This window comes from Hibiscus syriacus, unplaced genomic scaffold, assembly GCF_006381635.1.
Source record: "Hibiscus syriacus cultivar Baekdansim isolate YM2019G1 unplaced genomic scaffold, ASM638163v2 tig00010263_pilon, whole genome shotgun sequence".
NCBI classification, from domain to species: domain Eukaryota; kingdom Viridiplantae; phylum Streptophyta; class Magnoliopsida; order Malvales; family Malvaceae; genus Hibiscus; species Hibiscus syriacus.
The window spans coordinates 483,671-627,849 of record NW_024062210.1 but is presented as its reverse complement, the minus strand read 5'-3'; the positions used below and the strand labels follow the sequence as shown (position 1 = coordinate 627,849).

Sequence of the window (144,179 nt, the reverse complement as noted above, 5' to 3'; positions counted from 1 at the left end):
GGTATTATCAATTGAAAGTTAAAGGATCTGATGTTGCAAAAACGGCCATTCGCACTAGATATGATCATTATGAATTTTTAGTGATGCCTTTTGGTTTGACGAACGCTCCTGTAGCTTTCATGGATTTGATGAATCGGGTGTTTCGACTATATTTGGATCAATTTGTGGTGGTCTTCATTGACGATATTCTGATATATTCTCGTACTGAGGCAGAGCATGACGAGCATTTGAAGATCGTTCTGCGGACTTTGAGAGAGCATCGTCTATATGCCAAACTAAGCAAGTGTGAGTTTTGGCTTCAAGAAGTGTCGTTTCTGGGGCATATTAATTCTGCGCGAGGTGTTCAGGTCGATCCCAGCAAGATAGAGGCTATTATGAATTGGAAACGACCTAAGAACGTATCTGAGATCCGCAATTTCTTGGGCTTGGCTGGTTATTATCGACGTATTGTTGAGGGCTTCTCGATCATTGCTTCTTCTTTGACAAAGTTGTTAAGGAAGAATGTGCCGTTTGATTAGGGCGAGGCACAACAGGAGAGCTTTGAGAAATTAAAGGCGGTTTTGACTCAAGCACCGGTGTTGATTCAACCAGAGTCCGGAAAGGATTTTACAATGTATAGTGATGCTTCACATTCAGGACTTGGTTGTGTTTTAATGCAGGAAAGTAAGGTGGTGGCTTATGCATCCCGTCAGCTGCGGCCGCATGAGAGTAACTATCCTACTCATGATTTAGAGTTGGCAGCAGTAATTTTTGCCTTGAAGATTTGGAGACACTATCTTTATGGAGAGAAGTGTTACATTTTCACGGATCATAAGAGCTTAAAATATCTTCTGACCCAGAAGGAGCTTAATTTGAGACAGCGTCGCTGGTTAGAGCTTCTAAAGGATTATGATTGCGTGATTGATTATCACTCTGGTAAAGCTAACATTGTAGCGGATGCTTTGAGTCGAAAGACGGTATCGGAGTTGAGGTCTTTAATGGCCAAGATGAATTTATATGACGATGGCACTTTGTTAGCAGAATTACAAGTTAAGTCGACCTTGGTTGATGAGATCAAGGCTAAGCAGCCCCTTGATAGCTCTTTGCTTTCCATCTTTGAGCAAGTAGAACAGGGGACAAACTCAGATTACGCAATTGATCAGTATGAAGTTTTATGCTTTAAAGGTAGATATTGTGTGCCTAATGATGCTGAATTGAGGCAGACTATCCTTATTGAGCCTCATAGTAGTCCATATGCTATGCACCCCGGAGGAGATAAGATGTACCAGAATTTGAGAGAGAGGTATCATTGGATTGGGATGAAGAAAGACAGATCTGATTTTGTGGCTAGGTGTTTGACTTGTCAACAAGTTAAGGCAGAACATCAACATCCATCAGGTTTGTTACAGCCTATCAAGATTCTTGAATGGAAATGGGAGCGTATTACTATGGATTTTGTTACTGGCTTGCCTACGACTCCTTCGAAAAAAGACTCAGTTTGGGTGATTGTTGACAGACTTACAAAGGCAGCTCACTTCATTCATGTGCGAGTAAATTATACTTTGGACAAGCTGGCAAGATTGTATATTTTAGAGATTATCAGATTGCATGGTGTTCCATTGTCTATTATTTCTGATTGAGATCCGAGATTTACTTCGAGATTTTGGAAGGCGTTACATACGACTTTGGGAACAAGATTGGATTATAGTACATCCTTTCATCCACAAACTGATGGTCAATCTGAGAGAGTAATTCAGATTCTGGAGGATATGTTGCGGGGTTACGTAATCGATTTTTATGGTAGTTGGGAGAACTTTTTGCCGTTGGCTAAATTTGCTTACAATAACAGTTATCAGACCAGCATTCGTATGGCACCTTATGAAGCACTCTATGGGCGTAAATGTCGCACTCCGATATGTTGGACTGAGTTGCGTGATAGGAAAACGTTGGGACCTGAGTTAGTGCGTGAGACGGAGGACACAGTCAGATTAATCCGTGACCGTCTAAAAGAGGCATTTGATAGGCAGAAATCTTATGCAGATCAAAGAAGGAAAAATATATAGTTTGAGGTTGGAGATCATGTCTTTTTAAAAGCTTCACCCTGGAAGAAAGTATTGAGATTTGGACGTAAGGGTAAACTGAGTCCGCGATTTATTGGGCCATATCGTATTTTAAATAAAGTTGGACGTGTTTCTTATCAGCTCAAGTTGCCTTCCCATCTTAGTCGTATTCATGATGTTTTTCATGTGTCTATGTTAAGGCGATACCGTCCAGATCCAAGTCACATCATTCAGGTTGAGGAAGTAGAGCTGAGACCTGATTTGTCATATGAGGAAGAGCCCATTCATATCTTAGAAAGAGATGAGAGAGTTCTTCGGAATAGGCGCATTCCAATGGTCAAAGTTCAATGGAGTAATCGAGGCCCCTCAGAAGCTACTTGGGAGACATTGGAGTCACTGGAGGCTCAGTTTCCTCAACTATTATCATAAGGTAAATTTCGAGGAAGAAATTTCTTGTAGAGGGGGAGAATTGTAACAACCCGAATTTTTTTTAGAAAAATAATATTTAATTGAAATTGGAGGTTAATTGGCGAAAATTGGGGACTAAATTGAAAGATTTTAAAATTTGGAGTTTGTGTTAGAGTTAAAGAAAATTCAGGGACTAAGCACTGAATTTACCCAATAAAATTAGGTGAATTTTGGTTATATATGTTATATGCGTGGGTGGTTTTCTGATTCAAAACAGAAAACCACCACCCCAAATTTCCTTTCCCCTACGTCCATTTCCGACCCAGATCCAGATGCCGTCCGAATTTCGATCGTCGTTTTGAAACCACTGTTGTGTTCATCATCGAGCGAGGAACAAACCCTTCAATTTAATTGAAACGAAACGCGGCCAAACGTCGGGAATTTCCTGTCAAAGTATTTACGTTTTTTTTAGCTCTATCACCGGGAAAATCTTAAATTCACCGCCGATCGTTGCTCCGTTTACGACACCTCCTGCACCATCGTGTTCCTTGTGTCGTTTTGAGTTCGCCGGTGTCAACTTTGTTCACCGTCGACGGCGGCGCGTGAGGAGGTGGACCAGTCAAAGATTCGGCCGAGTTGAAATCGAGCTTTCCGCCGTTCAAAATTTTGAACCGATCGTTGTAAGTATCTCGAAATCGCTCAAAATAATTTTTAGAAATTTTTTCGGGATTTTTAGGGCCTCGGAGGAGGCCTCACGCGCCACACGCGTCGCCGCAGGGAGTGTGGACGCTGCTGGAAACCGGTTTGACCGATTTTCAAACGGTTTTGACCGGTTTGACCTGTTTCGACCGGTTTTGATCGGTCTGACCCGGCCCGACCGACCCGACCCGACCGTTGACCCGACCCAACCATTGACCGTTGACTTCCTTTGACCAAAACTTAAAATGACTTTGACCGAGCATTAAACGACCGTTAATCTTTTCCGAGTATACCTATTCTGATAGTTTTCGACGTCCCGAATCCATTTCCGAAATCCGTTTCGTCAAATTCGAACCTGAAGGTCTCCAAATCGACGGTCAAAGTGGTTGACTTTGACTTTGACCAATAATTTGAATTTTCGAAAAGTCATACTTTATGTTTTTCGATGCCCTGATTCCGATTCCGTAATCCTTTTGGCCAAATTCAGACTCGAAATACCCCAAATTGATAGTCAAACCCGAAAAATGCTTATATACTTAAGAAGTTTAGCTTTGAACAATTAAATAGGATTTGGGACTTATAAATTATTATTGTTTGAAGGTACAAGAGACTCTCCGGATCGTTCGACAGCTCAACCCAGCTCTTCTAGATCAATTAAACCACGTGTGCCAGTATTCACCCGTAAGACCCGTAAATTTTATGATTTTAGAGATCTATTTATATTACTCATAAGTAATATAGTGTTATTGTAAAATAGGTTCGAAAACTGTAGCAGAGCGTGGTGAAACAAGAAATCAGTAGATTTGCTATTTGAATCTATTGTCGATGTGTGTTCCCTACTTATTACTGAACTGTTTTATTGGTTTTAATATGTGGTACACCGAATTCATTGGTTATTGTTTTATGGATGCACCAATTTAATGTGACAATTTATGGTATATGGCTGCTATCTAATTTTTGTTTTGAAATGGTATATGATTACCATGTTTTTGAATTTATGGAATTTATGTCACGGTGCAATTGAATTTTGGAATTGAATTACGATGGAATAGCTCTGATCAAGCTAAATGGGCCTAATGTGACTCTTGAGGGCCCCAAGATGTTTCATTAGGTCGGCTTTCCTTTGTTGTGTGCTTAGGGTAAGCTATATGGACTTATTGACTTGGGCTTAAGGATACAAGCTTCATAGCCTATCCTTAAGTCAACTTTCTTTTTGCTATGTGCATAAAGTAAGCTATATGGAAAATAATTTTGGGAACTACTGATGGTGTACCAGAAAAGGGTTTAAACTATGATTTTCAAAAGTTAAACTCTTTTATGAATTTGTGAGATTTACTGGACTATGATTTGTACCTATTGTGATTTTATGGAAATATTGGGACACACTGAGCCTAGCTCACCTTTCGAAAATGTTTCCCCCCTTTCAGATACTGTTGGTTAGATACCTCGATTCGAGCACTTGGAGGATCAACATATCTCTTGAAGTAAATCAGATTGTAATGTTTTTATTTTGCAAGTTGATTTTATTTTGGTGACATGGACCTTATTTTAAAATATCGGATTTTATAATGATGACTCTTTTGCTATTACTGTTCGGTTTAGTGTGATTTTGAATTTGAAGACATGTTTTAAATTAATTTATTACTTATTGGTACTATATTTACGAGTTGGATTTTGATAGTATAATTTGTTTATAATTTCATGTTATTTATAATGTGATTTTATATTGATGAAATAACGGTTTCGGAAAATGTCTTTAATAATCATAATGTGATCCACTAGACTTAGTCGAAATGCATAGGCCGAGTCTAGGGGGTTACACGACCCGACCCGACTGGGTCGATTTTATTATTAAAAAAATGGGTTCGGGTCGGATTTTTTAAATGTGATGTTCGGGCCGGGTTCGGGTTTAAGGTGAAAAATACCTGACCCAACCTGAAAACAATATAATTTTACCTTATATATTTAGGAATAATTACAATAATACCCCTCTACATATTATTTTTTTCAATTAAGTCACTACTGTTATTGAATAAAAATAATACTTTTTATTATTTTGGGTCGGGTCGAGTTTTTAAGTTATATATCGAGTCAGGTTCGGGTCGGGTGAAATCTTGTTTCACGCGGGTCGGGTCGGATCTCGTGTGGAGGAGTTATTATTCTCGGGTCGGGTCGGGTGGAACAAAAAGTCAACCCAACCTGACCCATGCCCATCCCTACCTATACGTTACAACCAGATCTAACATATTACGATAAAATTTTTCAAAACATTTTTCAATAATTTAAATTCATATTGTGAATAAACACCTTTTAAAAACATAGTTATTAATAATAAGTTCTAATTCGAGTAATATATAAAACTATAAATGTCTAAGTAAAAGAAAATCTTTCACAAATCAGTATCAATGCAATTCTAACATCAGTCACAAAAGCAATATACGTCGCAAGACAAGTATTTCAAAATAAATAGGCACATCGGAAGATAAAAACATTACAACAAAATAATATTGTACGAATGTGTCGATCCTCCAAGTGTCAGGTTCAGGTTTCCTATAAAAAAGTATCTAAAAAAGAAAAGTTTGGGGGAGTGAGCTAAGGAGCTCAGTGTGTTCCAGAAGTGCAAAATAAAAACATACAGTTAAGTTTCAAAATCGGTTAATTATCAAAGTTAAGGAAATGATAATAGAGTTGTAGTTTAAAATAAAGAAAAACCATCTAATCGTACGCCATATACAGTTCCCTAGAACTGCATCAATAAGGACTTACCCTAGGCCCAAAGGGCGTAGGTGCCAACCTAAGGGAGCACATAGAGTTCATAAGGTCTTATCCTAGCTGAAACGTAGGTGCCCACTTGAGGGGTATGCCCTTAGGTTCATAAGGACTTACCCAAAGTGCATAGAAGAGGAGCCACCATAAAGGAGTACCTTAGGGTCCATAAGGTCTTACCAATATATCTATTGGGCCCAAGAGCCCACCCAAGGGTCGCCTTAGGTCCATAAAGAATTACCAGCTTGATCGATGTTGAACCTGCGTGAGGAATTACCAGCTTGATCGGAGCTAAACATGCAGAGACTTCATATCAGATCCTAGAGTGCCCCGAACAGAATAGCTTTCAAATAGTAACTAACAATAGCAAGAAAATCAGAGTTCCATCATATATCAAATCAGTAAAAATAGTAACCAGATAACATGAATCATACAAGTAGACTTAAAACTTCTATATATAAAAAATCAGGCTTGAAACAGATAAATCATACGAAATTAAATTATATCAGCTAGGCATATTGCAAATCAGGTAAAACATTCATATGCACATGATATTTCAAACATATATATATAACACACAAGGAACACATCTCACAAAAAGAATCAGTACGGTAGATCTACCGACCACCAGCTTCACTACTCTTCAGTTGTACAAGAACCTAAGTCATATCAAAACAAAATTATTATCGGAGTAGTACAATAAACTGAGTATTAAATATGGTTGTAGAACTATATGAGTAATCACAGACTCTCGCAAACAAGCGAATCGGGAGAAATTGGGTCGAGCAGACGAACGGTCGGGAGAAATTGGGTCGAGCAGATGAACGGTCGGGAGAATCACGGGTACCTTAATTAAACGACATAATAATTTAGTCCTTGACCCTTAAATTAAATTAGATTCACTTAATTAAATCATTTAAATAAATATTTAAATTACATATGCATATTTGAGTTTAACGGGTCAATTCAGAGGTTTTCAGGTTTGAATTTGGCAAAATAGACTTCGGATTTGGACTCAGGACAGTGAAATACATAAAATATGATTTTTGAAAATTTTGACTTTTTGGTCAAAGTCAACGGTCAAACTAGTAAAAAGTTAAAGTCAACGGTTCGGGTCAAATTCGATGGGTTAGACCGGTTTGGGTTGACTCGGGTCAATTTGGGTTGACTCGATTCGGTCTGAGTTGTATCAGACTGGTTCAAATTGGTTCGGGACGGTTCAGACCAACTGGACCGTTCTAGAAGATTTTCTTGACCGAGGAGAAGCCCCAAGCGCACGCGATGGCATATGGCGTCGGAGATGAGATCAGGGACGGTGACCGAATACTCCAACAACTTCAATTAACCAAAATTAATCCACAAACATCTCAATATTAAACCAAAACAATTTAAATCAATCGGAAAAACATTTAAAACTTACCCAAATCGTCGATCGTTAATTTTGGACAATGAACCTAGTCGAGTTTTAGTTAGAATCACCTGGGGAGTACAACAGTGGCAGCGTGAGGCTAACAGAAGCCTGGATCGACAAAAAATTGTGAGAAACCGAGGGGAGAAATTGGGGTTTCTTGGTGAAGCTTCAACCGTTCCTTCCCAACGAACAGAATGACCACTCAACGAGTGACCGATTGGGTTGTGATTTTGGTGACCTGATACACCAGATGGATGAGACGGTGACTCACACCGACAGGCGATGGCAGAGATCGACGTTGAGGTAGTCGAAAGGTCCCTTGCGATTAAGGTGTGACGGTGGTCAGTTCAGGCGATCTAAGGGTCAGGTTGAGGTCATCGGTTGCTGTCGAGTCTGATGACGGCGCTGGAAGGTCCCTTGCGATTAAGGTGTGACGGTGGTCAGTTCAGGCAATCTAAGGGTCAGGTTGAAGTCATCGGTTGCTGTTAAGTCTGCCAACGGCGGTGATGTACTCCACCGCCGACCGGAGGTGGCTGGATTGGAGATGGAAAGTATAGGTTAGGTGGTTTATTTTTTTTGTTTAATTTAAGAACTGAGGAGAGCTAGTTCACAACCTGTGGATGTATCTAATTTTTTGTTTTTAGGTATATCCTGAGCCAAAACAAATAATACATATTTTTATTAAAATAATAAACAATAGTGCCCTAACCTAGATGGCTAAGACATGGGTGACCATCCCTTAGGTCACGAGATCAAGCCTCTCTAATCATATATATTATTTTATTTTTGCTTCAGGAGATATTTCTGGTTTAGGTAAGAAGGGGAAATTATGGGGTTAGTCCCTAAAACATCATTAGTTTACAATTAAACCTAAAATTATCATTAACATACTAAATAAATCCTAATATTTAATTAATAATTTTTTATTATTATTTTTGCCCCAAAATTTTGGGGTGTGACAACTCTCCTCCTTTTAAGAGAATTTCGTCCTTAAAATTCATCTGAGTCGAACAGGAAACAAAACCTAGATCTCTAATGGTTCCTTCAACGGACTAAGGCTAATTACTCTATTGACAATAACAGAAAATCTGTTTAGACTAGGAACGAAAAGGGTCTTAAGATACAAAACTCGAATATAGAAAGGGCGTTATTAGAAATGCATGGTAAGAAACAAAAATAACAATAAATATACCTAAAGAAGTCCCTAGCTCAACTCGATCACCAGAAAGTCGGGTAGCGTAGACAAGGGCAAGCTTCCTAGTCTAAAAACAACTGGTCGTCTACTCTCGATCAAGCTCTACCATCGATCCTTGAAACAGATTCGGAAGTCTTACCCTAGCTGTGACTTCTAGCTTGAATCTAAACAGAAGTTGAGAACGTGTAGGAGTCTGAGCGGGGGTCCGATCGATAGAAGTTGGGTACGGATAATTCCTCAAAAAGTGCTAGTTGGAGGAACAACGATAATAGGTACCAATCTTCTTGCAACACTCTCTCCTGTATCGGTTTCCACAGTACTCACAACTCGGTATCGGAGAGAAACCTGAAGAATCGCCTCGACTAACTAATGGAGGTGGAGCTAATGCATGCCTCGAACCAGTATGGCTTCTCTGATGGGCAGTAGTACGAGTTCTCTTATCAGGGCGTACAGAAGGCTCAGACTGACCAAAAGGTCTCCTAGATGAATCTCAATCTACCATATCTCTATCAGAAGCATAAGCCTCGACTTCTTCAGCGTCTTTTACTATCTCTACTATAACATCGAACACTTCATCCTGGTGAGGAATTACCTGACAACGCAACTCGTATCTAAGTCCCCGAGAAAACTTTTGGCACATATCCCTCTCTGTAGGTACCAAACTAGAACCATACTTCAACAACTTCATAAACTCTATCTCATACTAAAAAACGGTCATATCTCCCTGAACTAGGTCCTAAAATTATTGTTGTCTCTCTTTTTCTTTTTTTGTTAATTTTTTATTTGAATTTAAATAAACATACTTCCCATTTTGATTTATTTCTTGTCGCATATTCTTAAAGTGTTTGTTTTTGTGTGTTTTATGGTAAGATTTTCTCTACCATTATGATAGTTTATCATTTTGTGTTGCATTCATCATCAGACACCTCTTGATCATTAAAGGTCGAAGATCTCCTATAGTTAGATACTATTTTACGATAGTTTATTAATGTATTTAAAATCGTTCATTGAACAATCGGTCTAATTGGTTGTCTCAACACTCAGAGTGAAGGCAACTCAATGCTCTTAACCAAAAGGAGAGATATAAAGGAGAGACATCTCCACCATGGTAGTATAATGAAAGCATCTCACGTTGTGACAGTACAGTGGAGAATAATAAAAACGCTCATGGAGACTCCATGCTTAGGCATAAGTATCAAAACCCTAACCTAATGTTCACATATATTAGTTGATCAAACATCAGGAGGTTTCAGAGTACTTGAGCCAAGTAGTGGTTTGACAAATCCCGATGAAGGTTGTTCCTAACATCACAAATTAGAATTAGATAATATATTACAAGGAGGTCGTGACCCATACCTGGTGGGGAGTTGTCCAGAAGACTACGGTAGGGGTTTTTTCTACCATCATAAAATAGAACTGCATAGCATTATAGTAGGTTCTGACCCATACTTTTCCTTGTATTTCAACATTGGGGATCAGTCAATGATTTTGTTGCTTCATGTGAAGCTTGAAAGTGTGCACGCAAGCTTCACAATTCGTTCTGGAGACTCTAAATTTGTTGGTTTTCCAAATTAAATGGATTGAGAGTTTTTTTTGGAAGAATAAATTAGATTTGCTTGATTGTTTTTATTTTGGGGTCTATTCTAGACCGAATTCTTTTAAGTCAGAAGTTGTCTACGCTCATCACACCAATTGTTGATGGGAATTAGTTTGTCTCATCGATCGTTGGTGGTTTACTCTATTTTATCATGGCGGAAAGTTGCAGCCGGTGAGGTAACGACGGTTGGCCGATGTTTCTCCATGAGAGAGATGAAAGCATAAGAAGAAATAGGAGTGAAGAAGGAAAAGAAGCGGAGGGAACCCCTCTTTCAGCCTTTCATTAGGTATAAATACCTCAGCTATAGGATGAATGATGTCAGACCTATGATGAAGATAATTATATGTAGGCTGATTTAAATAAGATGATTACGCATGATGGAGTAGATTCGACTCTCATAAGTTACGTGGAACTATTGGAGGCCTAATTGTAAGATTATAATTATCTAAAATGTATGAGACTTCATATGAATTGTAGACAGAGATACTATTTCCAAAGGATATCTATGTTGTAGTAACAATATTAAATCATGGTTTCGTTGGTTTTAACTTCTGAATAATTTTGTAGGTGGATATACTGTTGTTATGGGAGTGCTAGTGTTGGAGCACGGTTCAACATTAAAACACTGTTAGAGATGGGGAATATATAATTTCAATTAGGCCCACTGAACTTAAATGTGTTCAGCTGTAACCTTTATGACACAAAAATAAAAATAAATCTAAATTCGAATTCATGTTTAATACAAATTAGACATGTTAAAATAAGAATTATCAATGTATTAAATTAGAAAAAATATTTTAAACACAATTACAATATGATATGAGTTAACATTTTTTAAAATTTAATTTCTGATAAGAAAGTTTTAAACTTTTCTTAATTAATATGTTTTTTCAAGTTATTAATAAATAAAATCCGATTTCAAATATCTAACTGGAAAGTAAAATACTGGAGGGGTCGTAGCAATAAGTTGGGAAGGCAGAGAGCAATAAAAGAGCTGAAAGTAGACGCTGGTGCAAGGAGATCTCAAGCACTGCCCCCTATTTCCACTTAACAAATAGTCTCCACTTAATATCCTAATTTTCTGACATATAAAAGTACTACAATTGAATTCATTTAGGCTAATTTAAATATTTTAAAAATAAGTCAATCAAATCAAACTAATTTATAAAATTAATAACAAAAACCTTAGACTCGAGTTTAAATTTGGATTAATTTTTTTTATTTTAATAAAACTTAATTTATGTTATTCTCAACTCATTTTTTATTCTTGACGCAAACTTCATATTAAAATTTGGATGTTTTCCAAAGTGCAAAAAGACCATCAGCTTGTTTTCTCAAGTTAAAACATGAAAGGAAAAAAAAGGCCTAGTGTGAGACACATTGAATGAGATGGACAGTTTGTTGGTCAACCAGAAGAAGGCATATTGGAATTAAATATTTAATTCCTGCGGACTTTACAGCCAACTTTCTTTAATTTTTTAAAAGTTGTTTTGTTTATTAGTTGATTGGTCAACATATCCACAGAGAAATGTCACTTGACCAACTCAATTTGCAGTGTTACGACAAATTCAAGCAGTCGTTTTTTTTTATTTAGAAAAAAGAGAATTGGAACATAAAATATAATTAAAGATGCTGTTTGATTGATTCATACGCTATATTGAGTTAAAGAAATAGTTGGATATTAAGTAGGTTATCGGATTTCCAGGTCTATGCATGGTCGAGAATTCATATAATTAACGTTCAACAACCCTATTAAACCATTATGTTTCTTTTCACCCTCGCTGTTCCCAACTGTATGGCAGACTGGATATGTTAACTTGCTTAAGCCCTCGCTATTCGTCCCTTAGAAAATGATTTTTTTTATATAAAAAACAAATCAACAACCAAAGCATGCAATTCATTGAGGGAGAGCAAGAATGCGACCTACATTGATTAAACATTAATTCAAGGTCCTTGAGTGGTAGATATATAGTGATAAATAACATTCCAGCTAAGTTTGGAACTCCCACGGGGCACCTTTTTATTAGCCATGGTTCTTTTATATTAAAAATGATGTTAAATATGAAAGAACTAGAATCAAACATTATAATAATTTAAATTATTTAATTTCAAAATTTATATAAAAATTTTGATTTTTTTTCAAGCTAGCAAGTAACAAAGTCAAAGGTGTGCAAGTAACAAGGCATTATCTATTCAAAAATATCTCTCAATCATTTGATATTAAACACTCATACCTTGAAATTAATCTATATGACAACAAATAAGTAAATAAAATGATACACTAATCTTGCGAGCAGAGGAGAGAGAGAGATTAAGAGGGTAGTTGCAGTGTCATGAAGCCTTCTTTAACTCAGTCTTTTAAATGCACAGCCCTCCCTCTATAATGGCTCCCATGCAAACATTCATTTCATGGGGTAACTTTACTTACAGAAAAGCTAACACCGTGCCTCTTCTCCCACTTCCATAGAATCTTTTGAACTTCACAAAACTTTATTATTATAATATTTGGACGAGAAATATCTCTCTTTTCTCCCTCCAATGTTATATTTCATAATTTTTTTTATGGGTTTAGTTTTCAAAAGCTGGTTCCAAGGAAGTTTCTATGACTTGAGAGCTTCAACTATGCTTTGTCCTTAGGTGACCATATTGAAACAAATTGCTAATATTTATACTTGGTTATGAATTGTTTTTTGATTTAATATATTAATTTGGAGTAGCTGTACTTCAAGGCCATTTTGGACTTCATCTCAATCCTCTGTATCCTAAATGAAAATACATAAATTAATAAGATAATTTTTAATAGTCTAAAATGATTATAAGATAGTATTTATTTAAAATATTTTTTAATCATTAACAATGTACATGCCCTTCAAACTCAACTAATCGAAACTAAATCTTTATGAAGAATAACATTCATTTTTAATACTAACATCGTTCCTTAAATTTGAAGGAGCACCCTCAAATGACTAGAATGTTTTGGTACTGTTACACCTAATGCCTAATTAATATATGTTGGAAAGGTGCAGTGTGTTCTAAGACATGAGAAAACGTGTTGGTCCTGTGAGACAGGCATCCTCTTTGGAAAAATGGGACGCATTTAAGTCAATAAAACCAGATATGGCTGCGAGTTCTAGGAATAATCAATCAAAACTCCCTCCTCTGCAAATCAAGAAAATAAACATTGAATTTGCCAAAAATAATAATAATAATAATAAACATTGAAATATTTATTTATTTATTTATTATTATTTAAGGTTTAATCTGATTCGATTTCAAAATAATCATATGTATCATACCATGTTTAGAGATTGAGAATCTTCCAGTCCAATTAATTAATCAAGATTAAAGTCAAATAACCCACATGAAACACCTTATTAATTAGTAAACCCTAAATCAAACTAGGATACAGTTTGGATTATTAAAACCTTACCTTGTACCCTAGGCCAAAAACCCTAGTTATAGTATTTTTTTCTCAATGTCAGAATTCTTCAGCTTCAACTTTTAATACTTTTTTCCTATTGTGGGATTAACATTGGTTAGCAGTTCCCATAGATTTCATTTTTAGGGTTTCATCTCTTTCCATGGTGGATATTGTTGTTTATATTTATTACTACAATTGATTACAGTAACATTATTTCGAAGCTTTCTTCCCATGGCAGAAAGTAAGCAACAATTTGCAGAAGGAAGAAAAGCAGATGAGTGAAAGGAACTGAAGCAATTTAATTCAAAAGACGATACTGAATCTCTTAAGCATTAACAGACAGAGAAAAGTACAGTACATAAAGAAAGATGAAGAAGAAGAAGAAAGAGCATTAACACTAGCCTTTTTCCCATTGTCTTTCTCTTTTCACCATTTACTCTCATTTAAAACATCACTGAAAAGGCTAAAGCCAATGCTCTCTCTCTCTCTCTCTCATCTCCTCATTCACTAAAGTAAAAACTCAAAATAAGAAACAAAAACTCCTAATAACCCTAAACCAAAAAAATGAAAATATAATTCTTACAGTCATTTTTGTTAATTGTGAAGGGGATTAGGCCCTGTATGAACAACCCTCTTTTCATCTTCGTTTCCAGAGAACTTGGGTGAGGTTGAATGAGGTTGAAAGGAACTTGCAGTATCGAAAACCCAGACTTTCCTCGGTGGAGCTGACTGATGACTATGTCGACTGCTGGTTCCTCCAAGGACAGCGAAATGCAAACCCAACTGAGAGAAAACCAAGATAATCCACAACAACACTGCAGCTCTTGAAATTGTCATTTGCAGAACTGATAGACGAGTTCAATTGTGGTGGCACTTTGCTTGGAGCTTTGGAGGGTGAAAGATAAAAGGACCGTAAAAGGTCTAATAAGATTGTCTTAACTTGCTTTATATAGTGTAAAGAAAACTCTAGGGGTACCTCTCTTTTAAGCTAGAGAAAATGTGAGCAATTTGTTTTTTCTTCTTTGGTTTGCTCCGAGTCCTTATCTTATGGGTGTGGTCACATGATCTTGGCCCTTGATTCCTGGAACCTTCTTATTAATATCTTATATTTTTCCAATTTCTGAAAACCTTTGGAGTTTGCGCCTTTTAAACTCTCAAACTACCACCACTTCCACTGCTATCAGACATACATGTGTTTCCTGGTTTTATGTTTTTGTTTTATAAATGCTATTTCATTATCTACTATATTTTCAACTCAATGTTTTCTGGGAGATGGTGTTGTGGGACTGTCCGCCGTTAATACCCCTTGTCTGCAGAAATATATTCAAATTCTAATATTGTATACCAATTTATATAATTCTTATACGAATATAAGTACTAGTCGGGATGGACTCAAAATTTTTGAATTTATAAAATTTTAGGAGAACTATCTAGGATATGAAAATAGATTATTAATATAAACAAATAAATTATATAAATTATATGAGAATTTAAAATTTTCAGATTACGATTACCCTGGTCAATTCCTCTTGGTCCATCCCTAAGTACGAGCAAAGATAAAAGTTTGGAAAGAACCTACTATAAATAATAATAAAATGAGAGCCAGATTCTAATTGTTAAATACGAACCAAACGATCTCAGTGGTTAAGGGAATGTTTATTATCTCTAGTAGTCTCAAGTTCGAGCACATTATCTGCATGAGTATTTAAATGTTCATTATTAAATGATAAAAAATCATTAAAATAAATACTACTGTATAATCAATTTAACACTTATATAATTATAATATATTATAAGATCATTGGTAGAACAAAAGTTGAAATGTACCACAACCAACTATCTCATCCGACACATGTAATGCTAATACAATTATATTTATAATGAAGTTGGATTAAATCCTTAAATGAAGAGTAAAACTCCCTCAAACATGCGTTAATATACATAGATGATTGAGGAGTTACACGAAGCATATATATATATATACATTGAAAATCTTAAGTTTTTATGTATTTTAAATATTTTTATTGAAATGTTTACTAATAATCAATCTATAGTTTTTTCTCTAAAATTTTAAAAAATTGCCTTCTATCATAATATCTGACATCTATTCGTACTGGTACATTTTGTGCTTCCATTCCTCAATTAGCGTGGCCTTATTTTATTAAGCTAGCTATCTAGTTATCATCTCATCTGGACTTTTTCGAATTAATATACATGAATTGTTGTTTGGTTTATTGAAAGTAAAGTGTTTTTAACTTTACAAGTGGATTAAAAACTGTTCTCTCTTCTTAATTGACATTAAAAAAAACACCAATTGAACAAGTAAAGATATTTTCACCCTTAACGAAATTCAAGTTTAGAGAGCGAGTTGAAAGAAGTTGTTGAATCTTGAGGCTAATTAGACAAACGAAGTCAAGGATCAAATTGAAAAAAATATAAACTCGAAGAGTAATGTAATCTTAAAAAATAATTAGGAGTGGATTTGATTAAAAAATGAATAAGTTGAGGAATGACTGATTTGGTATTGAGCGGAGTATAAATACTTAGGGTGGGGGCTCATTCAATAAACACTGAAAACGTGAGACATTGACAAGTCCACCACTTTCAGCCTGGCGGTTGGGGAGTGACAGCTAAAAATAATTTTCTTTACATATATGGAATAAAATATTGACTATTTTTATTATAATTATTAGGAATTTTTATTTAATAATACAATAATGCAACTAAATGCACTGAATAACTAATTTATTGCTCGTAATGTGTTTGATAAATTTTCACTTATAATATAAATTATACATTAAAAATTTCTTTTTGTCACTTAATTACGAAATGATAGTTATGGTGACTTGGGAATATAATGTTGTGATCTACAAATCCAACCGTTGGATCAATTATATATTCACACCAGAAGGTAGTTAAGGGTGGTTAGCCTTTGCGAGGCTCCTCGTATCGTAAATGAAAAAAACTATTGTAGCTTGTAAAGCCACAATGAGTCCATGGCTAAAATGATTCACATAACCATGAATCTAAGCAACAACTTCCACTGAAATCAATACCTGAATTGCTTCCTGTGTTTTACACTCTTACAACTCAACCTCCTACTACACAAAATAATCTAAAAACAATATCACAATGACTCAAATAATGCAATGTTTTTTTAAGACTACAACACACAGATGCAAACATCTCCAGGTTAATGCCGGGGCAATCCCTTGGATTGCAGTTGCCGTATTCAATGTTCTCGAGCATCATATGAAAAATAGCAGCACCGCCGCCATCAACTCAATCCGGTGAAATAATTAGCTAAATGTGATCTCCGAAAAAAGGAATTCCCTCAAGAAGCACCCAAAATTGAATTGTATGCCCTCTTGCCACAACAAGAGGATGAAAAGAATGAACGAATTAGACACAAAAAACCAGGGGTCAGCATCAAGTTGTTCTCGATATGTAACAGGAAGGAGATACGGCAATTGGAATCCCTCTCCAAGCAGATCACATGCAATCGGGGCATGGGAAGGTGTATATTGAATCACTGGGCCTTTTCAGTTCAAACCCCTTTGAGGCGCTATGGGACCGCGTATTCAGCATTTGTCGCTTGAAATTTTTCCGCCTGGAATAAAAAAGGAAGCTATATTGTATCCAACGGTTCTTATTTCCTATAATCACAATATAAGAAGCATTCTAAAATAATTGTTGATACATGTTTCATCATTAGAAATAGAGCATTTTTATCATTTGGTCCTCTTTTTTTCATCTCTAAATCAATTAATCAGTCTTTACTTTAGGAAAAAAGATAAATGCATACCCTATATTAGGATTATCAAATAGCAATGACAACTTTCGCTTGTCAGGTCGAATCGTCTTAGAGTGCCCTCCAAACAAATATCTTCTATGGTCCACAAAAAGTGAGGAAAGTTTCCACCTTGAGTTGTCACAAGCACCTCGCTATGAAGGCAGACGGTATTGTCTATGGCAGCCATCCTGGAAGAAAACTTCTGAAAGCAGTAATCCCATCAAAGACATGATAAAAAAATAGAATCTCAAAAGCATTACTGAAAAAGAAAAAAAGAAAGAGAAGTGGTGAATCTTACATGCTTCAGACCTTATATGGAGCAAGTTCTTCCTCGGATGCCAGCATCTCTTTCGTTTGCAAGTTGGGAAACAGTTCTAGTAATGGAGCCATTGTTCTCTCAGCATTGTATATTTTACCGGATGCCAAAAAGATATATGTATTGTTACCAAATCCATTCCTCTAAGCATTCAATCCAACCTAATAGGTGCAAGAATATATCAAAACAAACCATCAACAAAACTTATAAACCCATTGCAAAAGCAACCCATTTTCAATTGAAAGCAACTTCATTAAACTGAACAAAAAAAAACGCAACCAACAATACCTCTAGAGGAGTAAGTGGGCATTTCCCATTAATCCTGATAGCTCCAGGACATATAACTCGACCAGGTTTGGTAAATTTTCCTTTCCAACCTCTTTCCCTCGCATTTTCCATGTCTTCTTTTTCTTGTTCCCCACCATCAAACTCACAACAAGAGAGAGAATGCAACCATATCCTGGATATGACAGAAACAGTACATTATACACTGTACAAAAATGGAGTCAATAAAAATGCAACTAATAATCGTAACTGTGATATTTTTTAAGTTAAAAAGGTCATCAATCATCATAATATGTCATATATGTAAATAATACAAACCTCCTAAAAGAGAAGATGAACAGAAACATACTTCCTCCCAGTATTTGCACTGAGCTTTTTCATTCTTGCAACCAAATTTCTCCAAGGCTTAGTATTGGACTTGAAAACCGTAAAGCGTCATAATTTGCCAAGCATCTTAGTCTTTGAACAGGAGGAGCAGCAAATGATAGGCGATTTGCAAAAGGAGAAATCCTTATAATCCTGAGAAACTCGATAGGAACACTAGCATAAATTAACAAAATAACTAGAATATAGTATCAGTGAGAAAAATATGGCAAATTACACAAAATGCATACAGAAAAGACATAATGTAGTTCATATAGTGTTACTATAAGCAATAATGTTTACAATCACCATTTGTTGCTAAAGAATGGAACTAAGCAACTGTGAAGTTAAAAAGAAACAACTAAGCAAAAATCAATGTTCAAACTCACTTTTCTTCGAGGAGCTTGGGTAGCACTACATCCTTATAATACTGAATAGATGAACATGCTTTAATTCTGAAGTTGTAGACATTGGTCCAATTGTGGTCAAACCGTTCCATTATGTACTCGGGAATCTTATCAACAACTTGTACATTGTTCTTTAATGCATTGATAAAATAATCTTCATCATAGATATCTTTGAACTTGCTGGAAAAGTAAACAGCAAACACGGACTTCAGTCAATGAGATAAAAACTGATTAGTTAAACATAATCAAATATGGTTATAAGGAACAGAACTGAAAATAGATTATAAATAACCTGGGATCTCGCCATATACTATGAAAATGGAAATTAGGGATCAGAAGTGTTGCATTAAGATAGCCTGCCACAGCAACTCCATTGCATATCTACAAAACACCCAAAGTAACCATGCAGAGAAAATATAAATAACAAGATCATAAACAGGCAAGCTTTTATAAAACAGAGGTAAAGCATGAATACTTAAAAGAAACTAATGAAGAATATAACCAACGGATGTCTTCTGTTGAATTAAGCCTCCATTTGTCTCAACATATATGTAACCATTTGATTCAGGTAAATCTATAATAGTTAAAAGAAGAGTAAAACATTAAAATGGTGAATATAGTAAACAACCAAAATAAAGAGAAAGAACTGCTTACAGTAAAATAAAGGGAATGAAATCATACCTTCGGAAGACTTGTTTACACAAGGCTTCCACTCCCCACCTTAATAAGAATTTTTCCAAATAGTCAAAATCTACAATATTTCAATAACATATACTTCAGATATGACCACAAATCATGAATCAGCATAAGATAAAAAGCTTAAAAATTAATTGAAAACGTACAAAACCTTAAACATGCAACTACTTCCGTAAACAATTACAATAACAAGTTATACAAGGAACCTAATCAACTAACCCAATTACGCAATGCTACCATGGCAACTGCTTTACCATCCTAACACTGGTACTAAAGTATTGAGTTCGTCTTAGCCTAAATGTAAAAGACTATCATCAAATTATCAATAAACCACCTGTATAATACCGAATTAAAATTTAATCACTCAAAGGAGTTTACGTTTTCAATTGGTTTATACTAGAAGTAGAACCTATGTATTCGGATCCTAATTAGTCCTGAAAGATGGTTAGAATACAATAGGGTCTACTTCTTAGAAAAAAAATAGTAAAATAATTCAAATAATGCTAAAATGATTTCTTGATTCAGCATTCTATACTTACCGAGGCAAAAAGAAAAACAAATCATTGCTAAATTTCTAAGCTTTCAAGACTCTGTAAAATTCATTCTAACATACTTAAGTCTTAACTCAATCACGAAACATAAAAAACATCACGAAAAATACAACTAACTACATTTTCCAAGTTCCTCAAAATTCTATCAAAACCCAAACCTAGAAGAAAAAATAAATGAAAAATAAAGCTTAAAAGTTGAAATGATGCGAGAAACAAACCCAATCCAGGACACTAATTCTTGCAAAATATGATCCGGAATCATAAAACCCAATCAGAAACCAGTGAATCACCGCATCAGCAGAGGAATTGTCTTCGTTCATCTCAACTTTAATCTTCTCGTAAACCTGGGGACATCGGTAACGGAACCAGGAGCCGGTCGGTGTCTAATAACGGGAACCGCATCAAACGAAACGATGCCCATGTAAAGAAGCGTCCCAGAGATGTTCAATTTGAATTTGAAGTAAAATTTCAAGCTTGACTCAAGCTAAAAAAAAAACTTAAATTTATCAGACTTAGCATGATTGAAGTTTAAACTTGAGCTTGATATGTTCGAAGTTTAAACTTCTTTGATCTCAAATTTGAACCTTAAGGGGGAGTTTTGGTTTGGGGGATTGTGGGATTTTGGGAAGGGAATCCCTTTTAGTTAGCTGGGAATTATTAATAGTAGATTTTTTTTTTTTTTTAGGTATATTATCAGGAAAATCATTACTTTTATTTTTTTATGTATTGTTGGATTATTGATGTTTTGGACTAAAATGTCTTTAATTTTTTTTTTCAAAAATATCTTTCTTATGTCATTGAATAATAAAAATTCTACGAAGGTTAAATTACAAATTTATCTTTAAACTATTTTATATTTACAAACAAAATTATAATTAAAATTTTATATAAAGTTCAAGGGTTAAAATAAAATTTTATCCTTTCATTAAACCTTTTATATTTTTAATTTTGTAAAAAAATATATATAAATTTTATGAATTTAATTTTTTTAAAGAAACTATATAAACATTTTTCAACTTGTTAAAAAACAAATATATAATGAGAATAATTTGATCAAATATACATTCTAATAATCTTTTATTCATTTAACCAAACACGGTAATTTTACATTCCTGCTAAACCAACCAAACACAAAATACAACATTCTCAGTAATCCTATTCCCTAATAATCTTATATTCCCACTGATAATCTTACATTCCGTAAACCAAACACACCCTAAGTACATAAAAATATTATATTGCATTTAAAAAACATATAAATGTAAATTAATTTATTAGAATGTGCAAAAAAATTTCGAGTCATATATCAAGTAGTGCGCTCTAACTTTTTAAGAACTTGAGTCAAGTTCGAGTTTGAACCGATTCCATTCAATTAAATGTTGACCAAACTTTAACAAGTCGAACTCGGATAGCTCGCGATTTATCTCATCTCATTTATAATTTTTTTAAAATTTATAAAAACTTAATAAATAAAAAGATAAAAGATAAAGTTATATGCGATGATGATATAATCATGTGTGTGCTTTGTTAGTAAAAACTTTAAATTTTATAAAATATAATACAAATACTAAAACAATTGATAAAATTAAAGTTTAAATATCAATTTAAGAGAAAAACTATTTAGATATAAACTTAAGAGAAATTACCTTATTCATATATTAATTTGATTTTTTTTTAAACATTAATTTAAAAAATATATATTTAAATCTCATTTTTTGAGAGATGGATCTTTTGAGGATGTGGTATAAGAAAGAAAGCAGCCAGGCAATGCAATTTGCAGGTCTAAGGGCTTGTTTGTTTACTTCAGAATGATTAAGCGCTGAATGATTTAAATACTGAATGATTCAGATGCTCTGAATGAATTAGCTCTGAATGTGACATGTTGTTTGATAATGACTCTGAATCATTCAGAATGTACTTCTGTACTGAATCATTCAGTACTGTTTTGCTGAATCAGTCCACACTAAATCAAACAGAGGTGCAAAACAAACGTGCTGAATGTTGAACGGTTCAACATTCAATGCTGAATGGTTCCATTAAGAGACAAACAAACAGCTCCTAAGTCATAATTTTATATCATGTGGTGTCCGTGTTAGTGAGACTGAACCGTTGTCGAATATATATATATATTTTAATAATGTGTGATAATAAAAGTAATTAATCGAAAAGAAGGGATCTAATAAACAAAGTATTGAGAGAATATTTTTAATTTTGCATCATGACAGTAACCAACTCACCACCATTTAGACCTCATAATTATGTCTTTTTTAACATAATCATTTTTTAAATTGTATTACTCAATTTTAATAATTTTCAAAAACTAACCCTTAGTTTCGGATCTGATCCATTGGATTTTAAAACCGACGGTCTTAATTAAAGTTTTTCAAGCCATTTTGAGCCCAAATAACCCAAAATACCTTTTTTCAATTTTAATACTTTTAATGAGTATTAATAAGATTTGAAACTCTAGTGCTTGAAAAAAAACTAAAATACCACCAAATTATAAAATGACCAAAATGCCTTTATCATTGAATTAATACTATTAAAGGCTTAATTTGTTTAAGATGAATATGATGAATCAATATGATCTTCGAACATGCTATAATTCAGGTGGAACCTTAACGGTGTTCAATTAATATCATGAATACTTTTGATGAGCATCTTCAAATATTTGTACCAATTAATTTCGTCTAAATCACGACGTTTTAGAGTAATAACCAAACATAAACACATTAATTAATACAACATATATTAAACAGTGAGAGTCCACGTCTACTATTCTAAATATTCAATAAGTGAGTTTAATCAAGTGATTTTAATGGTAAAAAAATATTATTCTTTCTAGATATTATAAATTCGAATAATTATATTTATATTGTATATACATTATTAATAGATTTTAAAAAAATTAAATAAATATTTTCTTATAATTATTTAAACTAATAAAAAAGTGACTGAAACTATAACGTTGGCAGTTGGCACCACAAGTAAAACCTCGTCGGCGGGCTTTAAATGAGAAAGAAGACGCCAAGTTTTGATAGAGGAGTTTCAACAACTACATTTAAAATGAAGTAATAATTAAAGGTTGAAATTGTAGTTCAAACCCATCTTAAACAGCGCCGCGTGGACTAGAGACCAATCAACTTTTGCCTAACAATCTTTTGTCTTGCCCAAGGAAAATTCTAAGTAACGAAACGCTAGTTAAACCATATTTCCCCAACGCTATTAGAAAGCGTTTGTAAAAGAGTAAAAGTTCCACTGGACAAATTCATGAGTCATGACCGACCATGGACATGATGATATGATGTGTCAAAATGTGTCAAAATGCCAAAGTACAAGTACTAAATTGAGACCCACATTTGGTGATAAAATCGATGTTGATTTTTCTTCTCATCCCGTTGCCAATAGATTAAATCCTACGGCCACAGTATTCTCCATTTCTAAATTATTACATTATAATGTGTTGTTGGTTGATCATAGGCAAATCGAAATTCATGAATCCTTCCGGATTTTACTTTTTCTGTGGGAAAAAAGTTTATTTAAGCAACCTATTCCTATTCAGTTAAATCATAGACAACTTAATAGATTATTTATTATTTATTATTTATTATTATAACTTAAAATTTATATGTCGAGTAAAAATGTAATATAAATAAATTCTTACATATTATAAATTTAAAAGAAAAATAGGATGATTAAAATAGAATAAAAAAATAATTAAATGACTAAAAATGTAGTTTATCTTTAATTTTTTTAATAAAGTTAATGAGTGGGACAATAATATAAAAATTTTAATTTTACAGAAAAAACATTTTAAGAGACAACTTATTACAAAATATATATTTTAGTGGGTAATGATGTATTGAAGTCAAATTAAAAAAAAAACTAATATTAAATAAATACTAGATTTAAACTTACCAACTAGATAAAAACCAAATTTCATAAAAAATATATATATAAATTTCTTTCGAAACATAAATACCAATGAAATGTTAATTTGATTAATATTATTATTTCTATAATAATGAAAATAACTTCATTTTATTATTAAAAAAAAACATAATTTTAGTCATAAAAAAGTTATTCCCACTGAGACGGCTTTAGTAAGAAAACCATAAAGTAATAAATAAACCTAACATTAAAGTTATGCACCTTCTTGAACATCTCTATCGAATAAATTCATTTTTCAAAATTCAAACCCAGAAATCCCATAACATTATTGTTCTAACTTTCACACACATATATATAAAAGTAACTAAATTGGTATTGTTAATTGTTTGATAAATAACTTATTGTTGAACAATATCAATTGATACAGCAAGTAGTAAGTTCCTACTTTCTTTCCGACAAAAAAAAATTCTTGTCCTAGAAGAAAATAGTAAATTATGCTCACCATATCCATATTATTGCACAAGATCCCAGGAGACCTCCAAATCCAAATCAATATCTCCCCTTTCAAAAAGCCACCAGGAGTAGAGAAACCAGAGCCAATAAACCCACTTCCAAATTCCGGCTCGCACCACCAAAATTTTGCTCGATAGGATACAGGCTCCCTGGTGGACCAGTTGTGTATATAACGGATGGTGGAGTAGGTCCAGCTGGACAGCAATGGGACGGAGGCTTTTTCGGTGACGGTGGCGGATACTGCACCGGTGGTGATGTTCCGGCTCGCACCACCAAAATTTGCTCGATAGGATACAGGCTCCCTGGTGGACCAGTTGTGTATATAACGGATGGTGGAGTAGGTCCAGCTGGACAGCTATGGGACGGAGGCTTTTTCGGTGACGGTGGCGGATACTGCACCGGTGGTGATGGTGGTGGATAAAACACCGGTGGTGACGGCGGTGGAGGGCATGCCGGAGGTGAAGGAGGAGGTGGAGAAGGAGGTGGAGGTGGGGAAGGTGGTGGAGGACTTTGTGTACATGATGGGGTACACTTGATGCCTTGATCATCACTTGGTGGTGCCGTGTTCTCATCAAGCTCCCTTGATACCAAGCCGTTGATGGGACATGCAACGGTGGTGATTACGAAGAATATTGACAGGGCTGTTACCGGCAGATTGAACTGGTTTGCTTTCTTCGACATCGCAACGAATCGATCCAATGGACAGAAGATTAGATGAAAAGGAAATTTGTGAAAGATGAAGTGCTTGTGGTTGATGCTGCTGACTACGTTATTAGGTAAATTAAAGACTTTGAAAGGACGAAAACTGAAATTGGGATATAAAAGCCAAGGATTCCATAGTGCAAAATTATGGAGTTAACTGAGACGTGTCCCTTAAGGGCTCTTTTTTGTCTACTTTGCCAATTCCATTACATATAGGACGGTCCAAAAAGTATAGGGTCCCCCACAAACCTTTCTAACTAATGTGGTATTTTCAAGTGCGAACATTACCTTATAATAAAGTAGCCGAATATTAGTTTGACAGTATGGTCCAACGGATATAAAATATGATCGTATTTTTAAAATTTTCATACTTATAATTATTTTTTTTTTATTTTTATTAATAATTTAATTTTGAATCTATTATATTTTTTCTCTATTTTTTATATTGCTCTTAACATAAATTTCTATCTATTAACTTAGTAAAGATTTTAAAAAACGAGTTAAATAAATATAATGTCTAATGACTTCTTCGCCGACAATGCGTTGAATACTTTTTTGTAACGAATTTGTATACCAGTGATAAAGTTATGTGTTTGGTAATAGTGAGAATTGTATTATATAACTAAATAATATGAACTAAAATTGGAGTGGTCCATGTGGAGCACACATGATTAGTGCTTGTGAAAGGAAAGTCTAATAATTGAAGGTTTGACAAATACATATGAGGGATGCCAATCAAATCAACAATGAAGCAAGTGCAAGCTAAGCAACACTACAAATCAATTTGCATGAAAAATTATAAGCACATATGTAGTGGGCAAGAATCCAATTGATTTGGGCTGGGGCTGCATATAAATTTTGGAGCTGTATGATTTAATTTTTCTTTAAGCAGAGGAAAATAATTATTCGATTCTTCGCCAAGATGAATATGTACAGACTAAGGTCACAATTAGTACACATAGTGGGTGAGAAATGGGTATCATAAGTGGAATACAGTCTTAATTCAATTGCAATAGCTTAATTTGCATCAACAAATTGTTGTGTTAATTATATATACTTAGGAAAATGTACAGCAAAATGAAAATATTAACCATGCTAATAATAATAATAATAAATCTAATAGATTGTAATAATTTTGTCGTAGAGTTACTATCTTAAAAGATTGACTTAATGTTAAAATTAGTCCCTCAATATTTGTCAAAATGTTTGTCATTTTGATGTATATTTTTTTTTTGAAGCATTTTGACCCCCAAACGTTTCGTTTTAGTCCAAAAAGGCCTTTAACATTTGATAGAATAATCACTTTATCCCTTATTATTTTTATCTGAGGTGTTTTAGCCCTCAACATATCATTTTAGGTTAAAAAAACTCATATTTTGGAGCATTAATCATGTGTTAACTAATAATTTTTATCTATGGAGATAACTTTTTGCACTAAAGTGAAACTATGGGGTGCCAAAAATGACAATTTTAATAAATGTTGGGGGCTTTTTTTGACATTACGCCTAAAAGACTTAGTCAAATGATTTTTCTTGTAAAAAAGAAAAAATAATTTAATATTAATCTTACGCCAAAATGACTTTTACCAAACTAATATCTTACAAATGTGGCATACAACCACTTCTTTGTATTGCACTATTTGCCAATAAATCTCCCACTAATACAAATAAGCAGAGATTTAAAATAAAGGAAACAAGTAAAAATAAAAACGATAAAATTAATCTTTTTAAAAATATTGTATAAATCAAATATTATATAAATCATTATAAAACTCTCTCAACGTAATTTATTCAATTTACAATGATATATTCGAACGTTAAATATTTGCACAAAGACCAATTAATTTCTCATCTATGTACATATGAAGATGAAGATGCAAGGGAAGCTCTAAGAGAGGGTGTGGAGGATTGACCATATCTTCCATTGCTTTGCTTTGTTATGAATTTACAACGATTTGGCTTCCTCCTTCATTCATTGCCACGAAACTCACCCTTTTCTACCAGGAATAAACAAAGACAAAAATAATTTAATTATTTAGACATGATAATTAAAATAAGAAACATTTATTCGACATATGTAATATACTTATAATGTTTATATTTAAAATTTATATATGTTGCATAATGTGCATTATATTTATTTTTACTTAAAAAAAATGAGAGGCGTTCATTTAATTCTAGGGTCAATATCCAAAATTTTGGCTCAAGGAATATGTTTGAGTCCTAAACCAATTAATTTTGGTAGGCAGAAAAAAAAAATTAATTTCCTAATTACCAGTCCCCTTCATCGCATCGCCGCCGTCTCCGGCCGTACCAGCCTTGCAAAGTTACATGATCTTCTGAGCTACCACCGCCTCGCTTTCACTCTCTTTCATCAACCTCTCCACTTCTCTCTTGGGAACCTTCATCTTCACCCTCATTGCTCGGCACTCATGTTCAAACCCGACCGAACCCTCCTCGGAACCGTTTCTTTGGGAGCTTCGGACAACTGGACCAAGAAGCAAAGCCTGTTGGGCTTCAGTTTCTGACATGGCCGCAATGGCTTAGCTCGAATACCATAATGTTTAACAGCTTCTGATTCTAACAAAACATACCCTGGATAACCTTTAACTACCTCCTCGGGTTTCACCGGTGTCTTCAACTCGAATGTTTCACCATTTATCTTCATCACTTTGCTAGTCTTTATCCCACCAAAACTATTCCCCATTTTCAAGCTATAGATTTTTGTCTCTGACAGATGATGATTAAACAACAAAACTGGTTTGGTTTCTATTATACTTACTTTAAAACACACAAGATTCTCGGTGGGTGAAATATAAGGATATATACATAATTAATTAAGTGTGCGTGGTTGAAGATAAGGGTTCAAGGTCAATAAAGAGCGCGAACCTTTTCGAAAAGGCCAAAAGTTTGTGTTTGACAAACCCAAATAACAAAGCACGTTAAACATCGTTTTCATTGCGTTAATTATCATAATAAGTAAAACTAAATTTCTGGCTTGAAAATAAACCCCCTTAAACAATCCCACAGCCCTACAATAATTTACACATGCCAACACAACTATAGTTTATTAAATACTCAAAATACCATAAGTTTACAAGTTATATTTTTAGGAGTTCAGACACGGAAATTGACATTGAAAGAGTCATATTAATTTGTGAACAGGGGCGGATACAAACATGGGTCTACTCAGGTCATGGCCGGTCCCATACCAAAAAAATAATTTTAGTTTAATTAAATTAAAATTTAAGATTAAATTATTCGTATGATCACTTAATTATTATCATTTTTATTTTGACTACCGATCTTGAATTTTTGTCAATCAAACAATTTAAGTATTTAAGTGTATCAATCAAGTCACTTGTCGTTAATATTTTTTTTAAAGATGATACTTTGTATCACGAACGATTACAAAATAAATCACCTCGAGTACCTTATTAAAAAAAAACCTAATCCTAAATGGGAAAAAAGAGTATACCTTGAGGTGGTAGAGGTGGTAAGTTTCAATAAGCACAAAGCTGAACATCACACAAACCCAAACTCAACTTACTATAAACCCCAAATCCATTCTAAGAAATACAACATAGGGACATGATTGACACACTTAAATAGTTATGTGATACGGCTGACAAAATTTTGAAATCGATAGTCAAAATGAAAGGAAATAATAATTAAGTGGTCATACGAATAGTTTACCCAAAATTTAACTATAATCCTATTTCGTTTAATTTAAATAACTAAAATTCTACTCATAACATATATTACTTTGTAATCACCTTTAGCTTAATAAAAAAAAAACTACAATCCTACTTCTAATTCAATTCTACCTCAATCTTTTTAAAGCTTAAATTTTTAGTGTTATTTTTGAATTAATCATTGGTATCTAATATATTAAACGATCTATTTCTTAAATTTTATGCTTTATTTTTTTCATTTTCTTCTTAATTTCTTATGAATATATGGAGCTTTTAATAGTTTGCTTAGCAATTTTTAAATGTCTCGTTCAAAATTATAGTAAAAATCTAAAAGGTACTCCTCATATCTTATTTTATTCAATCAAATTATTCTTTATTTCTTATTTTATTCATAGTTTCTTAAAATATTTTATCATGTTAGACAAAAATATATTGTTAATCTAACTGATGAAATTAGAATAATAGGGATGAAGTTTGATTATCTTGTTTATTTTTCCTATGTTAAAATATGAATAGAAGCACAATAGATTCTAACTTTTTAAAATTGAAACTCACAACAGAAATAATTTAAACGTTGAGAATGCACATTATAATGTTTCCACCCAAATGAGTAAAATCATATTTACTATCGATATTGACACAACCATTGATAAAGAGAAAGATTCAATCTAGTTAAGGCTGGCGAAGCTTTGCCTAGAAAGGAGCATTCCTTATCTGGGAATTTGCAGGGGTTCACAGGTTTTAAACGTTGCCTGCGGAGGTACTCTATCAAGATATTGACACAAAACTGGCGAGGAAATTACCGGAAAATCAAAGAGTAGTGCACGTGGATTATGACAACTACGATGTGCATGGACATTTGGTTAAAGTAGTGGAGAATACTCCTTTGTAGTCCTTGTTTAAGGTGTAACAACCCGAATATTTACAAAATAATATTTAATTAAAATTGAAGGTTAATTGTGAAAATTAGTAAATTGTTGGTGACTAAATCAAAATTTATGAGAGTTTATAGGCCATTTTAGAAGTAAAGGAAATCCAGGGACCAAGCCTTGAATTTACCCTAAAACAGTCGGTAGCTTTGGGTGATTATATGCGTGCATTTGGTTCTGATTTTCAGAACCAAAATGCTCCCAATTTTCCTTTTCCATACGCCGTTTCCAACTCCGATTCCGACGCCGTCTAAATTCCGATCGTCGTTTTAAAACCATCGTTGTGTTCATCATCGAGCGTGGAACAAATCCTTCAATTTAATTGAAGCGAAACGCTGCCAAACGTTGGGAATTTACAGTCAAAGTCTCGACGTTTTTGTTAGCTCTATCGCCGGGAAAATCTTAAATTCACCGCCGATCGTTGCTCCGTTTACGACACCTCCTGCACCATCGTGTTCCTTGTGTCGTTTCGAGTCCGTCGGTGTCAACCTTGTTCGCCGTCGACGGCGACGCGTGAGGAGGTGGAGCAGTCAAAGTCAAAGATTCGGCCGAGTTGAAATCGAGCTCTCCGCCATTCAAAAAATTTGAACCGATCTTTGTAAGTATCTCAAAATCGCTTAAAATAATTTTTAGAAATTTTTCCGGAATTTTTAGACCCCCGGAGGAGGCCTCACGCGCCGCACGCGCCGCCGCAAGGAGAGTGGAGGGCTGGAAACCGGTTTGACCGGTTTTCAACCGGTTTTGATCGGTTTGACCGGTTTCGACCAGTTTGACCGGTCTGAACCGGTTTGACCGGTCTGACCCGACCCGACCCGACCGTTGACCGTGACCACTGACCGTTGACTTCCTTTGACCAAAACTTAAAATGGCTTTGACCGACCCTTAAACGACTGTAAATATTTTCCGAATATACCTATTCTGATAGTTTTTGACGTCCCGAATCCGTTTCGTCAAATTTGAACCCGAAGGCCTCCAAATTGACGGTCAAAGTGGTTGACTTTGACTTTGACCAAGAATATGAATTTTCGAAAATTCATACTTTATGTTTTTCGACGTCCTGATTCCGATTCCGCAATTCGTTTGGCCAAATTCATACTCGAAATACCCAAAAATGATAGTCAAACCCGAAAAATGCTTATATACTTAAGAATTTTAGCTTTGAACAATTAAGTAAGATTTGAGATTGATTAATTATTATTGTTTGAAGGTACAAGAGACTCTCCGGATCGTTCAACAGCTCGACCCAGCTCTTCTAGATCAGTTAAACCATGTATACCAGTATTCACCCTTTCGAAAACTGTAACAGAGCGTGGTGAAACCAGCAATCAGTAGATCTACTATCTGAACCCATTATCGAGGTGTGTTCATGTTTACTACATAATGGTTTTATATGTTTTGAAATATGGTACATTGAAATCTATGGTTTATTATTGTTGGTACACCAATTTATTGTTGATGATTTATGGACTTTGATGACTGGTATATGAATATTGATTTTGGGATGGATTGAACTACAATTGTATAGCTCTGATCAAGCTAATAAACGGGCCTAATGTGACTCTTGAGGGACCCAAGATGTTTCATTAGGTCGGCTTTCCTTTGTTGTGTGCTTAGGGTAAGCTATATGGACTTATTGACTTGGGCTTAAGGATACAAGCTTCATAGCCTATCCTTAAGTCGGCTTTCTTTTTGCTATGTGCATAAAGTAAGCTATATGGAAAATAATTTTGGGAACTACTGATGGTGTACCAGAAAAGGGTTTAAACTATGATTTTCAAAAGTTAAACTCTTTTACAAATTTGTGAGAATTACTGGACTATGATTTGTTTAATGTACCTATTGTGATTTTATGGTAATGTTGGGACACACTGAGCCTAGCTCACCTTTCAAAAATGTTTTTCCCCTTTCAGATACTGTTGGTTAGATACCTCGGTTCGAGCACTTGGAGGATTAACATATCTCTTGAAGTATATCTGATTGTAATATTTTAAACTTGCAAGTTGACTTTATTCTTGTAACATGGACCTATTTTAAAGTATTGATTTTATAATGATGATACTTTTGTTATTACTATTCAGTTTATCGTGGTTTTGATTTTTAAGATATGTTTTAAATTAATTTATTACTGATTGGTTTTATATTTAAGAGTTGAGTTTTAAAAATTATAATTTATTATAATTTCATGTCATGAATAATGTGGTTTTACATTGATTGGATAACGGTTTTGGAGAATGTCTTTGTGATCCACTAGACTTAGTCGAAACGCATAGGCCGGGTCTAGGGGGTTACATAAGGATTCTCTAGAAGAAGATAAAATGAATATATTGGTTAATAGTTATCACCATCAAGGTGTGAATAGATTGGCACAACAATTTGTAACGATGGCTTTCGCACCGGATGGGTTGATCGAAGGGTTATATGACACTGATGCATATAACCCAGAAGAGGGTATATTTAATTATTTATAACGGGACTTCAATTCCATCCGGAGAGAATGAGACGACCTGGTTCCGAAGAATTAGATTATTTAGGATGTCATCTGCTTATCAGGTTTGTCTACAATTCATCCCTTATTATTTTGAGTTTCTTCTTTCTGCGGGAATTTGTGAAGGCTGTGATTGCTTATCAGAAGAAACTCAATAGTTCAACATCTTTACCGAAGCCATTGAAGCTTAACAAAGAAATGGAGGACAAAAGCAGAACCATAGTCCGGAGCTTCTCACTTGCCGAGGGTGTGGAGATGTTTCTGACTCATCATAACTAAAGAGATTATACCGCGATCTCTCTACTGGTCAAAGAACGTTGAGATGCCCTCACTAAAACTATAATATTTTATCTCTAGCCATCACAAAACATTGAGATGCTACCATTTTTCCTTCATCCTATCTAAATGTCGGGAACCTTTCACTGAATGTATAAGCGCTCAGGCAACTCCGCTATGCTGGCAAATTGCATGCCTAATTTCTAAGAAAATTAGGAATAACAACATTCCCAACTATTGCGATTTTCAGATAGAAGGCAAAATTATGAAAGGATGCCGAGGTACTTGGCCACAGGTTTAACACGGAGACACCGACTTGGTGTAATCCAAAAGTTGAAGTAGGAAAAGAATCAAAATTTCAATGAATGGATACTCTTATATCCAAGCCATTATCACTCTCTTCTTAAACCATATAGCGGCATTTAGTTCGAAAAAAATCATCACTAAATAATAATTTATTATCAACAATAATTGTTGAAAAGAATATATATAACAAGTATAATTTGGTAAAATATTATATTCATGTTAAACAAACCAAATAAAGTAACAGGAGTAGATGCATTAAGCCCTCTAGGAGAGAAAGTGCATCTTCACTATTTGAGAAACATTGTAAAATTTAGTTTAAAGTGTTGAGGGGGAGAAAAGAAAAAAAATAAAGAAATATGTATATCCAATATTCTTTTTAGAAAATGAGTACTAAAATTTTGGACCCCAATTTTTGAATTTCTAAATCCGTCATTGCAAGTTAGTACAATACAAGAGAAATATGACACTCTAATAAAATCTTATTTTTAAAGTTAATTTCACACCATGTGAACCAAACGCCCTTTTAGAAACCAAATCTTCATGCTTCTCGGAATCGGGTTCATTTGAAAGGCAAACCTCAGAAGAGGTGGAATTGCTCGAAGAGTTGATCACTCTTTCCAATATCTTAGTTGCATTATCTGGGGCATGTCTTACGGTACCATAGTTCTCTGAAATGCCATCCAGTTGTGCTGAAGTTGCATGGTTGGTACCATCACATTCTTTCTCCGATAGCTCAACTCCTTATCCAAACATATTCACGAATTCCTTATCTTTCAACAGCTACTCTCAATTGAGCTCTCACCATAGCTACCTAGAAACAAAAGGAAGTTGATGTTAAAAAGGCTGGCCAATATAGGGAAAAATGAATGAATGAAACACACGTTCTTGAACCTCCTCTAAGATATGAAACTGACCATATGGGTTTTCCCTAAACCTGTCTCCAGCTTCCATATAACACATTAAAATTGGGAAGAAAAACTTTTGGCAGTTTCATCCTTAAATCAAGATACAATAAACTTCATATAGATTTAGCTACACCATAACATATTAAGACAAAATGCGCATATATGCAAATACAGTTTTCATATAATTAGCATTATAACGATAGTTTTAGTTGGTTACCATCGAGTAGGTCCATGGCTGAGTTGGACCAGCTTCGGACAAGTTCATGCATGGTATCGGATGTCAATAACTTATGAAGTTTTTTTTTTCATATATTAGAATTCGAATTTGATTCATATCCTAAAATTCTTAGAATAATTTGAATAGATTTTTCTTATAATAAAAAAATTATCTCCGATCGATCTTAAATAGCGTTAATGTGATGTGGCTTATTAATACACCACAAGTTTAATTGACAATTACACCAGTAAATTATATTCTTAAATATATTATAATAATTTAAAATATTATATATTATTTAAGAGATGTTACTTGGATGTATATATCTTAGTACATTGTGTTAATTAGATTTTTTTTGGTTGCCATTACAGTTTTCAAGGTTTCGTCCTAACTAATTCGAACTGACCCGAGTAGCATACCTAATTTTGGCGGGTGAGTCTTTCAGTGGAGATTTTCTGCATACGCAAAGACTTAAACTCGATACCTACTCAAGTGATATCAAGCTGCTTATCACTTGAACCAATCCTGTTGATTGTTAATTAGATTTTAATATATTCATACCGTATCCATATTTCTTATACTACATAAATAGTGTAGTAGTATTATATTTCTTGTATTTCATAATACAATATAAATTATGCATTTTAAAATTAATTAATTTTAAGATTTTGATATTTTTTATTTGTACGATCATTCTTTGAAAATTCATAATGAAACACGGCCAAATATTTCATCCCACAACATCAATACTAATATTGGAGTGATGCATACGATATACTAATCATTTTGTTTCATTCTCTCTATATAAAATTATAGAAAGTATGTGATTTGTTTATCAATCGCAATAGAAAATGGTGGGGAATTAAAACATACGTGGTTTCAAAGTTTCCTTCTAATGAATACAAGTGGCCAAATACATAAAACTAGCTATTTACCTAAACCGTGTGATAAACAGTTTATATAACCTTTATTTAATAGGATATTGCAGGACTTACCAGCTATAGTCTGATATGCATATAACAGTATTCATAATCTACTAGAAGCATTTATGAATTAATCCGGGTTGGGTTCAGATAAGGAATATATATAGCCAAAAATAAATAAATTTATGGTAAATGTTAAAAACTATTGGCAGAACAAAATGAGGTTTTGGGTTGGGTTGGGATCGAACCTAAGCAAGGGAAAAATTTACTATTAGGGGCACCGACTTAATAGTTTTATTTTCCATCAAAGGCAGAACATTGTATTCCAGACTCCAGTGGTGCTCCTTTCAAAAATTGTTAGCTTCAGAATCAAATTTTGCAGTTGTTCATCAACTTCAACTTTAGACCTGCAAAAGTCAATCACCGTGCCTTCAACATCATGGATATGGAAACTACATTCAGTCAAACCTCAAGCATTAAGGTATATATATATATATATATTCAACATAAGCATGTTATATATTACCTTGAGGCCTAACCAAATAGATAAATCAAAGGAACAAAAATTTTCTCCATTGTTATGTGAATCAATGAATGATGATCTCATTTAATATGATGCTTCTTCAGTTTTCTTTGGAGACTTCCCATACCTTTTACGGTTATCTGATGGATCATGCTGTTGAAATTGCAAAGCCATTAGCTGGAACAACAGATGAGAGACGAATGTTACGAATTCTGTTTCTACGAAGAGAATTCGGGTCAATTCCTGCCTTATGAGCTGCAATTACACCAATGGCTTCCCAATAGTTTTTTACCTTAATCTGCACAAAGGATGGCATTGCATTGGTTAACAAGTGTTTACGCTTTTGGTTTTAATTCTATGTATCATTCCACTGCCTTCAATTACAGCACCTCATTTTTATATAAACATGGCCTCTGACAATAAAAATTCAAGGAAAAATATCTTCATTTCAAACCTGGTTTAACAAAATAAAAATTCTGAACACAACAGGACGAACAAGTATCTTTCATTAAAGACGAGATGGCAGATAATCTTGCTTTCATCAGTGTTTCTAGAAATAATAAACAAATGGCTGTGAGGTTGGAGTCGAATGAAACTGATGGGGATAATTAAGCCGTGTTAATGAAATACATACTAGATTTTCCTTCTCTTTTTTTCTTCCATTCTTTTCGTTCTGTGAAATATTTACTTATGAATCTTGCAATCACGTCAGATTTGTAACTCGTCTGTCTCACTCATTTTAATGCCATCATTCTCAACTGTTAATGTTTTTTTAGGGAGACCAAATGTGGAAACATGAGGGATAGAGAAGAGAGAATAAACATGTTGCTTCAGAAAAGATTCAAGAGAATATTTATCAACCATTACGCATCATTGGTGATACATAAAATTATCGAGTGAAAAAAAAAGAAAGTGATAATAAAAAATTAAGCCAAAATTAGATGTCATACCACTTTGATCCCAAGTTTATCTGCAGTGTCATTTAGAATTGTTTCATTTTCCTCCACACAAATTATTAGAGGCTGTAAAGAGGGAAAAAAAGGCGGGGTGAAGAGAGAATAAAGGAATGTCAGTATATAGAATTTGCAGCAAATTGAAGTTACTAATGGTTAACATTATAAGATGTTTTTGGTTAACCAAGAAAGTATGGAGTCAAAATGCTAGTAACCACATTTGCCTTCAGTTGGTAGAAATGAAAGGAAAAGTTTTAATCTAATGGTTGAGCTACAAATTACACATTTTTATGAATCTAAATCATTAGATAAATTTTGTCCCTTTTTTTACCATAAAAGGAAAAGCATAGATAGTTTGCCAACAAATTTGTACCTTACTTCTCTTGCTTCTTGCAAAAGCAAGAGCACCATCTCCTCCACAAGCATCTATCGGAAGAATAACACTGTCAACATCACTGGCAAAGATACAACCCTTTGCCGAGGACTCCGGGTTTCTAACCAAGTACTGTGGTGCATTACTAAGTCCAGCAAGGACACATGGCAAAAATGTGTACCCTATCTGGTCAAAAGAATGAAATAGAGACATAAGCATGAGTATGCAGGGGAGTGCATGCATGCAAGTATGCATATATGATGTGTGTCTTTGTGATGATAAAAGCAATGTAAAATATTCAGTCAAAAAATAGTGAACAACTAATCATATATTTCTTTTTTATTGTCTAATCTATTTATTATGCTCTTCTATCAATGTGGCACGAGGGAGGGAGAACACAAATTCTTTTCATAAAACTTCACAAACCTCCTCAGCAGCTGATTTTGGGCTAAGAGATGAGGTTAAAGGAAGGGGAGATAGTGCAGGCGCATGTGCACAAGGTATCTGAAATTCTTTCACCACAAGATGACTTATTATTGCCTCCACTCCGGCCAATATATCTATTCCCTGAAAGCATGTGCATGACTTGGTATCAGATAAAACTATTTTAAAACAAATTAAATTCAGAAGTGGCTTAGGCGGCATACAACATCCCTTCTAAATTAAAGATGAACACGGAATTGGTAATCAAATGAGACTTAAAAATAGAAAATCAAATGTCAAATTTATCCAAGGGGGGATGAAGGCAAGCCATTGAAGAATTAAACTATTAATATTTTCTAGTTTTAATTGTAATTTTAATGTAAATTTAGGATATATTAGATAACTTAGGTTATTTTATTAGTTAATATTTTGATTAATTTTCAAGCACTAGGGTTTTAGGGTGACTAGCTATTGTGTTTTTATCATTGAAGATTAAACTATTAATATGTTCTAGTTTTAATTGTAATTTTAATGTAAATTTAGGATATATTAGATAACTTAGGTTATTTTATTAGTTAATATTTTGATTAATTTTCAAGCACTAGGGTTTTAGGGTGACTAGCTATTGTGTTTTTATTAGTGTTAGGGTTTAACTTATGAAAAAACCTATGCTATTTTAGTTTCTAGGAGGATTTTGTTTCTGATACATAGATTTTGAGAATTCTTGAGGATTTCAGATTATCAATGGAGTGCTATAGTTTGAAAGTATTCCTTAAGCTGTTATACACCAACAATTTTCAACTTAATATAGTCCATAACGGCAGTGGATAATCAATTCTCATAAATTTAGGGACTTATTAAAGCCTATGTTATTTCAATGTCCACTAGGTTTTGGTTTATGAGATACTGAAATTTCTGATATTTGAAACAGAAGGCTTAAGAATCCATGAGACTATGGAGATTTGGGTCAAGATTTACATACTTTTACTTGAGGCTGTTATTTATTATTTGAGAGTACATGTTCTATGTCAATGAAGCTCAGGTATCGTAATAAAGTTTGGAAATGCAAGGGAAGTTATAGCCATGGCTCAAGCAGTGCTCATCAGTACTGAGCTCATTTAAAATCAATTTCAATGCAAATTTCAAATTAATACAAATCACTAACAAGAGAACAGAAAGCTGTGCAGAGAGAAAAGGAGAGGGGAGAAAGAAAGCCATTATTAGCATTTATTATTAATCTATGATATTCAAAAGCCAGTAATTGCAAAACTAATTAGAGGACTTCTTCTAACGATGTCAATAGTTAGGTAATTTGAATAAAACATCTAATTAGAATACTTTCTGAAATGGTAACATAACAATTTTTTGCATTTTACTCAAGAAATCAAGGAGGAGATATGATTGCCTTACAATACCAAGTCGATAGTCATCAAGATCATCCATTTCATCATCTGGAAAGCGCCCAACAACAGCAACAGCATCCACTTGTGATCGTTCAACTAAATTCTGAACAGCCCGAAGTAAAGAATCAGGGTGTTTAATCCTACCCGTTGATTGCCCAGTAGTTGGATTGATCCATTTTTTTACCTGAAAAACTTGTTTTAGTCTACAGAGCATCAGGTTATTCTCTTGGCTTTTATAAAGTCAAATTTTCTCATCAACAAAGATCAAGAACAACAATATTAAGCAGTGACATGGCAGCTCCAACCTTCAAAGTTTCTCCCCAAAACATGAAAGCAATAGTGCAAGTTTGATACAAGGAGATGCAATTTATAATATACTGTAATTGATGTTTATCTTTTTTAGCCAGTAGAGTACCAGCATAGAGCAGAAACTATAAAATTCTATTGCTTGAAATATTTTACAGTTTGTGTTAAGAGTTCAGAACTTTAAATATCTTTTCTCAACTAAATCAAATTGGTACCTCTAATGGGGTGTCAGTGACAACATATTCAACAACTGGCAATCCAAGGGAAGCCCTTGTGGCATCAGCCACTTGCAAATGGCGGGTTCGAAGATGCTCTTCTATGCCAGCATCAAGAACCAATCCCACCTGCATCAAGTCAAAATATCGGAAAAGTTAAATGCTTAGAATCCTAAAACAACCAACTATGAAACTATGAGTAACATTGTAATAATGCATATCATGTACCAACTCAAACTGAATGTTCATCATTATTTTTCAAATACATCAAAATCCTGCTGATTTCCTTTTTGTTTCCTCTCCTTTAACCCTTCAAACTCTTACTTTTTCTACATTCAATATGAACTTTTCATATTTTTTGTACACTTGCAGCATTACAAATCATAAAAGAGTTCAACATTTATCAACAAAGAAAAAATAATTGAAACTCAAACCTAAAAAAAAATTGAAACGAATAAGGAAATGAGAAATTAAGAATAAACAAAACCTTGTTTTGATGAACAGGTTCAAGAGCCCATAAACCTTGGGCGAATCTATCAACATACATTACATTGGGCATGGGCCAGTATAACATTGCTGCATTTAAAACCTACAAAATAGTAATAGTATTAATTTCATCCCATAAAATTTTATTTATTTGAAACCTTAACGAAGAACGAAAAGGAAAACTTAGAAGCTTACATTAGGATGTGAAATAAGACAATCAACGACAGAGGATAAGGCTCGAGCAACAGGCAAAGCATCACCGGCAAATCCTCCGATGCTGGCCCCCACTCCCGTCGGCACTATCATTACGCTTGTGTACTTCCTCTTACACTGAATCCGTTCCCGAAAGAAAAATATATGTATGTTCTACAATCAAAAAAAGAAAAAGGTTAAGAGAACTAAGTAACTGACCTTATTAGCGGAGTGAGGAGCGTAGCAGGTGATGGGAGGTCGGATGGACGGTCGTGATTTGATGGCGAATTGATTACGATTCGGCAGCGATTGCCACGGACGGCAAAGATTGAGATATGCCGTTGCCGCCATTGTTTGGCGGAAGAAACAAATATTAAAATGATATAGCTGTTTTGGCTCGACTACCTTAATTTTAACTTTTGGATGACCAAAAGATAGAAATGGATAACCCACGCGGCAAAGGCGGAAGGCCACTCTCACTTCGCGGATTGACGGTCTTGCCCCTATATTCCTTTCCTATCCATGGCCCGGTTGATTTATCCGGTTCGAGTCCGACGTGGACCATAAATTGTATTCTGCCGTTTGATCGGCCCGAATATAATTTAAATATTTTATAATATGTAATTTGAAATCTAATTATATAAATGTTAATATAAAATCATATTTTAAAATAAACATATATAATTTACGCTGATCGAGTAAAGTTTGATCCCAACTTATTTTTTTTAATCAAACCCTAGTCCATCCCGATTGATCGCTTTATTCCTTACAATTATTTTTTTAGCTTTTTTCTTGTATTGAAGTTATTTGTGTTACTTTAGTTGTGTTGTACCCCTCCAAAGATATTACTGAAGTTTAAATTTGGTGTTAATTTAAGTTTAATAATAATGTGATCGTTTCTCTACCTGTAATACAATTGATAAAATAGCATCTTATTCAAAGTTTGGCAAAGGAAAATCTATGATGATGCTCATCTTTATTGGAGCATAATTGGGTGATTGTAGTATGTATGTCTTACCCGACCAAACATAATTTATGGTGTCAATAAGGTCAATCAGTATATGAACAAACCACATGATATTCATTGAAGGATTATTAAGTATATCTTTAGGTACTTAAATGATACACTTGGTCATAGGTTATTCTTCGAAGGCGCATGGTCATACGTTATCCCACAATAAACTACTTTGACGGCTGAGCACAAACTCCAATTGTAGTAACCCATGTGGCATTAGTTTCTCATGATATCTGAACAGACAAAACTTATAGTAATAATTCCATCCTAATCTAAATAAACATGACAGTCGATTGAAATAGTTTAGTTGATTTGAGAAACCATACGAAACAATTAACTAAATTAAAGTAGCCATCAAAGAATTACCTAATCCATTACTCCAAAAGAATTAAACCACAAAATAAACAACTGTTAAATAGCTAAGGGTTACTTTAATTTATTAATTACAAATATTACTTCAGTAACTTTGAAGTTCTGAGACAAAAGCACATGGCAAACACCCGCAGGGATTGGAAGTCAAGGGCTCGGATACATGTCAATGTCGAATGTCCTTCAGTTATCTTGATGATGATCATCCTTTTTTTTTCGATAAAGATGATCCATTTGTGCTTTTTATTTAAATGAGGATTTTGATATTTAATCTTACATTTCACAAAAGTATACAAAGTTACCTAATACATGCTACGAACTTATGAAAAGTATACAAAGGTGTGTATTCATTTATAATTATATAAAAACCTAAGTAAATTAATTGCAATTAGTTCATTACAAGAAATCCGTACGCATTACAACATTAAAAACGAAAATTTGAAAGAAAGAAAAAATCCTTCACAAAGACATCAAACACCAAAACTCAACCTGTCCTAAACAACAAATTTAAGCTCTTGGCCGTCAAAACTGGTTACATGATGGAACATGCGTTGGGGTTTTCATCGCTAAAGAGAGTGACGAACTTCTCATCGACGGCGTTCGGACTCGGCAATGCTTGCTCCGTCTTTTTGACGTACCCCGACGGCGCTTTCTTGTCGTAAGCTTGAGCAACGTAAGGGTATGCCACTAAGTTGTAAGGGACGTATGGCCAAAACTCAGCTCTTTTCCCGGTGCTTTTCACTTTCTTTAGCACCTTGTTTGGCTCAACGTATCCTGTAACGGTCACTCGGCTTTGCTTCCGGTTCACGTCCACCGATTTCACGCCTAATCAAGATTAAAATAAAATAAAAATACTATGAATAATTTTTTTTTAAATGGAAAGAAGCAATTTGCGGTAAAGTTTTAAATATGTGTGCAGTTGCTACTTTGTTAAGGGTGTATTTGGTTTGTGAGAATCAGTAATACATTAATTAGGGTAAAAGGACTTTAAAATTTTAATGTCCGGAAACACGAAATAGAAAGATGAAATATTTCCCAACCGCTACTTTGTTTCCTGAGAAACTTATTTGTTCTCTTCCTTATATATATATATATATATAATATACACATACATGTTTCCCTTTCTTGTCAAAGCAGACTAAATTTATTGGTAAATTCAAGACTTCTGCAGTACGGGAAGAACCATACAAGGAAGCTGTCAGAGATACCATCCTCTCCTTTGACTTAATTATTTAATGGGATGACAAAACCCGTTTTATAAGGTGAAGAACAAGATTTTAAAGAAAAACGAGAGCTTTGAAACTGCACCTTTCATGGAGGAAACAGAGTTCTTGACTCTCCTTTCACAGCCATCACAGTCCATCTTAACCTTGATCTCAACAGTCTGCATATCAAAAACACATAATCCGCAAGCTTGAAAAAAAAACAAGCTGAAAAGGCACGATGAAGTGATGTAATAATATACCTGCATGACTTTACGCTTCTTCTTCTTGCTGTGAACAGTTATTAAATCAGAAATATAGTCAGAAAGAGAGTCCAAAGCACCCATTTTTCCGATACAGAAATCTGAGAAGGAGAGAAATGGAGGTGTCGAAGTGTGTTTGTCTTTGGACATGGAACAAAATATGTGATGCTGGTGGGATATTTATAGGAGGGAAAAACGATAATGGTGTCATATAAAAGGAGAATAAATCAATATTAGTTTAGAACCAAGTTGTGGTTGGAGTTTACATATATGATAAATTATGATGATGACTTCTGTCCCTTAATCATCTCAATCTCTCCGAATTATCATGGCACTACAACTCCATCTTCTGGTTTTTGTCGTTTTGTGCGACCGATTTATTAGTATTTATAAAAATTAATCACTTAATTAATTAATATATGGAGCTGTCGTCTGCCTGTTTGCTTTGGTGAGAAGAAAGGGGGGAAATATTATAATGTTTTAATGCTTTGGAGCTGAATATCCGCGTTGATTTCCTGTACAGAGGCCTACGTACAGTTGTTCTTCGCAAACCTTATAATGTTAAGTAACAATTGGGTTAGGCTAAAAGTTCACAGTTTCTTCAATTTTAATTACTAATGTTCTGTTTGAAGCATTAAATGTGATGGGTGACATGATATTAAGTGTCAATAGGTCAATCTTCCACAAAATAATATGTAAATTATTTGTCCCCCTAGGCCCCCACCTTTTATTGTGGAGAGATTGCTACCATGTTTTTTTATTTTTTATTGTGTTCAATAATTGCTTTACTAGTTATGATGGAGAAAGCAGATAATTTCACATATAATAAGGAAAAAAATGGAAACTGCATATCAATAATTTAATAATAACGAGTCAGTATGTAAATATATTCAAAATCAATTCTTATAATATTAATATTAATTTATATAATTAAAATTAATTATTATAATGTATAAAACGTTATTTCAATATATGCTTATTTTAATGTTAAAATAACTTTAAGCGAAAAAATTATTAGTAGATACGAACACATGATCTTATGTTAAAGAGGTAAACTTTTAAAATTTAAAAAATGAATAAACTTCTAAAATCTTAGTAACACAAATAAATTGTCAATTGAAATTATAAAGAATTGTATATTCTATATATTAATTTAAAATTTTCAGATATAACTATCTAGATCACCCCTCAATCCATACGTAATTAATGGGGTGAAATGTATGAGTAGTCAAGTCTTTAGTGATGCTAGCTTTAGATTTTATTGGAAACTACCACTAAATGTAAACTATTGTCGTGTATCATTAGGTATTCCAAACCTTTTTACAATAAAACTGCAAAACCATAGTATTTAAGAAAACTACTAATCCATCTTTTAATGACAGACTTTTAAGGAAAGTAACTCATGAAATGTCTTTTTTCTTAAATTTAGCAAAAATAATAAATAAAAACAATAAATAATTAACCTGCATAAAAGTACATGCATGCTCAAGTTTTATCATGTCCTGTTTATGGTAAAAAGGGAAATGTGTTTTGAGTCTAGAAAGCAATGAGTATGGGAGCAATAATGTTCAACAAAAACAAGAAAGAAAGAAAGAAAATAATAGAATTTTCGCCATTTGGCATAAATATGAGTGGGAGACGGGATTTAATGAAATGGGTCATGTACCTTACAGACAACTACAAGGCACACATTTAACCATCTCTTCGAGGATGATTTTCATGGTTCACGGAATGCTTCCCCACCTCCATAATGCCTCTATGTCATTTTCTATTTCTATTTATTTATTAATGATTGACTAGAATAGTGTTTCGTGTTAATAAATAGTAAATTTCATTGAGATTTGAACCCTACTAGAAGGAATTCGTCATTTTTTGTAACACATCACAACTGTTAAGAGGATATAGGAATTCAATCCACCAATAGTTTTGGTGGTAAAAGAAGAAAATATTTTTTTAAAAAATTAAATTTAAATAATTACAATTATAAGATTAATATTATCGATTAATTAAGAAAAATCTAAATAAATATTATCTAATAATCACTTCAAACTACTTTTAAAAAAATAATTACTTTTGTGAATAGTTAGTTTTTGCATGTTTATGAGGAATTGAAAAATAGAGTGAAAAATATGTCGAAGTAGCTAAAAAAGTTGTCGTGCTCCCCTCGTTCCTACACCTTGCTGACTATCAAGAATGGATCCATCCTATTTCCACTGCGGCACTGCCTTCGAGGTCTAATTCTTAAACTATCTTTTGCTCCCGTGTGTAAAAATTTTACTATTATATTTCATACTTATATGTTTTAATTTTGTTTGATTCTTCATTTTTCTCATATGAATTAATAGTTTTAACTTTATTTTGATAAAATATTTAATTATTGTCCATTTTAGGATTATTTAGAATAAATTTCTTAATTCAATCGTGATTATATGATATGTTTAGGTACGATATATTAAGATAAATGCTATTTATTCGTCAGCTTTACATTGTCCAGTTAATTTGGTTGTGTGATGCCGTTATGTTTGTTTTTGAAGTGGTTTGAGTTATTAAGGTAGTGTTTGTTTTTACAGAGGTAAAAGGCCTGCAGACCACATCTGCAGGCATCTGCAGTAGAAGAAGTAGACCAAAAGTCTACTGTCTGCAAGAAGAAGACTGTTTGTTTTTTAACGTCTGCAGACTGCTAAAATGAACTGAAATATAAATAAACTGATTTTTTAAATTTAAAAGAGTTTTGCAATACCGAGATTTAAATAATTTTAGTTTTACAATACTGAAATTTAAATAATCCATACAACTACAATAATAAATTATTTAAAATAAATCAATTCATATTTTAAAATAAATCAATCCATACTAATAAATTATTTAAAATAAATCAATCCATACAACTACAATAATAAATCAATCCATATTTTAAAATAAATCAATCCATACTAATAAATTATTTAAAATAAATCAATCCATATTTAAATAAATCAATCCATACTAATAAATTATTTAAAATAAATCAATCCATACAACTACAATAATAAATCAATCCATATTTTAAAATAAATCAATCCATAATAATAAATTATTTAAAATAAATCAATCCATATTTTAAAAATAAATCAATCCATACTAATAAATTATTTAAAATAAATTAATCCATATTTTAAAATAAATCAATCCATACTAATAAATTATTTAAAATAAATTATTTTAAAATAAATCAATCCATATTTTATAATAATTTATTTTAAAATAAATTATTTTATAATAAATTATTTTATCATAAATTATTTTAAAATAAATTATTTTAAAATAAATAACCTTATTAAATTATTTTAAATTATTTAAATAAATAACTATATTTTATAATTGTTCTTGAAGAGGTTTGAAGACATAAAACCAAGTCTGCACCAAGAAGAGCTCGCACAGACGTTTGAAGAGCTTCTGTCTTCTAAAAAACAAACAGTCTGCGAAGCCTAATGTCTGCGCGACGCAGACATAAATGCTTTGAAGAGTTTGCACAGTGAAAACAAACACCACCTAACTTTTTGTTGTGGGTTAGGTTGTTAGAGTGTATTCAGTTTGTTGGCTTTATTGTGGGTCAAATTTATAGTGTTGACTTATTCGAGCATTGGACTATATAAATGGAAGAAGAATAAAGGGTCGAGATTTGTGTTATCTTTAAGCTTACATTTTTCCTTATTTAAATCTAGCAAACCTAGTTTTTTCTATGCAATCATTGTCATTTGTTTCTCATGGTTATTATTCATCGCTCCAACCGTGACCATTAATTGCATCAGTTTTTTCAAGACTCGCATCACGTTTCCCTGCAACATTGAAGATTGTACTTGCTCACTTCATTATTTGTAGCGTTATCTTTTGGTCTCTTTCTTGCTTCTTAAAAAAAAAATTAGTTTACTTTGTATTTTTCTTGTCATCGTCTTCCTATGTAGTATTTTCTTTATAAATAATTATTTTTAGAAATTGTATCTTATATTTTTGTACGGTATCAGAGTCTGCTGATCCAAACACCGATAGAAAATCAAGTAAAAAATATATAATTTTTTGTGCTCAGATCAATTTTCGTGGTGATCAACCCTTCTAATTCAACAATCATACCTATCATTGAAAGTGATTATATTCAAGTTGTAAATCGTCAAGCGGAAGCAACATTTGCCAATAAGTATGTTAATGTTCGTCTTGACGATACTAATTTCCTTATTTGAAAGCGGTAGGTCATTCTCATGATTTGAGGTTATGAACTTGAGCATTTTTTTTTATGAATTTACATCTGTTCCACCACAGACAAAGGTAGATGAGAGTGGACAACTGGTGACAAATCTAACATATAATCAGTACAACACGTAGGATAGCTATATAGCATCATGGTTATTATCCACTATAAGTCTGCTAATTCTACCACAATCGGTAAAAGTAGAGACAAATGTTATATCAAGGAGTATTGTTCTCAAGCTGTATTTAAACTTACTACTACTAAAATAATGAGCTTACATTATCGGTTGAGATATCCCAAGAAAGGGAAACTATCAATATGTGAGTTCATAACATAAATCAAGAAGATTTGTGATCTCTTGTCCACAGTGACAGAACACAAGAGAGACTAACAAGGGTCATGGGCCCTCAAAATTTAAAAATTATAATTTAGACTCTTTAATTTTTTTTTAGAAATTCATATTAACTTTAAAATTTTTAAATGTTTTTAATTAAATATCCTCCCATAACTTTTAAAAATTCTCATTAACTCTATCAAAATTTCAAACATTTTTGTTAGATCTTAACTTTTTGGGAAAAATATAAACTAAATCCTTCAAGAAAATTTAAAATTTTAATTTAAACCTCTGATTTTTTTTATAATTTTAAGTTAACCCCCTAAATTATATCATCAAGTTCCGCAAGTGGAAGTCTAGTGTCGGAGGTCAAACAAATTGCCACACTCCTCAACGGAGTGCCTTCCGAGTTTGAGCCCTTTGTGGCTGTTATCACAGTGAGTTGTGAGTCCTATATATTTGATATTGTGACGTATGTGCTTATTGATTGATGTAAGGTCTTATATTAAGGATCCAATAAGTGTGTCAGTCAGCATCAACATGACAAGGCATGAACGTGGATGAGGTGAAGGAAGTCAATTATTCTCATGAGATCGCAACAATAGTAATCGTGTAAAAGATCGAGCCAGTGAAAATATATATAGATGGACCTCGCCATTTGTGTTAACTGTGTGATAACCTTTGAAGTGTGTTGGGTTCATTTAAGAAATTTGATTCATGTAAAAACAAATTATTGATAAAATAATGAGCATGTTAATTTTATAATCCGACTCTAAACGATACCCTTAATCTTGTGTTTCAATCTCTTATAACTTAAATGCAATTTCTGAGCTTAGATTTGATCTTTGACCGTTAAATAAAAACTTAACTAAGCTCATTGATAAAATTGCTTAAATCGATAATTTATAATTTATTGTAGATGTTATTTGAGAATTGAATAATATCTAAACATCAATGATATATCGTATTGTCACTATCCAATAAGCCAAAGCCCAAATGCATTGTATTTAATATTTATTTTACATTAAATTAGTACTTTAATGAATTGAATTGTATGTATAAATAAAAAGAACTACCGAAATAATGATTCAAAGAATGGTATTGACAATCTTATTTTTTATATATAATATTTATGTATTTGATCGGATTTTTTTTACATTGAATTCTATCTAAAGTCAAAATTAATTACTTGATAAAGATTGTAAAAAAGCACACTTTGCAAATTAGAGAGAATCGTGGCACAGAAACACAAGGCCAGGTTGGCGGAGTTGGTTGAAGATTCGGTAAACGTCTTAATATCATTTTTGTGAATCCTATTATTTGCCAAATCTTTAGTAAATGTTCGGCCAATGTATCTTTCGTAAGGGGATAAATATACACATCGTTCAAAATTAACATGACGGAACAATGAAGAGGATTGAACAGCAGTAATGTATTCGTATTGTATGCAATGATGTGGAATGCCATGAGAGAGAAGGAACAATGATAGCAATACATGAAGAGGATTTTCAATAAATGAATTCGTCTTCTAACATCAACGTGACAAATAAAATGTGTATAGAACGTGTCGTACCCGGTTTTCGCCCAGGTACGAAATTTTTTACTTGGTGGGAAAAATAATGTGAATAAATGGTTTTTAAAATGTTTTGGGAGTCGCCATCGGCCTTTTGGGTCAGGTAGGTCGAATACCTAAAAATTATCTTTTAAAAGAGTTTTTAAGAAAAAATCAGTTAAAAGATAAACTGATCTGTTTTTTAACCAAAGATTCGTTCTTTTTAATAATAAAAATGGATTCGTAGTCGATTACGTTTAGGGAAGAATTAGCACCCCCACAACGCCCTAAATTGGTACTTATTAATTATAAATTGTCTCTAATAATAGAATTTAAGAATTCAAATATAAATTTAATTTATGATCCTGTTATTTCGTATTTTAATCGAAAGAATATTAAATATATATATATATATATATATAGATAGTTTTGTAAATAGAACATTTATTTATTTAAGAATATTATAAAAGGGTTTCTAGTTGCTTTAAGACAACTATTTTCTTCGATATTAATAAATAAATAAATATTAAAAATGTAATGATCTTTTCTAAAAATAATTTAAATAAAACTAAATTATAATTTTTATAATATTTAATTATTTAAAATACCAGAATAGGATATCCAATTGCTTTAAGACTGACATTTTCTTTGATATTGAAAATAAACATTATTATTTAAATGAATATATGTATATATATTTATATAACTAAGATGAAAATAAAAAATAATGATAATGAAAGTAACAATTTAATTATATCAAAAGCAATAATAAAATAATATTACAAATAAATAATGAATAAAATAAATTAAAATTCTAAAACTAAAATATAATGTATTAAAATTAAAGATACTAATTTGAAATATTATGAAAGATAATGGTTAATAGTGTAATTTAATCTAATTAATTAGTTAGGGATATAAATATAAATTAATCAAATTATAGGGGATTAAATCGATTATTTACCCTAAATATATAAATAATCAGGCAATGATTAAATTAGAAATAAAGTAAAATTACGAGACCAAATTAAAAACTTTCAAAAATTGATTTCAGTGATTAAAATGACAATGTACAAAATAGTGGGTACTGTGGAAAGGATTTAACCATGTGGGAAATTACATGGGTACCCCTCCTCAAAACGGCGTCCTTTGGGAGAGGTATTTAAACCCAACTCTGGCCGGCCCGTAGGGCCATTCTTCTCATTTTCTAATTTCTTCTCCTCTCTTTAACTGAGAGAGTTTAAAAACTCTCTCGTTTTTCTCTGTATTTCCCTCACCTGAGGGAAAACAGACTCCGGCCGGCCACCTTAATCTGTCGCCGACCAACATCGCCGGCCACCGCTCACGGTGGCCGGAACTCCCAAACTACTCCAGAATACGAATCCCAACGTCCTAATGCTTTTTTCGACCTTCGTTTTCACTAAAAACCCTTAGATTTCCATAGATCTAGGAAAACCGAAGCTTTTACCTCGGTTGGAACGTCTCCGACGACGATTGGGCTCTCCTCCGTAGTAACTCCTTCGACCCCTTCTTCTTTCTTCCTGTTTTTTTTTTGTCAATGGTTATTATGGGTTCGTCGATGGCTCCTCGTTCTCCCTTCTTGTTTTTTTGTTTCTGCCCTTTCGGTATCTCTCCGTTGCTCTGTCTATTTTCTGGTATTTGTTGCTTGATGTCCGTGTCTCCCTGTTTTCGTTTTGCAGGTGTGGTGGCTTTTATAGCCACTACCGAGCTCACCTTGGATCGAATAATAGAGCTCTTGGCGGTGAGTCACCAAGCTATGGTGGTGACTCACCATAGGGCTTCGACGTGGGGCTGCTTCTAGAGTATTTAGGAAGGCGGCGGCATGGTGGCATCATCGGAGTTGAACACCTGGCAGTGGCATGGCCTTGGCAGCGGTGTCTGGAAGCTGGAGAGGCGGTTGGAGTCTTCTGGAAGCAGCGGCGGTTGGGACGTGGCCTTAGGGTTATGATACCCTAGGGTTTCTTTGCTGGACTGCATAAGGGTCGTTGGATCAGATTAGATCCAACTGTTGAGGATCTACGGTGGCTGGGTGTTGGGATAGAAACCTTAATTGGGTTTAGGGTTATAATTGGGCTATCCGGGTTTTGGTTTGTAAATGGGCCTCTGGGTTCTGGTCTGGGCTTGTAAATAATAATAGTATTTAATAATCATAATATTTATAATAATAATTTTAATAAAAATAATTTAAGTAATTTAACTAAAAAGAAAAATTAGTGTTTACAGCTGCCCCTCTTTGCTTATTTTTGTGTTAACAAGAATAGAGCAAAGACGAAAAAAACAATAATTTTTCATTTGGTATGATGGAAATGTTTGAAAACATCATGCACTCAAGGTCTTACAGATGACCCGAAGGTTTTTGGAAACATTATGCACTGAAGGGCTTACAGATGACCCGAAGGTTTTTGAAAACATCATGCACTAAAGGGCTTACAAATGACCCGAAGGTTTTTGAAAACATCATGCACTGAAGGGGCTTACAGATGACCCGAAGGTTTTTGAAAACATCATGCACTGAAGGGCTTACAGATGACCCGAAGGTTTTTGAAAACATCATGCACTGAAGGGCTTACAGATGATCCGAAGGTTTTTGAAAACATCATGCACTGAAGGGCTTACAGATGACCTGAAGGTTTTTGAAAACATCAAGCACTGAAGGACTTACAGATGATCCGAAGGTTTTGAAAACATCAATCACTGAAGGACTTACAGATGACCCGAAGATTTTGAAGACATCAAGCACTGAAGGACTTACAGATGACCCGAAGGTTTTACAGACATCATGCACTGAAGGGCTTACAGATGACCCGAAGGTTTTGAAAACTTCAAGAACTGAAGGACTTACAGATTACCCGAAGGTTTTGAAGACATCATGCACTGAAGGGCTTACAGATGACCTGAAGGTTTTGAAGACATCATGCACTGAAGGGCTTACAGATGTGAGAAGTAGTTTACTAAGTAAGAAACTATGGAAATCATTTTCTTACTATTTCAACAATTTCATTTTTAGAAAAGATTAAATGAGAAACTTTGGAAAGTGTTTTCTCATTGAAATAATTTATTGATTGGGTAACATGGCCCATTTCAAAATAATGCTTCATTTGTGGATTGCGTCCATCTATTCTTTAGATGTTTGCCTCTCCTGATGTGATTTGAATTCTACCTTCTTCTTGTAAGGTATTTTTCATCATGAATCTTCTTGTTTATACGAAGATTTGTAAAACTTCATGTTTGAATGCACTCAGATATATCAATGTAATGCATTGTCTATTGTGTAAATGATGTTTTGATGAATGCATAAATGTTGATGCAATCTTCATTCGACTTCAAAGTGGTGAACTTGGTCTCCCTTCACTTGATCATTTATTTCCAGGGTTACCTTTGGATATCAGTGTAGCAACATATGCCATAAAGCTGAAGAACCCTCTGATCAATCTTTTATCTTTGTATCTTTTTTGCTTGCATTAAAATCTCAGAAGAAATGTTTCATTTATGGAACTCTTGCCGTAATCAGAACTATGATCTTGATGCCCCATTTTGTCTGGATAAAACCGACTTTCTTTGTCTGGACTTGTGTAGAAATCCAATAAAGCTTTCATCTTTGAAAAAAGAATCTATCATCTTTAAAGAGATATGCTACCATCTTTGAAGAAAGAAACTATCATATTTGAAAAGTGTAGATGTAGATATGTCATACTCAGCAGGGATTAATTAGGAGAGCAATGTCTATTCTGATTTGACTCTTGCAACACATTATAAGGAGGATGTATCCTAATTCCTTTCATGTCTCTACATCTAATTGGATCTCGAACAAGGCAACTTGTCATTCAACTTTAGTTGGCTCCACTAGTTTCTTGTTGTAAAACATTTGACAACACATTCATCATTTTCTTATGATTTCTGCACAAATGTTTCGTAAACATTTAACAATACATTCATCATTTCATGTGGCTTCTGCTCAAAATTTTCAATCAAATGAAGCTCTTTGCATAGTGTTCAAAGCTTTTGTATGATGTCACAAGACCACTTGAGAACAAAACTTAGTGGGGATACAAGTAAGATGTTGGTATGACCAAAAAGTTGGTCAAATTCACGATATATGCTAGTGCCGAGTTGAATAAGAGATACCGACTGATCTTGATATCATCTCGATCAAGGGTAAGTGTAATATCGATCACGTTTTCTTCTGAAATGAGCATTGTAGAAAGTAGAAACACTTCAGCTATAGGATCCATATACAAAAGGAGGTTTATGGAATTCTTGCTGCTGGGGATGAAACACACAGGAAAAATCAAATAGATGAAAACTCAGTTCACCCTGGCTGGTAATGATAACCCTGATAACAACAGGAATAAGAATAACATAAGCTGAGCCTCTTTATTTGTTCAATATCATCAAGTAAACAAACACTGATGTGAAAAACAGCTTCGTGATCTCAACAACATGATTGAAACTAACTGTCAGGAATCTCAAAGAAATATTTCCAGTCATCACCGACATACAAAATTCAAAGCCGAGATTTTGAGAAACTGAACCCTGGATCAAATGGTTTGCCTGGGGATCATCCTTATTCATGCAACAGTGATGTAGCTTAACAAAGAACATGTTGTTTTGTGACACATGATTTAAGAAGATTGAGTATTTGAAACCATTCTTGCTGAGTAGATATTTGTTCAACAATATGATCCTGATGTAACTGTCTGATGAACGAAACAATAATGTATAGTCAGCTCCACTGTCACTATTTCATCATTTTATTCTTCATTATTTTCTGTCTTATTGGAAATATTTGTTCATGTCAAATGATCTTTGACATATGACGATGTGGGCCTTCAGCATGCCCCAACATTGGCTAATACAAACGTTCAAAATGTGTCAACACTCTTGATTCTGATTGAAATGGGCTTTCAGCATGCCCCAGCATTAGCTAATACAAACGTTCAAAATGTGTCAACATTCCTGATCATGAATGAAATGGGCTTTCAGCATGCTCCATCATTTGTTTCTTGTTACTCTGAGCCTTCAAAATGCCCCACATAGATCTGTTTGAAGTAACCTTTAAAATGCTCCAACATTTGCTGATACAGATGTTAAAAGTATGCTCAATATTACTTCTTGCTGAGATGAGCTTCCAAGAATGCACAAATATTCATATTACTATGAGCCTTCAAAATTCCCCACCATTCTATTTCTGGTTGAAATGAGCTTTCAAGATGGATCGCATGGATCTGTATGAATTGAGCCTTCAAAAATGCCTTAACATGTACATATACAGATGTTAAAAATGCATTCGTATTACTTATTGTTGAGATGAACCTTCAAGAATGATCAAATATTCATACTGACGTGGGCTTTCAGGATGCCCTACATGAAACATTTCTGTCTGAAATGGGCTTTCGAGATGCCCCAATATTCTACTTCTGATTCACTCTCTATGTCTATTTGACGGGAATAACATGATCCCTACAAGGTCCAATTATGACAATGCACTATTATGGGTACTTATGGCTTTATCCGTGCCTCAAATATGTTTATCTTGAATACTCTCATTCTGATATCACTAAACAGCAGTTGTCAAGTAACTTGAGGAATTCTCTTCATTTTATCATAAACTTATGAAGTGCTTAACCATTCTTACAGAAACGTCTGAGATATGCGTCTCTTTTGAATGAAGTGCCCATTTTTTAGATCTGAAGGGATCTTAGTCGGATAGAGTGATATAAATCGCTTGGTAATTCATTCCAGGATGATACAGTGAACCTTATTTTCAGTAAAGGCTATTTCTGGAATATACTTTTCTGTGAGAAAGAAACCAATCCATGTGAACAGTAATCTGATGCAATAGCAAGACTACATATACAGCGATACATGCTCATGAAAATCCACACTCATGCAACATGTTGATTCTGATAACTACTCATCTGATTATGAAGCGATCTTTCAGGATGATTTCAAAAATATTGATAGTTCTTCTGATACAGAGAAAATCCTGAATTTTGATTCTGATGAGGAGAATAAACTGTTATACTTGACGAAAATGGGATACTCAGATGTTGAGGCTTCAATAGCCATGGAGAGATGTGGTCCGGATTTATCAATTGCAGAGTTGACAGATTTTATATGTGCTGATCAAATGGCTAAGGCTGCTGACGCACTTCTTCCGGTAGAAGATAGGAATTCATTATGCAATGACCCCAATTACAAGCAAAGACGAAACTCGGGCTATGATTTTTGAAAAGGAAGAAACAGAGGAAGCTTAAAAAGAAGCTTCTTAATGAAGACGATCATGCAGTTCATCTTTCAACTCCAATGATTGGTTTTGAGGTTCTCACCGAACCAGATCAGATAACTCAAAGAACACTTCCAGAAGATGCTTTTGGGCCTCCTTATTTTTACTTCGAGAAAGTGGCACTTGCTCCAGTTGGTGTTTGGACCGAAATATCATGATATTTATACAATGTAGAGCCAGAATTTGTAGATTCGAAGTATTTTTATGTTGCTGCACAGAAAAATGGCTATATTCATAATCTTTCAATTGAGAACATATTTCCTCTTATTCTGATTTCTCCACGCACCATACATGATGCTTTTCCATTGACAAAATGGTGGCCTTCCCGGGATCCACAAACAAGGTTAAACTGTTTACAAACATGTACAGGAAGTGACAAATTGACAGAAATGATCTGAAAGGCTCTTGAAGCTTGCGATGATGAGCCACTTTCGAGTGTCCAGAAATATGTTCTTGATGAGTGCCGAAAATAGAATCTGGTATGGGTTGGAAGAAATAAAGTTACTCCACTTGAACCTGATGAGGTGGAAATGCTTCTAGGTTTCCTTAAAACCTATACATGAGGAGCTGCTAGAGACATGTTCCTCGGTGGTATCAATGTTCTATCTCTTTTTCTGGGATCAGTGATGCAGAGGTTGCCTTTTACTGTCTTGGCATATCCTTGAAATGTTCAAGAACTGAATGTGATCGGTTGGAGCAATTGATGAGTAGATTTAACGGACTCGACCTTGTTGTTGGTGGCATCCAGTGTAACAACCTTACTGGAAGAAATAAACATCATCAGGATGAACTAGAAGATTTTTGTTGGTACATTTCTCTTGCAATGACTGCTAAAGTGACTGTCTCTCATGCTGCTTCAAGATAGACACCTGCATATCCCACTCTTCCAGAACCATAGAAAGGTTTAGTTGAAATGGGCTTTCAGCATATCCCTTTAGAATAAGGTAATCATTCTTGATAAGTTGCTGATAATTTCACGGAAGAGCATCATAAGTTCAATTCTCCAAACTTTCAGGCTTTTTGGACCATTTGCTTTCAAGAATGCTTCATCATTCTGGTCTCGTTTTTTCTAGAGGTAGAACAAACGACAACTTGCTTCAAAGACCTTCCTCATTTGAGATTGTCCTATTTGAAAATGTTTTTTCTCCTTTCTTTATTGAAGAATGACAGAATTTTGTAAAGTATTGCCCTTTACAGGTTCACAATAGAATTAAATCATAAGTTATGAAATTAATAACAATCAAATAAATCAACTACTCTTTTAAATCATTCAAAAATCATAGTCCTATGGCAAGTGTCAAAATTATTGACTGATTTAAGGTGTAGTTTGATTCTGGTAAAGTAAGGTCTCTCATGTTAGTCCAGCATTTATGTCTCTTTGGGCTTCCACTAACTTGAAGAAATGATTGTTATGCTCATCTTGTAGAGATATTTCTCGTTGTTATGCTCATTTCGTAGAGATACTTTTTATTTCCAGACTCTCAGGAACATCTTTGGGATGTGTGGTGCTTCATTAAGAGCTTAAGATTGTCTCTTATGTCGTCGTTGCACCATCTAATATTCGATCCGCCTTTTCAGGTTTTCAACTCGAATCTTCCTTTGGTTTCAAGATGTTATTTAAAAATTTACATCTTGAACCCCCTTTTTATCATTTTTCATATCATGCATTAAAAATTTTAAGAACTAATTTTTGCAAATAAAAATCAATCTTGAGAGGCGGAATGAATTCTGAAGATATTCTCTTCTAATTAGATGCCTTCAATCTTGCTTTGTTTGCCTTGGATCTGCTTTGCTGGGGATTTTCCCATAAGATTCATTCATCCCCAGTATTTCTTGCACTTATTGTTGAATATAAAATCTTTGAACTAATTGTACTTGATCAATCTTGTAACTTGAGGCTCTATGAGTCACTCAACTTGGTTCAATTCTTTCTTCTTCTTTTTTTTTCCTTTTTCCTTTTTCCTTTTTCCTTTTTTCTTTTTCCTTTTTTTTTCAAGTATAATATTTCTTGACAGAATCTGAGTTTATTTGGTTTTTCAGAACTTTCCCATTCATTTCTGCCAAAATCAATGCTCCTCCAGAAAAGGCCCATTTTTTCAACATTTGACCTTTCCCAATTAGGCATCCATTTTCCACGGAAATCTTTATGTATAGGCAAGATCTTTTTCATCACTAGATCACCCTCTTGGAATTCTCTCAGATGTACTTTCTTGTTGTGATCTTTCATCATCTGTTTATGATGCATCTGCCCGTAGTAAATAGCTTTCAATCTCTTCTCATCAATAAGGTTTAATTGATCAAATCGAGCTTGGATCCCTTCAGCTTCCTCCAATTTTACCTCCTTTAAGATACAAAGTGATGGTATCTTAAATTGGTAAGATTGAACAATAAGGTGTTGCCCAATGATGTTCGAACATCATTTCGATATGCATATAAAGAAAAAGGTAGCTTCTCGTGCTAATCCTTGTAAGTTTCACTGATCTTTGTAATGATCCTCTTAATGTTCTTATTTGCTCCTTCAACTGCCTCATTCATCTTTAGGCGATATGTCAATGAGTTTGCATAATTAAACTGTGCACAAAGTTTAGTCGTTTCATACGGAGAAGTCTTTGTGAAAAGATGTATCTCCAGGGGGATGAATATTCAAGATTAACTTTCATTTACATGAAAACAATGTAATTAATGCATGATATATTTATTTAAATCAATCATTTTTTCTTCTTTGAGTATGCCCAAATCACTCGAAATTATCTTCAATAAGCTGGTCTATAATGCCTCATCTCGTCTCTTCTTGCAGGAAGATTCACAGATAATTTGAAAGTTTGGTTCTTTTGAGGTCTTTTGGTTCATGATGGTTTTGTATTTGGAATAACAAAAGTGTGACTTATGAAGTCGTGTATGTGGTGGAAGGTAGAATCATAAACCAATAAACGTCTGGAGTTGGTCTTTCAAAAATAGGTAGAGACATTTCTTCAGAGTCTCAAATAATTGTAGTGTCAGGATTTGGTTTTGGTAAGGGTTAAGTAATTGGCGGTGGATGGGATATGAAAGATATAACTTTATCACTTGCCACAAATCTATAACTCTTGAAAAATTAAAAGAATATTTAATCTACTTGATACTCAAGAATTTCAAGATTAAAACTTAATTCTTTGCTCATAACCATAAAAGCAACAAAAAATTATTTTTTGTACAAAAGCACAAAAAGGAACAAAAAAACAAGTTCAAACAAGATGTTGAAAATGAAAGGTACTACAGTGGTAGATAACAACTTCCACTTGTTTATTTATCATGCCTCTCTAATGTTGGGTGTGTAATAGGATCAGGGTCATTGTCCTCATTTGCCCCCCATTTCTTGATCATTTCTTGTGTCAAGACTCCTTTGTCAATAAGCGTCTCTATTTCTTTTAATAGTGGCCAACAATTCACTGTTGAGTGCCCTTTTTCCCCCAAGTGAAAAATTGCAGAAACTATTTTGATCATAGCAATGAGCAGAAGGGTTTGGTGGCACTCTCACGGATCTTGGTGTGATGTATTGATCTTTAATCAAATGAGTGTACAAGTCTGAAATGGAAGTTTGGAACACTTCCAAAGTTTTTCTTGATCGTGTGACTTTCTTTGATCGATCCGAACAATTACTTGCTCTTTTTCTTTTGCAATTGCGGGGACTCTGGATGCGACACTCATTTACATCATCAACTTTCGCTTTTTGATCTTTCGGGCTCTTAGGTGTAACTTTTGAGTTTTCTTCACTGATTACATCTCAATTAATTCTCCACTTGTCACAAGATTCTCAAATTCCTTCGTCGTATTTGCCTGGATTAACTCGAAGAAAGGATCAGGAAGGGAATCCCGAAATATATGGGATATTTTTTCTTCTAACATAGGAGGTTGAACTTGTGCTGCCACTCATATCCATCTTAAAGCATACTATTGAAATCTTTCATTGGATTTCTTCTTTACTCCTTGAAGATTCATACGTGTTGGAGCTAAGCCTTTAACATACCGATATTGTCCCAAAAATGCATCAGCTAGATCAACCCATCTCTTGATCTGTTCTTGGGTCAACTGATTGTACCAGACTACTGTTGGGCCAATGAGGCTATCATGGAAGGAGTGAACTAACAAATCATCAGAACTTAAATATCCTTTCATTTTTCGGCAAAACATTCTCAGGTGGATTAGAGGACAACTGGTGCCATCATATTTCTCAAAATCAGGCATTTTGAATTCATGGGGAATAATCAAATTTGGAACCAAGATGAGCTCTCTTGCTTCTAAGTCTTTGTGGGAGGCATTAACACTTTTCGTATTTCTGATTGCTTCATCCATCTTCTTGAATCTTTCCTCATACTGTGAAATAATTAACGAGGCTATTCCTTGGGTTCGAGTGGGATGCCCCAGGGTACGTTATCATTCTTGACTCTTCAATCTGAAAACATGGTTGCTCTTTATCAGCTATCTCTTCTTTATCAGATGCCTTCCTCTGAATAATTTGATTTGATCCATCTGATACTGAATATGATGCTTCTTTCCTTATATCCTGAAGTAACCCTGTCAATTGTTCTGACCACTGATCTTATAGTCCCTCATAAGATTGCTCCATTGTTTTCATGATGATGGTATAATAATATGAATGAATGGTCTCAATTTTACTGTTAAAAAATCTTTCATGAATTATTTACATGTTTTTATAATTAATGTATATAACAATACTTAAAATAATAAATGTAATGTAAATGCAAAAATGCATAAATGTAAAAAGAATGCAAACTGTGCAATGTAAAAGCATATATAAAAGTATGAATACAAAATGAAAATGCAAAGATATGAAATGCAAATGCATGTATGAAAAGGTGTTACTCAAGAGTGATCATCTTAAAACAGATTTCATTGAATACAAAAGTTTCTGTGCATTAAACAAAACTTTTACATGTAGGGGATGGCTTTTACTCCTAATTTCTCTATTTCCCTTAAGAACCAAATTAACTTCCACTCATGCTCAGTTGTGGAGTTATCAATCTGCCTTAACTCTCTCGTGAAGCCAGCTTATGAGTCATATTGTTTGCTTGAACAGTGGCTTCCTTCATGATATTGTCTTTTTCCTTCATCTTTTATGTTAACTCTCGAAGTTGTAGACAAGATCTCCTTAATCATCTAAACATTTCTTCAATGTCTTGTTCTTGTCGATATTGGCTTTTTAATTCAGTATCAATCTCATGCTGATGGATCTGATATGATGCTTCCATATTGGTCATAGCACTATTCAACCTTTGATTGTCGACTTGATATTTTCTCGATTCAATGACAGTTGTATTGAGTCTTTCTTCTGCAATTTGTAAATCATGAGAAAACTTCTTGGCTCGTCCTTCATTTATGTTGCAATTCTTTTTCAGTTTGGTGACCCCTATTATCCACTCTTCTGGGGTATTTCCTATGCCAGCATTTTGAAAGGCTTGACTGATCTTCAGGAAATCTTCTTGCATGGTTTCCATTTTGGTGCTCAATTTATCGTTTTCAATCTTCAAATGACGTATTTGAGCCTCAAACCTCAGCAAATCTTCTTATTTCTGGGCGCCCCTACTGATACTCTTACCTTTGAAGACTTTTGGTATTAATCTAGTAGGAGCTTCGGTTACCAAACTAGGTCGATCATTTACCATAAATTGTAAGGTTACATGATCCAAAAGACTTTGGACTAGACGTTTGAAGGCAAGACAATTCTCAATAGTATGTCCTTGAGCTCCGACATAATATTCACAATAAACGTTAATGTCATACCAATTCGGATACGGAGGTTGGAATGATTTTATGTAGTACGGAGCCATTTCTCATGCTTTTAGTAGTTTCTTATATAATTATTTATATGATATAGGGATAGCATCAAAATGAGAACTGCCTTTTTACTTGGATTGAACCTGAGTTTTAGACGTCGGGAGCAGACTAAACTTCGACGATTTCAAATTGCATGATTTCTTCTCATCTCTGGGAATTTTTACAGTTGTCACCATTTCCTGGGTATCTCCAGACGATTTGTGAATACGAATGATGATTGTCTGTAACTTCTCCAATTGATTAGGATCAGAAGTCCCTTGCATATCTGAAATTGCAATATTATGTTCATTGATCTCTATATCTTTCTGTGCATGAATCTCTTTTCCTTTGGTCAAAACAAATATTCTTTCCATCATCTTGGACATCTGCTCTCTTATTTTTCGTATCTCCTTTTTCTCTTCAATGGGCATACGATCTTTGGGTGCATAGCTCTCATCTATCCTCGAGTTCCCTCAGGATGCCATTCCTTGGCCGCGTCATATTTTGTTTGATCATAAAACTTTTTGTCCATTTATGAAGTCTTTCCAATTTGATGAACAATCTTTCAAGTCAACACCTTTTGGTTATGCCATGATAATGCAATGCAAAAAAAAGAATATAAACAAATTAGAGCAATGTAACATGCATGGAAAAAATAAGAAAAAATAGAATAGTTAGTACCAACTAATAGAAGGAAAAAGATTCTATCTATCAATGTATAAATCCTAACCTCATGCTTTCTATTTCCATGCTTTGTTTGGAAAAATTAACCTAACTGTATGATTTCTAGTTCGCATGCATTTATTCAGAAAAAATAAAAAATTAAAAAAATTAAAAAAAAAGTTAGAACTTATTTCTCCTTAGTGTACACTTACGGACAGAGGTTCAGTATTGTCTTAGGTCAGGAGAATTTCTAGGGTTTATTATATGCAGGGTTTCGGTTCTAAGAGTAAAGGTACCCGAATTGTCCTTGTTGGTGCCCCATTGGGCTGTCAATCCCTCAATCCTAGTCCATCACAGACTAAAGCGGATCGAGTTCAATTCGAGGGGATACATTTCTCTATGCCTGACACGGAGAATAAATTCTCACGAAGACATAGAGCATATGAACTCCAAAAGCTACTTGCTAGGTCTAACACGGAGAATATATTCTCACGAAGACGTTGCTTTCACTCCCACTTAAAAGGGACAAGCTTGACCATAAAGCTTATGTTTATGCAATGCACGTATTGTGTGTGAGAAGAAATGTTCAAACCTCTGACAAACAAATAAATAATGAAAATAAAATACTTGAAAATAAAATAAAAATATTAAAAAATAATATACATATAAATATTATGAAAATAATAAGTATATATAAAAATTTTGAAAAGAAAGAATTATAAATTAAATATATGAATTTTTAATTTATAATTAATAAAGACAATTTATAATTGATTTTAAAGCTTGACAATATCCCTAGTGGAGTCGCCAAGCTGTCGTAACCGATTTTTTCCCGGGTACGAAATTTTTTACTTGGCGGGAAAAGTGATGTGAATAAATGATTTTTAAAATATTTTGGGAGTCGCCATCGGCCTTTTGGGTCAGGTAGGTCGAATACCTAAAAATTATCTTTTAAAAGAGTTTTTAAGAAAACATCAGTTAAAAGATAAACTGATCTGCTTTTTAACCAAAGATTCGTTCTTTTTAATAATAAAAAGGGATTCGTAGTCGATTACGTTTAGGGAAGGATTAACACCCCCACAACGCCCAAAATTGGTACTTATTAATTATAAATTGTCTCTAATAATAGAATTTAAGAATTCAAATATAAATTTAATTTATGATCCTGTTATTTCGTATTTTAATTGAAAGAATATTAAATATATATATAGAGATAGAGTTTTGTAAATAGAACATTTATTTATTTAAGAATATTAGAAAAGGGTTTCTAGTTTCTTTAAGACAACTCTTTTATTCGATATTAATAAATAAATAAATATTAAAAATGTAATGATCTTTTCTAAAAATAATTTAAATAAAACTAAATTATAATTTTTATAATATTTAATTATTTAAAATACCAGAATAGGACATCCAGTTGTTTTAAGACTGTCATTTTCTTTGATATTGAAAATAAACATTATTATTTAAATGAATATATGTATATATATTTATATAACTAAGTTGAAAATAAAAAATAATGATAATGAAAGTAACAATTTAAATATATCAAAAGCAATAATAAAATAATATTACAAATAAATAATGAATAAAAGAAATTAAAATTCTAAAACTAAAATATAATGTATTAAAATTAAAGATACTAATTTGAAATATTATGAAAGATAATGGTTAATAGTGTAATTTAATCTAATTAATTAGTTAGGGATATAAATATAAATTAACCCAATTATAGGGGATTAAATCGATTATTTACCCTAAATATATAAATAATCAGGCAAGGATTAAATTAGAAATAAAGTAAAATTACGAGACCAAATTAAAAACTTTCAAAAATTGATTTCAGTGATTAAAATGAAAAGGTACAAAACAGTGGGTACTGTGGAAAGGATTTAACCATGTGAGAAATTACATGGGTACCCCTCCTCAAAACGGCATCGTTTGGGAGGGGTATTTAAACCCAACTCTGGCCGGCCCGTAGGGCCATTCTTCTCATTTTCTAATTTTTTTCTCCTCTCTCTAACTGAGAGAGTTTAAAAACTCTCTCGTTTTTCTCTGTATTTCCCTCACCTGAGGGAAAACAGACTCCGTCCGACCACCTTAATCTGTCACCGACCACCACCGTCGGCCACCGCTCACGGTGGCCGGAACTCCCAAACTACTCCAGAATATGAATCCCAACGTCCTAATGCTTATTTCTGTAACACCCCCAACCCGTATCCGACCCGGATACAAGTCCGAAGTGTCACATTGACTTTTTAAACATTTATTCGTATAAAATAGTGGGTAATTTAAAAACTTTGATAACATTTAAATTATTTCAAAACGTTTACAACCGATATCAGAGTTCATACCATTTATATCTTTAGACTACATGCCAACTACACTCTGTAAACAGTACATACATTTTCTGATCTGACATTTGGTAAGGAAAACTGACCTGTCTTGCTCCGCATTACTCTTTCCTCTTCTCGAAACCTACGTGTGAAACAATCACACGCTAAGTCGAAGACTTAGTGAGGCATAACGACTTACAATGCACTTCATAACATATATCAATACATGCATGTTCTGTTCTATCATGTTATACCAATTCCATGCATTCTTCGTATCATATAAAATCATATCAGATTAATTACAGTAAATACATACAGACACATAATTCATCATTAACAGTTTATCATGTAATCACATACTTTTATTGTTAACCTTTTCAGTCAAACACTATACACACACAACATCATATGGTTCACGTAACACATTTCAAACCACTTATAAACCCATCGTATACATATCACATTCAGTATGCTTGTTTAATCACTTTATTAGCCCATGTACACTAGTGAGAACTTAAGGTATGTGAGTACATTGAGGTTGTGCACATTTATGCTGTCACCACAGCTTGATCAATGTCCCGAAGGACCAGTCCATAGATTCCGAAGAACCTAGGTAATCAGTCCATATGTCCCGAAGGACATAGGTAAACAGTCCATATGTTCCGAAGAACATAGGTAAACAGTCCATATGTTCCGAAGAACATAGGTAAACCCTCGACCCTTGGCATGCCAACTATACCCCTAGCTCTCATATCACATAACATGGGCATTATCATTTATAACAGTTCACATTACTTATTCATATTCTTTCTCTTATAACCCCATATCTTTTCTTTTCAGTCACGTATCACATGTACGTGTAATCATTGATCTCATAACCACATGTTCCTTCTTTTCTGTCACATACCACATGTATGTGTAAACATATATCTAATATCATATGTTGCATGCAATCACATAGATCTTATCTCATAACATATACTTGTAGTCACATAGCTTCTTTTCATATTCTCATAGGATCACATAGTTCATATCTTATACTTTGTTTTCTCATGTTCACATATATCATGTCATATGGCTCATATCTTTCTCATGCAGTCACATAGTTCAGTTTCACATATGTTCATATATACATTACATAGCACATACTTCTCAACCTTACATTCAAAAGCATGTTAACACATATAATCATGCATACATACAATTCATGTCATTCATATACGTATAATCATATATTCATGCATTCTAACAGATGAAATAGACTTGTCGCAAGTCTTGTTTCCATTTAGCACCATAAACTAATTAATATGCACTCACCTGGCCTCACTAGTCAATTCCAATCTCTTATCTTTCCCCTTGATCGATATTACTTGCCAAACGTTCCGGAATTCATTATGCGTAGAATCTACATAAATGTACATTTCGAGGTAATCATTAGATACCTACACCTTGTAATTGGATACTAGCAACTCAAACTAACTTATTAAACCAATATTAACATTTTTCTTTAGGGGGAATCGGTTCCCTACCATGGGGTATCGATTCCCTCGAGACATTCTGGAATTCTGTCGTTTGAAGGGGTATCGGTTCCCCTTGAATGGGTATCGATTCCCCTTGCCCAGAAATCATATTTCAGCCCGAAAATTACCTCATTTCCTCTCAAACACTTCATATATCATCCCCTTTTTCATTCTTAACTCTAGCACACATACTTAAACCAATTTATATTCATTTATTTCATCTTAAACCTCAAAATCCTATATTCCATATGAGATTCAAAAATCATACCAAATTTTCAATGTGTTCTAATTCCAATTCTAACACTTCATACTTCTTAATTAGATTGATGACAAGTCAAATTCATCTATAAAACTTCAACAACCATACCATATCAAAATTTCATCTTAAAACTCATATGGCAAATTCCTTCATAATTCCTTTATCTTATTTTTTAAATCTCATATAAGCTTTCCTTAAGCTTATTTAATACCCAAAGAATCAAAACTAAGCTTAAAACTCAAGAATTAACCAACTGAAATTAAACTTACCTTTGCCTTGCTCTCCCACGTATGAAGAAGAAGAAATGAGAAGAGCACTCTGGATGGTTCTCACCCATCCCACGTTTATATTACCCTTAAAAAGGAATATAAAAATCTTTCTGGTCAAATGACCATTTAACCCTTAATTTCCTTTAATAATTACTAATTAACCTTCATCATATATATCCAATAAGCATTGAACTATTTCATTCTTATACTTTAGTCCCCAAATTCTGAAACTTTACAACTTGATCACTAACCCGGTATTGAGGATGTTACAAATCTCCCCTCCTTATAAGAAAATTCGTCCTCGAATTTTCACTGCACATCTTAATAGGAACATCTCTTCTAATGTTCTTATGTTGCTTCCCTGACTTATTCTTTCTTGTCATCATCAGAAACTTACCTTTTTAATCCTTTAGTTTTCCGACTATCTTTTTCATTTATACCTTCATCTTCTGTTGTTTATTATATAAACAATAACCAGTAATACCAATCCATTGTTGTCTTTTCTCTCATTCGATTATGCATTTTTCCTTTGACCTTTCTAAAATTCCATATAATGTCACTCATCACGTTGACAGTAACATTCATCTCATCACTTTATATCAAAACTGTCCTCTGTACTTCCACATTTATCGTATCTGATTCTTTTAAATCAATCCCTTTCATTTCTTTACTCCTTATTCATTATACATAAATCATATATTTCCTTCCTGAAGGTCCCATGCAAATACTTATCTCTGTTTCTACATCATAGCTATCTGCTCAGAATATACAACTATATTCAAATTCACATTATAATCAATTAACTCCACTATATATATCCTCCAATCTTATAACTCTAGCACCTTTACTCTGACAGCTAGATAATAAATTTTGTTCAGTCTAGGGCACAAGCCCTCTTATACCAATCATATACATTCTTTCCAATCTAAATTATCTCAACATTCGCTTACTCAACTTATCAATTTCACCTCTATTCTCATACATCCTGAAATTTCTTTTACTCAAACTCAACATTCTGACTTCATGTGTCCTATAATCTGATCATCGATATACATATTCTCAAACTCTTCTTATCAATCCTCAGCTTTACTTAAATATACAAATTCTTACTTCATTTTCCTTTACTATATCACATTACTATGATCCAAATATGCAACTATATCCAGATCCATTTCAGATTTGGTTCTCATATCCTGACAATATCTTATAATCTTATAAATCCAGTACATTTTTATCACATACTCTGGTTAGCCAACGCTAACTCTTTCCATCTAAACTGCAAACCCTTATCATAAACATACTCTTGTTTATGCGCAATACTATCACTTCGTTTCAAACTCATAAGCTCTGACTTTATACATCTTATACACTTGTCACTGATGCACTTATCCTTGAGTTCTTCTATACGTACTCATCACGTCATTAGATCTTTTTAACATTCTTATGGTGACACATGTTCACCATATTCTATCTTATTCACATAATAACAAAACTACTCTATATCGTTTTTCCGATTCCAAACGATGAAAATTTTCATCATTATTCAGATATGATTTCAACTTTCTGAAATCAACTTTTGATCTTACTAGGCATTTCCTGAGGTGTCCGCTCTTCATCCTGCCTGGCCAGGGCAAGTGAATAGCTATCACAATCAGGAATATCACCTTTCACTTACTTCGAAATTATCACGATCGGATTTCTACTGTATTAAACTATTCTTATTCTATTAGCAAGACAACATACTCCTTACACAATCAGATCAGAAATTTTTCAATCTATGTTGGCATGTACACCTTTTATGACACTTTAGACTTCGGTTTATGCCGAGAATCGGCTAAACCTTAGCTCTGATACCATTAAATGTAACACCCTCAACCCGTATCCGACCCGGATACAAGTCCGAAGTGTCACATTGACTTTTTAAACATTTATTCGTATAAAATAGTGGGTAATTTAAAAACTTTGATAACATTTAAATTATTTCAAAACGTTTACAACCGATATCAGAGTTCATACCATTTATATCTTTAGACTACATGCCAACTACACTCTGTAAACAGTACATACATTTTCTGATCTGACATTTGGTAAGGAAAACTGACCTGTCTTGCTCCGCATTACTCTTTCCTCTTCTCGAAACCTACGTGTGAAACAATCACACGCTAAGTCGAAGACTTAGTGAGGCATAACGACTTACAATGCACTTCATAACATATATCAATACATGCATGTTCTGTTCTATCATGTTATACCAATTCCATGCATTCTTCGTATCATATAAAATCATATCAGATTAATTACAGTAAATACATACAGACACATAATTCATCATTAACAGTTTATCATGTAATCACATACTTTTATTGTTAACCTTTTCAGTCAAACACTATACACACACAACATCATATGGTTCACGTAACACATTTCAAACCACTTATAAACCCATCGTATACATATCACATTCAGTATGCTTGTTTAATCACTTTATTAGCCCATGTACACTAGTGAGAACTTAAGGTATGTGAGTACATTGAGGTTGTGCACATTTATGCTGTCACCACAGCTCGATCAATGTCCCGAAGGACCAGTCCATAGATTCCGAAGAACCTAGGTAATCAGTCCATATGTCCGAAGGACATAGGTAAACAGTCCATATGTTCCGAAGAACATAGGTAAACAGTCCATATGTTCCGAAGAACATAGGTAAACCCTCGACCCTTGGCATGCCAACTATACCCCTAGCTCTCATATCACATAACATGGGCATTATCATTTATAACAGTTCACATTACTTATTCATATTCTTTCTCTTATAACCCCATATCTTTTCTTTTCAGTCACGTATCACATGTACGTGTAATCATTGATCTCATAACCACATGTTCCTTCTTTTCTGTCACATACCACATGTATGTGTAAACATATATCTAATATCATATGTTGCATGCAATCACATAGATCTTATCTCATAACATATACTTGTAGTCACATAGCTTCTTTTCATATTCTCATAGGATCACATAGTTCATATCTTATACTTTGTTTTCTCATGTTCACATATATCATGTCATATGGCTCATATCTTTCTCATGCAGTCACATAGTTCAGTTTCACATATGTTCATATATATATACATTACATAGCACATACTTCTCATAACCTTACATTCAAAAGCATGTTAACACATATAATCATGCATACATACAATTCATGTCATTCATATACGTATAATCATATATTCATGCATTCTAACAGAGGAAATAGACTTGTCGCAAGTCTTGTTTCCATTTTAGCACCATAAACTAATTAATATGCACTCACCTGGCCTCACTAGTCAATTCCAATCTCTTATCTTTCCCCTTGATCGATATTACTTGCCAAACGTTCCGGAATTCTTTATGCGTAGAATCTACATAAATGTACATTTCGAGGTAATCATTAGATACCTACACCTTGTAATTGGATACTAGCAACTCAAACTAACTTATTAAACCAATATTAACATTTTTCTTTAGGGGGAATCGGTTCCCTACCATGGGGTATCGATTCCCTCGAGACATTCTGGAATTCTGTCGTTTGAAGGGGTATCGGTTCCCCTTGAATGGGTACCGATTCCCCTTGCCCAGAAATCATATTTCAGCCCGAAAATTACCTCATTTCCTCTCAAACACTTCATATATCATCCCCTTTTTCATTCTTAACTCTAGCACACATACTTAAACCAATTTATATTCATTTATTTCATCTTAAACCTCAAAATCCTATATTCCATATGAGATTCAAAAATCATACCAAATTTTCAATGTGTTCTAATTCCAATTCTAACACTTCATACTTCTTAATTAGATTGATGACAAGTCAAATTCATCTATAAAACTTCAACAACCATACCATATCAAAATTTCATCTTAAAACTCATATGGCAAATTCCTTCATAATTCCTTTATCTTATTGTTTAAATCCCATATAAGCTTTCCTTAAGCTTATTTAATACCCAAAGAATCAAAACTAAGCTTAAAACTCAAGAATTAACCAACTGAAATTAAACTTACCTTTGCCTTGCTCTCCCACGTATGAAGAAGAAGAAAGGAGAAGAGCACTCTGGATGGTTCTCACCCATCCCACGTTTATATTACCCTTAAAAAGGAATATAAAAATCTTTCTGGTCAAATGACCATTTAACCCTTAATTTCCTTTAATAATTACTAATTAACCTTCATCATATATATCCAATAAGCATTGAACTATTTCATTCTTATACTTTAGTCCCCAAATTCTGAAACTTTACAACTTGATCACTAACCCGGTATTGAGGATGTTACAATTTTGACCTTCATTTTCACTAAAAACCCTTAGATTTCCGTAGATCTAGGAAAACCGAAGCTTTTACCTCGGTTGGAACAACGTCTCCGACGACGATTGGGCTCTCCTCCGTGGTAAGTCCTTCGGCCTCTTCTTCTTTCTTCCTATTTTTTTTTTTTGTCAATGGTTATTGTGGGTTCGTCGATGGCTCCTCGTTCTCCCTTCTTGTTTTTTTGTTTCTGCCTTTTCGGTATCTCTCCGTTGCTCTGTCTGTTTTTTGGTATTTGTTGCTTGTTGTCTGTGTCTCCCTGTTTTTGTTTTGCAGGTGTGGTGGCTTTTATAGCCACCACCGAGCTCGCCTTGGATCGGATAATAGAGCTCTTGGCGGTGAGTCACCTAGCTATGGTGGTGACTCACCATAGGGCTTCGACGTGGGGCTGCTTCTAGAGTATTTAGCGAGACGACGGCGTGGTGGCATCATCGGAGTTGAGCACCTGGCAGTGGCGTGGCCTTGGCAGCGGCGTATGGAAGCTGGAGAGGCGGTTGGAGTCTTCTGGAAGCAGCGACGGCTGGGACGTGGCCCTAGGGTTATGATACCCTAGGGTTTCTTTTCTGGACTGTATAAGGGTCGTTAGATCAGATTAGATCCAACGGTTGAGGATATGCGATGGCTGGGTGTTGAGATAGAAACCCTAATTAGGTTTAGGGTTATAATTGGGTTATCTAGGTTTTGATTTATAAATGGGCCTTTGGGTTCTGATTTGGGCTTGTAAATAATAATAGTATTTAATAATCATAATATTTATAATAATAATAATAATAATAATTTTAATAAAAATAATTTAAGTAAAATGAAAAATTAGTGTTTATAGAACGTACAATTGCAGCACGCAAAAGGGAGGTCCTCTTTTCCTTATTGAAGAGTCTTCTGGTGTGGCTTTTCATCATTAAATACTAACCCCTTAACCTACCAACTCAATTCACTTGCTTTAAAATCTTAGCCTGTGAATTAAGGAACCCTAAAAAATTAGTCTTACAGACGCCCGAGAAAGAATCTCATTCGATGGTATACTTTTGAACCTTCGATGGAACCCAGAAGCAACAAGAATGGCTTCGAGTATCCGAAATATTCACCTTCTAGTTCACAGTTTCCTTCACGTGCATTGATTAGACTGTGAACTCCAGTCATCGAGAAGGTTTGTTATGGTTTCTTGTAACTTCTTCGCCTGAGGTCCAGGCTTTAGGACGTTTACATCACCCCATTGCGTGCAAGGATCCGACCACCAGCTATTCCGGCCGGTGCACCAAGCCCCTGGGGCAACTTGGTTTCGTCCATTACGCTTGAGGATCTTTTTGTCAACCATGTCCAACAGAGGTTCGTGTTTTTTAAACTGTCTTGCCAATGCTCCTCCACTTTGAGCCATTTGATCATAATCCAAAACATTGAGGAAGTGGGGTTCCATCTTTGGAGGATTGTCCCAGATCATATATCTTAAATCACTGTTTACGGTGGTGTTCTTGAACTCTGGGGAATTGCATATGACGGAATGGAAATAGCTTTCTTCAGATAACATAACATTGTTGAAATACATCAGAAGGATCTGCTTAAGATGACCCATGGGGAGCCTGAATTCAATACCAAAATGTAAATAATAAGCATCTCCAAAGAAAATAACAGTTGTAATATTTTTTTATATCACACACAACAGACCAACATTGGTAATAGACTTTGCCTGTGAATATTTTAAAAGCATCCGGCATTGGTCGTTTCTCGGTAGCATGAAAAAATTCGGTCCTCCTAGCTAGGTAAATCGCTGGATCAACTACAATAGGCTGGATCCGTTGACCTCTGCAATCAAAAGTAAACCGGTATGCATTAGATTTCTATTACAACTTGCACTGGAAGGATATAAATGATTCATGAAAAGGGTTTTCCCTACCCTTTCCACCCAAGGTCACTAGTATGATCAAGGAAATTGAGGTCCCGCCTAACCGAGGAGAATACATGAGACAAATCTGCGATAAAACAAAACAAAAAAAAGAGTCGATACATTTACGAATAAAAGTATGCAAGGCAAAAGAACGGGTGTGAAGACACCAAATTTTTTAACATTATATAATATATTTACATTATAATTTATATATATATATATATTTTTTACATATGGTGCATGCATATTTACACACAAATCTGTTACATTTGCAGGCCTGCTACACGAGGCCCAACTGTACACAACCCAAACGTAGGAGTCCAAACGTGTGGGGTTTTCAGAAACCCTAAACATATGCTCTCAAACCCTAGCCTCGTCAGCGCCGCTTCAGCTACCTTTTCACGCGGCCAACACCGAGTTTCACGGCAAGACTCCCATCACCGCACGTCTCGCCTTCAACGACCGGGACTCTCGGCCACGCAAAGAAATAAACAACAAACAACATCAGTGTTTTACTTTAATTTAAACTCTAAAAATAGCCATTGTTTTGGGCTATAAATATTATGTAAAGCACACAAGTTTAGGAGGAGATTACTGCGAATACACACAGAAAGTCACCATAGCAAGCACAAAGAAAGTCAGAACACTTGTACAACATTTCGAAACAAGAAATAAAAGCGAGGTATATTAGTTGTTTACCTTTTGGTTCGCTTGATCCTTTGCACGTCAAATTTATCGTCCATCGTGTTGTTTTGAAAAAAATCTTTTGGCCGATGAAAAGGTGTTTTCGTTCGAGATCGTTTTGTATAGATCTACGAAAACCCGAGGCCTATTTCAAAAAAAAGGTTTGAGATTTGAGTCAAATGAGAGAAAGGCTTTTAGAAAAACCAATTTTTTATGGGTTTGCCGCCGATGATCGGTGGCCGGCGCCGACCAACGGCGGCCGGCGAGGCGGCGTGTGGCCATGTCTGGGATTTTACGGCGGCGTGTTCTTCATTTCTGAAGAACACGCATGAACAGATGAAGGAAACGAGAGAAAGAGAGGAGAGCTCTCGGGCGAGGAAGGGAGAAATGAAGAGAAAAAAAGGTTTTTGGGCTTTATACATAGCCCGTGCGGTGACCCGCGCGTCAACCCGACCCGGGGAAGGATCCGCGTGTTTTGTTAAAAGGGGTAAACTTCATTTTGGCTCCCTCTGTTTTGAAAAACATTCAATTTGGTCCCCAAACCGGTTGGGTAAACTTCATTTTGGCTCCCTCTGTTTTAAAAAAACGTTTAATTTGGTCCCCAAATCGGTTAATTCCCTTGGTTATATTCTGATTCTGCCATCTAACTTTATTTTGTTTCATTTTACCCCTTTATACTCATATATTTTATTATATCTCGTATTTACTCTTTTATACATAGATATTTGGATTTTTTATTTATTTACACTATAATATATTATATTCCTATTAGTTTATATATATACATTACTTATTTTTCTTTTATTACATGCTATTTATTATATATATATTACTCATATTTGCTTTTTTTTATTTTCTTTGTTTTTATATTTTTTATGGATGTATATTTTTTACCTATCTATTTATATTTTTATATATTTTTTTCTTTTCTATTAATACTTTTTGTTGAGTTTCACAAATTATTATATTCGTATATATTATTTTTAATTTAACTATTACTATTATCTTCTTTTTACTAATTTATATATATATATATTTACGTTATTATTATTATATATGTATACTTTTTTTTCATTGATTATTTTGCTTAATGTTATATTTTATATATATGTATATATACATATATATATATGTATATACTTGTAATAGTTTATTTATATATCTATTATTATTATGTGTACATTTCAAACATTTTATTCGATTACCTTTTTCTTTACTTTGTTTTTATTTCTTTGATGATTATCTTTTTATTCATTGTAATTTATTTATCCGTTGGTTGTATGTAGATTATCAATGTTTCATTTATTTATTTTACTCTGCTTATTAACCCTTTTTTTCACTATTTTTATCTTCACTCTTGTTTCCCTTATTTTTCATTTTTTTTATTTTCGTTCTTTAACGTCTGTATTGTTAAGGGAATTTCAATCAATCAAGGGTAAGTAGTTCAGATCGATGTTTTACCTTTTTAGTTTAACTTTCAATTATCTTAATTAAAGACAACTGGAAATTACATAGTACCGAAAGGGCAGTTCAAGGGTGCTAATCCTTCCTTGGCTGTAATCGACTCCCGAGCCCGACATATTTCCGGTAAGACGCAGATCAGGTAAGATGGTGTCCGACCCACCTAAAATTCGTTTTAAAGTGGTCGGTGGCGACTCCAATCCACATTTTTCAAGTCGAAGCCCAATTCCGGGGCCCAACCGAAAGACGGTTGCGACAGCTTGGCGACTCCGCTGGGGACCAGGTAAGTGAGTCAGGCTAAGGTAATTTCCAGTTGTCTTTTTAACGAAAATAGTAAGTTTAAATTTTAAGGTAATATTTCGATCATTTTTACTTACTTTTGATTATATTTTCAAGTAAATAGTTGGACTAATCGTTTTCTCATGATTTCAGCCTTCAAAGTTTTTTTCATCTAAGGCTCTATACCCGAGCTCCAAACCCTATTTTAAGTGGGGGTGAAAGCGACGCCTTCGTGTGAATTTATTCACCGTGCGGGCCTAGCAAGTAGCCTTCGGGATTCATATACCTTATGTCTTCGTGTGAATTTATTCACCGTGCGGGCATAAGGGAATGTGTCCCCTCGAGTTTAACTTAGTCCATACAAGTCTGTGATGGGTTTAGGACTAAGGGTCTGGCAAGCCCAAGGGGGCACCGACAAGGAGAACTCGGGTACCGTTTTTTTAAAACCTAAACCGGGAGACCATGAAGAATTAGAGCCTACCCCGAAACCACGTTCCAAAACTTAGGATATTTTTACCCTAACCATGTTTTTGTTACGTTTTTTCCTTCCGTCATTTTTTTATTTGTATTTTTTATTTTACTAACGTTTTTTCCTTTGTGTTTGTTTTCTAGCATTTGCATCATTACAAGAGGCTATTGATCCCTAAAAAGCGTTTGTTATACACAAAATAATTCGAATTAATGGACAAAGGTGTTGTAATACAAGAGATTGAAAACGCTGAGGCACGACTATGGTCCGAGAAGGCTCAGAAAGAGAAGGGAGACAGTCTTCAGGGAAACTATGTGTCAGAACTGGTTAGTTATGCCGCTGTCAGCCTGAAACAGAATAATGTCCAAGAGCTGCGAAACATTTGGGACAGTTGGAAGAATGACAGAAAGCAGAAGTTCAACCAACGGTATGGTGATATCGCCCTCTTGCTCCATGTCAAGACTGATGAGCCCTTACTCCGAGCATTAATTCAATTCTGGAACCCTGGATATAGTTGTTTCACCTTTAATCAGGAAGACATGGTGCCTACTATCGAAGAGTATACTACTCTACTGCACTGCGAAAGCATCAAACTAGAGAGGGCATATATTAAACATATCAAGAGTCAGCCCTTCAAGAACGGACTGGCCAGGATTGCAGGGGTTGATGAAAAGTGGGTGATTGATCGACTCCGGCACAAAGGTAGCGGGGAAGGAATCGAGTGGATCCATATAAAGTAACTAATGAAAAACCACCCTGATGAGTGGAAGACTATAGACCTTTTTGCACTGGGTCTGTACGGTTTGATCATATTTCCGAAGGTTTTGGGGTGCATTGACGCTGCCGTGGTGGAACTATTTGAGCAACTTTCTAAACGAGTTAACCCAGCACCAGCCATCTTGGCCGAGACCTTTCGATCGCTCAACCATTGCCGAAGAACTGGCGGAGGAAGATTCACCGGGTGCATTCAGCTCCTTCAGGTCTGGATTCACAGCCACTTCTGGAAGACTGACGGGGTTGCCTATCGCCGTTTCAGCACCACCTATTCACCTCTAGGTGAATTTATTACCTTAAAATGGCATGAAGGCGCTTCGAAAGAAAAATGGATGAAGGTCTTTACGCATCTTCAAGACCGAGATATTGTCTGGAGAGCCCCTTGGTTATTCCTCAGTGATGTTCTTTTTCGATGTGGTGACTCTGACACTGTGACTTTACTTGGACTTTGGGGAGCAGTCGGGTACGCTCCGTTATTAGCACTTAGACAGTATGGAGCGCGTCAGTTTGTCCCAGCAACATGCGGGTTAGCTAGGTCAGAATTTGAGTATCATGGCGACAGCTATAAAAAGATGATCAAAGAAGCAGCCGATTCGTGGAGGAAAGTATTCCGGATGGATGTTGTAGCTGCCAGAAGCATGCTCACTCCGGATTATGTGGAGTGGCGAAGATTGAGAAAGAATGACAACATCCCTGTGCCAAACTGTGATGACACCCGGACCATGGAGGAACATCTCAGGCATGTCCCTTCTGAACTCGAAATAGCCAGGACCGAGTTTGAAGCCGTGAATAAGGAGCTGAAGCAAAGGATAAAGGAACTTGAAGCTGAACGTTATCAGTGGAAGCTTGATGCTGACTCTCAGAAAGATCGGGCAGAAAAACTGGAAAAAGAACAAAAAAGAGTCTGTTTTGAGCTCGAAGACTTGAGAAAGGGGTATCAAGATAAGGTCAAGGATAACTCCAAGTTGAAGGTAACCTCTGAATACTGGAAAGACGAAGCTCATAGCCTGAAAAGGAAGTTCGAGGGGCCTGATGAGAGAGCTTGGAAAGAACAAACAAAGACTGCCCAAAGACGCTTGGCAGATAGTCAACATCAGAACCAACGCTTGAGAGTTCGGGTAGCTGACTTAGAGAAACAGCATGAGAAAGATGGCAAGACGATAGCTGAGTTAGAAGCTATTATAGATGGATTCAACAGGCAAGCAAACGAGCTTCAGATGGTGCCTTTCGACGGAGGACTACAATGGCGTTTCCGTTGGGAACAAGCACAACGAAGGGTGAGGGCCCGAGACGCAACCATCCGAGATTTCCTGGATCAAGTGCAAAAAGCAGCTCGTCATCTTCACGGCCTAGCAAGGGAAGCTGGTGTGGTTCGACAAGGCATTCAACCAGTGACAGATGAAGGCAGGAGACTCGTCAACCTACTGGAAGCTGTTCGGGGTCTAGAGGATTTAGTCTGAATGTACCTTTAATCTGTCTTTATGTCTCTAAAAAGATAAAACATTCTTGTCTGAATAAGGATTATTTATAATAATGAACACTTTTCTGGATCAATGCCTCCAATTGCATACATCATACATTACATTCCTTGCATTTTATATTTCATGTTTGTTTATTTTATATTTTCCATGTTTTTACATTCATATTAACTAACAGAACATGTCTCAGACACCGAGCTTACCACCGCAAGCATCAGATACACATCACCCGCACAATACTCGAGCAAAAAAGAGACAAATGGAAGCCAGAATGGAGAAGATCGAAGAACACATGGCAAGACTTCAAAAGGAGCTAGAAGATAAGATGGCTCAGAACAGTGAAAGTACTCTTGAGTCCATCAAGAAAAATCAGGAGTCCTTGGTCGACCAAATCGTAGCCAAGTTGTCAGGTCTACAGCAAGCTAGTGCATCAGGGGGCATCTCTTCCGAGGGGGTGGCCATACCACCAACCCCGCAAGTGGTTCTCTCACCCGGAATATTATCCGGGGACGCATCTGCTACTAAAGGGAAAGCAGCACTACCCGGGGACTCATTTGCTACCAAAGCGAAAGTTGCACCTGCTGTGAAGATACAAGCTTCTACAATCATCCCTGATGATCATCCGGATGATTATAATGTCCCGGACTTTGACGAGGAAGATAAAGCCAAAAAGATGGAAGAAAAGATAAAAATATTAGAAGATCAAATAAAGATGGTCCAGGGAGACCATGATTACTATGGAGTGGACGCAATGGAGCTAAGCCTAGTTCCAGACTTGGTACTTCCACCAAAGTTTAAAATTCCTGAGTTTGAGAAGTTCGACGGGAACAGCTGCCCTTCAGCCCATATCACTATGTTCTGTCGAAAGATGACAGGATATGGAGGGAATGATCAACTCCTGATCCATTGTTTTCAGGAGAGCCTGTCCGGTTCAGCTATTCGGTGGTACAACCAGCTTAGCCGAACTCATATCAAGACGTGGAAAGACTTAGCCAAGTCTTTCCTGGAGCAGTATAAGCATATCAACGATATGAGACCAGACCGGGTCATGTTACAAAGCCTGGAGAAGAAACACAATGAGAGTTTCCGACAGTACGCACAGAGATGGAGGGATTTATCTGTGCAAGTTCATCCACCTTTGGATGAAAAGGAAACTAGAAAGCTGTTTATACAGACCCTGAGGGCACCTTACTTCGGGCATTTGGTAGCAATCACGTCGGGGAGTTTTTCAGATTTAGTCATGGCCGGCGAAATGATCGAGTTGGCCATTAAACAAGGAAAGATTGAGGGAGGAGACTCCAGTAAAAAGCCTCCCACGAAAAACAAGGAGCGAGAGATCAACAATGTAAACACCCACAGTGTCAGCAAGGGGGTTACGATCTCGAGCTTAAATTCCACAGCAGCTGTACCATCCGGTACTTCTAGACAGAACCAGAGAGAACCAAGAAGAGAAAGGGAAAGGGAACAGTTTGACCCCATTCCCATGACGTATAAAGAATTATACCAACAGCTCTTCGACACTCATGCAGTGTCGCCTTATCCTATGAATCCAATAAATCCCCCTTACCCGAAATGGTATGACGAGAGCGCTCACTGCGAATACCATGGTGGTGTGCAGGGGCATTCGATTGAAAGTTGTCTCGCATTCAAGAGACTTGTGCAACGGATGAGAAACAAGAATTGGATCACTTTCAACTCCGGAGCACCAAATGTCGCCCAGAATCCCTTGCCCAATCATCAGGAGACAGGAATCAATGCCGTTACTACCGAAGGGGGCAGGAAAGTTAAATTGAGTGTTTCAGAGGTTAAATCTCCTTTGGCTTGGGTATGGAGCCAAATGGTAAAGGCAGGATTTCTTGCACCATATTCAGATACGATAGAAAACGAAGATGGTAACCATTGTGGTTACCACAACAAAGAAGGGCATAAAGTGCAAGATTGCCCAGAGTTCAGATTGTTAGTCCAGCTCATGATGGATCGAAAGGAGTTGGAATTTTACGAAGAAATTCAAGATTCTTGGGAAGCAGATGTTTGTGCCACCGGAGAATCACCAGATAGAAAATTCGGTAGGGGTAGTCCTTTGATAATTACCCCTAAGGCAAGTATGACAGTGACAACACCAGCCAAGGTGGTAATCACCGCACCGTGACCTTTTCAATATAAGGACAATCGGCAAGTGCCATGGAAGTACGAATGTCAGGTGAGTACTTCCAGAGGAGGTAATAGTAAAGTGGGGCAAAGACCACTGGAGCCATTCAAAGAAGATGTGCTAGTCGTCAATGAACCTATAAAGGAGGAAGAAGCTAAAGAGTTCCTCAAGATCTTGAAGCACAGCGAGTACAACATTGTAGAACAGCTCCATAACTTACCTACACGTACTTCAATGCTAGCATTATTTTTAAGCTCGGAAGCACACCGAGAAGCGTTGTTGAATGTCCTTAATCAAACGTTCGTGCCACAAGACATACCAGTCAGCAAGATAGATCGACTGGTGAACAATATTCAAGCTGATAATCTCATCTCGTTTTCAGATGATGAGATTCCATCAGGAGGAAGAGGCCGAACGAAGGCGTTACACATTACTACCTACTGTAAAGGGCACGCTTTACCAAGTGTCTTAATCGATAATGGTTCAGCCTTGAACGTGATGCCTTTGATTACATTGAAAAGGCTACCAATAGATACCTCTCATATGAGAGCTTGTCAGAATGTGGTCCGAGCATTTGATGGGACCAAAAGAGAGGTAATCGGAAAGATTGAGGTACCATTGACCATCGGACCAGCCACCTATGATGTTGAGTTCCTTGTGATGGATATCATGCCGTCCTATAGCTGTCTTTTGGGAAGGCCGTGGATTCATCAAGCAGGTGCAGTACCCTCCACGTTGCACCAGAAAGTTAAATTTGTCATTGACGGGGCCTTGGTAACTATCAACGCTGAGGAAGATATCGTGGCAAGCGTGACCACAGAGGCTCCATACATCGAAGTAGACGAGGAAGCGGTAGAATGTTCGTTCCGCTCCTTGGAGTTCGTGAATGCCACATTCATGGCAGAAGGAAAAAGAATCCCAAGACCTCGACTCTCCAAATGCACAAGGATGGAGATCAAGCAAACCTTAGGCCGAGGCGCAAGAACCGGGAGAGGTTTTGGGAAATATTTGCAAGGAATGATCAACCCTGTCCGTCCTATCCCAAAATTAGACCAATTTGGGCTCGGTTTTCAGCCCGGTTATCATGAAAAGAGAAAGGAAATTCAAAAGAACCGGGAGAGAAGGTTAGCCAGATTGACTAGAAACGAACTCCAATGGAAGCCTATGACATTCCCGCCGCTCTTCAGAACATTCAAGTCAGGTGGTTATGTGGTTGAGACCACCATGTCCGAGTTACGAACGGCTCTGGAAGATCTGAACGTTAATGCCGTGACCACAGAAGATGTTGACAACGAAGATAGATCCAGGATATGCCCTCTGCCGCATGGATTCGTACCTAGCAGTTGGTCGGTGGAAGAACTACCTGTGGTTTACAAGAATCTTTCAGAGTAATATTCGAACTATCCCTATTTGCCTATACCCGGGGCAATAGGTGATCTTTTGTAAGGGTGAATAAATGTTTTGTTTAAGTTTAATAAAGGATGCATTTTTCTTTTCCATGGCAAGCAAAGTTTTCTTTTATTCATTATCTATCTCCTTCAGTATTCCATTTCCAGTTACTCTCAAAGTTAGTTCTTGACCATTACGTGTGGGATATTATCCTCTCACACATACACATCTTCCTCCTTTCAGGTTCCCAGATAACGATAATGTGGGCACTAATGACCTCGATCCGGAGGTGGATTTTGAATCAACCATTTGTCTTGGGGAATTTGAAGAATGCGATAATGAAGAAGAGTACAACTTACCTACCGAATTGTTGAGAATGATAGAAAAAGAAGAAAAGCAAATACTGCCGCATGAGGAGGCGATCGAAATCTTAAATCTGGGCACTGAGGAAGATCGAAAGGAGGTTAAAATCGGCACAACTCTTTCGACTGAAGCAAGAAAAAACCTGATAATCTTACTTCAGGAGTACGAAGATGTGTTTGCTTGGTCGTATCAAGACATGCCGGGACTAGACACAGATATGGTAGTTCACAAACTACCAATCAAACCAGAATTCAAACCAGTGCAGCAAAAACTGAGAAGAATGCGACCAGAAATGCTCCTTAAGATCAAGGAAGAAGTCAAGAAGCAATTTGATGCCGGTTTTCTCCAAGTGGCCAAATACCCTGAGTGGGTGGCCAACATAGTGCCTGTGCCGAAGAAGGACGGGAAAGTACGCATGTGTGTCGATTACCGGGACCTTAATAAGGCCAGTCCCAAGGATAACTTTCCTCTGCCACACATAGACACTCTGGTGGACAATACGGCTGGGAACGCCTACTTTTCATTCATGGATGGATTTTCGGGGTATAATCAGATCAAGATGCATCCCGAAGACATGGAGAAGACCACTTTCGTCACAATGTGGGGAACTTTCTGTTACAAAGTGATGCCTTTCGGATTAAAGAATGCTGGGGCAACATATCAGAGAGCTATGGTGACCCTGTTCCACGACATGATGCACAAAGAAATCGAGGTTTATGTCGACGACATGATTGTTAAGGCACAAACCGAGAATGAACATGTCAAGAATCTGAAGAAGCTCTTCCAGAGATTGAGAAAGTTCCAACTGAGACTAAACCCTAGCAAATGTACCTTCGGGGTAACATCTGGAAAACTATTAGGCTTTATAGTCAGCAGGAGAGGCATACAGGTCGATCCTGATAAGGTTAAGGCTATCCAGAATCTACATCCACCACGAACCCAAAAAGAAGTCCGAGGTTTTCTGGGCAGACTAAACTACATAGCTCGGTTCATCTCTCAGTTAACCGACAAATGTGACCCCATCTTTCGTCTCCTCCGAAAGAATAGCCCTGGAGCATGGGATAAAAATTGTCAGATTGCATTTGAGAAGGTAAAAGAGTACTTGTCTCACACTCCTGTCCTGATGTCCCCTATCCCAGGAAAACCTCTGTTTTTGTATCTCTCCATATTCGAGAACTCCATGGGGTGTGTTCTGGGTCAACACGACGAGTCTGGGAAGAAGGAAAGAGCCATCTACTACTTAAGCAAAAAGTTCACCGATTGCGAGGTCCGATATCCTCCTATTGAGAAGGTTTGTTGTGCCCTGATATGGGCTACAAAAAGACTTCGACAATACATGTTGTATCACACCACTTGGCTGATTTCCAAGTTAGACCCACTAAAATACATGATAGGTGTACCTGCTCTATCCGGAAGGTTAGCCCGATGGCAGATTCTTTTGTCTGAATTTGACATTGAATACGTGAGCCAAAAAGCGGTAAAAGGCAGCGCCATATCCGATTTTTTGGCAAGCAGAACTGATGAGAGCTATGAGCCGCTGGACTTTGATTTCCCAGACGAGGACTTAATGGCCATATCTTTAGAGGAAGCAAGCATTTCGACGGACGGTTCCTGGAGAATGCACTTCGATGGGGCATCAAATGCGCTAGGACATGGCATTGGGGCAATTCTAGTCTCCCCAGAAGGGAGTCACTACCCATTTACCAGCAGACTGAACTTTGATTGTACCAATAACATGGCAGAATATGAAGCCTGTGTCTTGGGAATTCGGGCTGCACTGGGGCAAAATATAAAGACTTTGCGGGTATATGGAGACTCAGCTTTAGTAATCTATCAGCTCCGAGGAGAGTGGGAAACCAAGGATATGAAGCTGTTAGAGTACCGAAAACTAGTGTTGGATCTGCTTGAAGAGTTCGACGAAGTCACCTTCCACTACGTGCCTAGAGAAGAAAATCAAATGGCTGACGCTTTAGCTACCTTGGCTGCCACATTCAAGGCTGGCGGGGAGTCTGAAATGATGCCAATTAACATGCAGTCGTATGAGTATCCAGCTCATTGCTACCAAATTGAAGAAGTGAAAGATACTAGGCCTTGGTACTACGACATTCTGCAGTATATCAAGCATCGGAGTTATCCAGAAAAAACCACTGAAATCGAGAAGAGAACCCTTAGAAGGTTGGCAGCTGGATATGTCCTTGACGGAGAGGTTTTATACAAGAAAAGCCATAACCAAGTTTTGTTAAGGTGCGTCGATGCTGAAGAGGCAAAAATGATAGTGGAAGAAGTACATGATGGGGTTTGTGGAGCACATGCAAATGGGCATATGATGTCAAGACAAATAATGAGATGCAGATATTTTTGGTCCACACTGGAAAGTGATTGCATCAACTATGCTAGGAGATGTCATAAATGTCAGATTTATGGAGACAAGATAAATGTTCCACCCTATCCACTTCATGTAATGACGTCACCATGGCCTTTTTCTGTGTGGGGCATGGACGTTATCGGGCAAATCCATCCAAAGGCTTCGAATGGTCACCGTTTCATTCTCGTAGCAATTGATTATTTCACGAAATGGGTAGAGGCTGCGTCATACGCCAGTGTCACTCAATCCACTATTTGCAAGTTTCTGAAGAAAGAAATTATATGTCGGTATGGTCTACCTGAAAGGATTATCACCGATAACGCAACAAACTTGAACAACAAGATGATGAGTGCTGCTTGCGAACAGTTCAACATAAAACATCACAATTCCACTGCTTACAGACCAAAGATGAACGGAGCAGTAGAAGCAGCAAACAAAAATATCAAGAAGATAGTGGAGAAAACAACTGAAACCTACAAAGACTGGCATGAGAAGTTGCCTTTTGCTTTGTTCGCTTATCGAACCTCGGTACGTACATCGACTGGGGCAACTCCATTTTCACTAGCCTACGGAATGGAAGCAGTGCTACCCATTGAAGTCGAGATTCCGTCTCTCAGGGTCTTGTCAGAAGTCAAACTAGATGATGCAGAGTGGGCACAATCCAGATATGATCAGCTTAATCTGATAGATGAAAAAAGACTGAAAGCCATTCATCATGGTCAAATCTATCAGAAACGAATGATCAGAGCACACGACAAAAAGGTGCGCCCGAGAATATTCCGTGTAAGGGATCTAGTGCTAAAAAGAATTTGGCCAGTCCAGAAAGATTTCCGAGGAAAATGGACGCCAAATTGGGAAGGTCCTTATGTCGTGAAAAAGGCTTTCTCCGGAGGAGCCCTTATCCTGGCTGAAATGGACGGACCTGAGCTGCCACATCCCATTAACTCGGACGCAGTCAAGAAATACTTCGCTTAGGATGAAAACCCGAGAGGGCGTCCTAAGTTGAAAAAAAAAAAAAAAAAAAAAAACGTTTAGGGTGAAAACCCGAAAGGGCGCCCTAAATCAAAAAAAAGAAAAAGAGGAAAAAGAAGAGAAAATAAGGTGGGTTCAAGATGAAAACCCGCAAAGGGCGTCTTGCAACTAAGGATGGGTCCAAGTTGAAAACCCGGAAAGGGCAATTTGGATATCAACGGTGGAAACATCCCGGCACATGAATCTTCTACGAACCCAACAAATCGGAGAAATGTCGCACCCTCCCAAACGTTGTCGCATTTTCAAAGATCCTTTGGCAAAGGCTGCATTCAAAATCACCAAACGGCTTTTCAACTCAGAAGTGCCCACGTTATCAAGATCTAAGACATTCATTTACACATCATTGTGTATTCGTTTTCTAGAATGTTTGCCATGTATTATTTGTCCTTCTCCTCCCTTATGAATAAAGACCATCTTTCCTCCAATTCCTTTTGAGCATCTTGAATTAGATTTAAACCTAATGATTTATTTATTTTTATGAAAGATAATCGCATATTACTGTACAAAGATTCATTGAAAAGTACAGGTACCCAGAAGTCGATCAAGGCTCATGCACATGCTTGAGATGGTTGAGGAGCATCTTCAAAAAAAAAAAAAAAAAAATCATCATCAAATATTTGAAGAATTCAAGATCAGAGATCGGAACTTCAAGCTTTCAAAGTCAAGAGTCAACAACGACAGGCCACCGGAAATCAAGATTTCTCTCCAGAGCCCGTAATAACATATGTTGCCCATACATTTTAGGCATACCTAAGAGCATGACATCCATACCATCGCATATATGCATATCTTTGCAGGTTTTACCCATAGCCAATTTCAACTTCACAACGAAGGATATTGGACTCCAGACAACGCAAGTTCAACTTCGCGTCGAAGGGACCGCTGGTTGTCAACAAACATTTCTCAAATTCAGAGCCAATTTCAACTTCACAACGAAGGATATTGGACTCCAGACAACGCAAGTTCAACTTCACGACGAAGGGACCGCTGGTTGTCACCAAACATTTCTCCAATTCAGAGCCAATTTCAACTTCACAACGAAGGATATTGGACTCCAGACAACGCAAGTTCAACTTCACGACGAAGGGACCGCTGGTTGTCAACAAACATTTCTCAAATTCAGAGCCAATTTCAACTTCACAGCGAAGGATATTGGTCTCCCGACAACGCAAGTTCAACTTCACGACGAAGGGACCGCTGGTTGTCAATAAACACCTCTCAATTTCAGAGCCAATTTCAACTTTGCAACGAAGGATATTGGACTCCAGACAACGCAAGTTCAACTTCACGACGAAGGGACCGCTGGTTGTCAACAAACATCTCAATGTCAGAGCCAATTTCAACTTCACAGCAAAGGATATTGGACTCAAGACAGCACAAGCTCGACTTCACAACGAAGGGACGACTGACTGTCAACGAATAATTTCTCAATTCCATAGCCATTTCCAACTTCACAAACAGATTGACTCAATTTCAAGACGAAGGAGTCATCTGCAAACACCGAAGCTTTCAGGTCAAGTTCCACCTTCACGACGAAGTATCTTGAGCCAGGAGACGATTCAGAGGCCAATTGTCAAAAAGCTTTGAGCTCGTTTTCAACTTCACGACGAGGGATTTCGTGCTCAGCATTTTTCAGTTTAAACTCAACCTCACGGAGAGGGAGTCATTTCGACAATTTCAACTTTACGACAGAAAATGTTCGATATAGACAAAATTTGTGTCTTTTAATCTTTGCTCTATTTTCGTTACACGATAATGAGCAAAGAGGGGCAGCTGAAGACACCAAATTTTTTAACATTATATAATATATTTACATTATAATATATATATATATATATATATATATATATATATTTTACATATGGTGCATGCATATTTACACACAAATATGTTACATTTGCAGGCCTGCTACACGAGGCCCAACTGTACACAACCCAAACGTAGGAGTCCAAACGTGTGGGGTTTTCAGAAACCCTAAACATATGCTCTCAAACCCTAGCCTCGTCAGCGCCGCTTCAGCTACCTTTTCACGCGGCCAACACCGAGTTTCACGGCAAGACTCCCATCACCGCACGTCTCGCCTTCAACGACCGGGACTCTCGGCCACGCAAAGAAATAAACAACAAACAACATCAGTGTTTTACTTTAATTTAAACTCTAAAAATAGCCATTGTTTTGGGCTATAAATATTATGTAAAGCACACAAGTTTAGGAGGAGATTACTGCGAATACACACAGAAAGTCACCATAGCAAGCACAAAGAAAGTCAGAACACTTGTACAACATTTCGAAACAAGAAATAAAAGCGAGGTATATTAGTTGTTTACCTTTTGGTTCGCTTGATCCTTTGCACGTCAAATTTATCGTCCATCGTGTTGTTTTGAAAAAAATCTTTTGGCCGATGAAAAGGTGTTTTCGTTCGAGATCGTTTTGTATAGATCTACGAAAACCCGAGGCCTATTTCAAAAAAAAGGTTTGAGATTTGAGTCAAAGGAGAGAAAGGCTTTCAGAAAAACCAATTTTTTATGGGTTTGCCGCCGATGATCGGTGGCCGGCGCCGACCAACGGCGGCCGGCGAGGCGGCGTGTGGCCATGTCTGGGATTTTACGGCGGCGTGTTCTTCATTTCTGAAGAACACGCATGAACAGATGAAGGAAACGAGAGAAAGAGAGGAGAGCTCTCGGGCGAGGAAGGGAGAAATGAAGAGAAAAAAAAGGTTTTTGGGCTTTATACATAGCCCGTGCGGTGACCCGCGCGTCAACCCGACCCGGGGAAGGATCCGCGTGTTTTGTTAAAAGGGGTAAACTTCATTTTGGCTCCCTCTGTTTTGAAAAACATTCAATTTGGTCCCCAAACCGGTTGGGTAAACTTCATTTTGGCTCCCTCTGTTTTAAAAAAACGTTTAATTTGGTCCCCAAATCGGTTTAATTCCCTTGGTTATATTCTGATTCTGCCATCTAACTTTATTTTGTTTCATTTTACCCCTTTATACTCATATATATTTTATTATATCTCGTATTTACTCTTTTATACATAGATATTTGGATTTTTTATTTATTTACACTATAATATATTATATTCCTATTAGTTTATATATATACATTACTTATTTTTCTTTTATTACATGCTATTTATTATATATATATTACTCATATTTGCTTTTTTTTATTTTCTTTGTTTTTATATTTTTTATGGATGTATATTTTTTACCTATCTATTTATATTTTTATATTTTTTTTTCTTTTCTATTAATACTTTTTGTTGAGTTTCACAAATTATTATATTCGTATATATTATTTTTAATTTAACTATTACTATTATCTTCTTTTTACTAATTTATATATATATATATTTACGTTATTATTATTATATATGTATACTTTTTTCTTCATTGATTATTTTTGCTTAATGTTATATTTTAATATATATGTATATATACATATATATATCTATGTATATACTTGTAATAGTTTATTTATATATCTATTATTATTATGTGTACATTTCAAACATTTTATTCGATTACCTTTTTCTTTACTTTGTTTTTATTTCTTTGATGATTATCTTTTTATTCATTGTAATTTATTTATTCGTTGGTTGTATGTAGATTATCAATGTTTCATTTATTTATTTTACTCTGCTTATTAACCCTTTTTTTCACTATTTTTATCTTCACTCTTGTTTCCCTTATTTTTCATTTTTTTATTTTCGTTCTTTAACGTCTGTATTGTTAAGGGAATTTCAATCAATCAAGGGTAAGTAGTTCAGATCGATGTTTTACCTTTTTAGTTTAACTTTCAATTATCTTAATTAAAGACAACTGGAAATTACATAGTACCGAAAGGGCAGTTCAAGGGTGCTAATCCTTCCTTGGCTGTAATCGACTCCCGAGCCCGACATATTTCCGGTAAGACGCAGATCAGGTAAGATGGTGTCCGACCCACCTAAAATTCGTTTTAAAGTGGTCGGTGGCGACTCCAATCCACATTTTTCAAGTCGAAGCCCAATTCCGGGGCCCAACCGAAAGACGGTTGCGACAGGGTGAAATTAACAAGATGCATCACGAAGGGAAAAGAGGAAGGAAAATTTAGGACTATAACCTCCTGAACCATAAATTGAAATCAACAAAAGATGCTAATCAAGTCTTAAAAAGATGTCAACCATCACATACTTTCAAGCAACCGGTCTCTTGATACGATACCCTTAGTTCCATGCATGTATTATGTGCAGTAGATACAGCAGGTTTACTAAATGTTTTCAGATTTAATCTATTCTCATGACCCGATTATGAGTTATGACAATTTCTCCTATGATTGAACGGTTAACAGTTTTTTTTACTGCATTTAAAAACTGCCCCAAAATATACAATGCCTGAACCCATACGCTTTATTCAGCAGTAAATCCTACATCTAAGCAAATCAAACAAGAAGTAATAGCACGAATCATGATAATGTAAATGAAACTATAAACTAGTCAGATTTCCCTTGAATCATGTACAACATTCGAAATTGTAGCCGATTTGTTGCAATGTTTCACTAAACTTTGGCAGAATGAATCTAACCATAAGAGCTACTCAAAGAAAACTCACTTTCCAGTTTTCAGACCAACTGTTAATACTGCTAACACTGATTTCCCAGCAAACAGCAACATAAATCCTATACAGAATCTTAAACCAATCCAATTGATCATAAAGAACACCTAAATCATAAACTCTTAAATTCCATTTCTTATAAAATAAAAGCAAATCAATCCAAATTTCAAGTAATTTCAACTAAAGCATGAAACTTCTCTCAAAACCAAAATCTCAATTCTCCAACTACTCCATACAAAAAAAGAACAAAATAAATCCAAAAAAATAATAATCAAGAAGCACAAACAGTTTACCATCTTGAGTAACCAAGAGGTAATCCAAAGCACTCAAAGTAATAAACCAATCCCAGCCACGATCAACCTTCATCAAAACAGAAGCAGCGTGCAACGTGGCAGCAATATGCGTAGAACCCATATAAGAAAACCGATCAGGCTTCCCTTTGACATCCACATTCCCAAAGCTCCTAATAGCGGGTACGGATTTCAAAGCCAGGGTCAACCTATACTTTTCCTCATCAGAAGCCTCTGCTCCAAGATGCAACAAATACCGATTCCTGGGATGATAGACAGCAAGCAGTAGCCTAAAGATCCGATCTTTATCACCTTTTCCACCAAATATATAGTACCCAAATGCCGGAGGACAATGAGGTCCGCGTTGGACAAGTGAAAAGAAAGGTCTAGGGGAGCTGAAAGCTGATATCGAGTAAAGTAAGAGGAGGAGAAGGGAGAGAAACGTTGTGGAGAAGAAAGTGAAAAACCATTTCTTTTCAGCTCCCATAGCAACAATGTTTCAAGCTATTTGAAACAATTGTAATTTTTTTTGGGTGCGTTTTGATTCAAAGATTGAATTTTGAGCATATGGGTTTACTGATTATCACAAAAGTAAAATTTGTGCTAGATTTTGGATTTCGAAGATGTTCTGGGAAATGGGCATTTGGGGATCTTTGCTTTCAGACGAATGAACATAAAATCTAGATCAGCACAGTGAATTCATGAACTCTATCTCTATGTGCAAGGTCAGTTGAAAATGATTAAAAACACTTATTTTTTTTCTTTTTGTTGTATATGTACAATTTTAAATTTCTTTTGTTTGTTTTGATGGTGAAATGAAATGTTGTGGAGTTGAAGGGTTAACTAGGGTTAGGGTTTACTTTATTCTTTTCTTCCGTTTGAGGTTAGATTTGGTTTCCGTGGAGAGAGCGAAAGAGAAAGAAGATTCAGAACTTCCATGTCATAATCTTTGCAATACTATGTAATAATCCTACATATATCATTGAATTACTAGTTTACTTCCATGGATGAATTAGTTTGATGTATAATCCATTTTTTAAGTTAACAATTGTTTAATCTTTATAAAATAAAATACGGAAGATATTTATATAATTTTTCTTCATTTTAGGTTAATCATCTGTAGAATAATTTTCATCGTGAAAGTTCTTTACCGTTTTTATATTATATCTTCTGTTTCTCTCTATTGTAATTTAATACACAAATGAGTTAGTTCTGTTAGACTGGTTATATAATGTGTATTATCAATGATTTCCACAAAAAGTGATAAGATAATATCTTGAGCAATTATATATTCGGGACTTGGCACGAATAAAGATGTTATAAATTTCATACAAATCACATCTCAATACATTTTTTTTTCAAATTCATGAGAATTTAAGTTATATAAGATAAAGATGCGTTTAAATAATCATAATTTACGAAAGACGTGTTTAAATGTTTATGTATGTTTGTTTCAATATAATTAATTTTTTAAAAATTATTTTACTCATTTTTTCAGTGTTTGATTAGCAAGAAATAAATTAGTCAATGTTAATTTTTTTCGGTTAATATTTTTATATTTTTTAAAAAATGACTTATGGTTTGATTTTTTCGTAAGTAATTTTTTTAACTTTTTTCTTTTAAAGCATAAATATTCAAAATAATATTATTTATGATCAAATATTGATATATTATTTCAGTATATTTTAATTAAAATATTATTTATTAAAATATTATTTATTATTATTATAAAAATAATATTATTAAATTATTAAATATTTAAAATATATTTATTTATAAGTTGAAAATATAACGTTATACTAATATTTTTATTTTAATAAATCATTAATATAAGTAATAATATATATTTTTATTAAATATAATATAAGATTCTTATTTTTAATATCATTTAACCTTCTTGAACTTATTCGTTTAACAATTCGCCGACTAAACACTCTATTTTAATCATTTTATTTACAAATCAAAGAAAAATGATGAAATTATATAACTAGTCCTTAAATTCCTTAGACTTCACAGTTTGAACTTCACAGTTCACCTTATTTTCAAATTAATCCCTATCTTCATCAATATTTAAGATGTAAAAAATAAAAATAAAAAAACTGAGTAAACGAACTTATGAACGGGTTTATTCATGAACCTAAATGAACCGAACATACCTCTATTCGCATTTATTTATTTATTTATTGAACATAAAAATTTTGTTCATACTCATTTATTTAATTTAATAAATAAATATTATAAAAACAGTTCACGAACAATTCGTGAAAGCTTTCTTCATTTATACCCCTAAGCGAACTCCATCCACCCATTTATTTAGTATACAACAATCACCTGTTTTCTTCTCTCTTACACCCCCCTACTTCCGTCAACTTCTTTTTCTTCCGAAAAGAATAATATCGAATGAATTTTCTCTCATTCATTTGAATGTACAAATATAAAAAATATCGTGTCAACTTTGGAAAACATCATAAGATTACATAATAAACTGGTTTCATTTATTTTATTTTAATGGTCATTGTTAATATTCTGAATTTGTAACTGTAATTTCACCTACAATTATATGTCGTCTTTCACCTGAGTACAAGAGATTTAGGAATATGCCTTGACGATGCCATCATGGGTCGGCTTTGTTAGAACAAGCAACAATAAAACCAATCTTTGAAGACAATGCAGAAAAATGATGATGACACAACATAGTCTTGAAATTAGGTACGCTCTGGATCGCCTGATTTTACAATAAGATCCAATCCAAAGTGTAAATCCAAAGAGCTTGCCCAATTGCCATATATGTACATCATCACTTTTCTTAATTTCCTCTAAAGTCTTCAATTTAAAGTGGGTTTCGTTTTGGTGCTCAAACAAAAGAAGACTTTCAACAAGTCGAGAGTAGCTAAGACAAGGCCAAAAGGCAACTATTCTTGAGAGCCTACCCAGTAACTAAACAATAGAATTCAGTCTCATCTTCTTTCACACGTTAAACAATATATAATAAGCAACAAATTACTCGTTAAATTAGAGTTGCTTATCACCAATTCAGCATGCGTCACGAATGCCATGTCAAAATAGCCAAGGGGTGTAAATGAACATTGCCTTCGACCAACTGTTCGTGAACAGTTTTGAGCTTCAAGTGATAACAAACGAATCGAAATTCAAATAGCCTAATGCTCGAGCTCACAAGCATATTTTAATCGGTATTGATTTTCAACATGAATTTAACTCAAGTTCAAACTAACGTATAGGAATCAAAATTACTCGGGATCATTCAAATCGAGCTCGAGCTTCTCAAGCTTGAATTCTGCAAGTACACTAATATTAATATAAGAATTATAATAACAATTGACATATATCATGCTCATAGCTCAACTGCTTGAGAATCCTAATATGCCTAAACTAAATCTTCCCTTACAATTTGCCTCCAAATGATATTGAAAAATACACAAGTCATCTCTTCTCATCATCAATCGAAAGATGCCAAAAAGTAATCCAAAACCAATACTAATTCATCAAATACTAAAAGGGGTCAGAATAATTTTTGTTCCACGGATTTCTACTTATTCTTGATTGTGATTCCAAGCTCACCTGCAACAATAACAGTAGTTGCCATGTCAAGAAACATACCGTGTTCAACAACACCAGCAATCCTCAATATAGCATCGCTTGCAATCTGCAAATCCCCCAACTCTTTCTTCAGATACAAATCCACGATATAATTCCCATTATCCGTGACGAATGGCTTCCCTTCGCAATCATTCCTCAGCTTGGCGACGCAACCCGAGCGTTCGAATAGGTTCTGGAGTTTATTTGCAGTGAATTTCCAGCAAAAAGGGACAACTTCGACGGGCAAAGCCAAACCGCTACCTCCCAAATGTTTAACCAATTTGGATTCATCAACGATACAGACAAATTTCTTGCAAGCTCCTTCCACCATTTTCTCTCTTAAAAGCGACCCGCCTCTCCCTTTGACGAGATTGAGATGCGGGTCGACTTCATCGGCGCCATCAATGGCTAAATCGATGGCGGGATGGCTGTCGAGATCTGAGAGCGGGATATCCAAAGAGAGAGCTTGTTCTTGGGTCTTCTTCGACGTGGGGATCCCGACGATGTTGGTGAGCTTGCCTTGACGGAGCAAGTCGCCTATACGATCCACGGCGTGTTTGGCGGTGGAACCGGTGCCGAGACCCAGAACCATACCCGATTCGACGAACTCGACGGCTTTGTAAGCGGCGATTTTTTTCAATTCGTCTTGGGTTAGGATGACGGTAGGGGACATAGGAGGAGACAAGGATAAAGCCTCCATTGAAGCAGGTTTCTTAGACCAAGCAATCGCCATTCTCTCAAGTGTTAATGGTTGATAAAGAATAACAGAATATTTTCTTAAGAAAAAATGGGATGATAAATCAAAGGCCAAAAATGAAGGAGAAATGGGGCAAAAGGAAGACTTAGATTGTGGTCGGGGGATCAAAATATTAGGAAGGGTAAGAGATAAGGGGAATGGGTTTGAGTGGTGAAGAGAAAGAGATAGGGTTTTGGGGCAAATTGAGAGAAAGGCGGGATGTTTGGTTGTATGGAAATTGAGGGAGGGAATTGTTTGGTTCTTATAGAAGAAAATTCCTGGAAAGGTCCAAAACTTCATATTTCAAAAATAAAGTTGTTTTTTTTTTAATTCGATTCTCCGCATAGCATATTCTATCAAAGCATGGATGGATTCGCAGGTTTTCTATTATGATCATTTCTCTGTGATTTTCAATATTTTTACCTTTTCTGCATAATATTCTCTATTCATCTTTTCTCTAATTTCGCATCCAGCCAAATCTCTAATCGTCATTTCCATTTTCATACGAGAGGGAGGGAAAAAAACAGAGTTATTCTTAGGGTAAAGTATATAAATGGTCACTAAACTTTTCAGGATCTTGCATTTAGGTCCCTAACTTTTAAAACTTGCAACACAGTCATCAAACATTTAGTTTGTTTGCAATGTGGTCCTTGATGTAACCGGCTGTTTCACTTCCATTAGAAGAAGATGATGTGGCACGTGAGGAAACCGTTTGCAGATACAAAAAATAGGGTAAAGTATATAAATGGTCACTAAACTTTTCAAGCGCATGCATTTTAACTTTTAAAACTTACAACACAATCATCAATTATAATCTAAACCCCAAATTCCAAAATACTTCAATTACATGCCCAACCCCAAATTCATAATCCATTCTTAAAATCTACCATATCAAACTAAACTTGAAACAATAACCCTAAACCCTCAAAACATAACCCTAAATGCTACATTTCCCCACCAATTAACCCAACATAATCAACAACAACAAAATCCCCAAACAAACCACCCAAATCACCCGCCCAGGCCTTTTTCCTCTCTCCATGGTTCTCATCTTCCTTAGCAAACCAACGATAACAATACGTGAATGTGGATTCAACGGGAGATCATACCAAACAAAGAAATTACAATTTCTCCTAGAACGCCCATAACTAACGCATCCAAAGAATCTCCTTCCAATATTCTTATTCGTCCAAGTTGTGTGTAAAATAATTGACATTCCACAAAAACAAGTTAGGATTGAATTTGAGGTTTAGAATGTAATTGAAGTATTTTTGGAATTTGGAGTTTAGTATGTAATTGATGATTGTGTTGTAAGTTTTAAAAGTTGGGGACCTAAATGCAAGTGCCTGAAAAGTTTAGTGATCATTTATATACTTTACCCTAATTTTTATAGTTGCAAACAATTTCATCACGTGCCACATCATCATCTTCTAACAACAGTGAAACGGTCGGTTACATCGGGGATCACATTGCAAATGAATTAAATATTTGATGACTGTGTTGTAAGTTTTAAAATTTGAGGGACTTAAATGTAAGCACCTAAAAATTTCAATGACCATTTATATATTTTACCCTTATTCTTACAGGGTAAAGCAATTTAATTAGTTGGACAAAATTGCTTAAAATGTAATCTCCTTGAAATGAAAACAAATATAATAATAAGATAGTGGCAACGTTGGGGTATTTGCTTCTTTTTTTTTGGCAAATGATCACTAATGTTTGAGTAAATTTTAATTTTCTCTATTGAAATTTCAAAACTAATGATTTAGTTACTAACATTATCAATTTATAACAAATCGATCACTCAATATTACATATGTTAAGGTGGGTGATGAAAACTTACATGATGGTTAACCGTTTATTTGACAATGTCAATCGCCACGCAGGAAACTTAATCCCTATTGACTAGTCTTTTTGTTTATTTTCCCTCTTGACTAGTCAACTCTAAGTAAAAGTGAAAATCTTCAATACTTAAACCCTACTTTATAAACTTGTCATGGTTTTGTTTCCTTCTAAGCACTTCCTCCACAATCCTCTCAGCATCTTCCATTGAAGCTTCAACGTTACCTTAAACTTTCACTAAGAACTGCCTCAGCTGCTCCACCATCATGTAAGAATCTCTCCCAACGACGTACACCATGAAAACATCCTTCACATCAGTCGGAGGTCCTATCTCATTGATCCTGATTTTTTTAGGGAAACAAATACACGTATTATAATCTCCCATGTAACCCATGCAAAAAACTAACCTTGAGAAACCCAATTAAACAATTCCTAAATATGATTTGGGCGATGTTGATTGAAGTGAAGAAACATAAGGAAATGTATGTCAATAACACTTCCAGTAGTTTGGGTGACTTCTCAATTATCGAAATGATGGTGTTTAGTTAGGATAGAAGGCTCTTTAGTTCTAGGCTTATTCATTGTTGGGTTAGTCTGATTTTTATGCATTTCAGCATTATGATTGCGGCCAAACAAGATAAGCTCGCTTCGATTAATCTTGGGTTCTTCTATTTCCTTAGAGATTTCACAAATTCAGGGATTAACCTCTCTTTTCAAGCTATTTCGAGCTTGGATTCTCTATCCACCGTTACGGACTCCAGTAATCAAACCGTTTGAATTTGGGAATATGAATTCCCTCTTTGTAGAAATAGAAAAATCATCATCAAGCAATTCATTTCCAACAATGACTTCTTATTAGAAATGTTACTTTACATCAAATCAAAAATCTTAAAAACTTTTTCGACTATTTTGATGTTGAATCCCTCATGAAAACGAACACTTTGTTGAGAAACTAGTCAATTCTCGCGAGGAATCCATGATTTCTTTTGCGAAGTGAAGAATCTTCGTTAACGATGAAAAGCGACCTGATTTTGAGAATGATAACTGTTAATGTTTCCATGCAAGCGGTTAACAATCGGGTAAGCTTTCCGTCACTCAACTTAACGGATGTTAACATTGAATGATCGATTTGTTATAAATTAATAACATTAATGATCAATTCGTTAGTTTTGAAACTTCAATGAAAAAAAAAAACTTATTCAAATATTGATAGTCATTTGTGTATTTACCTTTTTCGTCTAATCCGATTCTCTGCATAGCATGGATTGATTCGTAGGTTTTCATTGTAATTATTACTTTAATTTATTTTTCTATATTATTTTGCGATCTCAATATTTTTTACTTTTTTTGCGCCATCTTCTCTTTTGTATAATTTCTTAAAAATTTTAATCGTAGCAAATTTCTAATTTTTATTTTTCATTTTCATATGGGAGAAATATATATATATATATATATAAAGAGTTATTACAGAGGAAAACTCTCCTTCAACTTGGCTGGGTAGCATAAGCATCATTGGGAACTCAATCGGTCCCCTAACGAATAACGCAACTTTTTTTTTTTCAACATTCAATGGCCCAAACATTAATTTTTCATTTTCAAAGATTCTTCCGACTTCATAATCTCTTTAGATAAAGTTGATGACGGTGCATTTAGATGTTTAAAATGCGAAATAAATAATAAATATGATAAAAGAAAAAAAATACAAACAATTTTATTAATGAAGAAGATGGTTATGAATTTATTGACCCAACACATATATTCATGTGAACTATCACATCAATATATTTAATTATTATATCGACATTGATTCATTATAGAAAATCATTAATTTAAATTTACTACAAAGGTAAAAATACCCTTTAAGCTCATATGTGTATATATATATATATATATAGAATGAATCTAAGTTTTATTTTTTTTACCTTCAATTAATTTGTATTTATTTTTTTTAATGTTAATTTCATTCAAAATCGAATAGATTTATATTTATTTAGTTAGACTAATTTAATAGGTTGAATTTGATTTTCTCAATCAACAACAAAAGGACTATAAATTCAACTTGGAACATAGAACTTAGACCTAAACTTGAACTTTGAATTGAAGGCGTCTAAGACTAGGAATAAAGATGAAAAATAACGAAACTAGACTTTGACCCGTAAGAAAGAAGGGCAAATCTTCCTCTTAGGTATGAATACAGAATTTTATATTCAGAGGGTTAATATATAAAACTTTAAAGAAATTATTTTTTAAAAAAAAATTTAGGAGACATAAATAAATTATTAATAAAAAATATATAAAAAAATCTAAAATATAGAAGAAGTTGAAAATTTTAAGTGGGAGCTGTCTCCGCACACCACTCGCTCCATCCTTATATCCTATCACGTGATAAGCATGTGGTTTTACTTTTATTTTGTATTTTATAACTTTTTCATTTATGTATATATGTATGTTTCCAATACAAATATACAAAATGATCCCAGCCGAGTTACAAGTGTATTATCTCCAAAACCCACCACGGCAGTGCCAAAATTGCTACAGGGAGATGCTGCGTTGATATAGTTGATAGTTTTCCCTTCATTCACAAAAAAAAAATGATGAAATGATTTTATTGGTCATTAAATTTTTAAAATTTATGAAATTGTCATTAAACTTTTGGTTCATTTATAAAATAATCACTATGCCATTAGAGGGAATGTCGCAACATGTTAAATTATCATAGATAATGTCTTATTTTATACAATCAAACGGGTTAAAACAATAACCGAAGGGCTTACCGATTCAGTCTGTGTCGAATACAAGTGTATACAACATTGATGGATTCATCTCTATATAAATCTATCCATATTTCTGGAAAAAATCATATCTCCAGCAAAGTAAGGGAATTAACCCAACTGAGACCAGCAATATTACATATATAACAAGACCATGAAATAAATAGAGATTACCCACCCAACTTAAAATGGAGCTTTGCCCCACTTTAGTTCCTTTCCAATATGGGGAATCGCAAGAAAAATGAAGTACATTCAACCTATTAATTTCTTGCTATAATTTAGACACCATTGTTGTAGCTTACAATATGGTATTGTTGTTGTTTGATCTGCAAATGTTTTTCCAGATCATACATTTTATCGGCAACAATCACTTTACAGATGCCTCTTCCCTTCGGAGGTGATCGACATAGAATATCCAGAGAACTCGGCAGAGTAAGACTCCGACCGAGATTAACTCCAGTCCTGCATTTACTATCTTAAGGTAATGCTCCAATGGACGACAGTAATTTGAGGCAATGTTCCGAAACGTATCCCTAACGAAATCGCAATTTTGCAGGCAAAGTAAGAGTGGTGTGTAGTGCTCAAGAGCGTGGCTCTCGTTAACTGCTGCCACCAGCTGTGTGAATCTGTCGGGGGTTATCGTCCCGTGGTGGTGCGTAGCCCAGATGCTGATACCATGCAGGTGAAGTTTTGCCAAACCTGAAAATATACAAAGTTGAACTCGATAAATCCTGGAAAAAAATCTAAACTTTAACATACCAGAGAAGCAGTTGCCATAGACACCTCATTGGAACCACACTGACGATTTTGGAGCTGAGAATCAAATGGAGAACATAGAGGAGGCATTGAAGGCCCGGACTGATTGTAATAACAATCGTCGTCTGGGGAAGGATCTGAATTGGCAAAGGTGTAAATATATGTATTGACAACATTTACTATACTACTGATGACATGTTTGATTTAACTGAGTGTATGATTTGTCGTTCTCTGATCAACACAAGGAAGTATGTTGCTAAGAGCAGTCTCGGCGTGCGGATGTTCCACCCATTCTTCCATGGCCAAACAAGTGTCCGAAATTGCACTGAACCACACGAAAACAGTTCATACGTCCGTTAATGACATCAGTATGAGCATTTTTCCCTAGCCACCTCGATGTAGGGTTTGTTTTAAAGCATTTTTCAAACAACGGACAGCAGCCAAATAATCATATATGGTATAGGGAAAAAAGAACAAATGAATAGAAATGACACAGATGATCAATTTGTTCAAACAAACTGCAGCTGAAAATCGATACGATTTCAAATATTGTTTCAGCGAGCAACCTTGATTATCGAATGCACAATGGTACCAGTACAGATTTTAGGTTTCTTAGAGCAAGCAAACATGTAGGAAAATTTTAAATTTTCTGAACCAAAAACACATCTTACTTGTTCATGATAACGAAAACACCACAAAGGATGAACGTAATAGCTGCTCGGAACCATCCGCTAACTATGAATCTGCAAGAATTAGTCAGGTAGTGTCAAAGGGATGTAAACTCGTATACGATAAGAATTCACAGACCAATGGCCATTTAATTCCATAACATGTTTCTGATTTTCCATTTTTGTTTATATTCTAAATTTGATCAATGAGGTAAATGACTAATTTGAAATTTTCGAGCACGAGGGATTCCAAAAGTAGTAAAATGTTCAAGAACCAACTTTAATGAAATTAGTTATTACCTTCTTTAATGATCATTTCATGACATAAAAAGTATAGATGGAAAATCGATAACATTACACCAACTCTGAAAGAACTTACATGTGGATGGCATGTTGATGGCCTAGAATAGACAGCACTGCAACAACAAAAAAATGCACAAATTTTAGAGTTGAGAGATATGAAAATGCTCAAGAACCATAAACGATACAAGTTGGTGATACATACAAAGACCCAGCAGAGCCAAAATTAGCATCACTGCCGCCATGGTGATCAGGGCTAATCGCCTGAAAACAAATCCGAAATTGGCTTACTAAGCATTAGAACATTGATATGCATGCTGATTCCAAGTTAAGGAGGCAATATCAGGTGGGTTTAGGGGACCATACACAGCATTGAAGACTCTTCTTATTTTGCCGGCATTATCATTGGTCTTATCAGTAAGTGTATCTGCTGATGAATTTAGATCTATGTTCAACTTGTCAATTCCAGTTAAGACATCGGAAGGAAGGAAAACGTCAGCCACATTGATGGTTTTTGTAAGAGAAAGGTACTGTGTAACATTATTTAGGATTTGCTTAGTCTGACTGGTTTACAACATATTTCAAAGTATGCAACACTTCACCATGAAATTCATCTTGCCCAACCGAATGAAGAATACACCGGATCCTGTTTGGGAAACGATTTCTACTTTAGATCAAAGAAAACTATAGAAAACAGGTAAAATATTATGTTTCAAGAAAGAACGTGAGCATAGAAAAAGCAAACATCTACTTGAAGATGCATAAATAAATACAAGATAAAAATTTACGAAAGAGATTAACACAAAATATTAGACATTGAAGTTCTAAGTTTGGGTTAGTACGCTGCAGCACTTGTGAACAGTATGAGCAGTATAAGACAAATCGTTCGGGAATGATCCGTTCTTTTTCCTCTGATGATTACTCTCCATCTGCAACAATGATACACCAAAAGAACCAAGCCAAAAGAAATGAGCCACAAGGCAGCAAAGATGAATCCAGCAGCACCTGTAAATCCAACAGACTGCAGACAGAACATTCAAATTGCGGATCAGAAATATCCGATATACTTATTAGCAATGCAGGCAGGATGTGATCTTTATAAACAAGGTGTGAGCTGAAACATCTTAATGTAATAGCGTCTTCAGAGTTCGCACGCAAGTGTAACGAAAGCCTTGTTTGCACCGGAACCTAGTTTCTGATAGTTGAAAACATCTCTGTCTCTAGCAGTTCCCAAATGAATATAGGGTAACTTCTTTGTTCTCGTTATCGACCACCACGACCAAATATCAACTGATATAGATTCTAATCTAACTTCAGCATAAAGGCACAGATTGTAAACTCAAATATGATATATATATACAGTCCAATATTATCAAGAAAGTAATTAGATACAACATATCAATCAAAAGGCTAACAAGAGAGCAAGGCAGACCAAAGACTTTACCACCCAGTAATGACGGTTGGTAATATTCCACCCACCATGATAATGCTTGAAATGGCGAAGAATGTCCGGCCTATTAGTCCTTTGTGCTGCCAACACCAGTGTGCTAGGAGACTTGTCAATTGTTGGCGATGGTGCTTGTGGAAGCTCAGATATCTCATTCTTCCATGGACCTAAATTAATACCTCCGTCATTCACAACAAACATACACTAAAAATGGAACAATTTGAAACAACTAATAGGAACAAAACCATTTCCGTAGTCTTAATTACAAAAACAGCAAGATAGAAAATAAAGATCGATCTTTGAAAACCAGCAATTATCTCAACCCAGTACTTGAAATTGGCTTATAATTCAGCAAAATTGCATACATTTCTCCCCCCCCCCCAAAAAAAAAAAAAAGAAAAGAGAGAGAGAGCATAATCCCAGTACTCAAAATGCCGGTTTTCTTCCGCATTCTTTTCTTTTCTCAGCAACCAAACATAATATGAACACCACATCTACTAGAAGGGAAACATTTATAACCAAATATAAAAGCAATAAAAAATTAACCAGGAACGTCACATTATACTAGAAATCAAAACAGAAATCTAAAACACCAACCAGAAAAAAGCTTGACATGATCTGTGAGCGGTCCATTTTGAGCCAAAACTGGAACTGAACTCAGACAACAAAATCCAACAATAAGCAAGAAAATCAAGTGCCTAAACAAAAGGGTGTTCTTCATTTGCAGCTTTAAGTAAAAGTTCACTGGAAACTCATCCTCCCCAGATTTAGAGAATCTAAAAGGCCAAATCTTGAGGACACCCCCAGGATCAGAAAAAGTAGAACCAAAGCCCACAGTGACAGTGTAAAAAAGAAACACAAAGAACATGTTAATGTCTTAGATTCATGATTTGACGACAGTGAATGCAAATAAAGCTTTAACGGGTGAAGTATTAATTGGTTTTTGTCCAATTCTGAAATAAAAAGGAACAGAAAATCTAAAATTTCTGTGTTTTATTATATGCAATTGATGTTCACGTAACCCAATTCTCCGAGTTGTATGTGAAATACACATTTATATATAAGCCCTTGGACTTCCTCTATAAGTAATGAACTACTTTTAATAGATTAATCAATACAAACACCAAATGTGCATATGGACTTCCTTCCATTTGCTGCCCAATATATTTGTCCTCCCTATTCTTTTAATCTATTAATTCAAAACCATATAAATATTATGTTATCCATCTGTTGGAGACATGACTTGGCTAATTATTGTTCCAGTTACACCTGTTGGAGAACGTGCGCGTGGGATTAAACTGAAACGTGAGGGGACAAATCCACATTCTAGACGTCGATATACTTGCAACAAGCAGCAGAAGTGAATACTGTGATTTGAGATCTGATCATGTTGGGGTGTGAAATTATGATAATTTGTAACAAATCATGTGCATAAAATAACACAGGAACATGTTATCAACTAACTATTTAACTAACCATGCTACAAGCCTATGCATGTTCCAAATTAAACCTAACACATGCCTTTTAAACTAACCCCCACCCCTCCAAAAACAAAAAAACAAATGAGCTCATTCGATACTCCTTCCTATCAATCCCCAAGTTTGTTGTCAAGTCCTCAAATTATATAAATATATTTGTGTACCCCATCTGATGAACTATTGTGCATATAAATCCTCAACTACTGAGGTTAACTCCCGTTCAAATGCGAACTAATCAAACTTCACGTCATATGTATGTTAGTTACCAATTACCATAATGCCTTTGCATGGTAGCATGTTCAATGAGACTCATATTTGCTTTGTTATCCGAATATAATTTCTTATGTTTAGTGACCGATGCACAACTTCTTTAGAATAGATATGTGCCTATCTTGAAATCTAAATTTTCTTTGATTATTTACTTATTTTAATAATGATATTCATTGTAAAATTTTATTTGTGTTCATCCTATTTTTTTTAAAAAAAATTATCTTTAATATATATATATCGAGTCTCAAAAATATTTTTGTATTTGTCATTAATCGTGTTCATATAATCAGATTGGAAAAGGGTTTTGCAACATGAGATATGTATTGAGGAATTCATCTATGATAAATTATTTTAATAATCAAACTTTATGTTGGCTCTCCATGGGGTGATTGGTCAAAATTTTAATTGGTTACGCATGAGATATGTTTTGATGAATTTGTGCCTACAGGTATTTATAGACCAAGTCATCTGTAATTAAAAGAAAGTTTTAAACCCTTTATCCAAATCTAAATTGGTTGGACTCAATTGGTCTGGACTTATTTTATAATTTTAAACGTTCTCAACAGTACGAAATATTTATTCATTTTCTTTGTCCAAACTAAATTATAAATGGTTGTCCCTTGTTCTCATATGTAATGGGGTAGGGAGAGGTAAGATAGTAGGTTGTCCCCAACACCAGGTTGAGAGCATATTTCGTAGAAGACCTCCGAATTATGAAATGCTCTCCGTGGGACTCGATCCCACGACCTCAAAGTTAAGAACCTTGTGCTCTACCAACTGAGCTGTATAATCATCTCTCCAAACTAAATTATGTGATCATTAAAAACTATTAAATAAAACTAATTTATTATTAACACATATATTAAAATATAAAAAATAAATAACACTTGTACTAAACCTAAAAAAAAGTGTATTTACTCGTACATTTTCTGGGAATATTTGCAGGTGGCACAAACGAAATTTCATTTCATTTTGTCCGTTCAAAAAAAACAAACTCCTTATCTTTTATCCCAAACAATGAATTGTACAATCTTATCTATTTCATAGACTTAGAGAATCAATATCTAAGATTATCATTTTGTGCTTTACAATAATAAAAAAATCCATTTAAGATTATCAGAGATCATCCTTCTCCTCTACATGCCACGTATTTCCATTGAAAGCAGATAAGAGATGAGTTGGCTATTACCAAACAACATAACATGACAAGACAAAAGAAAAAATTAGGATTTAGAGACCAGTAATTGAGAAAATTGATGATGGCTTCGCATATTCTTTAACACCACCATTATTGATTGTCTGTGATAACCTATCCTATGTCCGAAGTAGAAGATGCCAAACATGCACGAGCCACTGTTTATTCTTCAAACCTACAAATAACATTACAAACATATCAGTCAAGGAAAAGCGATAGGTACCTTACGAATATATCCATTATAGCCAGTCTATACCTACTCTCTCTGTCTCCGGCGGTGATTGATTTGCCATTTCGGATTATATATTGTATTGGTAACAATGGAAGGGCACTACCATTAATGCTCTCTCTATATATACATGAGATTTCGGTCAACAGAACCAACCAAAAACCATCTTTTCTTCTTACTTCTTAGCTTCATCCTCAAACAGTTTTACAAATTCTTTGTTCTTTTGTTTCGTTAGATTCAAATCAAATGGAAGCAACTCAAAAGAAGGGTTTCTTCAGAAGCGAGTTATCCAAGTCTCTCTCTCGATTCACCAGGCCCAGGTCAAGTAGCGGTAGCGGTAGCGGCAGCAGCAAGGTGGTTTCCTGCTCGACACAATCATCATCGGTGTATTCGTCGATTCCAAGGGTGTCGACCTATTCTTATGCTAGCTCCAAGCAGCCGACCAGTTTCCATGCGCAGAAGAATGTAGCATATCTTCCATCATCAATGCAAAAGGTGTCGTATGCGTATGCAGTTGAGGCTTGGGGTCATGCCGACGAAAGCGTGGATTTGAAGGCCTCCTGCTACATTTCAAATGTGCGAGATCGTTTCCAGCTTGAATAGAGTTTGATTCCACTTTATTATATATATATGTTAAAGCAAAATTATGCTAGTTATTATAAAGAAACAAGAATCCTCTTGTATGCCCCACCAATAATATAATACCACGTACATTCATGAATTTTATTTAAACTAACTGCAGTTTATCGTTTTTTCTATACTCCAACTTTTGCTTTTCTTTTACCGCCGGTTAATCATCTCCTTCATTTTTCTTTATTTGACTAATAGTACATGGATGGTCACTCTTGTGCAAACTGCTGGATTCCCTGTCCTTTTATCCCTTTGTTTCTTCTACCTCACCTCGCATCAGAATTCTTGCTCTGATTTATTTCGTTCTCGGCCTCCACGACTTTACTCATTTGTGCAACTCAAGTAGCTTTCAATGCAGTTTGCTAGTAGTGACTTGTATTTATATACATATATATTTCGAAGTTTGCTTTTTTGTTATGAATTGGGCACGAATTTTCATTTGTTTCAATATTGTACCTAACGTTTACTTTTTTGTTTCGTTTTAGTATTTCAAAACATAGCGAAACTATTACAACATGGATATTTTTTATGGGTAAATTACATAATTCATCACACAACTTTCTTCTTACTTATATTTTTGATCACTAAAGTTTAATTTTTTATTTAATTACTCAACTTTCAAATTAATCCTAATTTAATCACTCTAACTTTCGCACGAACCAAGCGACCTTGGTGGTAAAGGAATTATTGTTATTTCTTAAGGTCCCGGGTTCGAGCACCATGAATGCCAAGGGTGTGAGCGTTCAATGTCAAATGGTTGAGAGTTATCTTTGAACATATATTACCTTGTACTTATCCCAGATTAATAAAAAATAAACTCTCACTTTCAATTTTTTTATTTTAATTATATATTAATAAAATAATAAAAAAATTATCATGTCACAAAAATTATTAATAAAATAAATTAAAGTGATTAAAATATGAGCAATTTGAAAGTTGAGTAGTTAAATTGGAAATTTTAAACTTTAGTGGTCAAAATAAGCGTGAGAAGATAGTTAAGTGATGAAAGATGCAATTTACTCATAAAAATGCCACGTGCAATAGTTATGATAAATTTTTAACGGTGGTGTACTAAAATGAAACAAAAAGTAAGCTTTAAGTATGGTTCTGAAACGAATGAAAGTTTATGTACTAAAACGAAACAAAACTGATAGTTTATATACTAAACGTGTAGTTTACCCTAGTTATTATGGTAAATTATTTAGTTGTTTTTTTAAATACAAGTATGTGTTCCAAATAAAATAAAATAAAAGTAAAAAACTAATTATCTTATACAATATTTTCCACTAAAGAAGGAGTTCAAAAAATTAGTAAATTTTAAAATTAAGAAAATTTTAGTTAAATTATTTAATTTTAAAAATTTATAAATTAGTTATTTAAATTATGAAAAATTATAAAATGATATATTACTGTTAAATTAGTAAAGATGGCGTGACAATTCATAAAATTGGTAAAATATATTATATTTTATTTGATTATTAGTAAGATTATAGTTGATATACAAAATTTTAAAAATTATAAATGGGTCACTTAATAATTGAAATGTTAATTTTGTTACACACTTAATAATAAAGCGAATTGTTTGTAACAGAAGATCAATTGAGTGACTCGTTTATAACTTTTAAAATTTAATGATCTATTTATAATCTTTAATAATAACTGAATGACGTATGATGTATTTTGTATTTATAAAATTAATATAATTTTAGTCTTTTTGTCTTTTTGTCTTTTTCTTACCAATTTAATATGCATTTTACATATTAAACCCCAACTTTCTAAAGAAAATAAAATTTTAAGGATTAAATTTATTATTGTATTAATTTTATAAACTATAGTATCGTTATATAAAAGTTCAGTATTTTATAATTTCTGATAATTTAAATAAAATATTTACAACATTTTATAGTTATTGGATTTAATTAAAAAATTATTAAAAGACTATCTAAATATTTTATCCTAACAATAAAGAAAGAAAAAACTGAAGTTAGTGTTTTATGAGATTAAATTAGGAGTGTAAATAAACAGAGTGTTTAATGAATTGTTCGTGAATTGCTCGTATAACGTTTTTTTATTAAGTTAAATAAATGACTAAAAATAAAAAAAAATTATGTTCATTTAATAAATGAATAAACAATTTTATTTACCTAATTTTCCTTTTCCTTTAATGACACGATTTTATCATTTTCTTTAACTTACATATGAAGAGTATAACTAACATTATACTTTTAACCATTTGACTATGAACATCCAATCACCCTTGCAGTCGTTGGTGCTCGAACTTATGACATTTATGAACAACAATGATTCATTTAACCACCGATGTAAGTTAATGAATATGTTAGTGAACACTAAATAAATACGTTCATGAACATATAAATGAACACATTTAAATGATCAAATTTATGAACAATAAATAATCGAACACGGATAACTTAAAAAATAAGTAAACAAACACCAACCTAACATTTTTCATTTAAGTTTGATTCATTTACCTACATCGATTAAATTCAAATAACGTTAAAGAAATCTAATTAGCAACATTCACACGCTTTAATTACATAGTAAAAATATCATAGCCTAAATTCAAGGCTTAAATTAAAGGATAAGGTATACGTCATCTGTCCCCACCTAAGACTTCCACGTCTGCTCTAATCCATAAAGCAGTTTCAACACATGCGCTCATAATTACGAGTGGATCCTACTTTTTTCCTATTTATTGTAGTTTCTGAAAATCAGAATAATAATAGCACCGCCGCGTCATTTTATTTTTATTTTCACCCTCCCTCCATAATTTTCCGAGAAACAAACAAAGCTTCGTCTATCAGAACTCTCCAGTTGTTAATTTTTCTCCAATCAAACAGAGGTTTAGATATCTGTCTTTGTCCCCGAGTTTATCCATTTGCATCGTTCTTAGAAAAGAAAAGGAAAAAAACTCATAGTTTCTCAAATCTTTTTTACTTTTATCTTTTAATAAAAGGGTATAGAAAAAAATTGATCTTTGAATTTTCGATTGGATTTTTTCCTGAAAAAAGTAAAGATGATGAGAAGAGAAGTGGAAAGCCATCGACGTCAGGATCAGCAATCAAGGATTTTCTACGAGCTGTCGGCTTTGGTTCTGAATCTTATACGATCGCCGCCGGTGCCTTTCACCGACCAATCATCGGTGTCGGAAAGGAGGTCCCATCTGCTAGATGTATCGACGATATCTCCGGCTGGATTCGCTTGGCTGATGCTAGGGATATCGATTTCGATGATGATGTGTGGATCGGTTACTTTCTTTATAGGGTTCATGTTGTTGCCTTGGGTTATTGGTTTGTTCATGGTGTTCTACGTTGCTGGGATTGTGTCCGCAATTTCCATGATGGGTCGTTCTATTCTTTGTTATGTCTTGGCCCCTCCTTCGCCTCGAAAAGATATTCCTGGTAATTGCTTTTGTTTTCTTGTGTTTGGTTTCAAGAAGAACTAGGGAGGAAAAATCACGCTTGATTCGGTTATTTTGCTCACTTGTTGGAATAATGGAAAAAACATACATCCAAAAGAACAGAGAAAACATACCCTGGGATGCTCTGTTTATATTTATACGTACTTCTTTTGATACATGTGCATTTGATTTTAATTCCTTAATAATTGTGCCAATATACTATAGGAATTGTGTTACTTGAATGAATATAGAATGAAAAATCTGTGTATTATTTATCCTAGAGTACTAAATTCGTTATTATGAATTAGATCTCATAATCATTAAGTTATCAATGCAAATGATCTGTTAGAAATGTTTGCACAACTCTTAATGGAAAATTTAGCATTAGATGATAATGATGATTTTGGTTTATCAAACTGAGCAAAATTATGAAGCAGACTGGCTGCATTCGAGTTTTTGTTTGAGCACTGGATCTATAAGATAAATTGAGCTTGTGGTTTATGTTTCTCGGACTATTCTTTTTTCAAGAAGTATTTGTGTCTGGCACTTGGACATGGGATATAACCTCTAAGGATCCTTCAAATACATGGAAAAACTAAGAAAAATCTTAACCACACTTGTGTTGGATACATAGGTCCTTCCTAATAACATAGGGTTGAATAGTATGACAATGGTTAAGGTCAACAGCTCGTAGCTTGTTCTTCATGATATCAAATTGTTGGCAACATTTTGCATCTGATATCTCTGCTCTTCGGTATTGGTTTGTTATCAGTTATGCCTTGCATTGTATATGTAGTTTTCTAAAGCTTATGAAGGGATTTTTTTTATCCCCATCCATATATTGAAAATTTACTAGATTGCTGATACACTCATTTTCGCTCAAAATGATTCTTGCATTACAGCATGGTAGAATTTTTGTGAAGAGAAAAGGTTGATTGGGTGAAGAAGTTGGGAGGATGCCTTTGGGAATCCAGCTATATTTGAATTCTTGCGAGTGATGTTATGTGTTGCCACATAGAGAGATAAACGAATTTATCAGGTTTCATAGAGTATTAATTGCAGGAAATGTGGAATGAGTCTTGTTTGGGATGTTAACTGAACTATGTGAATAGGGACGGCTTCCTTGTTTTGCTGAAATAGTAACTTTGTAAAGTATTTTTAACAGTATCCATGTGTATTGTATTCTTATTTACCAGGAAAAAAACATGGGAGGGTTGATCGATTTCCATATTCAATTTCTATTGCATAAGTTAACCCTTTCTTCCCCCCCCCCTCTTCTGTTTAATAACATAAGCAATTAATCAGCATGGATAATGCTTATCCAAAAAGGCAAAAATGGCATTTGACAACATCCAGAGGACGGGGTCAATCAAAGAGGGCTTTGATGTTGCTGGATGTATATTACGCATCTTTCTTCGTACTTATTCAAGATTACTATTTTATTAGTTGCATAAATGGGAAGAGCCATTACATCACAGGTATACTAACACCTTTTCTGTTGTTTGCATAAAATGGCAGAGCCATTACATCACGGGTAATACAATTACTTGGTCTCAAGGGTGGCTTCAATACCATAATAGTTCAATGCAAAGAGTAGTACGAAATGCATTTCAAAGGAAACTCCTTGACATCTAACACCAATCATACTTTTATTTTCCTTATTGGGAATTATAGGCAAAATAGCAAGATAGTTGCTTTACTTTGGGGAAATAGGACAAATTAAATCCTTTGGATGGACACCACTATGTTGCTGCAACTAGAAAATCGTGGGTTTGAAGGATTTGAGGTGTGGGTAATTTGGAAAATGTATGAACTGTGGGATGAGCCATGAAGAAAAAAAAAACATCATGATACATGCTTGATAGTAATATTTTTGAATAAAGTTTTTCAAATAGTTTTGGATAATCTTTTTCAGTCATTGATAACGCATACACACCTTATTCTGCAGACGAAGCTGCTCATTTTACCCAAAACTCATTTTAACCATTAAGGTCATTCAATAGGTTTTGTTTTCCATTCTGTTGAATCCAAACAACTTCAGCGAATGTTTCTTTCCCCTTGTTGTTGCTGCTATAACTTATAGCCACGCTAAACCTTTGCTTCTCATATGTTTTTTTTCTAAAGGACAATTTCTGTGGCGAAACAACAATGGTTCAACCCTCAGGCTGCAATTGTACGTCGCAGCACCTTGTCCCACATCCGTCACGGTCCTGCAGAATGTCTTGACAGTAGTTTTCGTGACGTTAGGGTTGTATAAAGCAATAAAACAAAAAACAAAAATGGGTCATTAAGATCAGAAGAAGGGTTCAAGCAGTTGTAACGGTTCGGGCGTGTGATGGTCATCATTTGTTTCCGAGTGAAATTCATGGAGCACATGAGAACCAAGTAGTGCTGTGGGGTTGCATCGTAGACCAAACCCAGATCCAGTGCTCCATTCAAATCATTTGGCCCGGTCTCATTGCTAATGCTGAAGCAAAAGACAAATGATCATCACCATTGTCCTGGATTGGTTTCATAGTGTTTGCTAATGGATTTGCAATAGTCCGCATGGCAGAACTTATAACAGCCGCACTTCATTCAGGGTTTACACCATTTAATGGTCCTTTGGGGTTGCATTCAGGGTGTCTAATGGAAAGGCAATCCATCTGGTGATGGCTTTCCCATTTCTTAGAGACACGGTTTTTGTAACGTATTTGAATTCCTTAAATATTCAAAGACTTAAATATCGTTTAATATAAAAATTAACCAAAAGTACTTATTTATCAACCGTATATTATAGTATCCAAAGTTCATTGAGTAAAGTTCGTAATGTATATGTATATATAAGTATAAAAAACATATAAACATATCAAATAATAATAATAATAATATGTCTAAAATAATAATAACTTACATAATCATTAACAAAAATCCATGTCATTAAAATAAAATAAAAGGACAAATATAATGAAGTACAGCAGCGGACAAGAAAATTAATATAACACTATCGATAACACATATATTTTGAGTTGAGAAGTTTGACAAGAAAATCTACTAAGTGATCTTGTTGCAGTTAGCGATAGTGTTAAAACCTAAATACCATAGAAAATTAGATTATTATTATGATAAAATTACGATAATTGTACGAATTTCTTGGACGAGAAGTATTGGATTTGGTTGATACTCGATTAGGCGAAATATGAATACTTTCACATAATATAATTGTAAATTAGTTTTATATCTAAAATTTATTAAACAAATTAAAAATATTAAAGTTAAAAATGCATGTTTAGGTTAACAGGCTTAATTTAGGGCTTTTGGGTTATAATTTAACAAAACATGTCGTAAAAAATAGAATTAGCGCATCCTTAAAATCAATGGAAATAAGTTAATATTGGTCAAAATCAACCGTGAACAACTTTGGTCGCTTGGATTAAATTGGTTCGGTTGGGCTGGGCTTAGATTCAGCTTAGACCAAGCTCAAGTGAATTTGTTAGGCCTAGCAGTCTAGTCCAACATGTTGTGAGTTACAGATGGCCCGGTTCATGGCCTGACTGAAGCGGGCACAAATACGAGCAAGAGTGAGGTTCAGGTTGGGTCTCTGAGTGATAGTAGAAGATCACGCGTAGACACATCCACCACAAATCTGAAACTCATAGAAAACTCCAAAATGGAAAAGTAGCGATTTAGGAATCACTTACCATTATAACAAGCAAGTGCAAATTCATGAGTCAAGTGCATAATTAACCCTAGAAATTCCAAATATGTTTAATATACCAGAGGTGGACCAAAGAAAGGTAAGGCAAAGCCACTATATGTTTAACATTAATATTAGCAATGACTTGTTAACCCTAGAAATTCCAAATATGTTTAATATACCAGAGGTGGACAAGAGTAATTCACCCACCAACTTCCACTTACCCTAAACCATATATATTTGATAAAAAAATATAAAATTTTGTTAAAAAGATTAAAACTAAGAAAACTAATGTTAAAAAGTTTAAATTAAATTAGTATTAATAACATATAAATAATCTTTAGTCAATTAAGAATATTAGAAGACCCTAAATTACCAATTTTAAGAACAAAAATGGAATAGAGATTGAAAAGTATATGTACGAGGTATCTAAAGAGTTGTGGTTCCACCCACCACCAAAAACAAAACAAATAATTAAACAAAAGGGAACACCAGCTCGGAACACTTTCAAAATAACAAATAAAGAGTAGAAATCAAAGTTTTACCATTTCCACGCAGAGGCAAACCATTCAACAAAAATTACCCTTTGACTATAAGAAATCAGTTGGACCTTTTTATTTAATCATTTATGATTTGGAATATGCAGAAATTAGGTGTAGACACCAGGCAGTCAATAACCATAAACAAGTAACCACAACCTTTTGCACGTGCTTTTTTAATATAAAAAATTGTGTTTTTAAATATTCAGCACATTATCCTCCGGTTCTGGACTCTCACATGCTTTCTCCAAACCCAAACGACTCTTTTCCCTCACGCCATTGTAATTTTTTTTTATAAATCTTAAATGAGTATAAGATAATATTTATTTGAAGATAACTCTTAATTATTTGACATTGAATGTTAATATAAGTGACATTTCTAATACTCAAACTTAGAGTTTCAAAAAATAACAATAATTCATTTATCACAAATATAACAGAGATTCTTGTCGCTATTGTAAAATTAATTTGCTTTAATAAGAGTAAAATTATTTAGATAATGTGTGGGGAAAATATTATTCCATTCATGGTTTTAGAGGAATTATTTACGACATAAGGTATTTATTATAATGTCACTAAAGAGTTGTATGAATTATATGATGTATTTAAAAAAATATCTAAATCATTTAAATTTTGGTGTTTATTGTATACCAGGTTGAAAAAGATATCGTGTCTTTCTTCCGTACATTTTCCTATCATCAGTGTAACATTCATCTTATCTCAACATATAATTTCTCCAATACCTTAAATGAATCAATCTTTTTTCTTACCCTGGCTTCTAATATTTTCCCCCTTCAATATTACATCAAAATAATTATAGCTAGAATTAAAACATTTTACTAAATCAGTTATATTTTTTATATAATTTCAAAATGATTTAATAATTACTAAAATTAAAATGATATCATATAAATTTGTTTGAATTCTTTAAATATAACATGTCATTGACTGAATAAAAGGGGTAAATTTTCCTTTGTTACATAAAGTTGTGTATCTGATCAAAAGCAGAGACAAGGACAGGGATAGTACATGGAGTAGACCCACAATTTAGTCGTTTTCTAAACCTCAAAACAAATCTCCAACTCCCCAGCCGGCAATTTTAATCACAGATGCAGCAGCCACCAGTTCAAATGATCACAAGATCCTGTCTTTTACTCTAATTGTTAGCTCTGGTGTTTGTTCTGGGAATCCAAAGAAAATGGCTCAATCAGGTGAACAAAGCAACACCCTTTTGATTTTCTTTTTCAACTCTTTGGATCTCTCTCTTTACTGTCTGAAGTTAGATTAAATCTAATTTTAGGGCTTTAATAATGATTATCTCAGGTTATGATATTGATAGCTTATTTCGAGAAGCTCAATCCCGGTGGTTGAAGCCAGCAGAAGTTCTGTTTATCCTACAAAATCATGAAAAATATGAACTGACGCATGCGCCGCCTCAAAAGCCAACAAGTAAATCGTTTTCAACTTTTTCATTTTTAAATTTCGTTAAAATCACCATTTTCTTCAGTTTTTTTTGTGTTTTAGGTGGCTCGTTGTATCTTTTCAACAAGAGGGTTCTTCGTTTCTTTCGTAAAGATGGTCACAGTTGGCGTAAAAAGAAGGATGGAAGAACTGTCGGTGAAGCCCATGAAAGGCTTAAGGTTTTCTCATATTCTCGGATTCTCCCTATAAAATTTGTATAAAATATGTGCTTTTGGTTGTTTATAAAATGAAGGAGCCCCCCCTTCCCGGGGGAATTCTGGGAACTTTCATATCGTCTAAATATTAGCTAATTGATTCTTTAAAATGGACTATGTTTTGTTAAATGTTGAATCCATTTTGATTGTTCTAATATCGATGGAGTTCTGAGGATTGCTATATATTATATGCATGATCAGGTTGGTAATGCCGAAACTCTGAATTGTTACTATGCTCATGGCGAGCAGAACCCGACTTTTCAGAGACGTAGCTTTTGGATGCTGGACCCGTAAGTTTGCTTCATAATCTATTTATTTATCGAACTTTGTCGCTGTATGTATATGATATATTTTGGGATAGGGAGGCATATTTGCTAATAGTTTAGTACTTTGGCAGGGCGTATGAGCATATTGTTCTTGTTCATTATAGAGAGACAAATGAGGTATTTCATATCATCCCTTTATGACTTTATCCTTTTGATCCTCATGTGCTTTCTCTAAGCTACGTTTCTGAGCAATTATGGTTTAATGTGCTTACTTTGTGTAGCTGATAGTGGTGTCAGATATAAGTTTATGCCGTCCAGCACGAGAGTTTAACATACTTTTATATTCTAAACTGGTGTCATTCTTCATGATTGTATACAGGCGAAATCCACTCCGGCATCCATCGTGCAGTCGCCAGTATCCTCCTCAGTCTTAAGTACAAGTCCGAACTCTTACACTTCTCAAAATCCTGGATCCAACACTCTAGCCCATGGTTTACACGAAACATATCAGAACTTGTCTAGTCCCGGGTCTGTTGAAGTTAGCTCTGATGTATTTACTAGACAAGCTTTAAAGAGGCTTGAAGAGCAGTTAAGTTTGAATGAGGACAGCTTCGAAGAGGGGAGTCCTTTCTGCAGCCTCGATGGAGATAGTGATGAGTCAAAACTTCTGGAATATGGAGGGGAGATTGCCAAGCCAGACCGACATGCAGATCTATTTTATGAGCATGGTGATATTGGTCAAGGTTGCCTTTATTCTCAACCCTCTAGGGTTGAAAATTATTCAGATAGTTTCTCACTGCTTTCCGATGGTGAACATAGTCAAGCATATGGGAATGACAATTCAGATGGAAGTAAGGAATCTCTATATTGGAATAGTGTATTAGACTCATACACAAATCAATCAGGTGTCGACTCCCAGGTAAATACTTCTCTATGCGGCTCCGCCTTCATTTTTCTCCAGTTATATTTGACACCCATGTCTGACACATTTCTCTACATGAGTTTGGAAATATGGTCGTCCAACTACATGGAAATACTTGAGAAAAATTAAACATACCGGTGTTAGACACCAGACACACCCCTGCTTGCGTAGTTTTTATCATAAATATCAAACAATGGCAAGTGTTTTATTATCTGCATGTTAATGGTCCTGTATGGTATATCTACTTGTCACATCATAAAGATTCATGTCTGATTTAGCGAATTTGTTCCCAACCATATATTTCATTGCTCTACGAGCATAAAGCACCAATACCTGAATAATAAGTTGTTATATGTCCTTTTCTAACTATTCAATTCTAAATGACGTTTAGCCGAGGTTATATTGCAGTATCTGGGGTTCGAGTCCCAGACCTACTGTAACTCCCCTTCTTAAAGGCGGGTACCTGACCAATATTAGACCAATAATTTTTTCCCCTGCTATGAGAATTTGTTTGTCCTTAAACAGGGAAAGCCTTTATCTTCTTCAAGGAAAGAACAAGCCGAGCATCAGGAACAGTCTGATTGGCTGAATTTCAATGCATCTAACATCAACGACTGTATGATCTCCTACTCTTGACAGTAATTTTGACACTAGAAATTCAAGTATCTAGTTTATTTTGTTAAGGTCTGATCATTTCTTTCTCTGCCAGTTTCTGTATTTCAACAGCAGGTTAAAAATGTTGAAACCCCTTCAGGTCCTGCTGCAATTCAAGCTCTTGGAACCGTTTCCGTTTTTGATAAGATATTCAACCAAGACAAAATTGGAATTCCTCTTGCAACAGGTTCGAGCTTGCCTGTTGCACAGAAGCAGAAGTTCACAATTCAAGAATTTTCTCCGGAGTGGGGTTATACCAGTGAGGTTACGAAGGTGAGTAAAGAATTGTTTGTCACTGAAACTCTATTGTTTCATGTGGTCCTTTGACTTCACTGCTTCTGTTAAAGCGTAAAAAATTTTAAAGTATAATTTCCATACGTAGGTTATCATTGTTGGATCTTTTCGTTGTGATCCATCTGAATCCACCTGGGCATGTATGTTTGGTGAGACTGAAGTTCCTCTTGAGATCATTCAGGACGGTGTTATCTGTTGCAAAGCTCCTCCTCAACTTCCCGGGAAGGTCACACTCTGCATCACTAGCGGCAACAGAGAGTCCTGCAGTGAAATCAAAGAGTTCGAGTATAGAGTTAATACTAGTAGATGCACTCGGTGTAATTTATCAAACACAGAAGCTCCTAAAAGTCCAGAAGAGCTATTGTTACTTGTCAGATTCGTACAGATGTTTCTATCCGATTTCTCTTTGCAGAAAGATAGCATCGAGTCAGGAATACATTTTCCAAGAAAGTTCAAAGCTGATGATGAGTCATGGAATAATGCCATAGAGACTCTTCTAATTGGGAGTGGGACTTCTTCCTCTGGTACTGTTGATTGGCTTCTGCAAGAGCTTTTAAAGGACAAGTTGCAGCAATGGTTAAGTTCTAGATCCAATGGAACACTTGATCAGTCAGGCTGCACCATGTCAAAGAAGGAGCAAGGAATAATACACATGGCTGCTGGATTGGGCTTTGAGTGGGCCTTAAATCCGATTTTAAACTGTGGAATCAATATAAATTTCCGAGACATTAATGGGTGGACTGCTCTTCATTGGGCTGTTCGATTTGGAAGGTAATCAAAATTGTTACTTTCAAATACATAAAAATGGCATTGATGATCAAACTGATTGTGTGAAATCCCCCCCCCCCCTTAACAGAGAAAAAATGGTTGCTGCTCTTATAGCCTCCGGTGCTTCACCTGGGGCTGTGACAGATCCAACCTCACAAGACCTGACAGGCCAAACCGCGGCATCAATTGCTGCCTCCAGGGGACATAAAGGACTTGCAGGTTATCTTTCAGAGGTAGCTCTGACAAGTCATCTTTCATCCCTTACACTTGAAGAAAGTGAGCTTTCCAAAGGAACAGCTGCACTTCAGGCTGAAATGGCTGTGAATAGCATCTCTAAGGGGAGCTTTGCCAACAGTGAGGATCAGCTTTCACTTAAAGATACCTTGGCTGCTGTCCGAAATGCAGCTCAGGCCGCTGCACGTATACAAAATGCTTTCCGAGCACATTCTTTCAGGAAACGACAAGAGAAAGAAGTTGCTGCTGCTAGTGTAGACGAGTACGGTATCTATTCAGATGAAATTGAAGGTCTTCCAATTATGTCAAAGCTAGCTTTTGGAAATTCCCGTGATTACAATTCAGCGGCTTTATCTATTCAGAAGAAATTTCGAGGCTGGAAAGGTCGCAAAAATTTTCTGGCACTTCGCCGGAAAGTTGTAAAAATACAGGTATGAACTTCCCAGTACTTCGCCCGAGAGTTGTCTAAAATATTCTTCTCTCCCCCTGTCAAATCCCATGTATCAGGTTGTTGTACGAGATGGAATGTTTCAAAATCCTTGTCTTTGCCCTTGTATCAGGCTCATGTGAGAGGTTATCAAGTCAGGAAGAATTACAGGGTAATCTGTTGGGCTGTCGGTGTTCTAGATAAGGTAGTACTTCGTTGGCGACGGAAAGGTGTTGGCTTGCGAGGTTTTCGCAGTGAACCAGATCCCATTGGTGAAAGTGAAGATGAGGACATCCTCAAAGTGTTCCGCAAGCAGAAAGTGGATGGCGCTGTTGATGAGGCTGTTTCACGTGTGTTGTCTATGGTTGATTCTCCAGATGCACGTCAACAATATCGCCGGATGCTTGAAAGATATCGTGAAGCTAAGGTAAGTAGGACCGAGTACTTTGAATGATCTGTTAATTGTTGAAACTGATTTATTCGGTAACAAAGAGTGACAACATAAATATTTAAAACACAGAACCCTAAACCCATAAAAGATCTGTTAATTGTTTTCGAACTTCTTTTGCAATGGGATTATAATTCTGAATCTCTTCTATTGTTCTTTGTAGGCTAAACTGTCTAACACAAGTGAACAAGCAGAACCAACTTCTGTAGGTGATATTTATGATATGGAAAGTGATGATTTCTTCCAGTTCCAGTAGGAGCACTTTGTGACCACCTTAACTAACCTTGCTCCTAAACCTGATTTGATAGTTTACTAGAGTTGTATAATAGCCTGCATTTCACCCTAGTAATGGTGCTATATATGCTTCTTGTAATTAGTAAATACTAGTTTTATAGCTTTAAGATAGGGTTGACTAGCTGCTATTGTGACCAATAAATTTCCTTAAAAATGACCATGCTTTCCTCTTATTTTCCCATTGCATGCAGTTACCAAAACCAACACCAGCAAATCCTTTAATTAGCAAACTATTAACCAGAATTTTATCTTCTTTCAAGATGACAAAAGGAATATAAAGTGAACATGGTGAGCTGATCGAGCTGGTAATAGGGAACTCAGATAAGAAAAGAGAATCGAAGATGCCTTAAGAGGTAACTCGGAAGCCAATAATAATGTGCAGCTCCTCTCTAGGTTGCTTTATCTAGTTGGTAGGCAGATGACAAATCCAAAACTAAAACCAGAAAATTCCATTTAATGGCAACTTTATAGATTTAAAGCCTGGAGATTATCAGAATGAAGTAACTAACAATCCAGTGCTTAAAAGCTCCAGAGCTCTTCACAATACAGGGTTCAATCCCTCGAATGAAAATACGGCAACCATTCACAAAGCACACATTCATAAATTTGCGATTCATTCACAGAAAATTTGTTCTCAGATCCATAAGCTTAACTAAAACAAGTATTCCTAAGTGTCTTTCACCAACTCAACCAATCACAACGAATATAATATTTAAATTATATGAATAAAACCCTAATTACTTTTTTAAAATAAGTTTTTATTTAAATTATATCAATATTTTGAAAATAATAAATATAAATTGTGGTTAATTTGTGCACCGAAGCAAGAAATAAAATAATTTTAAATATAGGAAATTGAAAAAGGCACTTTTGGAGCTAAAATCAATGCATGATGGGTAGTATTTCGGGGCGTTTGGTTTGGAAAAAAAATTATTATCAAGGGGAATAATTTTTTTTTTCCAGAATTGTATTTTCACGTTTGGTTAACGGGGTAATAACTTATTATCACTAGTAGTATGTTTTGGTTGAAATTTTCAAATTCTTAGATACTACATAATTTTCACCACTCTGGACAAGAATACTTCTGAAATAATGATTTTTTTTCCATATAGATATAGATCATTCTCAATTCTTATTCTTCATGCATGGAATATATGCCCAACAAATAATGTTATCACAAGGATGCCAACTGGAGTGATTATTGCTAACCATGGCCATGGTGGCTTATGCTTAAACCTATAGGAACAAAAATAGTCCATGGTTTTATGTTAAAGTGATTTACATTTAACTTTTTTTCATTAAAAAAAAGGAAGAAAATGAATTTAGAAACACTTATAGATTAAGTTGCTCTGGTTTTATGGATATAGATAACGATGAACGCTATATAAAGGTTGGCATGCGGTTGAAAAGGCATGGCCTACTTTTGCTTTTAAAGCAAAGAGCAGATTTGTATTGAGCTGAAACCGGTTGAAAAGGAACAGTAGATGTCTATTTCAAAGAGAAGGTGAAAGCAAGATCAAAAGGTGATCCGAGATCGATGGACTACGCATCTCATGCTTTCGGAAAGGATCCCCAAAAGTAAGGTGGGTGACTAGCTCCAACCTGTCATCTGATGCATTTGAGCCATACATACTGATAGGGTGAGACTGATTGGTCGTGTCCAACACATTGACAAGAATTGTTTGTTTACTCGCAAGCTTTTGTAGCAATTTCTCCACGAGTGACTCAACATCAAAGACTCCACCAACATACCTGATTGAGCAATGATGGTAGTAAGATAACTTCTTGATAGCTAATGTGATCATCTTATCAAAACCATTAACTAGGGCATCACATCAACACCTTTTATCAAGTTCGTTTCACCTTTTTCAGAATTGCATGTATTATGATTATGATTGATGCATATAATCAATTTTACAGTCCTTAAGCTATTGGAAAGACTAAGGCATTCAGCTTCCCACTAGTTTCTTGTAAAATAAAAGGAAACATCGATTAAAAGTTGCTACTTTTGATTCATACTGGAAACATACCCATCAGTTGCTTGAATCCTCTCATTGGGAGTTGCATTCGAGGTCTTGTACACTGCAAATGTCAAAATAACTCCAAGACGATTTGTTTCGAGTAACCTAAAAGGAGCTGTTAGCACCCCCCCTTTTCCTGATTTTCTCGCGCACAATACATTCTCGCGATCTTCCTGTTGATACATAAAGAATTAAAGATTCACAATTGTCGATTATAAACAAGAACTCAAAATTCTTTATTCAACCAGTGCCAATGCTCGACATTAAGAATACTGTGCAAAGATAACAAGCACGTTACATATTCGTCTTGAGTTGGCGATGGTTCCAAGAGGTCGGGATTATACTCATGAACTAGATTTTGTCTGAGTGTATCCATCCTCTTAATAGTCCAGCTTTGATGCTTCTCAAATTGTTGTCTTTCGGAGTGGAGCACCCTTACAGCATATGTCACGCCACTAGTGAGGGGCCTCTCGAAAGCAGTTCGCTCGGTGTAGCTTGCAAAAGTAGTCTACAGGTTCATAAAGTGAGTTTCCTTAATTGACTAAAACACAAGTAATCATGGAATCCACAACTAAAACCACTTGGACTTTTCCGTTCGAATAGCTGTCAAGTTGGCAAAATTCATATTTGATCTAAAGCGTCAAGTATCAATTTCAGTTGAATTTGAATAATTAAAGGCAACAAAAAACAACAGGTCATTACTCTGATTAAATTGCCAAATCCGACTAGTTTAATTCTAAATTAAGGAAAGAGCAACAATATTAATCATTTTAAATCAAGCTAGGGACAGATTAAACGATGGCAAACAAGCACAACAAAAACATAATCACTTTGAATTTAGCATGCTAAGGCAAACTATGGTAATCAAGGACAACAAATGTATAATTATCTTACATTAACTAGTTATATCATCCTCACTAAAGGTTAGGAGAAGAGGATATTGTTGGGGAAAACGGGTTATTTCCCACACGAACGTAGTTTTAAAATTGACCTAAAATGTCAAGATTAAAACCACCAAAGGTTGCACAGCGGATAAACCTGTCAAACTATTGAATATTGAAACACAATGGAAAAGAACCGAATAAAAAACAATAAAGAAGAGAACACACCAAATTTACGAGGTTCGACGAGAATATCGTCTACTCCTCGGGCACCACACCGGATGATAACTTCACTATATCGCCAATATTACAACAAATGGAATTCTTTGGAATTCCCAAAGTGGGAGAATGAAGAATACAAGAGGAAGAGATAACTTGTTTTTGGGATGATTTCTAATGGAAATACTTAGGCCTATTTATAGTTGAGTTTCAAGAACAATATGTTCAAAGTTTGGCCACCTACCAAAGAATTTTCCAATGTGTACAAGTTAGCCACCAAATATGAAATTCACATGTTCAAAGTTTGGCCACCAACCAAAATGAAATTTCCAATAAGTTGGCCACCAACCAAGATGAAATTTCCAACTTGTCAACTTAATTTCTAGACAAATCTAACAAATCTCCACCTTGGCTTGAAATTACCAAGCCTACTCAACTTCTTCAACTCCCCAAATTTGTAGTGCCTCTAATTGCGCTCACAAGCGCCACACACCCGAAGGTGTTCATACTTTCAGGATGTTAATCAAGTTCAAACAATGATTGAACTTGATTATTGTTACCACCTTGGTCATCATATTTGCAGGATTTTCTGATGTCGCAATTTTCTGAAGTAGAATCTTTCCTTCTTCAAAGATCTCCCGTACAAAGTGATACCTCACGTCGATATGCTTAGTCCTTGAATGGTAGACTTGATTTTTCGCTAAGTGAATAGCGCTCTGATTGTCACAATAGAGACTAATGTGACTTTGAACAACTCCCTAGTCTTCCATCAACCCGTTAAGCCAAATTGCTTCCTTTACAGCCTCTGAAACTGCCATGTATTCTGCCTCTATAGTAGACAAGGCCACCGTAGATTGGAATGTAGACTTCCAACTTACTGGGGCTTTAGCAAGAGTAAACAAATACCCAGTAGTTGATCGACGCTTATCCAAATCACCAGCATAATCGGAATCAACATATCCAACCATACACTGACCAAGTGCTTCATCATGTTCAAAAACTAAACCAACATCCACGGTTTGTTGGAGATACCGTAGAATCCATTTCACAGCTTGCCAATGTCCTTCTCCAGGATCATGCATATACCTGCTCACAACTCCAACTGCTTGTGAAATGTCAGGACGTGTACACACCATTGCATACATCAAGCTCCCAACTGCATTAGCATATGGAACTTTTGCCATATACACTCGTTCATAGTTAGTTTTAGGAGATAATTGAGAACTAAGTTTCAAATGAGAAGCCAATGGGATACTTACATGTTTGGTATTTTCATTCATGCCAAAACATTGTAATACATTTCTCAGATACTGCTTCTGTGTTAAACAAAGCTTCCCTCTCTGTCTATCTCTGCTTATCTCCATACCAAGAATCTTCTTGGCCTCACCTAGATCTTTCATCTCAAACTCTTGATTCAACTGAGCCTTTAATTTGTCTATCTCCTTTTGACTCTTCGAAGCGATCAACATATCGTCAACGTACAAGAGAAGATAAATGAAAGATCCATCTTTGAGCTTTTGCAAATACACACAATGATCATATTTGCTTCTAGTATACTTTTACCTCCTCATAAAGCTATCAAATCGCTTGTACCACTGCCTCGGAGATTGCTTCAATCCATATAGCGATTTGTTCAGCTTACAAACCCATTTCTCACAACCACCATCTTTGTATCCTTCTGGCTGTGTCATATAGATCTCCTCTTCTAAATCACCGTACAAGAAAGCCGTCTTTACATCAAGTTGAGCTAGCTCTAAATTCAACTGTGCTACCAAGGCCAACAATATTCTAATGGAGGAATGCTTCACAACAGGGGAAAATACTTCATTGTAGTCGATTCCCTCCTTTTGAGCGTAGCCTTTAGCTACCAACCGTGCCTTGTAGCGAACATCTTTCTTGTTATGAGATCCATCTTTCTTTACAAATACCCACTTGCATCCAATGACTCTTTTACCTTTCGGTAATTGTGCCAGTTTCCAAGTGTCGTTCTTTTGAAGAGATTGCATTTCTTCATCCATGGCACTTTTCCACTTATCACTTTCCAAGCTTTGTATTGCTTCTTGGTAAGTGATAGGGATATCATCATCAACAACTGGAAGAGCATAGGCCACCATATCAACAAATCGAGCAGGTCTACGAATTTCTCTCCTTGGCCTTGTAACTGCAAGTGTTTCTGGTATCTCCAATGGTTCTTGGGTTTGAACCTCTTCATCTTCTGATTCTTCTATTGGAGTTGAATAATCAGCTGCATCAACTTCTGGGATCATCATCTACTGAAACTCCACCTGTTTTGGAGTATGCTCCACCTGCTGCGGAGTACTACTTGTCTGGACAGCTTCACTTGTTACCTTCTTTACTAGGGCAGATTCATCAAAGGTAACATCTCTGCTACAAATTATCTTCTTGGTGTCTAAACACCAAAGGCGGAATCCCTTCACTCCATGGGTGATTCCCATAAAGAGAGCCTTCTTTGCTCTCGGATCAAGCTTGGATTCCTTCACATGATAATAAGCAGTGGATCCAAATACATGTAAGGAATCATAATCAGTAGCAGGTTTTCCAGACCATACCTCCAATGGTGTTTTTCCTCCTATCGCTGATGACGGCAGACGATTAATGAGATGGCCAACATATGTCACAGCCTCAGCCCAAAATGCCTTACCTAACCCAACATTAGACAACATACATCGAACTTTCTCCAATAGTGTTCGATTCATACGCTCTGATACCCCATTCTGTTGTGGTGTATGTCTAACAGTGAAGTGTCTAACAATACCATACTCATGGCAAACGTCAAAGAATGGGTCACTTTTATATTCCCCTCCATTGTCCGTCCTAAGACATTTGATCTTTCTACCAGTCTGGTTCTCGATCATATTTTTCCATTTCAGGAAAATTTGAAGCACTTCATCTTTAGACTTCATGGGATACACCCAAACTCTTCTGGAAAAGTCATCTATAAAAGTTACAAAATAATGGTTTCCTCCCAAAGATGATGTCTTTGAAGGACCCCATACATCTAAGTGAATATAATCTACAATACCTTTTATATTATGTATAGTGGTGCCAAACTTCACTCTCTTCTGCTTTCCCAGAACACAATGTTCGTAAAAGTTCAATTTGCAAGCCTTTGCACCTTTCAACAATCCTTTCTTTGCCAGAAGTTGCAAGGATTTATCTCCAGCATGTCCCAACCGCATATACCACAAATGGGTTGCGTCCAAATCATCACCTCCGAAAACTGCTGCAACTGCTCCAATAATTGTACTACCTTGGTAGTAATACAAATTATTTTTCCTGATGCCCTTCATCATCACAAGTGCGCCATATATGACTTTTAAAACTCCATCCCTTATAGTGACTATTGAGCCTTTGGATTCTAAGGCTCCCAACGAGATGAGATTTTTCTTCAAACTGGGCACGTATCGGACATCCGTCAGAACTCTGGTTGATCCATCTTGATTCTTCAATCGAATTGAACCTATCCCAACAGTTTTACAGGCATTGTCATTGCCCATATAAACAACTCCTGCATTTAGTTCCACTAAATCGGAGAACCACTCCCGAATAGGGGACATATGATAGGTGCAACCCGAATCTAATATCCACTCATCGGAATGGAATGTTGTTGATGAAGCAACCAATGATATGTCAGAGTCATGTGCATCATGCTCTGCAACACACGCATCTGGAGCAGCTTTTCCTTTCTTCTTCAGCTTCGGACAATCTTTCTTCCAATGACCTTTCTCATGACAAAAGGCACATTCATATTTTCCCAGTCTGGACTTCGACTTTGATCTCCCTCTCCACTTTGGCTTTTGACTTTTCGAGCGACCTCTTGCCACCATGGCCTCTGCTGCTTCGTACTTGCTCTCCTTCTTGGTTTTCTTCCTGAGTTCATAACTATACAAAGCAGTAGTTACATCTTTAAGGGTAACATTATCCTTATCATGAAGTAACGTTGTCTTAAGGTGCTCAAATTCATCTGGAAGAGATGACAACAACATCCAAGCCAAATCTTCATCTTTGAAGGTTTCATCCATGCCCAATAAGTCTTCCACTAGCTCATTGAACGCAGTGATGTGTTCATTCATACTGGTGTCTGATTGATAATTAAATCTGAGCAATCTTTTCTTCATGTGGAGACGATTCTGAGAGCTTTTCTTCAGGAATTTTTCCTCCAAAGCTTTCCACATCTTACTTGCAGAAGTCTCGTTCTTGTAGCCATACTTCTACTCCCTGGAAAGACAAGATCGAATTGTGCTGCACGCCAAACGATTGATTGTTCCCCATTCTTTCTCCTCCATATATTCGGGCTTTTCTTCCTCAATGGCAATGTCTAGACCTTGTTGGAATAAAACGTCTAACACCTCGCCTTGCCACATGCCAAAATGACCGGATCCATCGAACAACTCCACCGAGAAATTTGCATTTGACATCACCCTCCTCACCGGTCCAGATGAAGAGCTTGATGTCTCAACTGATCCGAATTTTGGCATTTTAATTCTAACGAACAATATTCAATATCACGAACTGTATATTTTCAGCAACGGAACCACCAGGATAACCTCAACCGAAGCTCTGATGCCAATTGTTGGGGAAAACGGGTTATTTCCCACATGAACGTAGTTTTAAAATTGACCTAAAATGTCAAGATTAAAACCACCAAAGGTTGCACAGCGGATAAACCTGTCAAACTATTGAATATTGAAACACAATGGAAAAGAACCGAATAAAAAACAATAAAGGAGAGAACACACCAAATTTACGAGGTTCGACGAAAATATCGTCTACTCCTCGGGCACCACACCGGATGATAACTTCACTATATCGCCAATATTACAACAAATGGAATTCTTTGGAATTCCCAAAGTGGGAGAATGAAGAATACAAGAGGAAGAGAGAACTTGTTTTTGGGATGATTTCTAATGGAAATACTTAGGCCTATTTATAGTTGAGTTTCAAGAACAATATGTTCAAAGTTTGGCCACCTACCAAAGAATTTTCCAATGTGTACAAGTTAGCCACCAAATATGAAATTCACATGTTCAAAGTTTGGCCACCAACCAAAATGAAATTTCCAATAAGTTGGCCACCAACCAAGATGAAATTTCTAACTTGTCAACTTAATTTCTAGACAAATCTAACAGATATAACTTACTTGATCAATATTAAATCGCAGAAGGGTTTTTTCCATGGTGGAAAGTCGAGATCAAAATCGACATCGCCTGGATATGGTTCATGCTTACATTAAACTGGTCCTGAAACATGAGCACGCTCGTCGCACATGCTGGCGAGCTTCTGCTTTCTCTTTTCTTTAGCTTGAGAGCTCATATAACAGAAGATCCAAATAGAAACCAAGGTCCAACCAGTTAGCCATGAAAGCATGAGCTTTCTCCACCAAGACTTGCTAACTCTCTTGGAACCAATAAACTGGTAGTAATGATGGTGGAGCTTGAAACCATAGGTTGAGATTTTATCCCAGCATTTGAACCACATCTTGGCACCAAGGAGACTAACCTTGTAGTAAAACGATATTTTATACATAAATCACACAATTGCATCTCATATAGTAATTAAACTAATAAATTAAAAGAACATTCAAAAGGAAAAAAATAATATTTTATACATAATTTCAAAATATATTACTTAAAAACAATATTTATACACAATTAATATAAGTAATTTAAAAACTTTTATGTTCTAATTTTGTGGGGAAAAAACTATACTATCGACTACTCGACAAATATAGGAATTGATAGTAGTAGCCGTTAAGTGGATTTGGTGCATCTTAGGGGACTTGGATTTTTGAATCTTAGGTGACGTTTGGTTCGCTGGAATGTTTATGAGGGAATTGGAATATGTGAATGAATTGAAATCTGTCAGGAATTGGAATCCAATTCCATATTATGTTTGGTTGGTAGAAAATTGAATTAGAATCTAATTCCATATTCAGTTTGGTTCGCAGACATGTCAAATGAATTTGATTTCAGTAATGTAAAATGACATGATTGACCCGAATATATGAATTAGAAATCCGACCCGAAATAATAAAAAAATATTTTTATTCAATAAAAACAGTGAATTAATTGAAAAAAAAATTATATATAGAGGGGTATTATTGTAATTATTCCTAAATATATAAGGTAAAATTATATATATTTTCAGGTATGATATTTTTCATCCTAATCCCGAACTCGACCCGACCCGAATATTATACTTAAAAAAACTAACCCTACCAGACCAAGATAAAGTTTCACCAGAACAACCCGAATATGTGAATTAGAAATCTGACCCGACCCAAAATAATAAAAAAATATTTTTATTCAATATATGAATAAATTATCAAAAGATTGATGAGGGTAGTACGGTCAAATTTCAATTCCCTACAACAATGAAATTGAATTTCATTATAGAATGGATGAAATTCAATTTTCCTCATTTGATGGAAAGTTGAAGCTATGAGTGATTTCAATTCCCTTCGAAAACTTGAACCAAACATAGAAAAGTAGTGAAATTAAATTTTAATTCCCCCTAATTCTAAAAGATTCATACGAACCAAACACCACCTTATATTCTGAACTCTTTTCCCCCCTCAACTAACCATTTTTTTTCACTAGAATCAATAAAACAAATAAATTCAATTAAAAGACGTTTATCTACCTTTTATTTCCCCAAAGTCTACGTTTACCAAGGACATTCCACCACGTGTTCTCCTTGGGCCGGGACACCGAAGCCCTTGACGTTACGCCCGAAGAAGGGATCCCCACTCAAATTTATCGTTTCTGTTATATAAAAGGATCGATTAGTTGGACATTTAGTTTTATGAAATCTGTAGATTTTTCTCGAGAAAACGAAACAGGAAAATCTTGTTCGCCGGGGAAAAAAAAACTCAACACCGTGCCTGAAATTTTCTTACACTTTCTTTGCCGCAGTCGTCTCCGGTTACCTGATCTCGCCGTCACCATGGTAATTTTGGTGGTTTTCCCCCTTTTTCCAAAACTATTTATTTTTGTGATAGTCGGTTATCGGTATTAGCAATTCTCTTTTATTAATTTTTTTTCTTTCCCTTAATCTGCTTGTACATGAAATGATCTGATCTATCTATCTACAGATGTGTGTACGCGCGGGAGTTTCTATTGTATATCTCAATTTTGCTGATTTATATTACTAATATTTGATCATGCATGCTCTTAAACTTCAAAATATGCGAACAATTTAGCTCGACGAACCTTAATTTAGCTGTTTTTTGGATGCAAAATTTAATCGCAAATTTCTTGAAGTATCTTTTTTTCTTCTCTTCATATTTCTCTTTTTCAAAGTTCAAAAAAGAAAAAGAAAACGTAACTCTCTAAATGAGATCTGATTATTTTCATCTAAATGTGAATTGTGATAAACTTTGGTTTAGTTTACTTGTACATATGAAATTTTGATTTTATTTTAATTGCACCAATGAAACTTTTATTCTGATAGAAATACAAATCAATTTAAATAGATTTATTTGTATATAAAGTGAGTAAACGCACAATGCTATTATGCAAGTAATGGTATTAGTTGTATGCCAAACTGAATTATCACCTAAAAGCATTTCTCCTTTCTGATAGTTAAAAAATTGCTTAAGTTTTCTAGGGGGAAAACAGATTATCCATTTACGTGATGTCCTTTGTCCTTATGCGTGCAGACAACATCAAGGCGCCTTGCAGAGAGGAAGGTGGAGAAATTCCAGAAGAACATAACAAAGAGAGGAGCTGTGCCTGAAACAACCACAAAGAAAGGAAATGACTATCCTGTAGGTCCTGTACTGCTTGGTTTCTTCGTGTTCGTTGTCATTGGATCGTGTAAGATAATCAGCAGCTAATCCTTTCACGATCATATTTCCCTTAGAGTGATTTTTTGAAATAGCGAATGCAATGCAATAGTTTTGCCTTAATATGGTCAACATGCTCTTGATAATACAGATAGAAGTACATGGTGTGTCTGTGCTTATGCCTGTTTATGCTTGCTTCTTTAGTAAATAGTGTAATATTTATGCAATGTTTAGGATCGGGTAAGAAGTAAGAAAAGGGAAAGAAAAGTTAAGTATCGAGAAAATACAACCTTTGATTTATATTATTTTAAAGTTATATAAATATTTAATAGTATGAGGTGATTACAATGTAGTATCTGTTAAGAATCATTTTTAATCATTGACAACGCACTCACACCTTACAAATGCAGCTGATTGATCCTAAGACCTCTATAGAGAACAACACTCCTTTTAACAATTGAGGCTACTTGATGGGTTCTAAAACTCCTATAACTACAATTTAGAATCTTAAAGGTCATATGTTTATTTGGTAATAAGTCGGACAGCACAGATTCTTAAAGGTCATATCTTTATTCATGCGTCAATACGAGTGTACAATACAATACTTCAAGGAAAATGAAATGTCGTAATAATATACTAACCTTTTTTACTGTTTTTTTCCCTTCATTCTTTATAACAGCTCTCTTCCAGATTATCAGGACAGCTACCAGCGGAGGCTTTGCATAATCCATTTTAAGAAATTGAAGAAGATATTTGTCTTTCCATGTATTTTTTTCTTCTTTTTAAATTAGTCTTGTAGGAAACTGATGAAACATTTACCACATGTTATGAACTATTCAGAATTTGAATAAGATCTCTTTCTTGTCTCATTGTTATATTTTATTGGCTATTTTTTATTTTAATGTTTCATTTGTGAATGAGTAAGAGCTCATAATTTTAATGATTTTAAACAAAACACTAATAGAATCGTAAAAAAAAAAGCCGAAACAAAAGAAATATGAATAATACAATTTTAGTATATATAAACCAAACTCTTAGTTTGAATATGTTCAAGCTCATATATCTCTAATTTAAGAGTGTATAATTTTAAATAATTTAAATATTGTGTAAAATATTTGTATTAGCGGACTAACAGAGCTTTGGGTAAAGTACACAAATGATCTCTCGAGTATACAAATGATCCCTCGAGTATAGGGTGTTGTTTTGTTGAGCCTTTCGATTATTAAAAATTATAAAATAGTCTTCCGATTATAAGACGTTGTTTTGTTGAGTCCCTCGATTATTAAAAGTTACAAAATGATCACTCAACTATTCATATATTCTAAATTCGTCATTTCTTATTAAAAATTTGATGACAATATAAGTTGGACGTTAATCTATTGAGATATGGTAGTGAAGAAATTTACCACCAAGGTCGTTTGGTTCGTGAAAAAATGTAGAATTCAATAGTTTTGAAACCTGTGACAAATAATTAGCCAAGTCATGTCTCTACCATCTAAGCTAGGGTATTGTTTTTTCACTAGTATCCATGGCATTCCTACAATAATTATGATTTTTTTATACATTTATATCTACAATAATGATAATGAACTATATGCACTGTGGCAGTACTTGGTGACAAATTTTGGGGGTCAACTTAATATTTTAAAAAGTTTAGATGTTTAAATTAAAATATTCTAAAATTTTGAAGGATTCAGTTTATATTTTTTCCAAAAAAAATTGGGGTCTAACTAATTTTTTGAAAATTTGAGAGGTTTAATCCTCACCGTGTTCCGTTACCGTGCACAAGCACATTATTTATATAAAGGAACAACGAACAAATATAAATAAATTTAACGATTTTCTCGAGAACTCAAATTGCATGTGCAAAAGGTATTAACGTAGATAAAAATATAATTCAGTACTAATGTAAGAAAAATAGAAGAAACAGAGTTACTCTGAATTTGTAGATTCTCAAGAAGATTTAATCCTTAGCTCTTGATTTTTTCCCTCTTGTCTGAAGGATATAACAAGTTAAGAATTCCATTCTGTTGATTAAATCCAATGAATTGGATCGCCTATGTTCAACGTTTGGGATCCAAATCGAAAAAGCTAGCCTTTTAACGAATTAGGTAACTATGCACTGCACCTATGTGAGCAGTCTGTTAGCAGTGTTAGACCAGAGAGAGAGAATGCAACATCCACATCCACATCCACATCCTCATTCTTCCAAACCCTATATTACAGTGTATAATTTTTGGCTGATATACTAATCTCTTTTACAATGGCAGTAAATGGTAAAATACCAACCTCTATAAACTGATGAAAACCATCTTGCTAAATACATAATGCTAACATTCTCCCTGTTGATTGAACCTTTGATTTGTTGATAAATAATAGCAACTCCAGTAGGAGAAAACACGCATAGCTTCTGCCACAATTGAGTAAATGGACCGGTGGGTCAGTCAAAGTGTCAGCAAATTTCTTCTTTTGTTGTTGTTGGCATATAGTCAACTTGCAGTTGATTGTTCAACACTTTGTCTCGAAGAAAATGAAGACAAAGTTTGATATGTTTGGCACGAGGAAAATGAAGATAAAGTTCGAACAATACATCTTCCAAAATCGTTTAGATGTCTTCAAAAAGTAAGAGATAATTGAATCAGACAATACGTGAAGAATACGAGTTAAAATGGAGTAATTTCAAAATCGTTTAGATGTCGCCATACCCATTGAAGTGGTATATGCCAAGGATGATTGCAGTGGTCTTTTCTTTCTTTCATCACCCTCGTTCTTAACCTATACCTAATATTTGTTGTCATGTTGTTTGCCTTATTTAGGGTTTTATAAGCTTCTCCATCACCATCTAGGGTAGGTCTATAATAAGCCCACCATCCCTTCGTCTCCTTTTGAAGTAGATGTATCTATGGGGGCCATTAAAGTGCTGACTAGTGTCTTTCATCCATTGCCACGACAATAGAGTGTAAGCACGAACGTAAAAATTTATGTTAGGAGTGTGAACTTAAAAAATTATATTAAAAATTTTAGAGAATACGAAGTTATAAAATTACATGGGTGTAAAATTAGATAATCAACAAAGAAAATATATTAAAAAAACTTAAAATATAAGAGAATTTAAATTTTTTTTAAAGGGTTGCAACTTCAGTGGGTAACATGTCCATGCTTTTACCATAACAAAGCTTCGTCCTTTGCTTCTTTTCCTTCACCAGCTTGAACCTTCCATCCAATCACAACACAAATCCTCCATCAAAACCAACAAAACACACCAAGCTGTTTAATGTAATGCTTTATCTAAGAAGACTACTTAATTGCAAACAATTAATTAAGTCTATGGGCGTCAATTATAACTCTTAAAAAGAGTTAACAATAATCAACAATCGTGACCCTAGACGTTTTAAGATTCCTGATTTTTTTCTCCATCTTTGCTCTGAGTTCAAATTAATCCAAATTTCACTTTTGGCCATCAACTTTTAAATTTATCCAATTTAATCACTTATTATTCTGATTTCACTTTAATTAAGTCCTATAATCTGTAAGCATAACAATAAAATCGCTCATAATTCTGATTTCACTTCAATTTAGTCCCCAAGGTTTAAATTATTGAAAATTAAACCCTCAAAAATTAAAAATTACTCTTTTATTTAACAATAATAATTAATTTGAAACTTTTAACCCTCCCACCTAGGGATGGCCATGGGTTGGATCGGGTCAAGTTTTTTACCCACCCGAACCTGAATCAAAAACTAAATCCCTCCACCAAAAATTGAGCTAACCTGAAACTCGACCGAATTTTTAGATTGAAACTCGAACAGACCTAGCCTGACATTTGTACATATATTCATTTTTATTAGGTAAAATAAGAACCTAATTAAAAAAATAAAATAGAAATAGGTATTATTGTAATTATTCCTAAATATATAAGAGATAATTATAATATCAAGTCGAGTCGGGTCAGATTATTTTTACACTAAACTCAAACTCAACCCAAATCCACTTGAACCTGAATTTTTAAAATAAAACTTGATTGGACTGGGTTGAATCGAGTCGCGACGTATGGTGTTTAGGTGAGATGCCCGTTCCTACTCCCACCATATGTGACATTATTCAAACTGTCACCATTTAAAAAGAACATCACGACCTTTTAATTGATAAATTAAAATATAAATTCAATACAAATTAAAAAACTAAAAATAAAATTCTTACATAATATATAAATACAAACAATGATATGAGATGAATAGAGACAAAATAAAATAGGTAAAGATAGAACAAATACAAAATCATAATTACATCTACTCAATAATAATTTAATTTTTATCTCTATCCCATCTATGAAATTTATACTCATCTCCACCTAAATGAGGGAGGGTGGGTGGGGGGAGAGGATCTCCATGAAACCTGCTCACTAACTAACGTCTACTACACTAGCTATGGTAATAAACTAAGGATAAAAAGTTGATAAACTGAGTAAGCTTACTTTAGTATTTATTCATTTATTTAGGTGCATTTGTTGGAAAATTATCAATAATTAAATTAAATCAAATTAAAAGAAACAGACAATGTGTGGAGCCCACAGTACTACATTCACCAATCACCAAATGCTACGTAAGGAGACAAGATAAGACTTCAAATTCAGAAAAAAAATAATATCGCGGACAGGTGTTCTATAAGACAATGCTTACCAGTCTCCCTAGGAATTAGGAGCTCCTGTAATAACCTTTTTTTCCCTTTCTTTTTTACTTTTTCTCAAAATATTTACTAATTACTTTAACAAAAAATATTCAAATTTAAAATTAAAGTTTAATATTTTTTTAAAGGGGTCTTGGATTACAAATACAAGACACGGTAAGTTCATAGGCCTCGTTAACTAATTCATAATGTAAAGGTCATCCCTCTAGTTGAATCAAATCATAATAATAATAATATTTTTATTAAATATTTAAATAGTATTACATTTAATAATTAAAATAAAATTTTCCTTACTAATTAATTTAAATATGTAACGATATTAATTCATAAATTTTAATAATATTCAGAAAAATTCAAATATTTTTATTCACGACAACAATAATTATAATTTTATCCATCTTAAATCAACCCTAACGGGATATTTAATTACAAGTAGTTCAAATATCAAAATTATATATATTTTTTAAATATAAAAGTCAGTTCAATGATAGAATAATAAAATATAATTTTCTCTCTTATCAGCTTCTTTTTATTAGCCAAAAATTTGGTCCACTTATTCCAACGCCTTGTTCTTCTCCTTCATCATCTTCTGCATAACAAAAAAAGTCAAAATTTAAACCCATAATTTCTTGTTCTTTTTTGCATTTAATCAGATTATCGATTGCGTGAAACAAAGAGAGAATGAACAGGGAAGATATAGCTAAACATAGGCAATTCCTCGCCAATAGGAAATGGGTTTTCCCTCTCGTTATCGCCGGCCTAATCGCCGGAGCCATACTAACCTCGAGTTTCATAAAAGCCGCCGACTACTCACTGTTATGCTCCGTTGGTAACACCAGATCATCACAAGCCGTTTCTGATGTCTCCGTCGCCAAAACCAGATCATCTTCTCATGCCGTTGCTGAAAACTCCGCCACGTCGATCCAACTCCAAGCCATTATCCACTATGCCACCTCACGCATCGTACCTCAACAAAGCTTCAAGGAGATCTCCGTTACATTTGACGTCCTCAAGAAACGTTCACCATGTAATTTTCTCGTCTTCGGACTCGGCTACGATTCCTTGATGTGGACTTCAATCAATCCGAACGGGAACACTATATTCCTCGAAGAGGATCCGAAATGGGTCCAGACGGTGCTCAAAGATGCGCCAAGTCTCCACGCGCACCCCGTTAAGTACCGTACGCAGCTCAAGGAAGCCAACGCTTTGCTCTCCCATTACCGTTCGGAGAAGAATTGTTTCCCGTCGAAAGCTTATTTACGCGGCAACAGGAAGTGCAAGCTTGCCTTGACAGGGTTTCCCGATGAGTTCTACGATACGGAGTGGGATTTAATAATGATAGATGCGCCGCGTGGCTATTTTCCGACGGCGCCCGGTAGGATGGCGGCGATATTCTCGGCGGCCGTCATGGCTAGGAACCGGAAAGGACCTGGAATGACGCACGTGTTCTTACACGACGTTGATCGTAAGGTGGAGAAGACTTTCGCCGAGGAGTTTTTGTGTAGGAAATACTTGGTCAAGGCCGTCGGTAGACTCTGGCATTTTGAGATTCCGTCCGCCGCTAGCATCAGCAGCCACGGCGGCGCTCAGTTTTGCTAAAATGCGCCGCTTGCTGCCATGGTTCATGTATGTCGGAATTCAATAATAAATGTATACTTTAAGATAATGGTAATTTTTAATTGTACTTAATTAGATTTTTTTTATTATTATTATTATTATAAGTGGTGGAATTTGATTTAAGAAAGTGGCAATGGTTGTTGAGGCGGCGATTTTTTTTTTTAAATTTTTGTTTTCTTGTTAGATTATTTTAATTATGTTATTCAACTGTGTGCCAATAGCAATATGTCATTCTGCAGACTATACACTTAAAAAACTGTAGTTTGAAAATGAGATAATTTTAGTTTATTAATTAATTTTGTTTTCTTTGAAGTTTAATGTGGAAAATTCTATATATTTTTATTTTTATTTAGTTATATAAATATTGCTTTAATTATATATTCAGAAAGTATACATATATCGTATTATAAATTAAACTACATTCATCTATAATTTTAAGATATTTGCTTTGAAAATTGCAGTTTCAAATTCAAGATCTCTGGTTTTTCAATTTCCTTTTTGTTTATTTTATGATCTCTATGGCTTTGCAATTTGTTTAATTAGTTTATAATTATTTGGTTATATACATATTATTTCAAAGTATGTTATAATAAATAAATTTTATTTTGAGTAATTAGAATTATATTAATTGTAATTATATAAGTAATATTTAAAATAAATTATGTTGAATTCCGTTTTAGATTTATATGAGTATTTTTTTCCTTTTCTCATTCATAGATAAATTTTCTTCTAATTTATGTTAATAAATTTGTTTGAGAAAGTACAATAAACCCCTGGAACAGATTATTGTCTATCATGAATCCTTTTTTGTTTGACCCATTAACTTTCATTTTTGGCAAAAAGGGTATGGGATACCTTAGTACTTTGAAAAAAATCAATGTGATTTTTTTTCATTTTTTTGCACTTAATTTAACCCTTAAACTTAGAAAATAAATTCAATATGATCATTTGATTAATGATTTCTGTTGTTGATCGTTACGGTACTGACATGACACTTCACGATACTGATGAGAAGATCTACAGTGGTTGTGACGTGATAGATGGGTTAAATTAGTTTTTTTTGTCGAGTTCGAGGATCAAATTGATTTTTTTAAAAGTTTAAGGATTTATTTGATTTAAAAAAATATTTTGGATTTTAAATTTAAACTATACAAATATATAGAAAAAACTTAATATAAAAATACTAAAAATAGAAATTAAATTACTATAAACATTTAAATATATATATATATATATATATATATATTAAAAAAATTAAAAATTAAATTACTAAGGAAATATGAAGAACAAGAAACTTGAACACCCGGTTAAATATACTTGCTCGGGAGTATTTTTTTTAATTCTTTAAAAAATTAAATAAATCCTTCAACTTTAAAAAACTCAATTTAATCCTCAAACTCACAAAAAATTAATTTAATCTATCTATAAAATCAACAATCATGTACCGCCACAGTGTTCTTAATTGTCCAAAACACAATGTTTGAGATTGTAAATGGAATTTTACGACTTCAATACTCAATCATTGCAACTATACAGTGTACAATTAGAATAATTATAGATAGGATATATCTCATGGAAATCAATTTGAAAAGGGAGTTCAGACAATTTTGTATGGTAGAATCCAAAACTAATTGCTTAATATGCTTAAAGCTTTAATCTTTAGTAGTTCTATCAAGATTTATTGATGGTTATTATTAAAACTTATGCTTAAGGAGTATTTTGTTAATAGAATGAAGTGATTGCAAACTGGTATTTGTTTAGATTTTTTTTAATTTATTGACAATACACATAAACTTTAAATATACTATTTCTCAAACCCATAACTTTTAGAGAAATCAACATTCTTTTTTATTGTTGAATTCCGTTGATGTGTTCTTCACATAATATTCTTTTTCTAGCACTCAATTAAAATTATTAATATTATCTTTGAACTTTTAAATTGTGTTACTATTATCCTTTGATAAAAAAATTATTATTAATTATTATAATATTAATATAATAATTCATTGTACTAATGTGATAGTATATATATACAGATGATCTCGTGGTAAAGGGACTTCATTAAATTTTTATGTTTTTTTTTCATTTCGGAAACTTGATTATCTTTTATAAAGTTTAAGAATTTATTTAAAAAAATTTAAAAAAAACAAAAAAAACTTGAAAAGTATATAAAATATTTAATATATATATATATATATAATAATAAAAAACTATTAAAATTTATTTATTTTTTTGGTTGCTAGCCTTGACTAATTCGGATCACGCCGTACACTTAGTTTTGGTGAGTGAGTCTCCCAACAGAAATTTTCTGCATACACAAAAATTCTAACTCAAGACCTTATTTAAATAATATCAAACTGCTTACCACTTGAATAAACCATTATTGATTATAAAAATTTTAAAGATTCAAAACCCAGATCCAAAATTTAAGAAATACAAATAGTTTTATTGGACAATTTTTATTATTATTTCTCGACAGCTTAAATCTGTTATCTTTCTTAAAAATATTTTTAATAGAGGGGACAAGAAGGAAATAGGGGGCCAAAGAATGGGGATTTGCGCTGAAGGAGTTTGTGTCAATTGCAGCAACTTTCAAGAGACAATGGATCATCTTTTCTCCCAGTGTTATTTGGCAGCTGGACTATGGAAATCTATTTTGCACCTTAATGGGATTAATTTCACTAACTTGTCTTGGGTGAAATGGTTGCTTGGGCAATTTCAATTTGGAAAGGGAAGTCTCTTATCACCATCATTTTGAAGTTTTTATGGTCTGCTGTCATCTACAACCTATGGCAAGAAAGAAACTACAGAATTTTTCATGGACGTCAGAGAACTGTTGAAACCATGCTCAAAGATATCATTGATGTTGGTGGTATTCGACTTAGGAGAAAAACCATTAATAGACTTGATAGTATTAACTTTAACCTTTGTAATACTTAGGGTATAGTCTAACCGATCATTGTTTTTTTGTAATTAGGCTGTCCATAGTTTTCTTTTATTGTTGATTGGTTGATTGGTTGTAGCAGAACTTACTATTTTGGGTAATAAAATTTTGAATTATCAAAAAAAAATTAATAGCTTTAATTTTGTATTAGAATAATAATGACCTATGAGATTTTCTGCATTAAATTAATGCCCATTAATATTATTTTAGACCTCAAAATAAATAAACTGCTACGTCAGTACAAACAATTGTTTCTGTTGATCAAAATACAATATCAATATAATTTAAAATTTTAAAAAAATGATACAATTGAAAATCAAATAATAATATTAATAATTAATCGAGTACGATATTAAAAATATTGTTTTTAAGTCTAAAATTGACTATGCATTATAAGGAGGTGCATAAGAGATGATAAAAAAAGGGAAAAAAATAAGAGTTGAATTAAAGAAGGTTTTAGGTGATTAGATCAAATGACATGCACGTGTTGATAGTCTGGATTCCAGCAAATTTGATCATATAAATAAATTTCGTAAAACTTTAGATAAAAGATATTTTGGATTTAAAAAGTATATTTATGAATCAGAAGCCAAACCCTACCCCATTCATTTCCTATACATCTCAATTCATTTTCTATACATATTAAATTATTAAGTTTAATCTCTTCGTAAACATGTATAATAAATTATTAAATTTGATTGTTTTAATATATGTATATATTATTTTAAAATTTAGAAATTATTTAAATATTATTTATTAAAAAGTGTTTGCATTCCACATTTCATTTTTTCCACCTTTCCTTCTTAATACTCTTCATCTTCATCAATATGTATGTAAAAATGATGTCCCGCCAGCATCACTACCGCCGTCATCTCACGGCCGAGTATGTTGCCAACACCATCAATAGAAGCAGCTAACAAGCCCACCTCTTCTTCTTTCCATCTTACTTATGGAGAATAAAAGGGAAACTATACACTTTTATTATTACTAGTTTGAATGTATATTCATAGAATCATAGAATGCCAGATTCCACCAGGAGTGCGTTGCTAATATTTTGGCAGAAAGAATCAGTGTTTACAAGTAGGTTAGGAATCAGTTGAAGACACGGCGGCGCTTGTTTAACCGTGGTAGCCATCATGGAACCATTCTCACCCTTCCTCGTCCTTTGTTCACTTGAAAACACACACGCTGCTATTAGATATACATTCTCTCTTTGCTTTTTTGTTGAAATATAAACATTACTTGTGTTTTCTTCTTTTTGCAATAACAAGTTTTTTTATTTATTGTTCTCGCTTTCCTTTCATATATTGGCATTGTCTCTTATTGTTGCACGCCAAAATCAGAGCTTTCCAGCACCTATATTTTAGCTTGCAGGTTAATTTGCATCTTATTGATTTCCTTTCTCTAATGGAACTCCTAAGGAAGATGAGGGTTATCAGATTGTGGTCCTCACTCCAGCTAGGTGCATAGAAATGATAAAGATCCAAGCGCAATTACCTGAGATTTGTGACAGTCTACTCACATGTGTTTCAACTTTCATCAATTTTCTTATTTACTAAAATGATGGCCATAGAGCCAGCAGGCACATTCAAACCTTTGAAAACTATTGATGCCTGTGAGTGTTCCAAACATCTAAAAAACAAACTAGTAATTATAAAAGTGCAAGTTTTCCTCTCATTCTATACTAGTAAAATGGGAAGAAGAGGTGGGTTTGTTAGCTGCTTCTGTTGATGGTGGTGGCATGGTGTTGGCGGGACATCTTTTTTACAGACATGTTGATGAGAATGAAGATGATGAAGGATAGGAAGATGAAAAGGTGGAAAAAAGAAATAAGAAATAGGGTTACCATTATTAAAGAAAAACAATTTTTTTAGAGTCAAAGAGTGGTTCATGTGGTTGTAACATGTTACATCAGCATTCCATCACCAATGTTAGTTGCCGTTAACGGAGAGTGATCAATTTATTATAAAATGATAACGTTAGTGACTAATTGGTTACTTTTGAAACTTCAGTGGTCAAAATAAAAACATACTCAAACTTCAGTGACCATTTGTATAATTTACCCTATTTTATATTCATATCGGATATATATTGAACAAATATACTTAACCTGATGAAAAATCAAATGAAGGCACTAAATCTTCCATTTCTTGCCCAATATCACACTCGTATAGGCAAGAAGCAACATATTCCCGATTGAACATTGATAAAATGCAAATGATTAGTATTAGATCCATCTTTTGGTAAGTAAGCCCTGAGCTACGGGTTTTGTCACATTTATTGGGCTCTAAGGCATCATAAATGTCGATTAATATTAATAGTAGCATCTAATTACACAAAAGTATTTGTGCATCAGAGGCATTACAATTTGTAGTAACGCAAAGTAAGGACATTCAATGTAATCCCAACATTTTAATTCACTTTTAAGGTTGCCCCTTGTGTCCTCAAACCCTGAATGGAGAATCGATAATAGTTAGTCCAATCTCCTATTTGATGTTGATTTCGTTATGTTATTCTTCCGTTCTTAGCACTTACGGACAATTTAGTGGCATGAACGGGATGACCGAAGAGGTTATCGATGGGTCCGGTGCCGGTGCCGGTGCCGACCAATCTTGATCTCTTCGGTCCTCAACTCCTTCATCTTTTCAGGTGAACACCTGAGTACCCAACATCGCTTATGACCCAATCTTTTGAGCCTAAAAGCACAAACTGGAGTGCTTTTTATTAGTCACTGGGCTTACTTTACAGCCTTTTTTTCAAGCCTTATTAAATTAAATCCGACTTGATTCAATCATTGTCCAATCAATTTTAAAGTCTTAAAATTAGGTTACAAGATGAATTTGAAAAAAATATCAAATTTAAAGATTAAATATTATTTTATTTGATTAAAAAATAAATTTAAATCGAGCTGAATAATTTCAAGTACTTTTATTTTTTATCTAGGCAAATTATTCATTTGTTTCCACCATTTTTGTAAAAAAACCATCTTATAGAACCCATTAAATAAACTTATTAGTAAAAGAGAATATTATTTTTTTAGAGGTCTTGAGTTTGAGCAACTGTGTTTACAGAGTGCGTTATCAATTAATTAAGAAAAATTTAAACAAACACTATCTTATAATCATCTCGAACTATTAAAAAATATATATCAATCTTATATAATTTGTAAATACTTCTTTATTGGTAATCAACACATAATGATCTGACAATTTGCATTCCCCACAAGGTTAAAAGCAGACGTTTGGTATTCTTACCAACATAAAAGTGGCCACAGTTTTTTCCACCCCTCTGGTGGAGGAACAGGTTTTTCACATGGGATGGCTGACCCCCCAACATTATGTTCAATGTATACATAGATCTTTTTAAGGAAGCAAACGTGATTGTTCAGCATTTAATAATAATAATAATAATAATAATAATAATAATAATAATAATAATAATAATAATAATAATAATCCAAAATGTAATTAGTGATTTGTTTTGAGGTCTACCAACAATATCAAAGCATGTTTGATTGGAACTGGAAATCCCTCACTAAAGGGAGCATGGCTTAGTTCCATGCCCTTCTTTTTACTTGGGCAACCATGTGCTGCCTGTTATATTACTGTAATTATATATCATCGGATTTAGGGTCAATCAGAATATCATAGGTCTTGAAAAATTCGATCCGGATGAAAAGAATTTGATTATAAAATTCAACCTTCAAATTTATCTTTTAAGTCATATGAAAAACTAATAAAAATAGGTAAATTATTATATTTGGTGTACTCAATTCCTACATCCTTAAGCATCATCAACATGTGTGGGAGAAAGAACAGCTCTCAAATGTGAAAAGTAGTAAATTATGGGAGTTACAATGACCCTAAACAATTTTCCCAAGCCATCTTTAAAAAGTGGGATTATTGTGTCTTCCTAAAAGAATTTATTGTTTTCTTTTTCACCAGCTTAAGTTTATCTAGCTTTCATTATATTCTCACATGCTAGCAGAGAGCATTATTACTTGAAACAATACATGTAACCTGCCCTAACACCGAAACCCTACCTTTCGGGGCGACGATTTTTCATGCGTTACATGTAGCGTTCTCGTTAGATTTATCGAACATCAAAATTATTTTATGCGATTATACAATATAATCTACTGTATTTTTAAAATTTCATCTTTTAAAATCCGAGTTACGGACATTGATGGTCGAGTACGTTAGCGAAGATGAATGAAGTGACTTTTACTTGTGGGTTAAGCAGCTAACTGCCCTCTTTTATTAAAAACTTAGAAAGCTAACAAGTAAGGGATAAACCCTATCTATTAAGACGTAATGTACTCGCAAACAATGATTTCCCCCCCCCCTTCTTTTCCACTGGCGTGTGCCAATCTTGTCCTGCATTTGATCAGTTTCAACCCAAATTGATTCATTATTTTACTATAAAATTACTGCTCATAGATCGATTATGCATTATATCGTCGTCCCAACATTCAATCATGTTTATAATTTTTTATTATTATTTTATCTAATCCTTATCCTCTCAAATTTATTCCATTATTTAATTAATTTATTAGCTAGGATGAAGTTACTTTTAATTAATTTATTAGGAAAATTTTATTAATAATATTTAATTTACAATGCAGATATGTTCATAATCTTTTTTAGTGATTTACAACATAAATACTTTATAAATGCAATTGTTCAACCTCAAGATCTTTACGAAGAATAACACTCACTCCCTTATAACCCCTAAGGACACTAAATAAATTCAATTGCGTTTTTTATATCGTTCGAGTTTTATTTTTTTAAATCCAATTTGATTATTAGTTTGATAATATTTTATAATAGAATATTCAAATTTTTTATTTGTAATTACAGCTGTGATCACTCCTTGAAGTTGAATCATACAAGTGTTTTTCTTTCTTATGTGAGTATATTCACTTGGTGTTAATGATTATTTTTCGAATTAAACTTGAAGCCATCGAGTTTGAAACTTTGAATCATTGGATTTGATTTTATTTCCCCCTCTTACATGTGAACTGGTAATGATTCTTCCCCTCCCCAAAAAAAAATTGCATGTAGAAATGAAAATCTTCAAATTGATTTAATAATCTTGCAGAGATCAAATACAGAAAGTG

At 34.6% G+C, this 144,179-nt stretch overlaps 9 protein-coding genes and 5 pseudogenes across 15 annotated transcripts; 5 read left to right on the top strand and 9 right to left on the bottom strand.

Moving 5' to 3' along the window:
- Nucleotides 1-16,590: 16,590 nt before the first annotated feature.
- LOC120203724 lies at nucleotides 16,591-20,557 on the bottom strand (annotated as a pseudogene).
- A 3,593-nt stretch (nucleotides 20,558-24,150) lies between these two features.
- On the bottom strand, nucleotides 24,151-25,198 carry LOC120203722 (leucine-rich repeat extensin-like protein 6). Of its 4 annotated transcripts, none has more exons than XM_039203913.1 (2): nucleotides 24,651-25,198; nucleotides 24,151-24,500 (listed from the first exon to the last, which is right to left on the bottom strand). In XM_039203913.1, the coding sequence occupies exons 1-2, from the start codon at nucleotides 25,030-25,032 to the stop codon at nucleotides 24,403-24,405; spliced, it is 480 nt and encodes a 159-aa protein (XP_039059844.1). In that variant the 5' UTR covers nucleotides 25,033-25,198; the 3' UTR covers nucleotides 24,151-24,402. The 4 variants fall into 4 exon arrangements, with proteins under 4 accessions (XP_039059844.1, XP_039059845.1, XP_039059846.1 ...); XM_039203914.1 differs by having other exon boundaries at nucleotides 24,165-24,607; nucleotides 24,761-25,191; XM_039203915.1 differs by having other exon boundaries at nucleotides 24,166-24,606; nucleotides 24,787-25,191.
- Nucleotides 25,199-27,333: 2,135 nt separating this feature from the next.
- LOC120203723 lies at nucleotides 27,334-27,800 on the bottom strand (annotated as a pseudogene).
- A 1,553-nt stretch (nucleotides 27,801-29,353) lies between these two features.
- On the top strand, nucleotides 29,354-32,403 carry LOC120203815 (annotated as a pseudogene).
- Nucleotides 32,404-34,810: 2,407 nt separating this feature from the next.
- On the bottom strand, nucleotides 34,811-40,044 carry LOC120203721 (uncharacterized lipoprotein syc1174_c-like). 2 transcript variants are annotated; one of them, XM_039203912.1, is made up of 10 exons: nucleotides 39,882-40,044; nucleotides 39,666-39,800; nucleotides 39,472-39,573; nucleotides 38,985-39,113; nucleotides 38,471-38,647; nucleotides 37,064-37,204; nucleotides 36,638-36,823; nucleotides 36,262-36,333; nucleotides 35,439-35,609; nucleotides 34,811-35,195 (listed from the first exon to the last, which is right to left on the bottom strand). In XM_039203912.1, exons 1-9 carry the CDS (start codon nucleotides 40,011-40,013, stop codon nucleotides 35,460-35,462), a joined length of 1,224 nt encoding a protein of 407 aa, XP_039059843.1. In that variant the 5' UTR covers nucleotides 40,014-40,044; the 3' UTR covers nucleotides 34,811-35,195; nucleotides 35,439-35,459. The 2 variants fall into 2 exon arrangements, with proteins under 2 accessions (XP_039059843.1, XP_039059842.1); XM_039203911.1 differs by having other exon boundaries at nucleotides 34,811-35,197; nucleotides 35,442-35,609.
- A 1,390-nt stretch (nucleotides 40,045-41,434) lies between these two features.
- LOC120203672 (heavy metal-associated isoprenylated plant protein 20-like) lies at nucleotides 41,435-42,667 on the bottom strand. Its single transcript, XM_039203862.1, has 3 exons — nucleotides 42,512-42,667; nucleotides 42,355-42,430; nucleotides 41,435-41,871 (listed from the first exon to the last, which is right to left on the bottom strand). The coding sequence occupies exons 1-3, from the start codon at nucleotides 42,659-42,661 to the stop codon at nucleotides 41,579-41,581; spliced, it is 519 nt and encodes a 172-aa protein (XP_039059793.1). The 5' UTR covers nucleotides 42,662-42,667; the 3' UTR covers nucleotides 41,435-41,578.
- Nucleotides 42,668-71,002: 28,335 nt separating this feature from the next.
- On the bottom strand, nucleotides 71,003-90,045 carry LOC120203720 (beta-glucuronosyltransferase GlcAT14A-like). Its single transcript, XM_039203910.1, has 4 exons — nucleotides 89,351-90,045; nucleotides 72,033-72,108; nucleotides 71,793-71,941; nucleotides 71,003-71,752 (listed from the first exon to the last, which is right to left on the bottom strand). Exons 1-4 carry the CDS (start codon nucleotides 89,832-89,834, stop codon nucleotides 71,247-71,249), a joined length of 1,215 nt encoding a protein of 404 aa, XP_039059841.1. The 5' UTR covers nucleotides 89,835-90,045; the 3' UTR covers nucleotides 71,003-71,246.
- LOC120203718 (probable ribose-5-phosphate isomerase 2) lies at nucleotides 77,965-93,884 on the bottom strand. Of its 2 annotated transcripts, XR_005523892.1 has the most exons (3): nucleotides 92,793-93,884; nucleotides 81,155-81,162; nucleotides 77,965-77,975 (listed from the first exon to the last, which is right to left on the bottom strand). XR_005523892.1 is itself a non-coding variant. In XM_039203906.1 (1 exon), exon 1 carries the CDS (start codon nucleotides 93,675-93,677, stop codon nucleotides 92,895-92,897), a length of 783 nt encoding a protein of 260 aa, XP_039059837.1. In that variant the 5' UTR covers nucleotides 93,678-93,884; the 3' UTR covers nucleotides 92,645-92,894. The 2 variants fall into 2 exon arrangements, 1 of the variants encoding a protein (XP_039059837.1); XM_039203906.1 differs by lacking the exons at nucleotides 77,965-77,975; nucleotides 81,155-81,162 and having other exon boundaries at nucleotides 92,645-93,884.
- Nucleotides 81,864-109,884, top strand: LOC120203719. Of its 2 annotated transcripts, none has more exons than XM_039203907.1 (4): nucleotides 81,864-81,867; nucleotides 93,949-93,960; nucleotides 108,262-108,688; nucleotides 109,590-109,884. In XM_039203907.1, the coding sequence occupies exons 3-4, from the start codon at nucleotides 108,304-108,306 to the stop codon at nucleotides 109,595-109,597; spliced, it is 393 nt and encodes a 130-aa protein (XP_039059838.1). In that variant the 5' UTR covers nucleotides 81,864-81,867; nucleotides 93,949-93,960; nucleotides 108,262-108,303; the 3' UTR covers nucleotides 109,598-109,884. The 2 variants fall into 2 exon arrangements, with proteins under 2 accessions (XP_039059838.1, XP_039059839.1); XM_039203908.1 differs by having other exon boundaries at nucleotides 109,544-109,884.
- LOC120203716 lies at nucleotides 98,448-102,401 on the bottom strand (annotated as a pseudogene).
- A 4,328-nt stretch (nucleotides 109,885-114,212) lies between the features above and the next one.
- LOC120203713 (calmodulin-binding transcription activator 4-like) lies at nucleotides 114,213-118,951 on the top strand. Its single transcript, XM_039203903.1, has 11 exons — nucleotides 114,213-114,351; nucleotides 114,427-114,542; nucleotides 114,780-114,868; nucleotides 114,976-115,021; nucleotides 115,224-115,763; nucleotides 116,292-116,382; nucleotides 116,476-116,693; nucleotides 116,803-117,485; nucleotides 117,571-118,147; nucleotides 118,277-118,570; nucleotides 118,755-118,951. The coding sequence occupies exons 1-11, from the start codon at nucleotides 114,213-114,215 to the stop codon at nucleotides 118,845-118,847; spliced, it is 2,886 nt and encodes a 961-aa protein (XP_039059834.1). The 3' UTR covers nucleotides 118,848-118,951.
- On the top strand, nucleotides 118,731-136,171 carry LOC120203714 (probable methyltransferase At1g27930). The gene is made up of 3 exons (XM_039203904.1): nucleotides 118,731-118,743; nucleotides 120,128-120,138; nucleotides 135,117-136,171. Exon 3 carries the CDS (start codon nucleotides 135,181-135,183, stop codon nucleotides 136,096-136,098), a length of 918 nt encoding a protein of 305 aa, XP_039059835.1. The 5' UTR covers nucleotides 118,731-118,743; nucleotides 120,128-120,138; nucleotides 135,117-135,180; the 3' UTR covers nucleotides 136,099-136,171.
- LOC120203814 lies at nucleotides 119,935-127,512 on the bottom strand (annotated as a pseudogene).
- LOC120203715 lies at nucleotides 128,788-130,664 on the top strand. The gene is made up of 3 exons (XM_039203905.1): nucleotides 128,788-128,975; nucleotides 129,688-129,844; nucleotides 130,493-130,664. Exons 1-3 carry the CDS (start codon nucleotides 128,832-128,834, stop codon nucleotides 130,537-130,539), a joined length of 348 nt encoding a protein of 115 aa, XP_039059836.1. The 5' UTR covers nucleotides 128,788-128,831; the 3' UTR covers nucleotides 130,540-130,664.
- Nucleotides 136,172-144,179: the final 8,008 nt, after the last annotated feature.

Excerpts from the sequence above, each read along its gene's own strand:
- LOC120203720 (XM_039203910.1), bottom strand. The coding sequence starts at position 89,834 with ATGGGAGCTGAAAAGAAATGGTTTTTCACTTTCTTCTCCACAACGTTT. Across the intron at positions 72,109-89,350 it reads CCTCTTGGTTACTCAAGATG|ATTTGTCTCATGTATTCTCC; the intron begins GTAAACTGTTTG and ends GTTTTATCGCAG. Across the intron at positions 71,753-71,792 it reads CCAATGTTGGTCTGTTGTGT|ATGCTTATTATTTACATTTT; the intron begins GTGATATAAAAA and ends TTTTCTTTGGAG.
- LOC120203721 (XM_039203912.1), bottom strand. The coding sequence starts at position 40,013 with ATGGCGGCAACGGCATATCTCAATCTTTGCCGTCCGTGGCAATCGCTG. Across the intron at positions 39,114-39,471 it reads AACCTGTTCATCAAAACAAG|GTGGGATTGGTTCTTGATGC; the intron begins GTTTTGTTTATT and ends GACTTGATGCAG. Across the intron at positions 38,648-38,984 it reads TCACTGACACCCCATTAGAG|GTAAAAAAATGGATCAATCC; the intron begins GTACCAATTTGA and ends CAAGTTTTTCAG.
- LOC120203719 (XM_039203907.1), top strand. The coding sequence starts at position 108,304 with ATGATGAGAAGAGAAGTGGAAAGCCATCGACGTCAGGATCAGCAATCA.
- LOC120203722 (XM_039203913.1), bottom strand. The coding sequence starts at position 25,032 with ATGTCGAAGAAAGCAAACCAGTTCAATCTGCCGGTAACAGCCCTGTCA. Across the intron at positions 24,501-24,650 it reads CACAACTGGTCCACCAGGGA|GGAGCCTGTATCCTATCGAG; the intron begins GCCTGTATCCTA and ends CTGGTCCACCAG.
- LOC120203672 (XM_039203862.1), bottom strand. The coding sequence starts at position 42,661 with ATGTCCAAAGACAAACACACTTCGACACCTCCATTTCTCTCCTTCTCA. Across the intron at positions 42,431-42,511 it reads AGAAGCGTAAAGTCATGCAG|ACTGTTGAGATCAAGGTTAA; the intron begins GTATATTATTAC and ends TTTGATATGCAG. Across the intron at positions 41,872-42,354 it reads CTCTGTTTCCTCCATGAAAG|GCGTGAAATCGGTGGACGTG; the intron begins GTGCAGTTTCAA and ends AATCTTGATTAG.
- LOC120203713 (XM_039203903.1), top strand. The coding sequence starts at position 114,213 with ATGATTATCTCAGGTTATGATATTGATAGCTTATTTCGAGAAGCTCAA. Across the intron at positions 115,764-116,291 it reads AATCAGGTGTCGACTCCCAG|GGAAAGCCTTTATCTTCTTC; the intron begins GTAAATACTTCT and ends GTCCTTAAACAG. Across the intron at positions 118,571-118,754 it reads AAAGATATCGTGAAGCTAAG|GCTAAACTGTCTAACACAAG; the intron begins GTAAGTAGGACC and ends TGTTCTTTGTAG.
- LOC120203718 (XM_039203906.1), bottom strand. The coding sequence starts at position 93,677 with ATGGCGATTGCTTGGTCTAAGAAACCTGCTTCAATGGAGGCTTTATCC.
- LOC120203714 (XM_039203904.1), top strand. The coding sequence starts at position 135,181 with ATGAACAGGGAAGATATAGCTAAACATAGGCAATTCCTCGCCAATAGG.
- LOC120203715 (XM_039203905.1), top strand. The coding sequence starts at position 128,832 with ATGAAATCTGTAGATTTTTCTCGAGAAAACGAAACAGGAAAATCTTGT. Across the intron at positions 128,976-129,687 it reads CTGATCTCGCCGTCACCATG|ACAACATCAAGGCGCCTTGC; the intron begins GTAATTTTGGTG and ends TTATGCGTGCAG. Across the intron at positions 129,845-130,492 it reads GTTCGTTGTCATTGGATCGT|CTCTCTTCCAGATTATCAGG; the intron begins GTAAGATAATCA and ends TCTTTATAACAG.